The following is a 144179-nucleotide window of genomic DNA, read 5'->3' on the forward strand; positions in this document are numbered from 1 at the left end:
TCCAAGACTCTGGGTGCTGAGAAGGCATCCAATAATACTCATAGATTCATGGAAAGGAACTCAGAGGCTATCTGATCCTGCAGATGAAGAAATGGGGAGCCTGAGTGGGTCATAAGTCAGCTGTGATAGATGGGTTTTAATCCTGTTCAGCTGGGGTTCCATGTTCAACTGCACCTTGGAAATCTTCTAGAAAGGACTGTCTTGCAGGCTGGTTCTTCTGCTTCACCAACTGCTGATGGGAATGGGGAGTGCTATGGTCTGGAGATGGCTTGACTGTCCTCCAAAGATTTGTGTGTTGGAAGCGTGGTCTCTGGCTTGGTGATGTTGGGAGGTGGTGGGACTTTAAGGGGTAGAAACTAAAGGTAGATGGCAAGGTCACAGAAGTGCCACACTAAAAAGGAATTAGTGCAGTTCTCATGGGACTTTGATTAGTTGCCAAGAGAGCAGGTTGTTAAGACAAGAGTAAGACTATCCCTGTATTCCTCTGGCTTCCTGTCTCTTCATGGGATCTCTTTCACACAATGCTCCCACCACTGTGATGCCATGCCACCCTCACTAGAAACCAAACAGATAGGACTGCGTGGTCATGGCCATTCAGCCTTCCAAACTATGAGATGAGCAAACCTCTTTCCTTTATAACATGCTCACCTTCAGGTATTTTGTTACAGTAACAGAAAATAGACAGGGATTAACAAGGACATTTTCCACAGAAATAGTAAAACAGTCCTAAAATTCGTTTGGAAGAATAAAAGACCCATAATAGCCAAAACTATTGTAAGCCAACAAAGCAATGCATACCAGTATCTGACTTCAAATTATATTATAGAACTACAGTAACAAAAGCTTCATGATGCAAGCACAAAAACACATAGACAAATGATACAGAATAGAGGATACGAAGGCAAACACACACATCTACTCTTATCTGATTTTGAAAACGGTGACAAAACACACACTGGAGAAAAGATAGACTTCTAAACAAATGGTGCTGGAAAAACTGGATATTCATCTATGTGGAAAAATGAAACTGGAACCTCATCTCTCACACTGCACAAAAATTAACTTAAAATAGATAAAAGACCTAGGAATTAGAACAGACACTATGCCACTACTAGAAGAAAATGTGGGGTCAATACTCCAGCATATAGGCATAGACAATGACTTTCTCAATTGATCTCTTAAAGCACAGGAAATAAGGTTGAGAGTTAATAAACGTGATGGCATCAAATTAAAAAGCTTCTAAACAGCAAAGGAAGCTACTAGGAATGTGAAGAGAGAACCTACATAATGGGAGAAATTTTTACTAGCTACTCTTCTGACAGAAGATTAATATCTAGAATATGTAAAGAAATTAAAAAAAACTACAAAAATCAAAGAGCGCAATTAATAAATGGGCAAATGAATTAATGATACACTTATGAGACACTTATCTTAAGAGCAAGTACAAATGACCAACAAATATAAAAAAATATTTATCATCATTAGCAATTAGGGAAATGCAGAACAAGACTACACTGAGATTACATCTTACACCAGTCAGAATGGCAGCCATCAAGAATACAACAATAATAAATGCTGGAGGGATGTGGAGGAGAAAAGGAACACTTTTACACTGTTGGTGGAATTGTAAATTAATACAACCATTATGGAAATCATTATGGAGTTTCCTCAAAAGACTAGGCATGGAACCGCCATATGACCCAGCTATATCACTCCTCAGTATTTATCCTAAAGAATTAAAGTCATCATGCTGTAGTGATGCACGCACATCTCTGTTGATAGCAGCATAATTCACAATAGCCAAACAATGGAAACAGCCTAGATGTCCATCAGTGGATGAATGGATAGAGAAAATGTGGCGTATGTACACAATGGATTTTTATTCAGCCATAAAGGAAAATGAAATGAAGTCATTCACAGGAAAATGGATGGAACTAGTGACCATTATGTTAAGTGAAATAAGACGAACTCAGGAGGTCAGGGGTCCTGTGTCTTTTCTCATATGTAGAAGTTTGAGAGGAAAAAGAAAAAGAAATGTGTGGGTGGATCTCACGAAAATCAAAGGGAGATCTGTAGAGGAAAGGGACCTGAGAGTGAGAGATGCAGAGGGTGGGGGCAAGGGCTGGGGAGTGAAATTGGCCAAATTGTATTGTTATGTTGTATATTGTGTGCATGTACAAATATGCAACCTCAGATCTCATCATTACGTACAACTGTCATGCACCAATCAAAATGTGAAAAGTAGAAAAAAAAAAAAAAGAAAAGACAGGGGTACAGTCCCTTCCTAGCAGGGACTCTGCTCTGTATCCCACCCGCTGTACCTCTGCTCTTCTGAAACTGTCCTGCCACTGAAATGGTTTCCGGGGCATATACTCTTGGCATTTTTGCTTCACTCAGAATAATCTGGATTATTTGGTTCTGTTCCCAAGTGCTCTTGAGAAAATCACTTCCGGTGCATTTGTCATGGTGATATCTGCAGACTGATGAGGTTGGCATCTTCCCCCAGCAACACAGCCTGTCCTAGGTCTTCTGGTGCACATCCATTCTCCAGTCTTCTCAACTCAGAATCATCTCTGTCTCTTCTTCTAGGTCACGCCAATCTCCCACCAGTCACTGGCCAGTGGGCACTCCCTAGCGAGGCCCCACATCTACTCTCTGTTCTCTCCTCTCCACCCCCCAGTCCAGAATTTCATCCTACCTGGATTTTAGGATGGTCCTCAAAATGGTCCCCCTCTTGGAGTCTCCTTGTACTACTTTACTGTGAGCACTCATAGCTGACCAACTTTTCCAAGACCTGATTTTGATTATATTTTACAATTTCCTTTATCAAATTTATTCAGTAAATGTTAACACTACCTTCTTCTCAGATTTCCAGTCCTCGTGTGTGTGTGTGTGTGTGTGTGTGTGTGTGTGTGTCTATATCTGTGTCCTCAGGGCCTGCTTCTGGAGGTCTCCTCTTGCAGGGGACAGGGAGGTATTGTAGACTTTTGGCTAAGCAGGACTGGGTTGTACCCCGCTTGGCTACACCCATGCTGTGTGACTTGAGCAGGTCCCTTGACTTCTCTGGGACTCAATTTCTTTATGGCCAGAGATGCTATTCTCACACCAATGGACACCATCTGTAAAAGTGCCCAGTCCGGTACTTCTTTCGACTCCTCATAAGGTCTCAGCACTATTTGTATCTGTTCTGTTCTTCTCTCCAGCCTCACTTACATGGACCTCCTGCCTCTTTCTCTTATTTAAATCTGCTGAAATCTGGGTCTATGACAGCACTCACCTCTTACCCAGGACATGAACCACCTTAAAGGTCCTGCAGGTATCGCTCCAAGCCTCACATTTTTTAGTACCTGGTCTGCTTATGGCCTTTCATTGAAATTTCAGCACTGACTTGTCAGTCAGGCTTGTCTTATCTTCCAAAGCAGGGCAGGGTTTCCCTCATGAGCAGGTCTAACCCTTTTCCTCATGAAAGAAAAGACTGCCTTCTCCTGCTGTTTCACATGGTTCCTGGAGTTCAGAGAATGATCAGCTCCCTCCCAGGGTGGGATTGAGTATCTGGCAAATAAGGAAGAATCCTGGGGCTCTGCAGCCAGAAGGAGGTGCTCAGCCAACTCTGTTCCACCCTTGCTGGGGAACCTGACAGGATACCAGGTTCAATTGTGCATCTATAAAATATGGCACATTGCTGTTCTTATGGCTGCTGGGGGAAGTAATGATAGAGCATAACAGAGGAAAATAGCTCCCGGCAGCAAATCCTTTGGGTCCTGCCTCAAGCTGGTCATGGCCACGTGAAAAGGGTTTTGATGGCGATTCTGAGGCCATGACTGGAGTATGAACCCTGGGCAGTGGTAGCATGTGCACCCAGTATTTACCATTCTCCTGTAGATCAACACCTTTGTTAAACATCAAAAGAGCAGTATGTGGTGGTTCTGGTAGAGAGCAAAAGGGAGCCCCACATGGCTCCATCAGGCTGTGGTCACACCTGCTCTGTGTATGGCTCTGCCTTCCACAATGTCAGGACAAATTATCCAGTTAATATATTTTGGAGAGGGGCACCAGTTAGTGAACTGGGTTAGATTGACAATGAGGCAGAAGTTACTCACTTTTAGCTGGTTGCTTTGTTTTGTAACCACAGCCCGAGGCTCATTCCCAGCACTGGATCAGCACCCAGACCACTCTATTATGAAGGGGATGCAGATTATGAAATATTGATTGTCCACCCCAACATTTTAATTGCATTTCAGAGAATATTGAGCGTCAGTCAATACAGAGCTGCCTGGTTTTCTTTGCCCCCAGGGAAACAGAGAACCTGGAATAGCAAGAACTAACCTTATAAATAAACCAGAGGAATAACAGTGGGGACAGCTGTGCATGACCAGACTGACAGTCACAGTGTAGACCTGCTTATGGGAAAGCTGGTTTCTGGGGTGTAGGATATATTTTGATATTTTATCAAATCGTGGGTTAATTAGGAGCCACTTAGTTTCTGTTCTGTCCAGAGTGTGTGCCTGTGTCTGATAGGGGAGATTTAGGATGAACACTTGGAGAACCATCAGGAGCCTCCTCAATCTTTGCACCACTTAAATGCGTCCTTGAAGATCTAAAGCCCCAACCCTAAGAAGATAGCATTGATCCAGATTTAATAACTAAAGGAGCCTAGAGTTGTAAATAAATACAACAAAGCAAAATTTCCCCCCAAGTTACCGCTAGCCCTGTTGAGTTAGAAAGCTTCCCAGTTCCCTCCAGACTAGGTAATTTGGACTGAGGGCAGGAATCGCTGGCTCCACTAACTTGCAGCCTGTCATTTTCTGCTTCGTGATTTATTGGTGGCATCTTCTAGAGTTACTTAACTTTTCATGAGTGTGCATGTCTCATCTTTTTGCTTGTGCTGTAAGAGCCTCAGGGGTCATGACTGCACCATATGTTTCAGAATCAACATTTGATCTTGATTCTGGAAGGTCCTCTTCTCCCAGGGTCTGGTGGAGGAGTGGGTATGAGAGCTTCAGTGAGTGTTCAGAGGCTACAGGGGATGTGGAGGAAGGGCTGGGCTGGAGCCCAGCTCTCCTGAGCACAACTGTCTCTCCCTCACTGTCATGAATACTAAATGCTGCTTGTGCACAGCATGCGTGCAGGGGGCACACCCACCACAGTTCCCACATGCAGCCGAGCATTTCTTTCCTTCTTCTAATCAACAAAATCATTAATGTAGTAACTATTAATATTATTGTCTTGAATTACTTTTCAGTTTTAAGACTACAATTAAAAAAAGCAATTTAATTTAAAATATATTTAATAAGTTATATCATGTATGGAATAAATTTCACATCTACCAAACAAACAAAAGAGAGCATGCCTTGTAATCTCTATTGCCTTGTAGTTTTCAGTTTTCAACACAAGTGGAAATTGCATATGGTCATATAGAATGACAGTGTTGAATATCTCTGGTTTTGTGGGTTAGTTTGCCTTTATAATGGATAGGTTACCATTGCTTATTCTGAGTGTACTTTTTGAATGCAAAAATGTAGAGTAGCTAAGGGTGGGAGTGTAAACTGTACCTGAGGAGAGTAAATGACTCCCACCATATTACTGAAATAAATGTATACAACTGAATTGATGGGAACTGGAGATAAAGTACAGAACACAGAGTTCTCTAAGTCAACTTCCAAGGAGGATAAAATATTTATTAAAGAATAGGTAATGAAGTTTACTAATTTGAGGCTTATATGAGTATTACCAAAACTCATTAGTGATCACAGTAACTGTGTAGAATTTAGACAAACATGAGAAATTTGTGGAGGGAGCATGTAATGGCTGACATTCTTCAGTGGGTTGCTTCAAACACCCCACCCTTGGTGAGACCTTCTTGCTGCAGATGGGTTGCAATAACAATCGTTTGTACAGGAGATGTGGAACCCAAAGACTCCATTCACCCATGAAGTCCAGACACATTCACCCATGAAGTCCCTTGTGGATGAGAATGGTTAGCAAACAATTGCTACTGAACTTTAGCCCCGATACATTAAGGGGAATTGCAGAGAGTATAGCTGGGCCGCATAGAGGTTTTAGGTCTAGACTAGAGGGACCACAGAGCCTAGAAAAAATACTAAGTCCTAGTGTAATTTTCAATTCTGATGTCAGGGAATATGCTCACCTTGTCAAAGCAGGACAGTTGGTATTAAGAATCAAAGAAAGAAAGATTATTTGCCCATGCCTGGACACTGGTTAGTATAGAGAGCAGAAAGAAAATAGAGAGCAGATGAATTTAGCAACCAAGCATTTGCATAATTCAAGTGAAAAATATTTGTGGTATTAGTTTCTTAAAGTTTGCAAATACAATGGTTACTTTTGTTATGATAAGTATTCTTTGCTTTGTTAAAATTACTCTTTATTCAAGAAAAGGAAATTGGAGCACTTTCTTTCCTCTGCATTCTGTATCCAGTTCTTCTCAACCCAGGTTGTGAACTGGAATCACTTCTTGGAGGACTTGGAGAAAAAGTTGCCTTGAGAACCAACCCCAGGGCAATTTTAGCAAATGTGTGGCAGGGGCACCAGCATGTGTATTTTTATCTCATTCCTCAGATAATCCTCTGTGAAGTCTGAGTGAATGTCATTGCTGTATCCAACAGGAAGTTAACCAAGAACAAGGACAGCTCCTTTGGGGCCACTGCTGCCATCACTACCTGTCACATTCACGTGGAAAGTCACTGCTGCTGGATATGTGGGCCACAGGACTGAGGCCCATGACAAGATCTCCACTTTCAAAGCCGTCAACTAAATTACTGTTTGGGGACATTTGAAAAAGTAGACATTTGAAGATTCACATAATCCAAATAATTCCCAGGGCATGATAAGGCAGAGAATGTGCTCAAGGCCAAGTGACCCACACCAGGCTGGAGAGGCATGGGCATTGAACGAGGTTTTACTGGCATCAGTGGGGCTCAGCCAAGCAGAGAAAACATCCTGCTACTGCAGAGGTAATATCTTTTTTTTTTTTTTTTTTTTTTTTTTTTTTTTTTTTTTGCAAATTAGAGTAAGCAAAAATCTTAATGCAAGGTATTCGTCTTATATGTATAATCCATCTTCATTTTTTATACTATAGAATATTGTTAGTTCTAAATGAACCAGTTCTTATTCATTAGTTCTCTACTGAGATGATGCATAGCAATCTTTTTTTATTTCTTTGGCTGATTGTAAAGGTTCATTTTTTTATGACCTACTTAAAATCCCTGAGATTCGCCAGTCTCCTGGGTGATTTGAGGATCCATGTAAGGAGGACTTCCTTTGAAAACTTTCATGAAGTATCCCTGCAAGATAAAGAAGTTTTCTGTAATGTAATGAGGGAACCTGCTGAAGCTGTTCTTTGTTTCTTCCAGCTCCCATGCTATTTTTGCCATTTCTTAGTACACAGACTTCAAGAAATGTTCCAATAGTTGTTCAAGGGTTCTTTCCTCAGCACCTAGATAAGCAAAAGGCCTCTCGTGTCTTTAAGTTTCTTGCATCCTTAAGCTATGATCAAACAGAATTGTGTCAAGTGTCAAGGGTTCATAGTCATGTTGGGTTGCACTGTCCTGGTAGAAACGCTGCCATGATTTAAGATTGGGGCTCTAAAATAACAGACAGGTCAAAGCATGAAGTCTTCATTGAGTTCCAAACACCATTATGTAATAAAAGACTTGACAATGAGAAAAGCATTGGTGGTTTATTTCTTCAAGAAGGGGCAGCAGAGCTGTAGCCATGGCACTGTCCACCAGCTGCCATCTCCCTTTTATCAGAGCCACACCCTTATCATTATCATTTTCACATGTGTTAGGAAATAAGCCCTTGTGACTTCATGGTAGTATTAATTCTTTTCTGAACACAGAACTCTAGGAAACCTTTGCCAGTGTTCTGCTGAACTTCACGCATGAGCAGTCTACAGTACCCACAGAAACCCTGCTCACCTGAGCTTCTCATTCTGTATTCTAAAATCAAAACATCAAAAGCCATGCAAGTGAGGGAAACAGCCTATGCTGGTGACACGTGCTTATAAAGTGAGGAGGCTCACAGTCCAGGATGAATATACCTCGTTTGTTCACTCTGGAATCTGCTCATGGACCTAGAAGAATGACTTTCATTCAGAGAGAGATAGTTTGGAAATTAAGAAGAAGGACAAAGAGAAACCTTGGGAAGGATTAAATCAGGGATTGAGCCAGTGAGCCCAGGAGTAGGAAATAGGAATGAAAGCAGAGGAGGGTGAAGCCCTCCATCAAATCTGAGGGGAAACTCTGCATATATTCATCACATGGATGGTGCTGGTCCTTATGGAGGAGACTGGTTTCCCTCAAGTTCTCATGGCCAGTGTGAATGATCTCACTCACTAGTTGGCAGTGGGATTACAGTGTAATTAAGTCAACAAGCATGAGGCGAGGATCCTGGGGCTGGTAGGGAGGGTGCTCACCTTGGAAGCGGAGGGAGAAGATCCATTTGAGCCCTCCAAAAGCAGATGGTGCAGGTGCCAGTGACCATAGAGATATTTCACACAACTACATAGCAGTACAACTCTGTGCCTGGGATCTTAGAGAAAGGTCTGGAGGACAGTCCTGCAGTCTTCTGTATGTCACCAGAACATAAATCTTGGGTCGTGGCACCAACGTGACTTTAATCCCATTTCTCTCAACTCCCTTCTCTGTCTCCCTTCTCTGCTACATTATTAGCACTTCAGTGTTGTTTCCCAGTATCTGATCTGATGCCCTGTGGCTATCAGCAGAGGCCAAACCTCACCTAGCTCCCAAGCTGTGGTCCCACTCATTCACCCTCAGGTCCCTCTCTGCCAGTCCTAATGTGCCTGCTGCACATTGGCAGTTCATAACAAGTTCTAGGTTTCTTTCTACTTTGGCAGGTCCTGGGGAGGCCTTCTTGCAAAACTTACCCTGCTGTTCCCTTGCCAGGTCATCTGCCATTTATTCTGTATGGCAAACAAAAACAAAAACAAAAACAAAAACAAAAACAAACAAAAACCCTAGCCAGTTCAGTTCTCAGCCCCTACAAGGATGCTTCCCCAATTTACTTCCCAAGACCGATACCAAAGACCCTGGTGCCAACTTACATACTTCAACCACAGAATCTAGTGCTTGTTTTCTCTCACTCTTCTCCTCCAAAGAATGTGAAATTCCTGAGGAACACGGCAAGGTCTGATCTGTCTAATTTTCTCCAACATTTAGCATGTTCCGTTGATGTTTAAATGTTTCATTGATGTTTGTGATAAAATTACACTATGATTTTATTTTGACAACTTGCTTTTCCCTTGGTAGTTTGCAAAGCTACCAAGAAGGCTGCAAGCACCATTAATCATCAAAACAATAAAGACAAAGCAGGAAAGTGTGAAATAAGTCCATAGTGGCCAACTCTAGAAGGAAGTCAGAGAATTCTCTCTGCAGTTGTCTAATGCCCAGGTCTCTTTAGGGCTGCATTTGATGGACACCCCTGTAGGCATCAGAAAGTGTCCAATTCAAACAGCTCCCCTATTTTGTGCTAACTGTGCTACTGAACTGGCCATAGGGATATCATCAACTGCCCAGGATCTATAAATCTGACCCTGGAAGCCACTTCTCTAGTGTGAGGGATTAAGCAAGAGATGGAATCATGCTCTATTTTTTTTTTTTTTTTAACCAACTGACTGGTTCACAGTCAGATTCAGACACAAAGAAGACTTGGGTTTCTACTACAATTTATCACAACTCATCAAAACCTTGGCATCCTAAAGTCCTTCCTCTGTCTGGGATAGGTTAGGCCAGGTCACAGCTGCCCAGGGGTGTCTGAGGCCTGGGGTCATCACAGGACTAGGCCTTGTAACCTGAAGGGCAGTGGAAAATGACAGAAATCACACAAGCCAGAGTGGTCCACAATAGAAATCACAGTGATAGTCTCCTTTTGAAGGGTTGAGCAAGGAGGAGAAAAAAGCCAAGGATAGAGCTCAAGTGAGAAGTCAGGAGCATTTGGCAGAGGAGGAGGAAACTGAAATGAACCAAGACAGTTGGGAAAAAAACCTGGAAAAAATTTAGAGTATTTTGGGGCTATTTATATACGTCACACATAAGGGATGAATAGGCTTGCTAGGAAAAGGAATAGAAGAATAGACCATTTGACCATTTAGGACTCAGCAGAATAGACAGGAAGGGTCTTATTTAACCCATTAAGTTCCAAGTTTTCAATTATGTAAATAGTTCAATGAAATTGACACAGGTGCATTAAAAGAGATTGGTAATTACAATCTAGAGCATATATATAGCCTTTTCATATATTTTTATATAGATATGTATATTTCTCATATTTATATAAATATATTTATATCAAGTATAAATATATACAAATATGAATATATATGTATAAATATATATGAAAATATACACTTTTCAAATGTCCTAATTATTCACCTGTAGTTTTAAAATGAGTAACCTCTGAAAACACAATTGTTATTTTTAAACTACCTTAAGTGGTATATTTGTTGCTCGATTATTTAACTATTGAAAGCATGGTTCCACATCTGGGATGATGGGACATAATGGGTTGATAAATGAAACAGTGGGAGTCCTTTGGCAGTTTTAGAGCAACCTGCTCCTTAGAGCACTCAGTGGGTGGGCGAGGGTGGAAGGCTTCACTCTGTAGATGAGTGAGCTTCTTGGGGGCCTAGGTTGCAATCCTGCCACCTAACAAAGCATGATGTCTGGGGAATGTAGCCTCCCTTTGCATTTAAACTATCCACCTGAAAAAGCCTGCCCTCCAGGTCTTCTGCGTCCTTTTCTTAAAAGCAATACGTGAAGCAATGTTTTCTGTTTATTTTTGTTTCATTTTGCATAACTATTACTGCTATAGAAGAAGTGTATGGTGAACTTTAGAAGAAATAAACCCAATGTTCACCAGAATCAAAGTAGTAACCTAAGTGAGACTAAGCATTTTCCTCTACCAATTTTCTCTGCCAATTTCCTCACACTATTTCCCACTGAAAATAACTTGACTAATGTAAAAGGCAAAGTTCTATCTCACAGCAGTAGCCATGAAAAATTGAACACTGACCTACAAAATTTATGACAGAACTCATCTCCACTCTCAGTGTGAATGAACCAGATCCCCCCACTACCCCAGCCCCGTGTGAATGTTTGCAAAGATCACAGAAACCAGGAAAGCTACAATTCCCAAGGAACCGTGCCAGCATGAACATTGACAGAGCATGGATTCCTGTCAAATGAAGATGCCAAAGGAAGGAAGGAGAAAACAGTAAAAGAGAGCAAACTACTCTGCCAATCACAACCCAATCTTGCATTCATGTTTTCTAAGAGATGCAAAGAAATGGAGCACAGTGAAATAGCAATAGATGGTTATGGAAAGCAACAATCTCAAGAAGGATTGTTGTACAATTAGATGTACAGAAAAAAAAACATGATTACTAATAATCAGCACACTGGAACCGAGAAAAGTAAATCATCAAATTTGTTTAAAGGATTCTCCTGCAGTTCAGATGCAAGAAATAAACAGAGGGAAAGGTGAAGGACAAAGAAAACTCCTCTAAGACTCTCAGCATATTCCCCTGAGTACTTTGAGAAGACAGCACTGAGCCCGCAGCAAAGGGACAGAAACAACTGCTTCCCTGAACTAATGGCCTGGTTTTTCTGAAGGAATGAGTTCACTAAATGTTGCTGAAGGTAATTGAAGAAAATGCTAAATATTGGGCAGCACCAGATGACATTTTTTAATTTCACCTATGGAAGAAAAGTGTCCTTCATAAAAACCAGAGAAAATCTCAGTTAAAAAATACATTGAATGGAGATAATGACTTTCTTTACTAAAATAGTGAAAGTTAGAAAATAATAGAGTGATATTTACAGAGTCCTGAAGGAAAATTACTAAGACCCTAAACTTCTTTACTATTCATTATGCATAGAGGAAAAAGAATGATATTTCCAGAGATGCAAAGTCTGAGGAAAACTTCCCACCGCTTGTGCATACTCGCTTGTTGGGGAGGTAAATGCTCATGACAATCCAACGGCCAAATAGAAACTGACATTGACTTGCTCAAGACAGGAAAATAATGTGTGAAACTGAGTTCCCCTAAATTGGTGCTATGATACTGGAAACCATAGGAGAACTTTAAGTTGTATAGAGATGAATATTTTTATTGTCATAACTATTTACTTTTTCATGAGTTAAAAAACCCTACTAAGCCATTATCTCATCATCCTAAATAAAATAACAAGCTGATCTGAAGCAGGTGTAAAGAACAACATTGCACAATAACATGTGCATGTGGTAATTGGTTTGTAAAAATCACTAACATAAACTTCTTTTTTTTGTTAAATAAAAGACCAGCAAAATTTAAAGCAATATTAAATGACTGGTTTCAATGATTTGTGAAACTCCTTGCAAATATTAACAAAGAATTCTCTAACCGGGTGTTGATTGGGATCTTAACTGCAAATAGCATAATCTGTGTTGGTAGATTAAAATGTAAGGGGATTTTTTAGGAATAAACTCATGGAAATCTTGTGAACACTGAAGAAACAGAGCCCAGGATGAACATGTGAGAGCTAAACTCTGCACCACAAGGCAAAACTGTTACCTATGTGAGCTGCTGCTCCTATCATAACCAGAAACTCTGACCTTGTGAAATGGCCTTCCCTTAGGCACTGGCTAAGTCCAGTGAACTTTGCATGTCCAATATCTGCCTCTGTAACCAAATAACTAATGTTCAGAAAAAGGTTCACATGGGCTCAGGAAATACATAGACTCTAGATAATATGTCTGCTCCTGGGGCAGGGTAGCGGGTAACTAGAGAATCTTTTGAACCTGTATTGAACAAGTGTAATTGTCGTTGGAGGAAAACAGACAAGAAACTAACTCAAAAATAAAAGACTATATAATGCAACCAGGTACCCAAGATTCACATTAATAATGATAAGTCATTTTGATAGTTGGTACCCTTGATATGTGATAAAAATATTGCTTTACCTTTGTGGTCTTTTTCCCTAAGAATCAAACCCCAGTCTAATCATAGGAAAAATATCACATAAAATTAAATTGCACAAATTACAAAATACTTGGTCACTATTTCCCTCAACTGTCAAAGTCATAAAAATACAAGAAAAGTATCAGAGGTACTTGTAGAGACATGATAATTAGATGTATTATCTTGCCCTTCATAGGATCCTGGTACAGAGGAAGGACATTAGGTTGTAACTCTGGGTAAAAGTGAACTTTACTAATAATAATGTATCAATATTCGTTCATTAATTTTAATAAATGCATCATAATACTGAAACTGTTGAAAATGGGAAATAATGTGGGGTATAATGTGAAATCTTTGTATTATCTTTACAAATTTTTTGGAAATGAAACTATACTAAAATAAGAGCTTTATTAGAAATAATCACTCACCACCTATTAATAAAAAGCACATAAATATTAAAAATAGAAAAAGAGTTTTAGATTCTATGAAGCAAGGTAAGGACAGAGAAGGTGAAAAGGAAGGTAATCTATTCTAGATATCATGGTCAGTGGAGGGTCTACAGGCGATACTTAAGTAAATAGTGAATGAAGGGGGATGGCAGTTACATGGATATGTGAAGGAAAAGCATTCAGAAGAAGGGAACAGCCAATGAAAGACTGAGCATAAATGTGTTTGCTGTGTTAGAAGATGAGCAAGTTCAACTTTGCTGGCAACTGGCAACTGAGGTGTTCAGATTAGTAAGTGACAATGAGAGAAATGTGGAGCTCATAGACCACAGCAAGAGGTTTCTGCTTCTACTTCGTTCTGAGTTAAATAAGAACCACTCATATGATATGTTTACATTTAAAAAGACTTGTTCCAGGGTATTTAATGGAATGGACTTGCATGAAATCCAGATGCAAGTGTGGATTCACAGATTCTGAAGGGGAATCTATTTTATTTGTCACAGTGAGAAAGGCGAGGATGGTTTAGACCACATGGACCTGGGGTAGAAGATTTTTCTGTACCTCCCCCCTGTAATTTAAGGTTTTTTGCAGGTCACAATGGAAAAATCAATAAGACTTTTGAATACTTTAGATGGATTAACTTTTAGAAAAACAAAAACAGGGAGTAAAATTGTCTAGGAATAGCCTCAATGAAGACTAATGAAAAGAGAGGAAAATAGCAAGCAAAGGAAATGAACCAAGATGTGACATCAGTAGCATTTACTCCAAAGGAAGTTCCAAAGAGGAGGGAAGATGGGGCCCGGGAAATAGCAGTGTGGACTGAGCAGAACCAAGTACCCTGTCTGAGGAATGGGCATTATATGAGGTGTTGGAGCACACACAGGGTCTGGAGGAAGAAGTGTCTTCAGGGGAAAGTGAAGTTTCATTTAGAACAAGAGAGAAAGGGAACTTTCAGAGAAGAGATCGACTATCCGGCAGGTCTTGCTAATGAGCTTTGTAACACCTGGGAGCGGCAGGATGTGGTGATGAAGGCATGGTGAGAGATTGGGGAGGATTAAGGGAAGGAAGAACTTGACGGAAGTCCACATAAGCATTGCCTGGGGCTTCTCGTTATCACCAGAAGAGGCATATGGCATAATAACATTATTCCTAATGGTCTTCGAGGAGCAAGGCCAATTATTTCCCTTCTCTGGCACTGGTCTCTTAGGCTTCTTAATAGTGGTGAGGCATAATTGAATTACATGTCCTTCAGGATTAAATAACATCCCTTGCAAGTTACCTGGAAACTTTTGACAGATGAATATCCATTCCCTGAGTCTTAGGCCATCATTAATAATAAAAGAAAAATTGGTCACATCAATCTGCTAGCCATAGAATTTCAGCTCTCTATTCCTAGAGATCTGGCAGTGTTCAGTGACTCTAATGATACGGGAATTCTCATCTTAGTTCTTACGTCCCTTTCTCCTTAATCTGATTTTAAGATGTCCTTGGATTAAAACACTTTGCCTGAGTTTTCTTTGTACTTCTCCAAGAAGTTTCCTCTTCTTTTTTTTATATCCTATGTATAGAATGGGACCTGGGGTAGAGGATTTTTCTGTACCTCCCCCTGTAATTTAAGGTTTTTTACTTTGCAGAAGAAGAGAGTCTGGTGGAACAGTAATTGTTTTAAATCAATTCCCCTGTAGCAGTCAATATGCTCTAGCCTATCCTGCTACAAGGCGCTTTCCATAGTCTTCTGCCCAGTTCTTGATCTTTTCTAGGGGTCTGATGGAAGTACAATGAAAAAAGCTTGCAAGTGATGGAAAACTTACATTGTGTCTGAGATACCGATAATTTCAACTGGCATGTAAGCACATAGTTAATTTTCAAAAATGCTTCAGGATTTCTAACTAATTCTTCCTTTCTTTCTTTATGTACCTTTATTTCATCTTAAATTAACAAATAGTAATTGCATATGCTTAGGGGTTAAAAAGTTATATTTCAGTACACGTATACATCATGGAATGATTAAATCAGAGTGACTAGCATATTCATTCCCTCAAATATTTATCACTTCTTCATTTAAAATCCTCCTTTTGTAAGCTATTTTGAAATATATATTATTACTACCTGTAGGCCCCTTGTCTGCAAGGGATAACACAAATACTCATTCTTCCTATTTAACTGTAACTTTGTACTCATTGACCAACATCCTGTCTACTACTCACCCCCAGCCTCTGGCAAATACTATTCTATTCTGTTTCTATAAATTTAATTTTTTAATTTCACATATGAATGAGAGCATAAGGTATTTGTCTCTTTGTAGCTGGCTTATTTCATTTAACATAATATCCTCTAGGTTTATCCATGTTGTTGCAAATGACAGAATTTCTTTCCTCTTAAAGGTGGAAGAGTATTCTATTGTGTATTTATACCATATTTTAAAACTCTATTGATCTGTTTATGGACATTTAGATTGGGTCTCTATCTTGGCTATTGTGACTAGTGCTACTATAAACATGGGAGTACAGAATTCTCTTTGATATGATGATATTTTTAATCTTTGGCTATACACCAAGTCATAGGGTTGCTGATTCATATGATAAGACTGGTAAATCAAGAAGACAAAAAATCATAACCACGTAGGATTCTACTAACTGAACCCAAAAACATATGAAGGAAAAACTGAAATATTTAAAAGAAGAAACAGAAAATCCAATGATAAAATTGAAGCCTCAAATATCCCACATAGGCAGTGACCATTTACTATTTTTTTTAATTTTCAATTTTTTTGTTCTAATTAGTTGTACATGACAGTAAAACACATTCATACATTTCGATAGATCATACATAAGTGAAGTATAATCTCTCATTTTTCTGATTATATAAATTGTAGGATCACATTGGTGATGCAGTCATATAGGTACATGAGGTAATAATGTCTGTTTCACTCTATTCTCATTCCCTACCCCCATACCCTTTCCTCTCCCTTCACTCCCCTCTATCTAATATAAAGTAACTCTATTCTTCCCTATCCACCCCGTATTGTGCATTAGTATCTGCATATCAGAGAAAACAGTCAGCCTTTGGTTTTTGGAGTTTGACTTATTTTACTTAGCATGATATTCTCTAACTCCATCCATTTACCAGCAGATGCCAGAATTTCATTCTTCTTTAAAGTTGAGTAATATTCCATCATATATATATATCATATATATATTTTCTTTATCTATTCATCTGTTGAAGGGCACCTAGGTTAGTTCCATAGTTTAGCTGTCGTGAGTTGGGCTGGTATAAACATTGATGGCTGTGTCACTGTATATGCTGATTTTAAGTCCTTTGAGTATAAACTGAGGAGTGGGATAACTGGGTAAAAGAAGGAGGGGAGAATACATGAGAATACCTGAGGCTGCTGCCACAGACACTGGGAGGTCTGTTCTCCAGCTGCTGCTGACCATTGACTATTGTCAACTGTTTGGACCACCTCAGTGGAGATGGTTCTTTCCTTCTTCATAGCCCCTGCTTTTGGTGTTCTTGCTGTACTGATTTGCTTGTGGGCTTGTACACACATATATATTTATTGTTTTTCTAATTTTTAGAATTTTTAAACACGGTGATTTTTATTTGTCTTGCCTTTTGGAAGTCAAGGTTTTTGGCTTGTATGTTTTTGCTTTGCTTTTGATTTGTTTGTTTTTTCTATTTTCCCCTCCTTCTTTATAACCATCATTTTCTACATCTCTTCTGCATTCTCTGTTTACATCTTGAACATTGTAAACCCTCTTCTGCCTTTTTATCACATATTATTTTCTCTTCATGAACTATATCTTGCCATCATTTAGATTTGTTTGGTTTATATAACTCCTGTCCATACCATTCATGCTGTTGCAATTATTAGTGATGTAGATGACATAGTTAACACCTGTTGTTTACTGTAATACCAGCTGTAGTTCATGGTTATTTATCATTTCTGCTCTTGGCAATTGCTGACCCCACTACTCCTGTTTTTGTAGTAATCAGTGTTACAGATATCATAGTAAATGCCAGGTGATTATTTTAATGTTGTATATTATTTATATCAGTTGTTGCTATTTTTTTCCCCCTTTTCTGTAAGGAACTGGGAACCTACAGGTGAAGCCAGAATTTGGGACAGGAAATTAGTGTGGAAATAAGGGATCGGGTCAAATCAAGGAAATGGAGGCCATGAAAGCCATATGTCTCTGGAAGTAGGAGACTGCCCCTGAGAGAATGGAATGTCAAGGATCTCCGAAGCACTTGATTACCAAATTTACCTGCCCTTATCAAGGACTGCAGGCAAGGAACTGCTAATAAATGCCCCCTGGGCCCTTGCCTGCCCCCTGCCCATTCGCTTCTCACTTTTTGCATCTCACCTGCAAAACCAGGCCTAGTGACATAGGCAGGAAAGAGAGATAAGGGGGAGAGAACTGGAAAACGAAAGAGACCCTAACCTGTAAAAGATGTAGGGCTTGCTCACTACTTGGGATTCTATAACATCAGCCATGGCCCCCTTCTCCCTCCCAGGAGAAGTCTGTATTATTACTACTTTTAAATAAAACCTGCCTAATACGCTTTCCTTGGTGTGCTTTTCTATCATTCAGACTTCAACATTAGAGGGAGCAGAACTCGTCACCAGTAAATGGTGGTATCACAGGGACACTACAAGTTCACAGAGTAGAGACTGTTGCTGAACTAAACTCTGCCAAAAGACAGATGGCTTATTCCACACATATTAATGTCACTTGAAGTATAGCTATACTTCTATTACGAAGTACAGAAGAGGTAAAAACCCTGACTAATGACAAGAGGAATGGCTAGGTGGGTCCTCAAGATTCAACTTCCATACATCCATTACTACAGCACAGAGAATTATCACAGAGAATATAGAGACCACACCTGTAAGTTGCCTCAATGTAGCTCACTCTAAGACACTTGGATGAAAGAAGTCCATGCCCTAAAAAAGGGTCACAACATGAGTAGCAGAGAAATACATCTCAGCAGAAGCATACAACCCAACATAGGAATAAAAGAAATATGAAAGATTTAGGTAACATAATGCCTTTTAATAATTCAGCAATAACTGACTACAAAGATATTGAAGTGGATGAAATATCAGATGAAGAATTCAAAAGAATAATTACAAAAATAATAAAGTATAAGAGAATACAGAAGAAAGTCAGTACAATATATTAATGAGAAATTAAATAAGAAGGTATTGATACTGAAAAAGAACCCAATGGAAATCTCGGAAGTGAAAGACACAATAAATCAAATAAAATGTTCAATCGAAAGTATCTCTAAAAAAGTAGAACATGATGAAGACAGAATCTCAGAACTGGAAGACGAAGTGCCCAGCCTCAGACATTTTGACAGAATGAAATAAAAGACCTGTCAGGTCACATTGAGAAGCAAGCCAATCAGAATCACTCCTGATTTCTTAGCAAAACTCTAAAAGCCAATAGGGCTTGGAATGATGTATTCCATGTCCTGAAAGAAAATAATTACCAACCAAGATTGCTATATCCAAGAAAGCTATCCTTTAAAATCAAAAGAAGAAATAAAAGTCCGCCATAAGCAGAAACTAAAAAAAAAAAAAAAAATTGACTACTAAACAGATATTGCAGAATTTAAAGAAATAGTATATATTCAAGAAATTGAGAACAAACCCCAGAGTTCACAAATGAACAAATCTCATTTGAAAAGTAGCTAATGAAATGAGAAACAGGACCAAATTAAACCCTAGAAATAAATCAAAAAGGCAAGAATTAATAAATATGTCCCTATAATAATACTGAATGCAAGTGGTCTCAATGCTCCAATTAAAAGACAGTCTGGCAGAATGGATTTAAAAACATGACTCAACTATATATTGTTTTTGAGAGACATCTTACAGGAAAAGACAGCTACAGACTGCAAGAAAAAGAATGGGAATTAATATACCATGTGAATGGAGCCTTAAAATAAGCATTCTCATATCTGAATAAGCAAACTTCAATCCAAAGTATACCACTATGAACGTCACTTCATTTGGTAAAGGGAACAAGCCAACAAAAAGATATAATGATATTAAATATTTATGCCCCAAGAATGACTGCAACTTATCACATAAAAAAGAAATTACCTAAAAGTAAAGCCTCAGATAAAACTAAGTACAATAATAGTAGGTAATTTCAAAACATATCTCTTAACAAAAATGGTGGGATGAAATAGACATCATTACCCTATGAACATGTATGATTACATGAATGGTATGAATCTGCATAGTGCACAACCATAGAAATGAAATGATGTACCCCATTAGTGTGCAATGAATCAAAATGCAGCCTGTAAAAACAAAAATAAATAAATAAATAAAATTAAAAAAAAAACAGATAGTTCATCTAGATATAAACTCAGCAAAACCTTTTGTTGAAAAGGCATCTGCACACCCATGTTTATTGCAGCACAATTCACAATACAAAAGAATAAAGCATGGTGGTTGGCAGCAACATGGATGGAACTGGAGATCATAAGGTTAAGTGAAATAAGCCAGGCACAGAAGGAAAAACACTTCATAATTTCATTTATGTGTGGAATCTAAAAAAGCTGAATTCATGGGAGTAAAGCATAGAATAATGTTTTACGGAGAGTGGGAGAGAGTATAGAAGCAGGGACATTATTTAGGGGGTACCAAAACAGAAGGAATTAATTCTGAAGTTCTATTACACATAAGAATGATTACAAAAAAAATATTGAATCATATAAGTCAAAATAACTAGAAGATGTGATTTTAAAAGTTCTCATCTCTGAGCAAGAATAGGGATGACCCAACTATCCTGATTTAATCATCTCTTAGTGTATATATACAGCAAGATATCACACTGCACTCAATAAATATGTATGGATATTACCTATTAATTAAAAATAAATAAAATTAAAAAGAAAAGAGACTAAGGAAAAATTAATAGCTAGAAGTGAGGCTGTTTCTATAGTAGGTGTTTGAAAATGTGGAAGTGATTTTGTAATTGGGTATTAAATAGAGACTGGAAGAATTTGGTGGGCCAGGCTAGAAAAATTCTATATTGTCATGAACAGAACTTTAAGGATTATTCTGGTATTGGGTCAATAGAAGAAAGATGTAGGGAAGTCTGTATCCTAAATATTATGGAAGTGGTCATGATCAGAATGTTGGTAGAAATATGTACAGGGGGTCTTGGATGGAAATGAGGAACAGTTCTTGGAAAATGGAGTAAAGGCTATCCTTACCCCACAGCTTCAAAGAACTTAGCTTAATTGCGCCTGTACTTTAGGACTTTATGGAACACAGCACAGAAAAGTGATGAAATAAGACATCTGGTGGAAGAAATATCCAAGCAACAAAGCAGGCTTCTGTGTGGTTATGTGTAAGGGTATTTAATGAGTTTTTAGAGGAAAGAAATTACTTAAAGATGAAAAGTATAATTAAAAGGGAAATAGAAAAGATTTGGAAAATTTACAGCCTGGCTACATAGAGTGAAAAAACATGTTTAAGAAAGCCAACCAAGGGTGTGGCCAAAGGATCGTTTGATAAGGAGAGTAATATGGATAGATGGGAGCCAGATGCTATTCACTGAGATAATGGGAGAAAGATCTCAAGGTATTTTGAAGATCTTTCAGGCTATTCCTCCCATTACAGGCCAACAGGCCTAGGAGAGCAGAAGACTTTTAGAGGATAGGCCTGGGGTTCCCTTCACTGGCTTACTGACTAGAGCTGCCTCAAGACTCTGCTTTCAGAATTCCAGTGTGGTGCCTCAGCTATCCTAGCCATGGATTCAGTGGGCTAAGGTAGAGCTCGCGCTGCTGTTAGGGAGAGCACAAACAATAATACCTGCTGATATGCAAGTTCACAGAATGCAAGAGCAGTGTGGGCATAGCTGCCTTCACCTAGGTTTCAAAGAATGTTGTGATCAGCTTGAGGACCAGATAAAGACTTGCCATAGAGGAGGAGTCGTGACAGAGTTCCTAATAAGGAAATGCTGAGTGGAAATGTACATAGACAGTCCTCATGAGAGTGATGTCTAGTAGCCATGAGGTGAGACCACTCTCAAGACCCCAGAACTGTAGGAAACCAGAATGCAGTGCTACCCTGGGAGAAATTTAGGCATAAGATTCCAATTCATGAAAGATGCTTGGTACACTGAACCCAGCAAAACCATGGAGGTGGAGTTGTCTGAGTTTTCAGAAGTCCAACCCCATCTAACGCACCAGGATATGAGACATGTAATCAAAGGAGAATATTTTCCCAAATTAATACTTAATATGCTTTTCCTGTTGTGTTTTGAATTCACTTAGGGCCTCTTATTCCTTTCATCTTGCTTATTTATCCCTTCCAGATTGGGAATGTCTCTCTTTTAGCTGTACCACCATTGGATCTTAGAGCATATAACTTGCTTCAATTTCACGGACTTAGTATTTGAAGGGAATTTGTCTTACGATGAATCATGCCTCAAGCCTCGCTCATATCTGATTTAGATGACACTCTGGTCTTCAGCCTTTTATGTTGATGCTGGAATGATGTAAGACTTTTGAGACTACTGGTATGAAATAAATGTATTTTATAGATGAGAAAGACATGAGTTTGGAGGACTGAAGAAGGCAGCTATGGTTTGAATGTTTTCTCCAAATTTCACATAGAAACGTAATTGACATTGTGATGGTATTAAGAGGTGGGGCATTTAAAAGTTAATGAGATCCTGCGGAACTGCCTTCACAGATAAATTAAGGTCAGTATCATGGGAATGGGTTCCTTATAAAAGGATAAGTACAGAATACATTTCTCTCTCTCACCATATGATGCCATCTACCATGTTATGATGCAGCAAGAAGGTCCTCACTAGATATGGACCCTTGATCTTGAACTTACCAGCCTCCAGAAGTGTGTGCCAAATGAAATTCTATTATTTATCATTTACCCAGTCTGCATATTACATTATAACAGAATATAATTACCTAAGACAAACATCATATATTCATAGCATATACAGCTCTCTCTAGAATCTTGCCCCAACCTTGAAAGGTATTGACACCTATTTGGTGCTGAAATAGGTATTGAAACCTATTTGATTGACTTCAAAAGGTCATTGCACTCTTCTACCATGCCAGCTTCTTCAGGATAGTAAATAACCTGCTAATAAGTTTATGGTAAGTTCTATGAGTTCTGGATTATTGCCACATATTCTTGGCTATGAAGTGAGTTTTTTGATCAGAATCAATGCTGTGTGGAATACCATTATTGTGATTAAGGCATTGTCTAAGACCACAAGTGGTAGTTTGGCAGAAGTATTATGTGCAAGAAAGGCAAATTCATATCCATTGTAAACGTTCACTCTAGTAAGAACGAAATTCTGTCTATCCCATGATGTTAGCAGTCCAACATAGTTAACCTACCACCAGATAGCTGACTAACCACCCTAGGAAATAGTTCCATCTCAATGAGGACTTAATGTTGGTTTCTGCTGCTGGAAGATTGTATACTCAGAAGTGACTGTGGCTATGCTAAGTGGAAATGTACTTATGTACATTTATTGTGCCATGGACTTCAACGTCAAGGGTAAAGCCCATGCATAGCCACTATTACTGCCATCATGAACACTTTGTTTATGACCTATTGTGAGATGACAGGAAGACTGGGGAAAGAGGTTGGTTTGTATCCACAGAATGGTTTAACCTATGCACTTGGTTGCTAAAGATTTTTTCTGATAATTCCACTATTTTGTAAATATTCACAGAGGACACAAATATCTACATGCTTTTTAACCTTCTCAGGGAGAGCTATTCACATATTTCTTCCCTAAATTTCCTTGTCCCAAATTTTCCCATTATATTCCTTCCAAATACTTGAAAATTCAGCTAACATACTGCCCCCAGTTGAATCATCATGGCCATTTGTGTTCCCATTGCTGCTTTAATTCTTCTGTCCACTATGATAACCATACCCACCTCCCTTTTGGTGATATATTGCCACCACTTGGCTCCTGGATCCCCAGTACCTGGTTATTTTCATTGCGTTTAAGTGTTTCTATTGAGTGACTGTGGTTCCCATTATAAGATCTGATCAATAGAGAAAAGGGATCCTTAAAGTTTTCCAAGGATGAGAGGACTCCCCTCAAAAATTATTTCTCATAATCATTGGTGAAAAGTATGCCCTTGGGACCCTCAAAGCGAGTAGGTCATAAATTGCAAATCCAGTCTAACATTCCAATTTCCCTAAGCCTTTAAATCTTTGCCTCTAAGTTAAACTAAGGCAGATCTTTTCTTTCATTTGGGGCCATGTTTTAACCTCCGTTTCTGCCAGTTCAATAAACTATGAGAGCCCTTCCTGATTCTCCAAATTGCAACGTTTAATGGAGAATCTCTGCTTCAGGAGCCACATCAATAAATATGTCCTAATTCAAGTTTATGTTCCTTCCACCATTATCTCATACTCTCCATGTCCACTCCCACACAACTTCTCCAGATTTCTGCCTATTAAATTAGAAAAAATAAATTAATTCTTTTGGAGTGTAGCATATTTTCTCACAGGTTATTCTTTGCACCTCACATTTAGGGGTGTTCTGGAAGTAGATTCTAGTCTATAGGTATAGAAGCAGAGCGAAGTGGAGGAGGTGGGTCCTGAGGAATATCAGTATTACCTTGGATGGCAAGTGCCTCAGGGAGAGGTTGTGGCAGTTTTCTTGGGCAATTAAGGGTTAAATTTCCCAGATGGATGTGGAGAGGGAGCAACTCTCTGTGTAAAGAGGCCTTTTATACTGGCAAAAAGCTGTCATCAGAATTTAGAGGTTTAATGTTTCCAGCTTCATCAGGGTTTTCCCATACATCCTCACTCGAATTTATAGGATACTGTGTTAGTCAGCTTTTTTTGTTGTGACAAAAATATGCAACAAAAACAACATAAAGGAGTAGAGGTTTTTTTTGCCTCATGATTGTACAGGTCTCAGTCCATGGTTGGCTTACTCCATTGCTCTGAGCCTAAGGTGAGGTAGAACATCATGGCAGAAAAGTGTGGCAGAAGAAAACTGCTCACCTCATGGTAGTTGGGTGGAGGGTAGAGAGAAGTGTCAAGGATAGTTATAGTCCAAGGTCATAGCCCCAGTGACCTCAGTCATGCCTCACCTGCCTATAGTTACCATCCAGTAGTTCATTCAGCTATTGATGGATTAATACAACTAATTGATTTATCCACTGATGAGATCAGAGTCCTAATCATTACCTAAAAGTCCCACCTCTGAAATTTGCTGTATTGAGAATCATGCTTTCAACACGTGAGTTTTGGGGGGACATTTCTGATCCAAAGCATAACATGTACATTTCTTAATTTTACTTTCAATATACATACACATTAAAGGCTGCTGTTCTTCTTTATGCAAAGAAAAGTATTACTCTTTTCCTCAGGCATCAAATTGTGTGCATAGGTCCTCCCTGGGACAAAGCAACACAACACCAGTAGGAAAACTTTTACTACCTGGTACTATATTTTATTATACCACCAATTAAATTGTCATTTTATATTGTCCTTCAATGTTTTCAATCTTTTTCATTCTTGGACCATATCAAACTGGGAGAAATTATAACTCTGGATCACTCAAGATATCAATTGATATAATTGTACTATTTTTTATTGCCTGGAATTCAGATGAAAATGGAAGATTTGGTCCTTTAATAAAAGTGGTGTTTTGCTATAAATGCTGTGGTTACTTGTTACATTCAAGAAAATTTAAGGAGGTTGAACATGCATGGTTAGTCAGAGAGTAGAAAGAAGACAAGAAAGGGAAGGGTTCAAATGGGAGACTCTAGGCTTGGAGCTTATAGACATTTTGAAGGAAGGAACATTCCTATCTGCCTTCTCTGAACTTGCAGTGTCCCCAGATCCACCCTGTGGAAAACTCACTTTGGGTGTGTTGGGTTACTTCTCGCAGCTGCTGCTCTGGTTGTTACACATGGTGCTCAACCTTTCTTCTACCTTATTCTATTCACATTCAGTCCCCATTCACATGCCCCAGTTTTCCAAGACATGTCAAGATGACTAGTCACTACTGGATTGACATGCTTGCCTCTTCCTTCAGAAAAATCATCATATGGTAAAGGGAAACTGTCTTACCTCTGATCTGTAGATGGCATGGGTGAGATTATGAGGGTGAACCTAGAAAAGAGAATCTAATTCATGGTCACTGTCTAACTCTTGATGGAATGGGAGCTGCAGGGATGAGCATGTCAGAGATTTGTTGTCTCCCCTACAAAACCTCCCACTTAAAGCTGGATGCATTTTAAAGAGGTTAATCTCCTCTTACTCTTTGTCAGTCGCACTGGTATGTAGATTTGCAGACTGAATTGTTTTTCAGGCCTCTCTCCTGCTCTGGAATTGTTGCAAGCACACTCCCACCCCAAGTTTCTGCCCCTGTTGATCTTCCTCCCTGTTCTTTGCTTGGTTTTAGTTTTTAGTGAGCTCTTCCTGAAGACTTGATTTAGACTTTGCAATAGCATTGCCTGATTTCTTCTCTACTTGTTTCCCCAACACCAGGAGATTGTCTAAATATCCCTCACTGAACAGCTGTTTAATAAAACAATAAATTCACTATTAGACTAGCTACCTATTTTCAAAGTACCCACACTTTTTAATTTTTTCACTATAAATTTGGTTTTCATTCTGTTATTTCCTTTTGGTTTTCCTTGCTTTTATTTTTCTGACTTCTCCGCTTTATCAGGAATATTAATAGAGTTGTCAGAATATTCTTTATCTATACTGATAAAGAAGTAATGGTAGGGTATTTTGCAGAATGCCTTCTGTTGGAATTTGTGGTTTTGCTCATAATCAGACTGGGTTTATTTTATTTTACTTTTGAGAACAACTACAGAGATATGTCATATATAAGTATGTCTTTTCAACATGATCCATCACTATTGATATTGAACTTGGTCATATGACTGAGGAAGTATTTGTTAGATTTCTGTATTGTGAAATTACTCTTATTTTTTGTCTTCCCATACTTCTTTGAAAAGAAGTATGCTGTTGCTGAATTATTCTGCACAAAAAATTGTCTTCTATTTGCTGCTTTTTCAGTAATTTGTTTATAGCAATAGGGATTAATGGATACTTTATTCTATATTATTTATTGTGTCGTTAAAATTATGTTAGCTTTGGACATGGGGAGCTCTTCCAAGGAATGTTCAGAGGTGAAATGATTAGATTATAAATTCATCCACTGATACAGATTAACTGAGTGGTAACTGTAGGCAGGTAGGGAGTGCTTGGAGGAAGTAGATCACTGGAGGTGTGACTTGAGGTTTATAGTTTGTTCCCGGTGAGCAGAGCTCTCTCTGTGATTCCTGGTTGCCAAGTCCTGAGATGCTTTCCTCCACCACAGCCTTCCATCATCTTGTTCTGACTCACCTTGGGGCCAAAGCTATGGAGTCTGCCAACTATCAATTGAATCTCTGAAGCCATGAGCCAAAGCAAACATTTCCTAAGTTGTTCTTGTCAGGTCTTTTGATCACAGCAATGACTAAAGCTGAATACAACAGTGGATTTTTATTGTTGTTGTAGTTGTTTTAGTGATTCTGATACCATAAGATGCTCCAGGCTCATATGTTTATTTCCTGCTTCAGTCATTGGAGCCAGCCATTTCCCTAAGGGGTCCTGGTATCATAAACTAAGATCTTGGTACCAGGTGTACTTTTTACTTATGGGGTACTGTTGGTTCGAGGTCCTCTTAGCTGATATAACAAAGGAACTTATATGCATATACTATCTCATGTATGAATATTCCACTGTGCACCATCTATATTACATAAAGTTAATCAACGATTCATAATGATGTCTCCAATACCCATCAAATACACATGGATCATTCATCCTTCCTTCTCTGTCATCTCCCACTCCAATTGTGAGACAATTGGTTCTCTCCATTGGCTACTTATTTACTTCAATTCCAGTATACATGGAAAGTGGTTTCAGAAATGTTAACCTATACCCCTGTGAAAATTAACTTAGACAACCAGAATGCTTATAACCTTCCTTTTGCCTTCAGTCCTACAGTTGAATAATTTCCAAAGTTACTTTAGATCAGCCCCTTTTCCTGCACCCCACTCAGTGAAGATGTATCATATATTTATAATAGAGTTAAATTATATTTCCAATGTCCTATTCTGGGACACCCCAACAGCCTAAATAATTTTTTAAAAATTTTATCCACCAGTGTCAACTCTTTGTGTTATGAGTTCTACAGGTTTTGACAAATGTGTGCAGATATGTGCTTCCACATGTTTTCTTTCAGTTACTTGTTTTTTCTCAATGGTGTTTTGTAGAACATAGATTTCATTTTATTAAAGTATAACTTTTATTTATTATTTCGTAGATGATGAATAGTTTTGGTGTTAAATCTAAAAATTCATTACCAAATTCAAGGTCACACAGATTTTTTTCCTAAGTTTCATTCAATAAGTTTATTTTATACTTTGCATCTTTCTCTTAGGTCTATGATCCATTTTACTTTCATCATTGCATAAGATTTCAGGTCTGTATCTAGGTTCATTTTATGTGTTTTATGTATATTTTGTTAGATATATGCTTGAGTGCCTTGTATTTTTTATCATTGCAAAATATAACATTTATTTAATTTTGAATTCCACTTTTTCATTACTTATATATGGAAAAAATTAAATTTTACAATTAAACTTTGTGACCTTGTATCCTACAACCCTGCTATACTTTCTTTTTATTCCTAGGAGTTTTCATTATATACTCTGTGATTTTCTGCACGGATAATAATGTCATCAGGGAATAACTGGACTTTTGTTTCTTCCAATCTCTTTTCCTTTTCTGTTTTTTTCTTGGTCTACTGCACAAGACAGTACTTCCAAGATAATGTTGGACTGATGAGTGAGAAGGCATCCTTGATTTTTCTCAATTTTAAGAGAAAAATCTTCAGTTGCTAATATTTAATTTTGAAGTTAGCTGTATGTTTTCATATAGTCCTTTTACTCTTTTAAGAAAAAGTCTATACACTGTTAGCTTTCTGATGTTTTTATTACATATGTAGGTTGAATTATATTGAATGCTTTTTTCCTGCATCTATTGATGTGATGCACTTTTTCTTATTCAGTTTATGTAATCTATTAAAATTAATTGATTTATGGATGCCCTGCCAGACTTGTATTTCTAGAACGAATCACAATCGATCATAATATATGTATGTTCATGTTTACAATCACACACACATAGATATATCTGAATTCCATTTGATAATATTCTATTAATATCTATAATATTCTTATAATCTAGCTGTTTTTGTTATTAGAGTAATTCCGCTGTCAAAAAATGAGTTGGAAAAAGTTCCTTCTTGTGTTATCTGGAAGAGACCATGGGAAATTGATATTAATTCTTCCTTTATTATTTAATATGATTCAGTAATGAAATTCTGTATGCTTGGTGTCTCTTAAAGATTTTTAACGAGTAATTTCATTTTTCTCAACATGTAGAGTTATTCAAGTTAGCTTCTCAACATGTAGGTTACTCAAGTTATCTACTTCACCTGGAGTAACTTTCAGCAGCTTTATTCATACCAGGAATTGGTCCATTTCATATAATTATCAAATTGTGGGCATAATGTCTTTTGTAGCATTATTTCCGAACTTTTTATGCTTCTGGAATCAGTTGTGCTCAACACTCTTATTTTTTATATTGTCTCTAAATTATGTCTTGTCTATTTTTCTCTTTGCTAACTTCACAAAAATTGTGACAGGTTGACATATTTGACACCATGGAAATGTTATAGGCCAGGCTATATGGGCAATGACTAAACAGACTCCACGTTATGTAGGAAATGCTTCTTCCATGGAAACACCCCTCCTCTGTACTCATCAACAGTTGCTTAGCATAACATGTTTGGCAACACAAAATGACAATTCTTATATAATAAAAAATTGTTCTCTTTTTGATTCCTATTTTTCCTAAACAATGTACCATGTCAACAGTGATTGTCTAGAGGTTAGTAATCATTCTTTAATTTGTACCTAAGCAAGGTCATTTTGACCCATTTCCCCCTCTGCTAATGATTTGAGATCTCATGATGTTAGTTTGTAATTTTAAATCATAGCAACAGACACTTATGATTGATGTACTGACTTATGGTGTGTGTGTATATATATATATATATATATATATATATATATATATATATATATATATCACATTTTCTTTATCCATTTGTTCATTAATGGATACCTCAGATGGTTCCATAGTTTGGCTATTGTGAATGGTGCTTCTATAAACATGGGTATGCATGTATCACTGTAGTAAGATGACTTTAATTCTTTTTTTATTTTTATTTTTACCGACTTCATTTTGATTCATTGTACACAAATTGGGTACAATTTTTCATTTCTATGGTTGTACATGATGTAGATTCACACCATTCATGTAATCATGCATGTACATAGGTGGGGGGTAAGAGCAGAATGATGTCTGTCTCATTCCACTATCTTTCCTTCCCCTGCCCTCCACCCTCCCCTCATTTCCCTCTACATAATCCAAAGTTCCTCCATTCTTCTCTTAACCGCCCCCCCTCACCATTATGTATCATCATCCTCTTACCACATTTATCAGAGAAAATATTTGACCTTTGGTTTTTTGGGTTTGGCTTATTTTCACTTAGAATGATATTCTCCAATTCCATCCATTTACCTACAAATGCCATAATTTTATTCTTCTTTAGGATAAATAATGGGCAGTGATACAACTGGGTTATATGGTGGTTCCATGCCTAGTCTTTTGAGAAGTCTCCATACTGATTTCCATAGTGGTTGTACTAATTTACAATACCACCAACAGTGTAAAATTGTTCCTTTTTCTCCAGCATTTATTATTGTTTGTATTCTTGATGGCTGCCATTCTGTTATGAGATGAAATCTCAGTGTAGTTTTATTTTGTATTTCCCTACATTGCTAATGATGTTCAACATGTTTTTTTCATATATTTATTGGTCTTTTCCATTTCTCCTTTTTGGAAGGGTTTATTTAATTCACTTACTCATTTATTAATTGGGTTCACATATTTTGGTGCTCTTTTGTTTGATGTGCACACATTTAGAATAGCTATGTTTTCTTAAAAAGCTGATCTCTTTGTAATTAAGTAAAACCACTCTTTTTTTTTATACCTTTGTTTTGTTTATTTAGTTTTTTTATGTGGAGCTCTACCAGTGAGTCACAACCCCAGTCCAGTAACGCAATTTTTTAACCCTGTAATTTTCCTCTTCCCAAAGTCTGTTTTCTCTTTAATACAGCTTAATGCAGTCCTTTCTTGATTATCATTAGCACTGTACATAATATTCAATTTGTTTATTATAAACCTAAATTCTAAAATCTAAAGTGCAAATCTTTTTTGATTCTTTTTATTATATATAAAATAAAATTCTTATAGTTGAGATTCAGTTTCTTTTTAAAATTCACTCTGACAATCTTTGTGTTTTAATTGGCTTATTTGGACCAATCACATTTTAAATTATTATTGCTATAGCTAGCTTACTATCTTCTATTTTGTAACTATTTTAAATTTGTTCCATTTTCTCTTTATCTCTTTTTCCCTATTTTTCTTCTCTTGTTTTAATTAAACATTTTATGTGGCTTCACTTTTTCTTCTCTCAGCACATAATGTATATTTTAAAAATAACGATTTTCCTAGAATTTACTTCATACACTTCTAACATACCTAATGCACAATACCACCTAAATTACACACACAGTGTAGGTATATTATAGTCACAATTTTTCCTCTCTCTTCTTTGAAACATTCCAGTCTTTTATCTCATTCCTTCAGTGACATATTACCATTATTGCTTTAAGCTATCAGACAACTTTTACATCAATTAAGAATAAAAATAATGAAATACTTTGCTTTAATTCTTTCTCTGATGCTCTATTTTGCTTTGTGTAGATCCAGGATTCTGCCTATTCATTTTTTTTTTCTTCATGAAAATCTTGTATTAACTTTTATTTTTTTGTTCAGAACAGCTGCCGTCTGTGAGTTCTTTCAGTTATTGTTTAGAAAGATCTCTGTTTCTTTTTCACTTTTGAAAGGAAATAACACTGCACATAGAATTATAGGGTAGTGTATTTTGCTTATACATTTTTAATATTTTACTAAGAGAAATCTGATGTCACATTTATTGCTATTTTTTTTTTAAATCAGTCATATGGGATTTTTGTTTTTCTGACTTTGTTCAAGATTCTCTCTGGGTCTTTGGTGTTCTCTGAAAATTTTGGTGTATTTTTTCTTCCTCTTCTTCTTCTTCTTCCTTCTCCTTGTCCTTCTTTTCTTTTCCTTTCTTTTTTTTCTTTTTGTACTTCAATTATATGTATGCTATGCTTTTTGATATTATCCCACAGCTCTGGGATTTTCACGGTTTTTTTATTTTTAATTTTTTGTTATGTTTCAATTGAAAATTTTCTCTTGACCCTTCTTAAAATTTGCTGATTGTTTACTCAGTTATGTCAAGCCTATCAGTGAGCCCATGAAAGTTTTCCTCATTTTTTTACTATGACTTTAATTCCAGAAAGTCTCTATTTTTTTTTAAGTTTCCATTTCTGTATCTGGTTTTGCATATTATGTACCTTTCTCATTAGTACTCTTAACATACTAATCATAACTGACTTCACTTTCTGATTATTTCAGCATGTGTATTGCATATAAATCTGGTTCAGGTGCTTGCATTATCTCTTCAGGCTTTTCCTCTACAGGGTGTTTTTTTCTAGTTTTTTAGCATGACTTGAAAACAGACAACTTATATTGAATAATTGATAATTGAGATGAGCATGTCTTTTGTGTGAGGATTTATGTTCATATTTTTAGGAATTGGTCTGTGTTTAGTGTGTTTAATGGGATCAGGTTGTGTTTAACATTTTCTGTATCTATAGGTGTCAGAGTCTTTAAATTTCTCTAATTCTTATAATATGCCTCTAATATAATTGTGATAAATGTCTGGATATCAAGCATTTGGACAGACAAGGGTCCTGTATCCACAGAGTTTATATTTAGATGGTTCATACTTTATGTGATGATTGCTATAGCTGTGTTACGATTGTCTGTCTTACAACTATTTTCAATTTGCTGCATTATGCCAATGTGGAGAGACAGAATATAAGAGTCATAAATACATCCTAATAGCATATAATAAGAAATTCTAATAAAGAAGTAAAGTTGTCAAGTGGATTGCTCTCTCTGGTGGCCTGGGACAGTCCCTCTTACCATCTTGAGCAGGGTGGAGTCTACAAGACCTATGAAGCCAGACTTGGTTGTCTTTACAGTCTTCTTCCAACTTCTCCTCTCTATGCCACAATTTTTGGCATACATGCCCTCATTATGTCTTTTTGTTTCTAGGGACCACTAGTACAGAGCCACAGAAAGAAAATCTTTCAGTAAACTTCTCAGAATTCAGCAGGCTGTGACCATAGTGACCAAATAGACTGTTTTTCTTCCCCACAAATGTTAATGACTGAAAATGGTCGGTATCTTTCACTGTAAGGGAGGATAACCGAAGAAAATCTACACATCAGTCCAAGTGGGAGGTGTCATTATTTAATTCCAGACTCACAAAAGAAGGCTGGGCCAAGATTTTGATAATTATTTTGGATAAATAATTTTCCCCTAATTTTCTTGATAAATACATGAGGCTTACATTTGAGTCCAGTAACTAAATGAAAATGTCACCCACCTCCCATACTAAGTTACATTTTCGTCATCCTTATAAAGAGCAGAGGATATTTCTGTCAAGTTGCTGAAAAAAAGTGCATGGACTCACTTTTTTCTGCAGATGATTTTTTTTGTCTGCATTTTCCTTCTAAATAACTAAATGCAGTTGCTCCATGACTTATAACTGGGTTACATATTGATTAATGCACTGTAATTTTAAAGCATAATAATACTATGCTGCATTTAATATACCTAACCTCTGAACATGCTAGCTTAACACAACACAGTGTAGGGTATCAATAGTTTACCTTTGTTATCCTATAATTCACTGGAAACTCTGCTGCTACCCAGCATCACAAGAAAGGATGACTTTCCATGTTGGTAATGGAGGTAAAGTAAAAATTTAATGTACAGCTCACAATATCCAAGCTATGGAACAAACCCACTTGCCCTTCAACAGATGAATAGATAAAGAAAATGTGGTATATACACATAATGGATTATTACTCAACCATAAAGAAGAACAAAATTATGGCATTTGCTATTAAATGGATGGAACTGGAGACTATTCTGCTTAATGAAATAAGCCAGTCCTAAAAAGTCAAGTTTGAATATTTTATTTGATATGCAGAAAATAATCCAAAATATGGAGGAGTGGATATAAAAAAAATAGAAGAAAACTCAGTAGAATGGATGAGGGGGATTGAAGGGTAGGGAGGAGGAATGGGATAAGAAGGGAACATTAGAATGAATCCGACTACTTTCCTATGTACATGTACCACAGTCAACCTCACCATCATGTACATCCACAGGACACTACTTAAAATACATATATATGCATATGAATTGCACAAAGATCAGTAGAGTAGAGGGAAGTGAATGAGGGAGAAAGAAGGGAAGAAAAAGGGGAAGTACTAGCAACTGAATTAAAACAAATTATATTCCATGCTTTTATAATTTTGTCAAAATGGATCCTGATGTTATGCATAACTAAAATGAACAAATTAAAACCTCTGTACCCCATCTGAATGCTGCCACCTCCATCTTGGGACATCTATGCCACCAGCATCGCCATCTCAAGAAGCAGCAGCATCCATCTTGGGACACCAGCCAGGGCCTGGAAGTCCATTTTCAAGGTACCTGCAGGTTTGGTTATACCTGAGGCATCCTGCTGGGTGTGCAAATAGCCACCATCTTGCTGAAGAAGCAGGAGAGAGCTTGGGCATGTGGGGTTGGACGGTTTGGCTACAGTGGGTTAGATGGTTGAAAAGGGGGATGAGGGCATCTTGCTCTTGGTTGGCCCAGTCATCCTATCTGGCATCCACCAAGTTCCTGGGGCCCACTCAGGCTGATACTCGCTGGACCCTGGTGCTAGGTCAGTCCCTGACTCCTGCCCCAGTATGCCATCCACTGATTCTCTGTTCCCACCAGGTCCTGCATCAGTCTGGCACTCAACAGGGCCCTCCAGGCCCCCAATCCCCAGTCTCCTAACCCTTACTAGCAACCAGCCCAGCCCAGCACTCACAGTGAAATGGCTGGCCTGCAGCTCTCAGCACCTGGTCCTGATCTGCCCAATACAGAACAGTTCTTCTTGATAGGCTCTCAGGTCCTGGAGCTCAGCCCTCAGGACCACCTGGGAGAATAGTGCCTAATATCTTAATAAGAGCTATTTGCTTTAAGGTTGTATATTGTTTTCAATATTGATATTAATAAACCTTTAGGGACACTACAAGTATACAAGGTAGAAACTGCACTACCTCAGATCCATGATGATAGATGGGAAGACACACACACAACATGAAACCCAAGGGAACAAGGCATCCCAAACAAACAAGAGGTTAATAATAGAAACCATTGACAACACAGTAGAAGAAATGTCAGAGAAGGAGTTCAGAATGTATGAAGTTAAATTGGCCCATGACTTAAAGAATGATGTAAGGAGTGAAATCAGAGAAAAATTTCAGGAAGTGAAAGAGATTATGAAAAGAAATCAGGCAGAAATCCTCCAAATGAATAAATCAATAAAACAAATTAAAAATTCAATGGAAAATATCACCAAAAGACTAGACCACTTGGAAGACAGAACCTCAAGAATTATATAATCTTGAGAATAAAGTTGACCACTTTTCTTAGTAAGAAACCATGAAAAGAACTTCTAAGAATTATGGAATAACATAAAAAGACCAAATTTAAGATTTATCAGGATAGAGGAAGTTTCAGGGATACGAACCAAAGGAATGCATAATGTTTTCAATGAAATAATATCAGAAAAATTTCCAAAACTGAATAATGAAATGGAAAATCAGATACAAAATGCTTAAAGGACCCCAAATGTACAAAATTACAACAGATCCAATGTACTTTATGATGAAATGCCTACCTTACAGAATAATGACATAATTTTAAAGACCACAGGAGAAAAGAATCAGATTACATATAGGGAGAAACCAATTCAGATCTCTGCTGATTTCTCAACCCAGACTCTCAAAGCTAAAAGATCCTGGAACAACATACACAAAGCTCTGGAAGAAAATGGATGCCAACCAAGAATCCTATATCCAGCAAAATTAAGCTTCATATTTGAGGATGAAATGAAAATCTTCTATGATAAATAAAAGTTGAAAGAATTCACAACTAGAAAATTCACAACTAGAAAGCCTGCATTACAGATATGGAATATTTCTCAGCAAAATATTCCATGAGGAGGAAATGAAAAAAAAAAAAGGTGAAAACCTGCAAAGGGAGGAACTACACTTAGGAAAAAAAAGACAATCAAAGGAGAAACTGTCAAATTAACCAAAATGAACCAAAATGAACAGAAATACAAATCATATCTCAATAATAATCCTGAATGTTAATGCCTAAACTCATCAATCAAAAGACATAGACTATCATATTGGATTAAAAAACAAGAAACAACATTATCCTGTCTCCAGGAACCTCACCTCATAGGCAAAGCCATCCACAGACTGAAGGTGAAAGGATGGGAAAAAATCATCACTCACATGAACCATGTGAACAAGCAGAGGTTTCCATCCTCATATCGGATAAAGTGGACATCAAGCCAAAGTTAGCCAAAAGGACAAAGAAGGACATTTCTTACTGCTTAGAGGAATCATACATCAACAAGACACAACAATTGTAAATATTTATATCCCAAACAATGAAGCATCTATATACATCCAACAAACACTTCTCAATTTCAAGAATCAAATAGACCATAATGCAATAATACTGGGTGACATAACACACCTTTCTCACTACTGGATAAATCTTCCAAACAAAAACTAAACAATGAAATTATAGAACTAAATAATACAATCAATAATTTGGACTTGATTGATATACATATAGAATATTTATATCTTCAACTAGTAAATAAACTTTCTCCTCAAGAGCACATGACTTTTTCTCTAAAATAGACCATATCTTAGGCCACAAAGCAACTCTTAGCAAGTGCAAAAAATAGAGATACTGCCCTGCATTCTATCAGATCATAATGTAATGAAATTAGAAATCAATGATAAAATAAAAAATAGAAGCTACTTCTACACCTGGAGTCTAAATAATACACTATTGAATGATGAATGGATAGCAAAAGAAACTAGGGATGAAATTAAAAAATTACTTAGAGGTAAATGAGAACAATGATACAACATGTTAAAATCTCTGGTACAGTATGAAGTTCATTGCATTGAGCTCATTCACTAAAAGAATAGAAAATCAATGAATAAGTGACCTAATATTACATTTCAAAGCTCTAGAAAAAGAGGAACAAATCACCACCCAAAAGAGGAGAAGACAGGAAATAATTAAAATCGGAGTTGAAATCAATGAAATTGAAACAAAAGAAACAACTGAAAAAATAACAAAACAAAAAGTTGGTTCTTTGAAAAAATAAATAAAATTGATAAATCTTTAGCCACACTAATGAACAGAGAGTGAGAGAAAACCCAATTTACTAAAATTCATGAAGAAAAGGAAATATCACAATGGACACTACTAAAATACGAAGATAATGACTATTTTGAAAATTTATACTCCAATAAAATAGAAAATATTGAAGACATCAACAAATTTCTAGAGACACGTGACCTACCCAAACTGAATCAGGAGGACATACGCAATTTTCACAGACCAATTCCAAGCAATGAAATGAAGATGGCAACAAAACCCTACCAACCAAGAAAAGCTCAGGACCAGACAGATTCTAGCTAAGTTCTGCAACATCTTCAAAGAAGAATTAACATCAATACTCCTCAAATTATTCCATAAAATAGAAAAAGAGGGAATACTTCTAAATTCATTCTATGAGGCTAGTATCATCTTGATGTCAAAATGAGACACACACATCAAGGAGAGAAAACCTCAGACCAATGTCCCTGATGAACACAGATACAAAATTTCTCAATAAAATTCTGGCAATTCCATACAAAAACATATCAAAAAGATAGAGCACCACGATCAAGTGGGATTCATCCCAGGGATGTAAAGTTGGTTCAACATATGGAAATCAATAAATGTAATTCATCACGTCAATAGACTAAAAGACAAGAATGACACAATCATCTCAATAGATGCAGAGAAAGGATTTGACAAAATACAACATCCCTTCATGTTCAAAACACTAGAAAAACTAGGGATAGTAGGAATATACCTCAACATTGTAAAAGCTATCTATGCTAAACAGAAGGTCAACATAATTCTAAATGGAGAAAAATTGAAAACATTTCTTCTAAAGTCTGGAACAAGACAAGGATGCCCTCTATCAACACTTCTATTCAACATAGTCCTAGAAACTCTAGCCAAAGCCAATTTGGTCTGTCTAGACCAAAGAAATTAAAGAGATATGAATAGACAAAGAAGAAGTCAAATCTTCACTCTTTGCTGAGGACATAATTCTATATTTAGAAGATCCAAAAAATTCTACCAGAAAATTTCTAGAACTAATAAATGGAATCAACAAAATAGCAGCATATAAACTCAACACCCATAAATCAAATGTGTTCCTCTACATCAATGATGAATCCACTGCAAGAGAAAGTAGGAAAACTACCCCATTCACAATGGCCTCAAAAAAAAAAAATAGTACTTGGGAATCAATCTAAAAAAAAAGGGGAAAGACCTCTGCATTGAAAACTACAGAACACTACTGAAAGAAATTGAAGAAGACCTTACAAGATGGAAATTGGAAATCCATGTAAAAAATGAAATTAGACCCATATCTCCACTCACCCTTCACAAAACTCAGCTCAAAGTGGATAAAAGACTTAAGCACTAGACAGAGATCCTGTGCCTCATAGAATAAAAAGTAGGCCCAAATCTTCAACATTTCAGCTTAGGAACGGACTTCCTTAACAAGACTCCTAAAGCACAAGAAGTAAAAACAAGAATCAATAAATGGTCTGGGGGCTAGAGTTGTGACTCAGTGGTAGAGCACTGACCTAGCACGTGTATTTATTTATTATTTATATATATAAATGGGATGGATTCAATCTAAAGAGCTTCTTCACAGCAAAGGAAACTTTAAGAACATGAACAGAGAGCCTGCAGAATGGGGAAAATCTTTACCACAAGCACTTAGGCAGAGCACTAATCTCACGGATGTATAAAGAACTCAAAAAACTCAACATCAAAAAAACAAATAACCCGATCAATAAATGGACTAAGGAACTGAACAGACACTTCACAGAAGAAGAAATATAATTGATCAACAAATGCATGAAAAAATGTTTCACATCTTTAGTAATTAGAGAAATGCAAATTAAAACTACACTGAGAGTTCATCTAATCCAAGTCAGAATGTCAATTATCAAGAATACAAGGAACAATATATGTTGGTGAGGATGTGGATAAAAAGGGTTCACTCATACATTGCTGGTGGGACTGCAAATTGGTGCAACCATTATGGAAAGTTGTATGGAACTTCCTCAGAAAACTTGGAATGGAACCATCATTTTACCCTGCTATCCCACTCCTTGGTTTATACCCAAAGGACTTAAAATCAGCATACTACAGCTATGCAGCCACATCACAGAAGTTCAATTCATTATAGCCAAACTATGGTACCAACCTAGATATCCTTCAGTAGATAAAAGGACAAAGAAAATGTGATATATATATACACAATGAAATATTACTCAGCCTTAAAGAATAATGAAATGATGTCATTTGGAGGTAAATGGATGGAGCAGCAGAACATGATGCCAAGGAAATAAGCCAATCCCAGAAAACCAAAGGACAAATGTTTTCTCTGATATGTAGATGCTAATTCACAATGGGGGGCAGGGAAAAATAGAGGTACTTTGGATTAGGTAGAGAAGAGTTAAGGGAGAGGAGGGACTGGGGGTAGGAAGAAGAGTAGAATGAATCAGACACTATTACCTTATGTACGTAAATGATTGTATGATTGGTGTGACTGTACATCATGTAGAACCTGAAGAATGAGAAGTTATACTACATTTATGTCTGATGTGTCAAAATGCAGTCTACTGTCATTTATAACTAATTAGAACAAATAAAAGAAGAACCAAATAAAATGAAAGAAAAATCAATGGAAATTTCTATTGAATGCATATTGTTGTTATACCAAGATCAATTCAAACTCTTATAAGTCAAACCATCATAGGTCAGGAACTATGTTTTTGAAATTTGAAAATAAGCAGTGAGAGAGGACTCAGAGTTCAGTAAAAACGGTGAACTGCCTGAGGACCAGGAGATGTGAGCTACCCCACTGATAAGAGTTACTGGAGCTCTCGTTATACCTCCCATATTCCTCTGGATTGGGTGTTGGAGACACCTGAAACCACCTCTCCTCCAATCATCCAACAAACTAAACAAAGACAAAAATGAAAGAGTAAAGAAGAAAGCTTGATTTCTCTATCCAATGGGTCAAGAACAGGGAAACTTAACCATGAGCAGGTGTGGAGTTCCAAACTCTGCTTAAAACGGAAGCCCTGGTGGATGGTCAGTTTTGGCCCAGCCACCCGCTCATTCCAGAACGGAGGCCCTGGGTCCAATCCAACAGCAGTGGCACCACCATTGTCCTGGTCACCACAGCCCAAGCTACACAACCAGAGTGCTGGCAGGAGCACTGATCTACCTGCAGTGGTGGTGACAGCAATGCTCTGTGCACAGTGACATCAAGCAACCCAGGTCCAATGCCTCTGCCTTCCTTTTCCCCACCGTCATTCGGTGACAGCAGGAGCCCCAGAGAAGCAGCACCCAGCACTGCAGAGGTCATCAGCAGAGAATGAGAAGGAGTACCAACACCATCTAAAAAATGAAGCAAGAAGGAATAAACAGGACAAGTACCTACTAAATTAGGAGATTAAATAGGTCCTGGGTCTTCCACTATGCTAGATATAATGTATAAAATACCACAGAATAGTCACTATCACAGAGAGTATCAGGAAGCTACAAGAAGAAGCAGAAAGAAAATGAAAATCATGCCACTACCAGAAAGAATCATAAGTTGAAATCTTATGACAAAGATTTTAAAGCTTCCATCTTAAGACTAGTTCAATAATTCATTACAAATTTATTGAAGCAGATAAGAAAACAGGTAGCAACAATCTATTAAAAATTGGAAATTATGAAACTAAAAATCAAATAACTGAAATGAAAGAAATTGCAGATGAACAAAATAGTTCAATAAAGAGGACATGCAATAGAATCAGTGAACTTGAAGTTAGATAAATAATATAAACTTGATCAGAACAAGAGTGAGAAGGGAGACTGGAAATAAAAATGGAGTCTTGAGAGTTTGTGAAATTATTAAAACAATGATCTATATTTGTACCATCAAACCTGCAGGAGAAGAGTACAAATTCGTGGCTGAAAAAATATTTTATAAAATAATGGTTCAAAAATTCCCAAGTATATAGCACCAGACATAAACTTACAGATTCATGATACTGAAACAACTCCAAGTAAGATGAACTCAAAGAAATTCATACAATGACACCTCATAAATAAACTTCTGGAAGTCAAAGATAAAGAAAAATATCCTAGAGACAACCAGAGAAGAATGATGCATTCCTTATAGGAAAATATAATCTGAATGACAGCAAACTTCTCAACTCAAATAACAGGGTCCAGAGGAAGTGGCACCACATTTCTCAAGTGCTTAAAGAAAATAATCCTATGGCAATGAAAATATCCCTCAGGAGTTAAGGGAAGTAGTTATTCTCCAGAAAGAAATGATAGGAGAACTTATTGCTAGCAGACTTACCTTTAAAAAATGAGTAAAGGAAGACTTCCCAGCAAAAGTTGGAAAAGCTAAAAGAAGGAGCCTGAAAACTTCATAAAGGAAAGAATAACAATGGAATGTATGAAAATGAAAGTATATGTGATTCAAGATCCTTCTTAATGAGTTCCTTTAATAATAGTTTAGGGTTGTGTCAAAAATTATCTCATGTGTTCAATGTATAGAAAATGCAAAGCGATTTTACTTTAAAAGTGACAAAATGAAGGAACTTAAATGGAAGTCAGTTTTCTGTACTTCATACAAAGTGGTAAGATGTGAACCTCAACCAAGAAGCTGTTACATGTTACACATATGAATGATAATGACTTAATAAACCACTAAGATAACTGTACAAAGCAACACATTCAGAATCATTGTGAATAAATCAAAATAAAACTTCCAAAATGTTCAAGTAACAGAAGCAAAAGAGTAGAGACATTAAAAAAGATCAAACAAAAACAATTACTAAAATAAGAGTTGTTAAGTTCAATCTATCAGCAATTGTAGGTGTCCTAAAAACATCTATTAAAATAAACAGATTGACAGAGTGGATTAAGAAAACATGACCAAGTAATATACTGTATACAAGATGTTCAAGACTCAAAGGTGGTGAAGAGGCTGACTGAAAGAGGATAGGAAATGCAATCATTAATCAAAGAAAAGCAGATGTGCCTATAATAATATCCACCGAAGACTTAAGATCAAAGAAAACTACTCATAACAAACATGGACATTGTATAATGATAGAAATGTATCAATCTACCAAGAGAATGCAGTTACCCTAAATGTGAATGTATCAAGCAATAGAGCTTCAAAATCCATGAAACATATTTGACGGAAGAAACAGTCAAATCTTGGTGCATAGCTGAGGACTGCACTACTCTGCTCTGAGCAATTGTAGAACTTCTGTAGAGAAAATTAGTAAGGGCATGGAAGAACAGGAAACTGAGTCGTCAATATTTAGCCAACATTTAAAGAACACAATACCCAACAACAGAATGCTTGCCTATTTTAACCACCAAGGGACATTCACCAAGTTAGACCTGATCATAAACAAACCTTAATGATTTAAAAAGCATTTGAAGTAATACAGAATAACTTCCATGAGGTTGTAAAAATCAATTAGAATTAAAAAAACAGAAATACAAAAAGAAAACCCCAAATACTTGGAAATTAAATAATATACGTCTAAGAATTCTAAAGTCTCAAAGGAAATAATATATGCCCCTAAAGGAATGGAAATAAAGTACAACATACCTAAACTAAAAAACTCCCAAAGCAGTACTGAAAGGGAAATATCACTAAATAATTACATTATGAAAGAAGAGGGACCTCAAGTCAACAGAGTAATTTCCTACCCCAAAGCTGAATGCTAGAAAATGAAGAAATACACTCAAAGAAAGGGGAAAGAAACAATAAAGACAAGCAGGAATGAATGCATTTGAAGCTGGAAAAATACAGAAAATCAACAAGGCAAAAAGTGTGTTCTACAATTTAAAAAAATGTTGATAAAGAAGGAAGAAATCACATGCAGTATAAAAATAAAATATGAGCTACCACATCAGATCTTGGAGAACTTAAAGAGATAATAAAGGAGACTATGAACAGACGTCTGTTGATGAATTGTTAATTCTGGAAAAAAATTTTAAAAATTGTATTTATTCCCCTCACAAATTACCTAAACTCAATCAATATGAAAAGATAATTTGAGAAGTCTTATAATCACCAAAAAATGGAATTTGCAATTCGACCCCCCATCTTCAGATTTATGATTTCAGTGCAGAACTTTACCAACTATTAAAAAAATAATTCACAGTATTTTGCACAATATATACTAGAAAATTAAAGGAAAGTCTTCCCAACTTATTTTGTGAGATAAGAATGCCCTTGTTACCAAGATAAACAGCATACACACATGACATGCACATACCAATATATATGTGTACACACAACAAAAAGAACAGTATCTCTCAGGAACATAGGTGCAACAATTTTCAATAAAAATTCACCATTCTAATTGGAGTAAGATGAAATCTTAGTGTTGTTTTAATTTGTATTTCTCTAATTACTAGAAATGTTGAACACTCTTTAATATAGTTGTTTTTTAAAATTCATCTTTACCTTTATTTTTCCTTTAAAGTTTTTTTTTATTTTTATTTTTTACAGACTGCCTTTTGATTCATTGTACACAAATGGGGAACATCATTTCATTTCTATTGCTGTGCACAATGTAGATTCATACCATTCGTGTAGTCATACATGTACATAGGGTAATGATGTCTGACTTATTCCACCATTTTCGAACCCTTGCCATTTTTCTCTACATATCTAAAGTTCTTCCATTCTTCTCTCAACCCCAGCCTCCCACCTCCATTATATATCATTTGTTAATTGCCTGTATATCTTCTGTAAAGTTTCTGTCCAATTCCTTGACCCGTTTATTGAATGGGTCTTTGAATTTTTGGTGTGAAGTTCTTTATAAATTTTGGAGATTAGTGTTCTATCTAAAGTGCATGTAGAAAAGATTTTCTCCCACTCTGTGAGCTCTCTTTTCACATTATCAATTGTATCCTTTGCTGAGAAAAAAATTTTTAGTTTGAATCTATCCCATTTATGGATTCTTACTTCGATTTCACGTGTTTTGGGAGTCTTGTTAAGGAAGTCTGGTCCTAAGCCTACATGATGAAGATCCAGGCCTACTGTCTCTTCTATTTGGTGCAAGGTCTCTGGTCTAATTCCTAGGTCCTTGAACCATTTTGAGCTGAGTTTTGTACAAGGTGAAAGATAGAGGTTTAATTTAATTTTACTACATATGGATTTCCAGTTTTCCCAGCACCATTTATTGAACAGGCTATCTTTTCTCCATTGTATGTTTTTGGCTCCTTTGTCTAGTATGAGGTAACTGTATTTATGTGGGTTTGTCTCTGTGACTGTACCATTTTTTAAATTCTGTACCTTTGGTCTACCTGTCTATTTTGGTGCCCCTACCATGCTGTTTTTGTTAAAACAACTCTAAGATTTCATCTTACTCCAACTAGAATGGCTATATTATTAAGAACACAAAAAATAACAGGTGTTGGCTTGGATGTGGGGAAAAAGACACACCTGTACATTGCTGGTGGAGTTGCAAATTGGTACAACCAATCTGGAAAGCAGTGTAGAGATTCCTCAGAAAACTTGGAATGAAACCACCTTTTGACCCAGTTATCCCACTCCTTGGCCTATACCCAAAGGACTTAAAATTAGCATACTACAGTAATGCAACCACATCAATGTTTATAGTAGCTCAATTCACAATAGCTAGATTATGGAACTAACCTAGATGCCCTTCAATAGATGAATGGATAAAGAAACTGTGGTATATATACACAATGGAATATTATTCAGTCATAAAAAAGAATAAAATTATGACATTTGCAGGTAAATGGATGGAATTGGAGAATATCAGCTAAGTGAATAAGTCAATCCCCAAAAACCAAAGGTCGAATGTTTTCCCTAATAAATGGATGATGATATATAATAGGGGTAGGGGGTGGGGGATAAGAGAAGAAAGGAAGAACTTTAGATTATGTACAGGGAAATGAGAAGGGGGAGGGGGCAGGGTATGAAAGATGGTGGAATGAGACAGACATCATTACCCTATGTACATGTATGATTACATGAATGATGTGCATCTACATCATGTACAACCATAGAAATGAAATGTTGTACCCCATTCGTGTACGGTGAATCAAAATGGAGTCTGTAAAAATAAAATATTAAAAAATTAAAAAAAAAATTTCACCATATCCAATCCAATGGTGTATATATATAAGTCCTCTGCCATATAGGATATATTCCAGGTATCTAAGACTGGTTTAATATTAAGATAAATCAATATAATCCACCATATTAACAGACAATACTTTTCTTTTAATGTTAGGAAGAAATCAAGGGTCCTGTTTTACTACTCAGAATGAGAATGTTTCTGAAAATTCTTGCCACTGAAATAAGGCATGGGAAATAAAAGTTGGTCAATTGGAAAATAAAATAAAATGTACCCCTTTGTAGATAACACAACTGTCTACATAAAAAATATCAAAGGTGGACTCAATGACTCATGCCTGTAATCCCAGCATCTTGGGAGGCTGAGGTAGGAGGATGGAGAGTTCAAAGTCAGCCTCAGCAAAAGTGAGACACTAAACAACTCAGTGAGACCCTGTTTTTAAATAAAATACAAAAATAGGGCTGAGGATGTGACTCAGTGGTTGAGTGCCCCTGAGTTCAATTCCTAGTACCAAAAAATAAAATAAAATTTAAAAAAGTTAAAGAATTTACAAAAATCACAACAAGAATAAGAGCAAAACATGTTAGAACTAGCAAGTGAGTTCAGTAAAGTCATAAGATGTAAGATAAACACACAGGAATTCATAGCATGTCTAAGTACTGGCAGTGAACAAGCAGAAACCTGTGTAAAAATGTAATACTAGTTCAAAAATGAAGTATTGAAGTATAAAAAGAATAAAACATGCACAGGATCTCTGTGATGGAAGTTTTAAAATGCTGATAAAATAAATCAAGGAACTAAATTCTTCGTGAAATACTCAGTATCCCAGAATTAGAAGAATTAGCACAATAAAGAAGGTAATTCTCCTTACATTGACCTATAGGTTTAAAAGGGTTTCTATCAAAATTAGAGTAGGATGTTTTTGTAGATATGTTAAGTGTGTTCTAAAATTTGTATGAAAACAGACATTCCCTAAATAGCCACAAGAGAGTTGAAAAATGTAAAGTGGGAGGAATCTTTTTTTTTTAATGTTAAGACTTCTATAACTACAAAACATTGTTACATTGGAAGAGGGATATTCAGAAATCAATGAGAGAATATGGAGTACATAGGAATAGATCTACACAAATATGCCCCATTAAATTTCCACAGAGGAGTAAAACCAAGCTCAATTGAGGAGGAATAGGTTTTTTAATAAATGATGAAGAACAATTGGATAGCCATACACGAAATAAATAAATAAAATTGTGACCTAAACTTCATAACTTACAGGAAAATTAACTGAAAATGGATCATCATGTATTAAACGTAACACAAAATTTTCCCAGTGGTGATGTAGTGGTACATACCTGTAATCCCAGTGACTTGGGAGACTGAGACAGGAGGTTTTCAAGTTCAAAGCTGGCTTCAGCAACTTAGTGAGGCTGAAGGTAACTTAGCAAGATCCTATCTTAAAATTTAAAAAATTAAAAAAAGGAGAAGAAAAAAGAAAGAATGAAGCTCAGAAGTCATTAAACTTGAAGTTATACATATAGGACATAATGAGAAAATAAGTTGGGCCTCTTCTAAACTGAAAGCTTAAATTCTCAAAAGAACCTTTTAAGAAGATGAAGATTCAAATTACAGACAGGTGGAATATGTTGGCTCATTACTTATCCAATAGAAGACTCATATCTAGAATTCATATTAAAAACTTTCAAAGCTCAGAAGTACAACACAAATCATTCAAAAACCTTGAAAACCAGTGGGCAAAGAAATGTCCGGACATTTCACTTCAGGATCATATAGCTCTCACTCAGGCACAAGAAAAGATGTTCATTGGGTCATTAGAAAAATACAAATTAAGACCACAATGAAATATCAGTATATAACTACCAGAATGGCAGAAAAAAAAAGCATACATATTTATAACACTAAATGCTGTGAGGATGCAGGGAAACTGTTATACATTGCTGGTGGGAATATAAAATAATATAAACCATAAAATAGTTTGGCAGTTCTATTCAAAAGTAAAAATGAAACTTCCTTAACACCCAGCAATTGCCCTCTTAGGCATATATCCTTGAGAAATGGAATTTTATTCCCTGGAAGAAACCTATGCATAAATAGTCATAGCTGCATTATTTGTAAATATCCCTAACTAGAAACTATCTAACTGTCCTTCTGTGGTTAATGTTTCAATATATTGTGATGCATCTATACCATGATCTACTTCCTATTTAGCAGTGAAAAGGAACAAATTATCAATACACACAACTGCATGGATAAACTTCACAGAAGTCATACTGAGGGGAAAAAGTCAATCTCGAAATAATACATATTGTGAAATAATACAAATCCTTATATAGGACATTGATGAAATAACATTGCAGATATGACCACCAAGGGGTTAGGGAGTGAGGTACAGGTCTGGCTGTGTAGGGGTAGTATGAGGAAATAGAGTGGGTATTGTATAGTTAATAGGCTGATTGTGGTGGTGATTAAACAAGCCACACAGGTAATAAAATTATACACACACACACACACACACACACACACACACACGAGTACAACTAGTGAAATCTGAATAAACTCCATGGATTGTGTCTATGTTAATTTCCTAGTTGTTAGCTTTGCAAGATGTTGACTTTGGGAGAAACTGGGTGAAGGGTGCACAAAATCTCCCTGATACTCTTTTGCATTTTCCTGTGAAATTATATTTAATTCAAAATAAAAGTTTATTTTAAATATTAAAAATGTAATAGCGTTGATGTTTCTTATATCTTTTACTACCTTCATATCCATTATGACTCCAATTATTTCATATGAGAGAAAACTGTGATTTTATTTCAAAGAAAGTTCTTTGCTTTTTGTTCTTTGTTAGGGAAGGTAAGAACACAAGGGGAAGAGGAAAGCTCTAATGTTGATCTCCTGCAGCATTTTGAACCTCTCTATTACAACGCTCCCTTCTGGAAACCCACACGCCAAGCTAGAAAAATACAGGTCCTTATTGATTTATTTTTCATGTCTTTTCAATAGAATGATTTTTCAGCATACATGTTCACACTTGAGATTTGAGCACCAACCTTAACATCAGTTGGACATATTCCCCTATTTCACCCTTGGTGTGCTATTTCCAAGTGGTATGTTTTGACTTTTGCTTTTATTGTCCCCACACTCTGGGCTGAGATTCCATTTATCAATGTTTGAAGACTCACTTCTCCTAATCTTGAGGAGTCACCGGGAATCCCTACATTTAAGTCAGACAATTGTGTGCTCAAACACCAGGTTAGCCCCAAATTGACCAGAACATTTGGTAATAGATCCTTAATTTCACCAAGCTTCAGTGTACTCTTCTGTAAATAGACATGATCAGATCGACCTAGGAGAAAGGAGTATGTGAGACCATGTATGTAACACATCCAGCCCTGCTTTTGGAAAACAGTGCCATGTATGTTCAAATGCAATATACATTCTCATCATGTCTCCTTCAATAATCAGTATCCTCCAAGCAAAGTTATCATCTGAAGAAATAGAGTATATTAAATAGAGAAATAGATGTGGGGCAGGCTCCTTTAAACGGCATGTTAGTGAATTTGAACTTTATCAGACAGCAAAGGAAGAATTATTGTGAATTGGAGAAGGATAAGAAAGGCCAATCTGAGTATGATTGCAACACAACAGGTGCAATGACTGCTCTTTGTTGGAGAGCTAATCAATGCTGGATTTTGGTATAGCAATCCACAGATTTGGGCCATAAATGTCATGTGATTTGCAAAAGCTCAGAGTTAACTGCTCATTGGCTATTACTGAATGATGAACTACCCCCAAATGCAGAGACTTGTAGCAATAAGCACTGACTTTCTCACTAATCTACAAATTGACTGGGAGTTTGTTCTTCAGACAGAAACTCATCTGCCTGGAACGGAACCTAAACTTTGCCTGTGGTGGCCTGGAGGTCTGGCAATGGGTCCCAACTACCTGAGACATCATGAAGAACCACACCTGTTGCTCTCCCTGGAGGCCTGATCCTGCCATTGGACTGCAGACTTCTAGTTAAGATTTAATTCCTTTTCTTCTTCTCCTGGGACACATTACAGCAGTCTCACATGTCTCAGAACACATTCACATCATAAAGACCGTCAGAGCCATCTGAAACATAGGTCAGAATGAAGCCAACTCTAGAATTCACCAAGGGCACCTGAGAAGCCAATGACATTAACTGAAATCCTTTAGACATGTCAAAAGAAATCTTGTCTCTCAGGTACATAAAAATTAATGAGACATCCAGGATACTTTTATCTAATTTAGTCTACATAGAAATGGTGGGATCTCTCAGGGGACTGTAATATTTAAACTTACCTTTCATTACTAAACCTTGTAGAGGATTTGCAAATTACATTTGTTTAATTCCACGGCTATGAAATGTCAGCCACTTGATGCCTTTGGATATTAGCTCCAAATGACTTTGAAAACTTTAAAGATCTTTCTTCATTTTCTCCAGTGTTTAACTTTTCAACCTGTAAGTGTTGATAGAACAAGGACCCCTGATAATACAAGCCTGGTCTGATGGAGAAGCAATTCTGTTCTGACTCCTCAGAGTCTAATTTCTGGGCAGCCTTTCCCTAAAGTAGTTTGATTTGCATGAGGAAAGGGTAATTTTGTATCTGAGATGTATTTTCTTCCTAAATGACTTAGGACTTGTCCAAGGGTCTGATACTCAGTGAGAATGCCAAGTTGTTCAGTTTTCAATTCACAGTCAACAAACTTTTATGCAGCTCAGAATCTAAGGCACATATTGTGGCAAAGCTAGGATTTACAGATAGATAGGATGGATTTCTTCTCAACGCAGCGTCTGGTACAGGAGGCAAGTGTAGAACACTAGTTAGCATGTGTCGTAAATACTGGAGACATCAGAGCAGGTGGCGGGAGGCGCCACTCTAGCCTCCTTCCTGCCTCTTTCCTCCTACCTCTCTTGGAAAAAACTGCGTCTCTGAGACCCTGACCACAAGGACAGGTCGGGTAAGTTCATGAGTAAAAGACTCTCAGGGTGCTAAGGTGTCAATCCATCCAGCTCACTCTAGAGTTTTCTGGAGCTAGACAGCTTCCCAGTCTCCCTTATTAGTGCCTTGATACCTTTGCATGATAGGCCCACTTTTGTGAAATACCCTCCCCTTCCATCTCTCTACTCTACCACTTCCCACTCCCTGTAAAGATTTGGCCCCATGAAAGCTCCCTTGACAACTGAGCCTATCCTAGGGCCGACAGCTCCCTTGCTATGCTTTAAGAGCCCCCAGGAAATCACAGTTTCTATACTGGAAGAGCAACAAGCAGACCCTTCTCCTGTTTGTAGCCAAGGGCCTGGTACAAATCGTGTCATCAGCATTCAAAATCAACAGTAAAATCCCATCGTAATCCTACCCTTTCTTGTTACTTTCCTCTCCCTCACTGCATTCTAAGCAGAGACCCCATCTGGGTTATCATTTTACCTTCTAATGTAGGCGCTGGCCCAGAATAGAAGCCTGCTAAATTCAGAGTCTGCTTTTATATGAATAAACTAATGAATAGGGACTGGGGATGTGGCACCATGCAGAGCATGTGCTTAGCATGCATGAGGCAATACATGGCACCAGCAAAATAACTAATTAAGTGATAAAAAAAATGTGTTCCCCACAATTTTATTCTTAGTGTACTCTTTTGGGCTGTGTCTAAATTCTTTCTTCACATGAAAGTGTCACAATTTGTAAGATGCTTTCTGAATCCTTGTAGGGACCTAGAAGAGAGAAAAATCTCCAGCTCACAGATGAAACCTTCCTGAACCCCTTGGCTGTCAGACTGGGCCTCTGCATTTGCTCCTTTCTGTCCTGCAATTAGCATTCAGTATTATATCTTCCTGTGCTCAGGCAGAGGACAGCCTTGGTGACCAATGCCACTCGACTCAGGTAAAGCAGTGAGATCTAGGCAAATCAGATCTACTGCCCTGGGACAGGTTGTACAGCTGAGACATTCCAAAGCTTGGCCATATTTCCTTACTCTCTTCATAGGCCTCAGTCCTGGAGTTTAAGAAATTCTAATACAAATATTAATTAACCCGATTTCATTACTTCTTGTATACATGTACCAAGTTATCACACTATACCACTATACCATATATATAAATATATATATATACACTATACCATATATATAAATATATATAGTTATATCAAATTAAAAAGAAATTTTATTGTAAGTTGATCATTTCTAATTTGAAGACCAAAAATCAAAAATACTCTAAAATTGAAAAGTTTTAAGCTGAGATATGATGACACAAGTAGAAAATTCCACACCATAAAACTTTGTTTCAGGCACAAAATTTTTAGAAGTAATACTACTGTATGAAATTATCTTCAGGTTATGCGGGTAAAGTGTACAAGAAACATAAATGAAGTTCCTGTTTAGACTTGCATTTGCAAATATTCCAAAATATGAAAAAAAAATTCTAGGATCTGGAACATTTCTGGGCTTAAGCATTTCAGATAAGAAATATTCACCTGTACTATAAAAGCTCTTTGAAAAAAGTTTTGTTTTTTTTTTTTTTTAGATGGAAATAGCACTAAAACTCATATCTTTCTTCTAGCCTTTCCTCCTTGCATCGTTTTCTGAATTAAAAACTAACTGGACAGGATCTCAGTCTGAAGTTCCAATATCTAGTAAAGGGCAGTTTAGCCTGCCATGTTTACATGGATGGTAAAGTTGGGAGCATAATGTGAGCTGGCCTGAATTTGTGAATGCCTGTGTACAATATCTGATTGTAGCCTAGGGAATATTTTAAAATCCAGTGTGTCCATAAAAATCCATACCAATGAAGGTGTTCCATGAGTGACAGGTATGAATGGAGCCGGGGACTGCCGGTCCCCATCCTTACATAATCCACCCCATACCTTCCCACTTGACCTCAAGGAGTCTGAGTGACATGCAATGGTTGGGCAGGTGACAACATGACAGGAGAATATCAAGAGGCAAGAGCCTTAGGAGAAAGACAGGCTGCATGATTAACTTCAAAGCTATTCAAGGAACTAGGGATGTAGCTCAGTGGAAGACTGCTTGCCTAGCATGATGAGGTTTAGATTCTCTCCTCAGCACCACACACACATAAACACATACACAAAATAACTGATGAAGAGTAAGCTCTGCCATCTGTGTGCAGTGTGTCCTTCAGCACACAAGGACCTGCACCCATCTTGGAGTCATCCAGAGTTCTGCTGGCAGAAAGCATATACCTGGATCTCTGTTCAAGTTAAGGAGGCTGTGTGCCCCTTGGAGTGAACCCTTCGCAGCCCATCATTCTCTAAGATGCACAAACATCACACCGTCTAGGTGTAAACTGGAAGGATGCTCAGGGCACCACAGGTGATCTATTCTCTAGAAATGTGCAAGGCTGACGGCATCTGTGGGACACCGGGCTACGTTCTCAGCATAGGTCTAAGCCTGTGACACTTTCAATTATTTAATTATCATAGCAATCCTGGGGTGGGGACAGGAAGTTCTAATTTTGAATTGAATCAGCTGAAATTTAGAAATGCTATGTGACTTGTTAGCCTGACTTGTTCATGCTAATGAGAGACTGCAGAAAAGTTGCGAGCAGAGCCTGTCCCATTCTGAAGTTCAGTACTTTCCCACTATGACCCAGAGATAAAACTGCCAGCCTTCTCTAAGACAAGACTGGACACTTGGCATCTGGGAAGATGTTGAGGGTGGCATGTTTTTTACATTCTTACATTGTACACACACCCTTTCCATTAAGCAGAGGCGAAGTAGTATGTCTTGTTTGCATAACAGTTTAGAAAATATTTCAGAAAAAAAGTCTTTCTCAACATCTAGATCAAAGGATAAGAGAGAGCACCGTGCAATTTGAAGGCAGTGCAGGTGAGCAGAATAGGATAGGACATATATTCTATGTATGAGCAAATCCCCACGAGGCCAGTGACGTCATTTCACCAGGGACACACAGTTCCTTGTATCCTACCTGGAGAAGTACACAGATGTTCCTAGTACTGTCACCAAATCAGTATCACCAAAGTCAGAGAAATTTAAAAAGGCTTTCTGCAAGAGAATTAACGGTGTGAAGAACTGTCCTTTCAGTTCCTCCCTAGGCCATGGTGGGACTTAGAAAGAGAAAATGCTTTCTATATGTGCCTGTTCCAACTCTCACCAGAGTCATAAGCACAGTGGGTAGTTTGAGGTGCACAGATGGTTAGGGCACCCCTCTGCTCCCATCCCAGCCTCCCTCACTCCCTGACTTTGTTTCTGTTGACCCAGGATCCAGGGATGGTGCTTCTTCCTTTGTGGATGTGAAACACCCATTATTTTCTCAGATGCAGTTATTATTTTTCTTTTTAAGTGGTGAATGGTGATCTGACCCTGGACTTCGTGCATACTAGGTGATGCAGTGGTTTATCTTTATTTTTAATCAATTTATTTTCATATTGGTGCATTATAGGTATATATAAAAGTAGAATTCATTGTGATATGTTTATATATGCATATAACAGCTTGGTGAACTTCATTCTGTTGTTTCTCCTCTTCCCCATCTCTCCTCCTTCCCCCTTGAACTCTCCCTGTACCACTGTTCTCCCGTCTATTTTTGTGTGATTTCCCCACTGTCACCCCCACACTTTTTTCATTTCTTATTTCTCTCTAGTATCTGCATATAAGAGAAAACCTTTGACTCTTGACTTTCTGAGTCTGGCTTATTTGACACAGAATGATGTTCCCCAGTTCCATCCATTTAACAGGAACTGACATAATTGCATTCTTTCTTAGGGCTGAGTAAAACCCCATGTGTATAACTCCAATGTGGTATATAACCATATTTCCTTTATCCAATTGTCTATTGAAGGACACCTAGGTTGATTCCATAACTTGGCTATAAACATTGGTAAGCATGTATTATTATAGGATGCCGATTGTAATTCTTTTGAATAGATACCAAGCAGTGGGATAATTTGGGTTATATGGTGTGTCCATTCCTAGTCTTCTGAGCAATCTCCATATCATGCAGTAATTTTTTAAATGAGACCTGCTGTTCAATGATATGATGGTTACTTTCATGAGGAGGAGAGCACACTGTTTCACTCAGGATCACTGAGTTGGAAACTGCATGGGTGAATTCCATTTCTATCTCTGTCTCATAAAACTGGCTGACTTAGGACAGATGACTAAACTACTGTGTGACTCAGTTTCTTTATCTGTAGGACAGGGATGCTATATGGATGCTCCCAGACACAGGTTTATCCCAACAAACCCATTATAGGCAGAAAATGTCACAGGCTGAAAATGCAGTAATGCACCCGACCTGAACATCCTCGTGCAGCAGCACAGCACATTGTAGACTAATCATGAACACATGGCTAACGGGGAACCATGACCTGCTGCTGCTGCAGTCCAGCCTCACAAGACAGGAACACACCACATATCACCAGTCTGGAAGGGATCAAAATTCAGAATTCAAAGTGTGGTTTCTACTGAATGTGCATCACTCTTGCACAATTATAAAATTTAAAAATGATCAACTGAGCCATCGTTAGTTAGTTGGAGACTGTCTATAATTTCACTTCTGGAATTGTTATGAGGATTAAAACTATTTTTGTGGAACGTTTGGAATAGACCTGCTGTCTGTATTAGTAATTATTATTACTCTTCATAATTGCATGTTGTAAAATCATTAACAGTGTATTTATTCGTCTTTTATGGAGCATTAACATTACTTATTGCAATAAAAGGTGTCATTTTGGGGCAGTGATGATGACAATAGGTCGTTTTGAGTGTTTCCTCTGCCTTGGAACCTGGTGCTGATCCCACAACCATGATGCCACTTACCCTGCACCGTTCCCTAAACCCCATTATCAATCTCACCAGAGGTGACACTGAAATTCAGAGTAAACCAACATTATTCAACAGAAAATGGAAAGTCCTCATATCATTCCCGAAATCCCATGCCTTTTACTATCACAGTGTGTCACCTCCCTGGTTCAAGATCTGTTTTTCTACAAATAGAAGTTACGTTCAGTTATTTTCAGTGAACTGTCCCATATTCAACTGCTACAGTTCCTACTCCATAAATTCTTTATTTAAAAATTATTTATTTATTTTTAAATTTTTTACAGACTGCACCTTGATTCACCGTACACAAACGGGGTACATCATTTGGTCTCCATGGTTGTACACGATGTAGATTCATACCATTGGTGCAATCATACAAGTACATAGTGTCTGTCTCATTCCTCCATCTTTCATACCCCCCCATTTCCTTCTACACAATCCAAAGTTCTTCCATTCTTCTCTCACTCCCCACCCCCTCCATACTTTCTTAAACCAGGTACATTCCAGGAAGACCCAGTGAAGCTCAGCTTGGGGTGAGGACAGGGCTGTGTGGAGAGAGTCATACTAAATGAGCCATAACTGGCCAGCAGAATCTGAGGGAGACACATGTGGGCAGGGACTTGAGAAAGGCTATGGCTGTACCCACTTGTTCTCTTAGTATTAAATTCATCTTAACAGACATTCCAGGGCACATGTCATGTCCATGGTTAAACATGGCCACAGGTGATGGCTCAGCTGCCCTGTTGCCTTTAGAGGGTGGGTGACCAGGGTGGGCAGGAAGCAGACACACTGCAGGAGAACCTCCCATCATGGACACCCACAGTCAGCATCAGGCAGCCTGGAACAATGATGGGCCTCCTGGAATCCCTTGTGCAGAGCTCACCGTGGAGGGAAGAAAGGATGGGCATTCCAAGGAGGGGGCAGCCATGTGCAGTTAGAGGCAGCTTCCATTCAAGCATGTGGGAAGAACCTGTGGATTGCAAGGAAGACTTGTGGACTGATAGGAATAAAGTGCACCCAATTTTTGGTCTTGAAATTTAGTGGCTGAGATGTGGAGTTTCTGGTAAGAGCAGGGTCCCAGAAATCCAGCTGGTTGGAGCACCAAAGCTCACCTTGATACAGGTTGCTGAACAGTCACTAGGCAGTTGGATCTGGGGCTGTGAAGTTTGCTCAGTCTCCTGCTTGTCCACATGTGTTGGCTGCATGGAGTGGACATCCATGGTGGAGCACCTGTCCTTTCCATGCTGCCAACATGGTCCTGTCCCCTGACAAGGCTGTTTGTTCCAATCACAGCCTCAGGACTCTGACCCCTGTCTCTGTCTTTGGAACTTGGAAACTGGATAGCAAATCAATCCTTCTCTGAAGTGGAAGTTATAAGACGTAAGACATGGTTGTTGTTTGCAGCTGTAATTTTACATTTTTGGCTATGTGAAGAAAGATGAACTTAAGTGAATGGAAATCAAGTGGTGCCAAAGACAGCAAAAACCAGAAGTAGAGTTAAAATCGAGGGATATCAGCATGACCCTGATGTCATGAACCCGGTCACTCTAGCAGGAGGTCCTCCCAGCCCTTCCAGTGGTTTCCTTGTTAATACTTCTTTTGGTTTTGAGAGCCAAAACCTCACATTTTCAGCACAATCTAATTAGTTTTTCTTTAATCCATTATATATGATTTTTACAAATCTATATCATACCCTGGTTATATAGGCTCACAGGTGATAAAGACTGAGCCAAGTTCACAGGAGGCGGGACAAAGCCTAGACTCTAATTCAGAGCAATCTGTTCATGTGTTCACCAAGTTTGTTTCCATAAACTATTGTAAGCATCTAACAAATCTCAGCAGATTAACAGAAAAGAATTCCTTCCTCACTTATGCAAAGTCCATGGTGGGTGCTACTGGACTAGCAGCCCCTGCTCAGGCTGCCTCTCCAAGTAGCCTCCCCATTTTATGTTTTCTGTTCCCTTGGCATCATTCAACTGCTGGATGAGGAAAGAGATGGAATGGGGGAGCTCTCCCATCTGGTGCTTAAAGGTCTCAACCCACAGGGGACACGCATTATTTCCACTGGCATCCATGGCAAACCCCAGGGATGTGACCACACCTAGATGCCAAGAGCCAGAAGGTCAGTGCTTGACCAGGCAGCACTTTCCAGCTGCAACTACTCACAAAGGAAAGGGAGCAAAAATCCTTTGGATCTTTGCTGATCTATCAAAAATTTCAAGGTCCAAGGCCTCTTCACCTCATCAATGAAAAGGCAAAGAGGCTGAGCTACACAGAGCATCCCATAGATAAGACCTGAGATTTAGGTCTGGTGACACCTGGTCATAATGTTGAGATAGAAGAGTCAAACACCTGGACATCATGAGCATCTGATCCTCCTCTCCATGTACACAGTCTGTCTCTTCAGGACCAGTGGAGAGAACACGGGAACCACTGCATACTTTTGAGCATGCCTGGGGTCACGCTTCTTTCCCTGTTGATGAGAATCATGGAAAGAAGCAACAAGAAATAAGTGTGGGAATAAAACAGTCTCCTGGACCCCCAGAGCAGGGAGGCAGGGATGAAATCCAAACTCAATCTTCCAAACCTGGGATTGGGACTGGGAAGTCCAGGTAAGAGGCTGTTCTTTCAATTTCTGGTTTGTCATCCCTGTGGATATTGCGATACCGATGTTGGAGACATCTCTGTGACTCACTTAGGGGATCTTAGAAGTGATATGGGAGCCTGGGGACTCCTTGGGGGAGGGGTGGAATGAGCATCCAAAGTGGGGTAAAGTGGACTCCCACGGCTTTCAGAGCAGTCTTCCACGCCCTGGCACCTGTGCCTTGCACCTGTTCCCTCACCCTTCATGCACTTAGGTACACACATGCACATGCACACGTGCACACATGCACCCCCCCCACACACACACACACTGCTGCTGGATTTTCATAGTTGTATAGGTGGTAATCTCCTGGCTGTTAGTCTTGCAAATGTGAGAATGAAATTAGTGTGCAGGGTCTTCCCTGAATGGTTTTGCTGTTTCACGCACTGGAGAGTTGAGTCCTGCTCTAACGCTCTCTAAACAAGTCCTTTACCTTGAAATAACATAGAGTCACTACTTTCTGAGGACTTCAGTGGCTGTTTACAATATAATTAGCATGGTAATCAAAGGCAGTCAATGAAACATAAAAACAATTACTTGTGGCTTTAAACTGGGTGTCATTAAATAATAAAACTTTAGAAATAAAGACAAATCCTGTTTTGCCAGTTAACTCTCAGACACGCTATCTTTTAAGAAGTTTTTGAGGTTAAAAAAAATAATCAATTCATCTCTGTCTGAGACCTTAGCTTATAAACATCTGCTGATGGCAAAAAGCCAAGACTGCTGTTACAAGGTTTCCACTAAAGCAAAGGCATTTTTCATGCTATTCCCAAGGAGGGAAGGTTGATTTATTTATTTCTGGGGTAAAGATCTACAAAACTATACATTTTTTTTCCTTCAGACAGAATTTTGTTTCTGAACTGCTCATAAAAATTACTTTAAAACTAGCGGCTACATCTCAGTATCTCCATAGTGGCCCACTGTGGAGATAGGTCTGGGCTTCTCAACCTGTAACAGGTGACAGGTGAGCTTGGAGGCCAGAGATCCCTAGTTCGTGATGGAGGGACTCTGGAGTTTCTCCTGCACAGCGTCATGAAGGAGCAGGCAGGTGTCAGGAGGCCTTTATGCAGACTTATATGGTGAGGTAGATACACATGGTTACTAGGCAGCCGCGGGGGTTATGAAGGTTGGCTATATACCAGACCCAGCATAGTGAGGCCGGAGAATGGCTTCCAGTTTTCAGCTGAGAAGAGGCACTTGGAGTGGTGCAGTTGCTTGCCTGATGGCAATGGCAAGGAGGACACATACATCCCATTGTTTCCACTGCATCGAGCACCCTCTGGGATGAAATCTGAGTATGCTCGCCTCTACAGGGCAGGGACAATCACCAGCTCACTAGCAGAGAAATAATCCAGAGCAAAATAAATAACTTGGATGCCTCTCTTCATTATGCTGACCATCAAGAGATGGCACTCACTGTTGCCTTATTTCAGGTTTGATTTATCTACATTACATTGACCTTACTTTACGTTGCTGCTCCTCCCTTTGTAATTCTGCAGATAGAAGTCTGGCTTCTAGGTCAGTGTGGATTCTACTCTCCGGAATCTGTTTATTCTGTTACTGAGGCTGGAATGCAACACACACATACTGCTCTAAACAGATCATTTTTTGATACTCCAGCACCAGCCACTCATTACTGAACACTTAGTTTGTTAAGTGTAAATGTCAAAGGTGGGGGAATCCAGATTTATACTGTTCCTTCCATCCAAAGAAAATTACTACTTTACTCCAGCACATTGAATTCAATTTTATTAACATATTTCAGGATATATACTTGCATTAATTTAGTACAAATTTAAACATGCTATATATTAAACCATGGTAAAGAGAGGGAAGAGAGGAAAGTTGACACAGAATTTGTTCCAGAAAAAGTTTAAAATAGAAATACCAATAATATGATAGTCTTCATCTGAATTTAATTTAGAACTAAATTATTATTCTCAAGAAATAGAATGCAGGAAATTGATCAACTTTTTATTCTAATAAAATATTTTGCCTTGAAAATAAGGAAACTATAAACCAGTATTCTCCATAAACAAAGAATCTAAACAAAATCTTATCAAATGGAATTCAACAATAGAGTAAAACATCCTTACTTCACATATATGAAGTTTATCTCAAAGTGGATCGTAGATCTAACGCAAATCAAACCTAAACTAGAAAACTGCTAAATGACAACAAGAAGAAAATCTGTGTGACCTTGGGTAGGTAAAGATACATTTAGCATTGACACCAAAAATTGCTCTATGAGGGTAATGCAAACTAAACCCCAACAAGATGTCACTGCAGGCCTATTCTTATGGTTAAAGTCTGACCATACCAAGAGAGGGTGGGGATGTACAGAAACCCAAACTTTAATACACTGCTAGAAGAAATGGAAAACAAGAAAATAATACTACCATCTTGCAAACAATCTGACAGTTTCTTAAAAAGTTAAGCAAATATCTACTCTACCTACTGTATAATCCAAATTTCATCGTCTACTGGCCAGCATCTGGAAGCTTTGAAGTGCCCTGCTTAAAATTCACCTGTTTTTTCAAATGTAGTTATTTATTTTATCAAGCAGGAGAGTAAATCCAGTTCCCATTATTCCATTCTGTCTGAAACTACAAGCTTATGAAAAGTTTTAAGACAACATTATTTGCGGGGAAGCACACATCTTCTAATAAACCACCACCAGTGACTTCCTGTTGACTACCAAGGCCGCACTTGAGTTTTCCCTTTTAACCTTATTTTAAAGAAATAATGATATCACACATCACAGCTCAACTATGTCCACTGCATTTGTAATAGTATAGTACTGGAATCTGACTGGACAGATTCTTTTCTCTAAACAGAAACTCTGTTGGTAGGGATTATTATCCATAGTTAATACAAAAGGAATTGATACCTAGAAAATTTAAAAACTAATTGTAACATTCTTCTAACCAGTGGTGAAATTTTAGGTGAAAATGAAGTATTTTCATGTCCTACAAAAATGCTTTTTTAAAAAATCAGTTCCCGCTTTTCTGCACAGAACCAGCTCCAAGTCCCGGGACCAGAGGCGAGCTCCCGCCCGCAGGCGGCTTCAGGGACCAGGACAGGGCAGCCAGGGACTTCCCCAAGCAGCCAGGTTCCCTCCGGCGGGAGGCGGCTTTCAAGGCTAGCTTCTCGGAGTAGACTGCCCAGTGAGAACCTTTCTACACAGAGCCAGCCACAAGTACCTGAGCCAACAGAGAGCTCCAACCAATATCCTTAATGAACATCGATGCAAAAATTCTCAACAAAATTTTAGCAAATCGCATACAAAAATATATTAAAAAGATAGTGCACCATGATCAAGTGGGTTTTATCCCAGAGATGCAAGGTAGGTTCAACATCTGGAAATCAGTAAATGTCATTCACCATATCAACAGACTTAAAGTCCAGAATCACATGATTAGTTCAATAGATGCAGAAAAAGCATTCGATAAAATACAGCACCCCTTCATGCTCAAAACACTAGAAAAAATTGGGGTAGTGGGAACACTCCTTAACATTGTAAAGGCCATCTATGCTAAGCCCATGGCCAATATCATTCTAAATGGTGAAAAACTGAAAGCATTCCCCCTAAAAACTGGAACAAGGCAGGGATGCCCTCTTTCACCACTTCTTTTCAGTATTGTCCTTGAAACTCTAGCCAGAGCAATTAGACAGACCAAAGAAATTAAAGGGATAGGAATAGGAAAAGAAGAACTCAAACTATCCCTATTTGCTGACGATATGATTATATACTTAGAGGAACCAGGGAATTCCACCAGAAAACTTTTAGAACTCATAAGTGAATTCAGTAAAGTAGCGGGATATAAGATCAATGCACATAAATCCAATGCATTTTTATACATAAGTGATGAATCTTCAGAAAGAGAAATCAGGAAAACTACCCCATTCATAATAGCATCGAAAAAAATAAAATATTTGGGAATCAATCTCACAAAAGAGGTGAAAGACCTCTACGATGAGAACTACAGAACACTAAAGAAAGAAATTAAAGAAAACCTTAGAAGATGGAAAGATCTCCAATGTTCTTGGATAGGAAGAATTAATATTGTCAAAATGGTCATACTACCAAAAGTGCTATACAGATTCAATGCAATTCCAATGAAAATCTCAATGATGTACCTTACAGAAATAGAGCAAGCAATTATGAAATTCATCTCAAAGAATAAAAAACCCAGAATAGCTAAAGCAATCCTCAGTAGAAAAAGCGAAGCAGGGGGTATCGCAATACCAGATCTTCAACTCTATTACAAAGCAATAGTAACAAAAATGGCATGGTATTGGTACCAAAATAGAAAGGTGGATCAATGGTATAGAATAGAGGACATGGACACAAACCCAAATAAATACAATTTTCTCATACTAGACAAAGGGGCCAAAAATATGCAGTGGAGAAAAGATAGCCTCTTCAACAAATGGTGCTGGGAAAACTGGAAAACCATATGCAACAGAATGAAATTAAACCCCTATCTCTCACCCTGCACAAAACTCAACTCAAAATGGATCAAGGACCTCGGAATCAGACCAGAGACCCTGCATCTTATAAAAGAAAAAGTAGGTCCAGAGCTTCAACATGTCGGCTTAGGACCAGACTTCCTCAACAGGACTCCCATAGCACAAGAAGTAAAAGCAAGAATCAACAACTGAGATAGATTCAAACTAAAAAGCTTTCTCTCAGCAAAGGAAACTATCAGTAATGTGAAGAGAGAGCCTACAGAGTGGGAGAATATCTTTGCCACTCATACTTCAGATAGAGCGCTAATTTCCAGAATCTATAAAGAACTCAAAAAACTCTACACCAAGAATACAAAGAATCCAATCAACAAATGGGCTAAGGAAATGAACAGACACTTCACAGAAGAAGATCTATAAGCAATCAATAGATATATGAAAAAATGTTCAACATCTCTAGTAATAAGAGAAATGCAAATCAAAACTAGAATGGCGATTATCAAGAACACAAGCAACAATACGTGTTGGCGAGGATGTGGGGAAAAAGGTACACTCATACATTGCTGGTGGGGTTCCAAATTAGTGCAGCCACTCTGGAAAGCAGTATGGAGATTCCTCAGAAAGCTTGGAATGGAACCACCATTTGACCCAGCTATTCCACTCCTTGGCCTATACCCAAAGGACTTAAAATCAGCATACTACAGAGATACAGCCACATCAATGTTCATTGCTGCTCAATTCACCATAGCCAGATTGTGGAACCAACCTAGATGCCCTTCAGTTGATGAATGGATAAAGAAACTGTGGCATATATATACAATGGAATATTACTCTGCCATGAAGAATGATAAAATTATGGCATTTGCAGGCAAATGGATGAAATTAGAGAATATCATGCTAAGTGAGATAAGCCAATCTCAAAAAGCTAAAGGACGAATGATCTTGCTGATAAGCTGATGAGGACATATAATGGGGGGTGGGAGGGGTTAGCGTTAGGGTTAGGGTTTGGTTTAGGCTTTGGGATAAGGAGGGTGGTAAGAATGGAGGAAGGAAGGACTGAATAGAGGGAAAAGAAGGGTGGGAGGGGTGGGGGAAGGGAAAAAATAACAGAATGAATCAAACAACATTACCCTATGTAAATTTATGATTACACAAATGGTATGCGTTGACTCCATGTACAAATAGAGAAACAGCATGTATCCCATTTGTTTAAAATAAAAAATAAAACTGAAAAAAAAAGAAATAAACTGATCATGTAACCCTAAAAAAACATAAAAATCAGTTCCCCATATTTATTGTATTTATTTTATTTTTTGCTATTATTTTTTAAAATTTGTTTTAATTAGTTATACATGAAAGTGGAATGCACTTGATACATCATATATAAAGAGTATAATTTCTCATTCTGGTTATACATGATGTAGAATCCCACCAGTCATATAGTTATATATGTACATGGGGTAAATAATGTCTGATTCATTCTATTATCTTTGCTGCCCCCTCCCTTCACTCCCCTCTAGCTAATCTAAAGTAACTCTATATCTTTCCCTCACCACCAATCCCCCATTTTAAATTAGCATCCACATATCAGAGAAAACATTAGATTTTTGTTTGGGGGGATTGGCTTATTTCTCTTAGTATGATATTCTCCAACTCTATTTACAGACAAATACCATAATTTCATTTTTCTTTAAGGTTGAGTAATATCCCATTATATATGTATATATTACTTGTTTTTATCCGTTCATCTGTTAAAGGGCACCTAGGTTGGTTCCATAGTTTAGCTATTGGGAATTGAATTGCTGTAAACATTGATGTGACTGCATCACTGTAATATGCTGATTTTAAGCCCTTTGAGTATAAACCAAGGAGTGGGATACCTGGGTCATATGGTGGTTCCATTCCAAGTTTTCTGAGGAATCTCCATGTGGCTTTCCATAGTGGTTGCACCAATTTGCAATCATCAGCAATGTTTGAATGTACCTTTTCCCCCCATCCTAGCCAACATTAATTGTTGCTTATATTCTTGATAATTGCCATTCTGATTTGTGTGAGATGAAATCTAAGCATAGTTTTGATTTGCATTTCTCTAACTGCTAAAGATGTTGAACATTTTTTCATGCATTTGTTGATCAGCTGTATTTCTTCTGTGAAGAGTCTGTTCAGTTTCTTAGCCCATTTATTGATTGGGTTATTATTATTATTTTTGTTTTGGTGTTGAATTTTTTGAGTTCTTTATATATCCTGGCAATTAAAACTGTGGTAAAGATTTTTTTCCATTCTGTAGGCTCTCTCTTCATGTTCTTGATTGTTTCCTTTGCTAAGAAGAAACTTTTTAGTTTGAATCCATCCCCTTTATTGATTCTTGATTTTACTTTTTTACTTTAGAAGTCTTTTTAAGGAAGTCTAACATGGTGAAGATTTGGCCTACTTTTTCTTCTATTAGGCACAGGGTATCTTGTCCTAAGTCTTTGATCCACTTTGAATTGAGTTTCATGCAGGGTATGACATAGGTACTTAATTTCATTTTGTTACATGTAGATTTCCAGTTTTCCCTGCACTATTTGTTGAATAGGCTTTTCTCCAATGAATGTTTTTGGTGTCTTTGTCTAGTATGAGATACAGGTATTTATGCAGGTTTGCCACTGTGTCTTCTATTATGTGTCTGTTTTGGTGCCAATACCATGCCAGTTTTGTTACTATGACTCCGAAGTATAGTTTGAGGTCTGGTATTATGATGCCTTCTGCTTCACTTTTCTTGCTAAGGATTGTTTTGGCTATTCTGGGTCCCTGATTTTTCCAAATGAATTTCATGATTGCTTCTTCTATTCTTGTGGAGAATGTCATTGGGGTTTTAACAGGAATTGTATTAAATCTGTATAACGCTTTTGGTGGCATGGTCATTTTGACAATATTAATCCTGCCTATCCAGGAGCATGGGAGATCTTTCCATCTTAGAAGATATTCAATTTCTTTCTTTAGTGTTCTCTGATTTTCCTTTTCCTTTTGTGTATTAAGAACACAAAACCCAGGTTCTATGGCACCTATATGTGTTCTTTTTTTCCCCCCAGATTTAAAAATTAGCTTTAATTTTTTAAGAGTTAATTTGTGCATTAAAGGAAACAGGAAAACACAAGCAAAAAAAGAGTTATCTTTCACCACCACTTAGTTGGAGTGTCCCTCCAGGTCCTGCATATACATACACAACACCCTGTTTTCAGTGACTGAGATCATGGTGTGTGTCATGCTTACCCACACATCCTTAATATTTGACAACCAAAAATACACTACACCAACTCAATCTTTTAGGAAAAAATGTAATCCTGGTCAACCTGTTTTAGTCCTATTATGAATGAATCTGGCTGGATAAAAAAGAATGGCATTATACCTACTGATATCAATCCCGCAGTCTTCCTAGTTTGATCTTCCCAAATTCTTTGGTCTTAATCCTGGAATCAAAAAAAATTTTTTAAAGAGTCATAAGCATGTATTTTTGTTTACCTGTATCAGAATGACAAAATATAGTCATCCTTTGATATTTGTGGAGATTGATTCCTGGACCCTGAGCAAATATTAAAACCTGCAGATGCTTAGGTCCCTCATATAAAATAATATGATATTTACACATAGTTTATATAATCCTCCCCTATACTTTAAGTCATCTCTAAATGGGTTATAAAACCTAATTTAATGAAAATCCTATGTAAATATTTGTTATAGCATATTATTTAGGGAATAATGACTAAGAAAAAAGTCCGTACCTATTCAGTACGGACACAATCCTTTTTCCTGAATATTTTCTATTTTAGTTGATTGAATTCATGGATGCAGAGTCCATGGATACTGCTGTTCTCCACCTTTCAATAATGTATCATTCTATCCTTCCTTACTTTCGTCCTAACATCTTCCTGAAACAAGCTTTCATTTTAAGCAAAGTCACATTTGTTGTATTCTCATCTCTTCTCTTATTTGGCAGTCTGTGTATTCTTAATAAGACTGATTTTATTTTCTTGTTTTCCAAACCACTCTGGCTAGCATGCTCATTATGTGGCAGGACATAGTGGCCTGGAGGGAAGTTTGTATTTCACTTGATGAGGGCAGAGGCAAATGAAATTGCTCAGAAATTTGTTCTCTTATTATGAAGTCTATGGGAGGAGCCTCCCATTCCACACTTTAACCATCACAGCTCCAGTGGTTCAGAAGCGTCCTGCACTAGTTTCCTGGAAGGCAGTGGGGAGGCTGGTCCCTCGTGGGTGCCTTGAGAATGGGTTAGAGAGCAGCGACCGTACAGATGCCTCCCAGACATTTGCTGCAGGTTGAATTGGGTGGGTGTTTCTTCCTTTTCATAGTCTCATTTGTTCCTCACTATGAAATAGGTTCTGTTATTACTTCCATATCAAAATGAGGATACTAAAGTCAGGAGGTAATGTGACATGCCCGAAGTCTCATGGCTAACAAGGTCAGAGTCAGATCTATCTTTAAAGTCCCTGTTCATCTTCATGATTTTCTGGTTCCCCAATATGGACCTCTCAGTGAAGTCTGTGTGCCAATGAACAAAGTTCTCAGTTATAGCTTGGGAAGCAAGCACGTGGCCTTTAATATAAATATATGTACCTTATGCCAGTACCTCAAGGGTACCTTCTGCCAGTACCCTGACAAAGATCCTCCAACCTGCTTCTACTGTGCAACTATTCTCCCCTTGCCATGCCTCAGTCTCCTGGGCCTTCTTGACACTCCAGTCCCTCAACTGCAGGACGCTGACTTTCCTCCTTTCAGGGAACTGTCCTGTGTGGCATTCCCTCATCTTCTCTTTCTCCTTTAATCTTGTTAACTTCTCAGGTCCCATCTCAGGAGGCTTCCCAGACTTCTTTACATGTGTACCTTTGGCTTCTTTGAAACACTTATCTCATATGGTAACAAGGCATGTAAATACTGAGAGTATTTGTGAGTATCCTATTCATGGCTCACTTGCCCACTAATCTACAGGCTCCACAAGGAAGGTGGACAATATGTGGGATTCTGCTGATCATGGTGTTTCCAGTGCTTTCCATGGAAAATAGAAGATGCTGAAGACTTACCTGTTGAATAAATGCCCATGCACCATGATGGAAGGAGTATATGCTTTTGGGGTCAAAGAAACCTGGGTCTGAAGGTTTACTTTGTCACTTCCTACCTGTAAGATCTTACCTGTAAGATCGTAGGCAAGTTACACAAAGTCATGGAGTCTGTTGACTCTTCTCTGATATCGGTATCTGTCCCTGACAAAGGAGAGTTTCTAGGAGCCAATGATATTTCACATCATGTGCTCTTAGTGTGGTGGCTCAAGCATGGAAGGCCCTGAGTAAGTGGCACAGAATGCAGAGCAAGGCAAAATGGCAAAATCTGAGTTTCATCATGATCAGAATTCAGCATCAGTCTTTTTTTCTTTTACTTCCCTTTTATATTTATGCAATGGAGCTATTTCCACCTGCCACTGGGACAGCCCACGATCTCTCTGTCACTTTCTGTTAATGAGATTCCTCACAGTCATTCTAAGTTACCCAACACTGCCTATTTCAGTAATTAAAAATTTATAATCTCATGTATTAATCAAAACTTCTGACTGTATTTTAAAATAAAATGTCTTCTCGGCTCCCTCCCAGAGCCAGTTGCAGATGCATATCGGCTGTCTTAAAGTGAGGCATATTCTCATTCATGCCTTCTGCCCTTCTAAGCACCCTTCTTCCACCACCTTGATACAAGATGGGGCCTGAGAGGAGGAGGAGGAAAGGAGGCTGGAGTGCTGCTCTGTCATTTACATGGCGTAAACTGAACTTATGCTCTGGATCTGGAAGATATTTAAGGTGGGTCACTGAATCTTTTCCTCAAACCACTTTCTCTTGACATACTACTTCTACCACATTGCCAGGGGTCTTTCCCCTGTGATTTCCTGGACCTGCATGACTGTTCGTAGCATATATTCAAATGTTTTCTATTTGTTTGTTTGCTTTTACTTTCTCAGTCCCCACTAATCCAAGGGTTATCTCCAGCTTTTTATTTTATTGAGACTTGTTTGCCTGTATCCTCCTTCTCCAATTGTTCCACTGGGCAAGTTCAAATGGTATATTTCTCTAATGCTTCTCTCTCTCTCTCTTTTTTTTTTTTCCTTCTGGGTGGGAAACTGGACTCATATTCTGGAAGCTGTCTACAAATAAATCCTTTACACAAGTTCCCTTTTTTCTTAATGATCAAGCTATCAGTAATCTAATTATGGGACTGAAGTCTCAGGAGTTATATAACCAGTGTTCTTCACAAATTCTGCACATGTTCGGACAGCTCCTTGGTAATGTCTGTATCTGCTCTATCATGGTATCTCAATAGAAACTTCCACTTTAGCAAAAGGTATTATGTGCAATAGACCCTACTATGTGCTAGACCTGGAGCTTGGGTCTGGAGATACACCCATGAATAAAGTCTGCCCTCTAAACCCAAGGAGCTTGCAGTCCAAAAAGTCACTGATGATACTGACAACTCACTATATGGGGATGATGAGAGCACCCTCCCTGTTTGGGCTACTCTGTCAGAGCATAAATCATAGGTGAATCTTAGAGCATAAATCCTGAATGGAATTGCTTAGCTGCTATTCCTCACTCCTTCCTACAACTTCACTTCTGACCTTCAATACTAATGCAACAGCTTCACCCATACAAAGAATGGATCCATGGAGCCCAGCAAGCTTCTAGATAGAGAGTTAGGACACCCATTTGGTGACCTTCCAGCCTTTCCATTGGGGTCTCCAAATGATTGCAGGGAGGTAGAAAAAAACTAAAAGGATCTCACTTTATTTTATTTTTGTTTTTAAATTTATTTAGTTTCTCAAGAAAATGACTATTTTTTTCTGATCCCAAATGTGTTTTTTTCTTTATTGGTAGTCCATATTTTTGGAGGTATTTAAAAAGAGAAAGAACCCCCTACGTGATTTATTTAACTGAATATCTTTAGAGTTTGACTCCCTTTTGCATTCTGCTTTATAATTTATAATGGTACTTCTACTTTTAGGTTTAAACATCTAACCCTTTTCATTCATTTGCTTCAGTTTAAAGACTGGTTATCACTGGACCAAGAAGCCTGTAAAGCCAGATTGGCTGACACCATAGTTTCCTCAGTTGAAGAATGAACGAAAGGTGGAAGAAGAGGGGAGGATTTAGACTCATTACTTTTAAATGCAAATGCATGATGGGTGAATACAAGCAGAATTAAAGACTTGGCTCTCTGCCTCTAACTCCTTTGATCCCAGTCTCTTTGGATTTCAGAAACAGTTTGAGCCAATAAATATTTGAAGTTATCCTCTGAGGCATCAGCCACTTTCTAATTGGAGGATAAGACCCCATCTGACCAATGCTGAGATATTAATGGATGGATCACACCTGATCAACATCTTCTTTCTTTGGCCACTGTGAAAGCCCCCAGTGAAGCAAATCCCCAACCCTTGCTCTCATTTCCCTTTCTGTAAAACCTCAAAGTTATTGTCACCCCCTCAAAGAAAGAGCTAAGGACATTGGTGCCCTTGTCTTACCAGTGTAGGTACAAAGATTAAAGTTCCTTTTATGCTTTTCACCAAAATATATTGTTTCTGATATTACTGATGATAAAATAAAAAATATGTAAAAAAACAAGTATTTACAGGTTCTGGAACAAGGTGATCTCTCTATCTCTTTCCTGACTTTTTTCCTGTAAACACAATGAAAGTCCTTGGAAATAAGTAACAGCCAACCATAAAAGAACTTGAAAGTTAAAAAGAAAAAGAAGAGCAGAAGATATTTTAAGATTTGGGAGATAACATCAGTGTGGGTGGGTTCTTTGAATTTTCTGTTTTATTTCCCACATATGCTAGATTATGTATTAGAGAGTTCTGCAAGCTAGAATTGCTAGTAAGTGTAGATGAAAAATCAAACCAATTTAACCTGCTCCCTCTGGCCACAGGATCAGGAAAGAAGACAGGATGTACATAAATGTCTAAATTACCTTCATTTAACAGAAACCATGATAAATATTTTAGGGGATCTACCAATAGATGTGTATGTTTTAAAGACTGAACAAGAATTTATCCACAAATATTTACTAAGCATATACTAGGTATCAGAACTACCTTAGGAATTCAAGGTCGAAAAAATAACCCATGATTACAAGAAGTTTATGGCCTATCTAGTGGAAGAAATAGATATGAAAAAGCATTAGAAGGCAGTATGATCAGTACTATGTTAGAAATATGCACAGGCGTTTTGGGTTGAAGGAGAGTAGCAAAGACACAATCCACTAGGGGAAACTTCTAAACTAGAACTTGGTTTTATGGTGGAAATATGATATTCTGGAAACTTTGAATTGCGAAGCTACATTTGGTAGATCCTTGGAGGATTATACACTTTCTTTTCTAAAGGTAGGCATATTTGATCTCAGGGTACTTTTTAAATAATGAGCTGTAGAAAACCCAATGAAAGCAGTCGCAGAAGGAAAGTTTTATCTCACCTAACAGCAGTGGGAATTCAGCAACATCTTTAAAGGGCTCTAGGAGGCATCTTGCATCTCTCTGCTCTGCCTCACTAAATGGTTGTGTTACCAACTTTTTGTCACTATAACAAAATGCTTAAGATAAATAACTTAAAAGAAGAAAAGGTTTATTTTGGCTCACAGTTTTGGAAGTTTCAGCCTAAGGTCTGTGTTTCTTATAGGCCTATTGTGAGGTAGCACATCATGACAGAAGTGCACAGCAGAGCCAAACTCCTCACCTCATTGTCTGAAAGTGAAAAAGGGGAAGGGAGAGATCAGGGTCCCATAATCTCTTTCAAGGGTTACAACCCCAGTGACCTGAAGACCTTCCCCTTAAGGCCCACCTCCTGAAGTTTCCACCACCTCCTACTAGCACCATGCCAGAGAGAAGCCTTTACAAGGAACTTTAGAGAACTTTACAATCCAAACTATAGCATTGGTGGATCATGTCCCTCTTCAATGTCACAAGATAAATGGCTGGAGTAGATTCTGAGACCAGTTTCAAGTGAAGTGAAGCAATTAAGAAGATTTTCTCCTGTGCCCTTCACATTATTAATTGAGGAAAACCTTTAGCAGAAATCCAACTGAACTGGTCATAATTAAGTTATAACCAGAAACCTAGGCCTAACTCCGTCTCTAGTGTGGGCATTGATCATCATGATTTGTTTAGACCAAACCAGGTGAACTCTCTGAGCCAGAGACAGCACATGCTGTACCCATGCCTATGGTCATCTTATGCCTGGGCAAAGCTGGAATTTTTTTGGTGGGGGGCAATTCTGGGAATTGAACTCAGAGGCACTTGATCACTGAGCCACATCCCCACCCTATTTTGTATTTTATTTAGAGACAAGGTCTCACTGAGTTGCTTAGCACCTCACTTTTCTGGCGGCTGGCTTTGATCTCAAGTTCCTTCTGCCTTAGCCTCCTGAGTCACTGGGATTACAGGCATGTGTCTGGTCATATTGGAATTTTGGTGGCAGGAAAACAGATGGGCAACCAGTATGGTCTGTCTAAAGAAGGGGGTTTGATCTTCTGTTTTATCTCTGTGTGCTCCAGAGCCTGACCAGGTTCCAGGTATACAGGTACCATTCAGCAACACTTGTCTAGCTGTGTTCTCTCAAATGGAAATACCTGACCCTTCTACAATGGGGAGACAGTTGGAAGAACAAGGCAAAGAAGAGAAATATTTTCTTTAGAATGAGAAACTCAATGCATTGTAAAGAGTTATAGTCTTTTATCCTTCTTCCAAAGGAGAACTGTGACTTTGTATGATTGGTCTAAATTAATTTTGTACTTCCTTTAGTTTCCATAGCAATGTGGTTCATACCTCTGTGGTTCATACCAGCAATAGCAATTCTCCTCATGTTATGTTTGTCAAGCAATTTGCAAATATTCTCTGTCATTGTTTTTCTAGTTGTATCTCCTGGAAAAAAAAATACCACCACTTGGGAAAAAAAAAAAAGTCTATATAGGACACATTCAGAGTTCAATGGCTCAACGTATATCAAACTAATCAATGAAAAGTTATGAAGAATTCAAGCTATATCCTCTTTATTCCCCCAAGCATCAGTTAATTTAAGTAAAAAATAATTTCCAATGATTTGGATGTAGTTTGAGTGCAGCTCCCAAAGGTTCATAGGCTGAAAGGTTGGTCCACAGAGTGGTGGAGTTGAGCAGAGACCGTTAAGGGGTGGAGCATAGTAATTAGGTCATGGGGACACTGACCCCAGGAGGGATTAATGCTGGTCTCAAAGAGTGCATTTTTTCTTGCAAGAATGGGTCATTGTAAAGTGAGTATGGGAGCCTCAGCTTTCTCTGACTTCCAGTCTTGCTACATGATTCTTTCCCTCTCCTTAGAGCCCTGCCACGATGCCATCTGCCATGCCGTGAAATAGCAAGGAGGCCCTTACCAGAGCAAGAGATATTGGTGCCATGTCTTGGGTCTCCAAAACTGAGAGCAAAATAAATGCCTTTTCTTGTTCTCTTCAGGTACTTTGTTATAGCAACACAAAATGGACTATAACATCTCTTATGAGAAGAGCCTTGTGCTGAGCTTTGGCTTCCAGACATTCACGGAGAACCATAACTGTTCTTAGGTTTTGCAGTCTGGATTACCCTGTAATATGCTCTGCAGGTACCTAGAAGCACAGAGGAGGAGCACTTAATTCAGGCACAGGTAAGGTATTCTGGGATATGTATGTTGTATACAAGTCATAGGAAAGAAAAAAGCAGATGTCAAAAGTCAGGAGGCAAGGGTTAGTAGTTTCTCATGGGTGGAGAGGCCTAGGTGAGAGGTCACCTTGCTCTACGCCATCTGCTAACATTTTTCAGATCCGAGCACACACGGGACTTGAGCAGCACTGATGACGGTGGAAATTACACCTGAGTTTGAGTTCTCCCTTGACAGTCATTCCTCTTGCACATGTATTTCCCCATTTAATCCTTGGGCAGTGCTATCTTTCACAGTTCCTTCTTCTATAGAATGGGGATATGGTAATAATGGGAGCAACGCAGAGGGTTCTGGTGAAAACACATTCATTCCCTGCTCCCTAAGAACAGGATTGGCCCTGTGAAAGTTCATAGCAAGCGTTGACCATGAGAACCCTGGGGATAAGGGTGGCAACACTTGCTTCAAGGTTGGTAAACTGAGATGAACAACTCTGCCTTACCCAAGAAATAGGAAGTGGTACTGGTGAGCCAGTGCTGTGCATGCCCAAATAGCCAAGCAAGCCTCTGGGTCTCAAATTAGCCTGTATTTTAGAGTGGCAGACTGTTGAGAAGACCTGACCTCTCCAGGGTATGATCAGTAATAATAACTCTTAACTGCAGTTTGCATTTATTTAGTGTTTTACAGTTGACACAGCACTTCCACATGCATTTTTCCATGTTTGTCCTTTGAATTTTGTTTGGAATGTTCAAGAGGATACCAAGGGAATGCTCAATAAAATGCCTGAAGCTGTGGTCCTCGCCTCCAGGCTATAGGCAGTAAATCTGGGCATATCCACTGGCATTGAAATCACCCTATGTGGTCAACGAGACCCTAGAGTATCCGGGTGGCCTTCCTCTGTCTGTCAGGTCGGGTTTCAAGACATGGGGTTTATTATGCTGTCAGCACTGTATGACATCCACAGCAAGGGAATCATGTTTGCTCAGCTCCCAATACTATCCCAGGTTATGGAATGGGAAATAATCGCTCTTTTTAAAATTCCCATTGCCTTTTTAAAGAACATGATGAAGATTCTTGAGGGAATTAGGTAGTTAAAAATGATAAAATAAAATAGAACAGGTCTAATTTTTAAATATAGTAGGGAAGTCTTTGATCTCTGTTCTTAATGCTTTATTCTTTGTCAAGAAACTATTTTTATGCAAACCATGCAGCTAGCTAGGGAATGGTGGGCGAATTCGAGAGCCTGGTGTTTTGGGAAGGGAAGGGAGAACAGACCCTCTCTGGTTTCCCTGGAGTCCAAAGTGACTGGCATGTATTCAGTAACCTGGAGGATGGAGGTGACACTGTGAAATTTCTAGGTGCATGGAGATCAGCAAAGTCACTAAAGAGAAGGACTCATGAAGTTTAAAAGCAATGGGGGAGGCAGGTGGGCTGCAGAAGGACCAATAACCGTCTGGGCCTGGAGCCGGGGGTTCTTCACAACGTGCCTCCTGGGATCAGTGTGCTTCTAAAGAGTGGTGATGTTATAGGCTGTCTTGCCTGAGGATCAGCTCAGGTGAGGGGTGCTTGAGGCCTGGATGGACAGACCTGACTTCACCTTTTCTGGGTATGACGGGGCTAGGATCAGGAGGGGAATTGCATGAACTGGAAGTTGGGTGCTCCTACCCTAACCCTCCAGGGTAACCTACATAGACTGTGGCATCTTGTTGATTAAAGGTTCCCACTCAGGACTCCAGATTGTGGTAGGGTGACCATGAAGGGTGTGACTGCATAGAAGCAGCTATCGGGCTATGCTGGGGTCCAGCCCTAGCAGGGGTTGGGAGTCCTAGGTGGATGGGAGGCGTCAGCATGGTGGAGAAACAGCACACAGAGACGCTAAGTGTTCTGAGGCTGAATCTGTCTTTATTTTTTCTGCCAGCCTTTTTATAGGTATTTTTCTTTAGTAATGATTATATCATTTTATGGTTAGTTTAAAATAAGAAAAACCCTCAAAAGTACAATCTATGCCTCTTCTCAAAGTACACATTCTCTCTGTATGACAGCACAGACCAAAACAACCTTATTTCCCAGCTAGATTAAAACAACCTTGTCTCCCAGCTAAACTAAAACTACCTTGTCTCCCAGCTAAACTGAGGGTACCATGATCTGCCAGCCTTCAACCTTCAGAACAAACACATCACTAGATTTTCTGAGAAACCACCCCCACCATGAACTCCAGTGTTTAACAATGAAAAGTTTTTACTATTATTAAAGGGCAAAGAAATCAACTTATAGTTAATATTTAGTCTATTCTATTTCATATAATGGTGGACTACAATCTTATTCTGATTCTCAAAGAATTAGACTAAACATAGAAAAACACAAATTATATTTATGATTAACCTAAATATTTTTATTATGTAAAGTATCTCTAGAATCAACTATTAAAACTACGAAAGCAACAAAGGCTAAACACCGCATCCAAGCTCAGAGAAATGCCTCTGTATCCATCTATTATTATACTAAAGCAATCACAGGCTCCTTTTAACTCGAGCACAGCTACAATTGTTTATTTTCATATATTTTATCCATGTATTACTGCTAAATTTTCATTGTGCACTATTTTGTGTCCCAATACAGTAAAACTTTCCCAATGCTTTTCCAATAAATTTCTAATGATATATTGATTATTAATATTAAAAAGCAACTATAGGGCTGGGGAGATAGCTCAGTCGATAGAGTACTTGCCTTGCAAGCACAAGGCCCTGGATTCGATCCCCAGCACTGCAAAAAAAAAAAAAAAAAGCAACTACACATGGGGACATGCCATGCCTATGGCCCCCAAGAGGGAGGATGATCAACAGAATTGTGTCAAGTGTTGAGTCCTCTATTCCAACAGAACCGTGTCAAGTGTCGGATCCTCTACTTCAACAGAAATGTGTCAAATGTCTGAGTGGCAGGAAATAGATGCAGCAGGGGTGCAGCAGAGGCCTCTGAGGACCAACAGAAGTTTCCCAGTACCATGTATACCTCTGCAGCATGCAAACCACTCTCTCCAGTGACGTGAGATCTTCTGTGACTGTGCTACCGGGCTCCCCGACTCAAGTGAAAGGCTGGGCTGAGCCCTGGTCTTTAGAGCATTTGGAAACAAACACCCAGGGAGTTTCTGGATTTTCTGGGTGGGAAAACTTGGGGGGATTGCAGGGTATAATGGGGAAAGAGTTACTGAGATCTCAGAAACAGTAGCAACTACACCCTGCAGCTGGAAGCAAGAACCCCAATCATATGTTACATTATTGATGCATTAATAACTAAACAGACATTTGTTAACCTCCACAAAAGAGAACTATATAAAGTTCCTTTGTCAGAATTTTTATTGTAATTTAAAAAATCAAACCAATATAGTGGAGGTCTAAGGATCATAGTGTAAGTTAATATAAAAATACATACAAATAATCCTGTTTATGTAATGTGGGTATATATATACAAACACACATATTTATTTTGCTGTAAAATTGATTTGTTTGTTTGCAGAACAGCCATCCATCCCCTCCCCAACATTGCAGGGCACACAGGATAGGAATAATCACCTGAGACCATCTGTTATGTGAAGCCCTCCAGCCTGCCCCAGCTCCACATGCTACATAGTCTCTTAGTGTAATGTAAAATACAATGATTTAGTTGGCAGTTATTTAATCTGCAATGTGAAGAAGTCCACCATGACACTCAGGACTTTGGGAAGAGTGCATACAAGTCATGCCACCTTATTTCATTGTTTCAACTGACTAATCTTGATCTAAAATGTCATGTTTATACTTTCATTTCCCTGCTTGTTTTTAAAATATCCCTTGTGTATTGTCACCCTGTCCCATGTCCTGAACAGGACCTGGCCAGGCATGAACCAGCAGTATGTACTGAGAGAACAGTGAGCAATGAGGATCCCACAAGAACATCTGGAAGAAGCAGATGTGGGGAAGGAAGCCCCATGACTGCAGGAGCTCTGTGTTTCAAGCTGTTGATGTCTGGGTCTTTCCCCAGCAGGTTTGGTATGAATATTCTTCCAAGCAGCTGTCTGCTTCATTGGTGCAAGAAAGGGTTCCCATCAGGAGAAACTCTGCTCATCCCAATACCGGCACTGACCTCCCAGCCCTGATGGTGCCTCCACTGGATTCTCCAGTAAGCCCCAGGAGCCACAGCACACCTTCCATCCATCCACGCTCCTCAAGCATTTGTTTTGTTTATATGTCTGTCTCAAAAAGATCGAGAATCATGTTTGCATGATCATCAAACACTGAGATGCTCCATCCTCCACAAACCTGTGTTCTCAGTGTTCCTTTCTTAAAACAGCTCTGTGATTGCCAAGGACACTAATCATCAGTCATGACGTAATGGGCAAACATAACCAGAACTCCCCAGATCTCCACCTATTCCGACCATGGCTACCGCCTTTCTTTCCCAGTTCTGTGTCGTGCAGATTCATGCACAACAAGCTAAACGCAGCCAGGTTCACACTCTATAAAATGTACACTCTATAAAATGTAAGGTACTAGGCACTACAGTTCCATTTCCTGAATCTTGTCCCAGAAAGGGCAGAACCAGGAGTCTTCTTCCCGCATTATCCCTACACCTACATCCTAGTATTGATAGCTTTTTTGATTTTGTTGCTCCTATTATGAAGTAACAGAGAAGGATAGTACAAAGAAATCATAATTCCCGTCTCTCCCAGACCCCAACCCCCATATCTTCTCATTTTTCTGGTTTTCTAGGGCTACCGCATGGCTCTGCCCAACTCCAGTGAGCTTTTTTTTTTTTTTTTTTTTTTTTTTTCACAAGAGGGAACCTCTTTTCATAAGGGACTCTGCATCTTTGTGGCACAAGCAAATGTACAATTGAGAATTGGGAGAAATGGACCCTGGAGAGGAGATTATCTGCAAGAACTTATCAGTAATCCAACCTATTCCTGTCTTTCAGTTTGAATTCCCAGACCATGTTCTTACATCACAGTCCCCACCCGAGGACATTTTGGATGAAATATATCTTCTCTAGGAAAACATTTTATGTAAAGCAAGATCACTAACTACTTCATGCTCCAAATAGAACAGCAAGCCACCTACCAGTCTGAGTCATGCATGATAAAAAAGTTATCCAGTAGCTCCTATTAAATATTCAAATAAACACCATAAATGCATCAGGAACATTTAATGGGTTTCTTAGATAGTAGTTATAGACTTCTAAACATCACCAACCCAAATTAAGCTTCAGAACATAGATTATTTATTTCAGGAATTCATTAATGCTGAAAATAATAAAATGTGTGTGTGTTTGTGTGCACCCTTGTGTGCTTATGTGCACATGTTTTTCAGATGCCATAGGGCTCCCACAGACATTGTGTCACTGGTTGTCATCAGTAGCAATGTCTTCATGACAGCATCAGCCAGCATTGAAGGAGCCCCCAGATTGAAGGAGCAACCTTATCAGGGTAAACATAATATATGAGCACCCGTTCACATCCACTTACATGCCATACCAATCTGGGCAGGTCCAAGATCCAAGACAGAAGCAGAAAAGCTGTTGGGTGCACACATTGTCCCCGGTCCCAGCACAGCTCTCCTGGGTTCCAGGTCATGCCACCCTTCCTGACACTCTGCTCCACTAGGTAACTGACTTGTGGGGAGGGGTGGGTCCCACACTTCCTCTCCTGCTGGAATGCAGTCTCCTCACTCCTTGCACCTGCAGATCTTCTCACTGATTCCCAGAACAGCTTCTCACCTGCTCCCTCTGCAAGGCTGCTGGCCCAGTGCCCCAGCCTTTCAAGTGGGCTTCAGAAGAAGGGCTGGGAGCTCCTACCCACCTGCCTCAGAGTGCCAGCAATGTCACAGTCATGCTCAAAGGGATTGATACAGAGCGGACATGATGGGCCACTCATGAATTCTACACACTGACTCTTCCTGACTGCAGGTGGCTGCCAACATATAAAATGTCTCCCAGAGCAGAGATAGAGAAGAGTGCCCTGTGAAACAGTAGCAATCACATGAAGATGCCCAGGGGCTCCTAGACAAGAGTGAGAAGGTCACACCACTCAACTGCTGGAACAATTCTAGAGCTTATCGCTTCCCAAAACCATGGCATGGTCTCCCTGCAAAGAAAGAAGTGGAGTCCAGGGGCTAAACCCCAAACGTAGCTATTTAATTTATTGCCCTTTTCAGAGTGTGGTAGAAATAGACTTTTTTCTGTCAGGGCTTGACAGAATTTACAGAACCTAGGTGGGAACCTCAACTAAATTAAGATGATGGACCCTGAAAGGGACCACAGGGATAGATCAAGAGCAATCTATTTTCATGGTGACTGAAGAGTTTGCTGAAGAAGGAAGAAAAGATAGAGCCACAGTGAGGCTATTCTAGTGACACAGGGAGGGGCAGATCGGGGTACAGGCATAGGGTAACTTAGATGTCTCCTGGGTGTGCTCCCTGTGGGTTTGAGTTTAGGTCTTGCTCTGGACCAAATGTTTGTGTCCCATCCCCAAATTCATATGCTGAATCCTACCGCCCCACAGCAATGGCACGTGGGAGGTGATTAATACAGAGTCCTCATGAATGGGAACAGTGACCTTATAAAAGAGGCTCCAGAGAGCTCCTCCACCCCCTGCCATGTGAGGACACAGTGATGTCTCCATTCATGAACCAGGCAGAGCGCCCTCTTTATACAAGGAACCTGCCAATGTCTCCATCTTGGACTTTGTGACTTCTAGAGGAGCGATTAATAAGTTTTTGTCATTTATAAGTTATTTCTATGGTTTGGATATGGTTTGAGTGTGTCCCCAAGGACTTATATGGTGGAAGCTTGGTTTTCAGTGTGCAGTGTTAAAGTGGTTGAATCTTTAAGAGATAGGGGTCTCCTGGGAGATAATTAGGTAATGGGGTTGCTGCCCTGAGAAGGGTTAATGTAGTTCTTGTGGGATTTTGGGACTCTCCCAAGAGCAAGTTATTATAAAAAGAGTAAGTCTGGATCTCTCTGACTTCATGTCTCACCATGTGATCCCTTTGTTCCTACAGGTGTTCCTATCATAGTGATATCATCTACCATGAGGCCAAACAGATGGGGTTGTCTGTTCATTGACTGCCTTCCAAACTATGAGCTAAAAAAAACCTCTCTTCTTTATAAAGTACCCAGCCTCAGGTATTTTACTGTAGCAACAAAATGGACTAAGACAGTTATTCAAGTCTAGGGTATATTGTTAGAGCAGCCCAAACTCACTAATACAGGACTCAGAGTATGGGGTTCTGAACTTAAGGTTGAGAACTGTTTCATTACAGTTTCACAAAAACATTGAAGCACAAGTAATGTGATTGTACTGACAAAGGAAGCTACTTTCTCCCCAGCACACTAAGGGAAACTCTGGCAGAAGATGGCAGTGACTCAGGAGTACATGGCACATGAGTATGGTGGGACTGTCCACAAAGACTCCCAGAACAAATTGAGTGAGACTTTGCAGGACTTAGAGGTGCACAGAGAATGAGATGGGAGATTTAAGAATGATGTGAGTTAGCTCAACATCAGGATATAATTCATGGTTTTAATGAAAAATGTTTTGTAGTGGTTAAAAGAATAATTGGTTTTTTCTGATCCTGTCTTTGAGAGGGTTTTGGTGAACAGAGCACAGGTTTGGGGATCATACAAAATAGAGTTTTGAATCCAGTGCCATTTTTTTTAACTTGACTTAACCTTAGTTTCTTAACTTTAAATCAGGAGTAATGATCTCTACCTCTCCAAAGAATTCTAAAGAACAAAGTGTTGATTCATGGGCAGTGTCTAGTTCACCCCTTGGCCCTGTCATGTATTCAGCAAATGTTCATGGAAAAATGTGAATGCATTTTGACCACACAGTGGATACTCCTGTGTTATTTGAAGTGTCTTATTTGTTTTACTAGGATTGATCTTGCTCGTTATGAATTGTTATTTCATGACATAAAACTCAGACCTCTAAGTATCAGAGAGTGAAATAACAGTATCCTTGTAAAGACAGAGATAAAGGACAAATGATCTATTGCCAGAATAGTAGGACTCTGCGCTTCAAGTGAGGGCCTGTCTGATCATTGCAGCAGATCAGGGGAGATTTCAAAGAATGACCCTGTTTCTGCATAGAGGAACTCTCCAGTCCACCTCCATGCAGAGTTGGGTGGCAGCAAGTAACTCTCAGGTCACTTCAACCAAGATCTTTTTATTTTTATTTTTTTTCCATTCTACACTATTTTGAAACACAAACTATGCAGATATGTGCCAAGTCTCTATGCAGGATTAGTTTTTGCATCCCATAGATACTTGTTGGTACTAAGCCTATGCTGGGCTCTATAATGGTAATTGGGAATAATTGTGGAGTAAGCATGATTTCTGTCCTTTAATTGTGGGGACAGATAATACACCACAGAGAGATAATTATCCTGATGGAGGTAATTCCTGTGTGTTCCTTCCAGCTTGAGGTTATAAAGGACTTTATGAGTGGTGACAACGAAGTTTAGGACTCAAAATATGAATAGGAAATAGCCAGATGGAAAGGGGAATGAGTAGGGTCATCATTCAATAATTGTTCATTCAGTATTTCCTAATTCTTCTGTGCTCTGGTTTTGTACTGAAGAATAAAACAGAACATTTTTCCTGGAAAACAATAGAAAGCAATGTGGATGGGGATGACAGTCCAAGACAAAACGGATCTTGGTGACACCTTGGTTCTAAGGTAACACCATCTCTTTTTCCCCACGACCTCACTTTTTACATCTTCCATTGGGTTCTACTTTTCCTTTATGAATAAGAATTAGGAGCACAATATTATTTTTTCTTAATCACTTAAGAGACAAATTTGATATTAGAATTGAAAATTCTTGAGAATCTGAGGTCTAATGAAAATTAAACTCCCATCTATTATCTTCCCATTCATTCATCTATCCATCATTAATCCATCCCTCAACACAGGCTGAGTGCCCTTTCTGTGTTAAACACTACACTGTAGTGGTATTAGAAATGAAGACAGAGGCCATACCCTCTACTCCTGAACTCCTTGTTGAAGAGGATACTTACCCTTTGATCTCAGGCTGCCATAGAACAGCATCACTTATTCTCCAAAAGCCTACTCAGCTTAAACCACCTCCCTGTAGTCCCTATGACCTCAACTCAGGTTGTCTTTTTTGTTTTTGTTTTTGAATGAGCTGGTATGTTTTCCACCACTGTATATTTGTAATGCTAAGTGATTCTGAACAATCATCAGATACTTTATGTCAAAACATAGATAGCTTTAGCATGTTTTTTGATCCGTGGTTTTTTTTTTCCACCAATATAATATCTCAGTTAAAACAATGGAACATAAAATTAAATTGCCAAAAGTATACAGGGACATATCTATTTTTTTATATCCTATACTGTGGACCTGTACAGTGTTGAGTATTTGGTAGGGATATGATAAACCTTTATTGAATAAATATCATTATGTTTCACAGCTATAGATTACTTAAAGGAGTTTAACAGTGTTTATAAGTACAAGTTGAAACATAAAATAGAATTTTTTTTATTTTTTAAAATTTGTTTCTATTTAGTTCTACATGACAGCAGAATGCATTTTGATTCCTTGTGCACAAATGGAATACAGCTTTTCACTTCCCTGGTTGTACAGGATCTAGAGTCACACCATGCATGAAATCATACATGTACATAAAGTAATGTTGTCCATCTCATTCCACCTTCTTTCCCACCCCAACTCTCTCCCCTCCCCTCATTCTACTCTGCTCAATTCAAAGTTCCTCCAGTCCTCTCTTACCCTTGTTGTGTAATCTTCCCCTACCCCTGTTATGTATAAGCATCCATTTATCAAAGAAAACATTTGACCTTTGGTTTTCTGGGATTGACTTATCTCATTTATCATGATATTCTCCAACCCATCCATTTACCTGCAAATGCCATAATTTTATTCTTCTTTACAGCTTAGTAATATTCCATTGTGTATATAAACCACATATTCTTTATCCATTCATCTATTGAAGGACATCTAGGTTGGTTCCACAATCTAGCTCTTGTGAATTGAGCTACTATAAACATTGATATGACTGTGTCACTGTAGTATACTGATTTTAAGTCCTTTGAGTATAGGATAAGAAGTGGGATAGCTGGGTCAAATGATGGTTATATTCCAAGTTTTCTGAGGATTCTCCACACCGTCTTCCATAGTGGTTGCACCAATTTGCATTCCCACTAGCAATGTATGAGTGTGCCTTTTCCCCCACATCCTCATCAGCACTTATTGTTGCTTATATTCTTGATAATTGCTATTCTGATTGGAGTGAGATGAAATCTTAAGGTAGAAATTTTCAGATTTTTGTATTAATAAATCAAAACTAAGGTGAAAAGTGCTTAGATCAAGAGGACTTTAAGGGTTTTGCAATCTTGAGAATTTATTATCTAGGGGCAGTATAACATGGGAATCAAAAGGAGGAGGGTTTTGACTTTGCATGGGTAGTTAAGGAAGGTTTTGTATGGGTAGATGTAGATGTCATGCTGAATCCCCTGGGAAGGTGTTTTCTGGACTCTATTCCTCAAAGAAAGGCTAGAGTTTCATACTACCTACTATTATAACTAGCTGTGCTAATGAGCAATGAGTTCATTTATGATCAGGGTCTAACCTCCTGATCAGTCAACTCAACATGCTTTTGTGAGCCTGAGAGCCCCTGACCAGACTTTCTGGATGCAGTGTCCTCCACAGGAAAGCTTGGAGGAGGCCCCATTTGCTTTGAAAAGCAGGCCAATGACCTCTAAGTTCCCCTCCAATTTTATGCTTTATTGTTTTATGACACTATAACTAAGCTAACCAGCCAACGAGTGAGGCTCTTACTTTATAATTTGCCATAAATACTTCCATGATAACCTCCATATGTTAAAGAACACTTAAAACTTTTTAAAATCCTAATACATACTCTACCAGAAATCACTAGATTGTAAGGTATCTTGTATTTTTATAGAGTTAAAAAGGAAAAAAAAAAAAGTTAGATGTTACACTGACAGCATAGTTCTCTTTTTAAAATTATTATTATAAAAGCTCTTTAAAAAGCCCAACATAACATTTCAACTCAGTCTTTTGTCTCCCTCATGATAGCTCCTCGGGTCTATTCTGATGATGGGGAGCCTTCAGTCCCAGCCCTGGAACACACACTTGCTGAGTCAGACCAAGGGAGAGCTACTGTGGTAAAGGCGTCTGAATGAAGGTGCAGGCAGACCCATCAATCTCTACAGCTGTGGGGATGATGGAAATTGCCTCTCTCAGAGAGAAGCCAGAGATGGGCAGAGTGGGTCCCAGAGACACTGCTGTCATTGAGTCTACATGATCCCAATCATGAGGATCTGTCCTGAGCCAACCCAGTATTTTCCAAAAAGCAGTTCTATCAAATTCACTATTCACAATTCATCAGCATCAACAGTTGCAATACACATCCTGTTGTCGTGAAAAAAAAACTAAAACTAACCTATAATTTCAAAAAGAAGTTGGCTGTGCAGGAAGCACTGATCTCCCTTATGTGCCTGATGATGTATTTATAAGAGAAAGACATGTATCTGTGTCTTATTTATTTCCTGACCTGGGCAGAACCACTAGGGACAGAGCTACTGATGGCATATTTTGTGGATGACTAACTCTGTGGAATGTCTGAGGCTAAAAAGGGAAGAATAAGTTTCAGTTATATTGGTCAGAATTACTCAAAATTCTTTGCTGCTTGAATTTCTCAGAGCCTTTTGTATAATAACCATAGGTCTTTTCAAGAAGCATGAGAGACTTACCCAGTATTCTTTGAGATGCATCTCATGGGACTAGGATATTCAGAATCAGCACTGGAAAATTCTAACTTTGAGATTTCAGTTTTAGAAAAATACAAAGAAAAAAAAAATCACTGAAATTCACTGAGCCATGACAGTGAATAAACAGAAGGCTCTTACTACATTTAATGAATTAATTTGACCAGTGGGAAAGAGAAAAGAAAAATGTCAGTAATTTAGACAATAATTAGACTTTATTAAACTGTAAGTTTTGTGTGACAATAAAAATTGGGGGTCAATTTGGTATATATCATAATAAAAGAAAGTTCTTATAATAATTGTTCTGTTAAAAAGATAACAAGATTAATTTAATGATAAAGAAAAGAACTTCTTCTTTGGACTAGATTTAAAATTCTGCAAAATCGTATAGCTAACATCACATGTAGTGATAAGAGACTGGACAATTCTCATCAATTCAGTAGGAACAAAGTAAGGATGTCCCTTCTCACTACTTCTATTCAACATTGTTTTGAAAATTCTAGGTAATTGATAATCAGAAAAAGAAAATAAGTGCTCATATTGGGAAGGGAAAATAATCTGCCTTTATTCCAAGATGATATGGTTTTCTAAGAAGAAAATCACAATTAATCAGCAATAGTGAAATAGTCCTCTTGGAACTAATAAATCATTTAGGAAGGTTTGCAGGATATAAAATTAAGATATAAAACCATTTGATTTTTAATAGCCAGAAATGCACAATTGGAATTTGGAGTTAAAGATATAATTCTATTTCCATTAGCATCCAGTAACAAAATACTGAGACATGAAGCTAACCAAATACATAAAGATCTACATTAGAAAAACTATAAAATTCTGATGAAAAAAATCAAAGAACTATGTAATTGGAGAGCTTTCCCATTTACATAGATAGGAAGACTCAACATTATTAGGATGTAACCTCTTTCCAACTAATCTATAGGTTCAATGCAATCCTGATCAAAACCTCATCAAGCTATTTTATGGATCTTGATAACCTGATTCCAAAGTTTACGTGGGAGGGAACAACCCAGAAGAGCAAATACAATTTTAAAGAACAAGAACAAAGTCAGAGAACTAACACTATCCAGCAAAAATGAAGACTGTGTGGAACTGATAAAATGAAGAAATAAAGACAAAGAGATCAGTGGAGTGGAGTGAGGTAGAGGGCTCAGAAAGAGAACCATGTAGGCAATTGATATTTGACAAACACATGAATGCAATACAATGGAAAAAAGAGAGATTTTTCAACAAATGGTGTGCAAACAACCGAGCATTCATTTGTAAAAAGGAAAAGGAAGGAAGGAAGAGAGGAAGGAAGGAAGGGGAAAGAAAAGAAAAAAGAAAAGCATTTAGACAGGATTTTTTTTAATTTAGTTTTTTTAAAATTTTCTACAGACTGCATTTTGATTCATTGAACACAAATGGGGTACATCATTTTGTTTCTATGATTGTGTATGATGTAGATTCATATCATTCATGTAATCATACATGTATATAGGGTAATAATGTCTGTCTCATTCTACCATTTTTCATACCCCACTCCCTCCTATTTCCCTCTACATAATCTAAAGTTCCTCCATTATTCTCTCAACCCCCACCCCCACCCCCATTATATATCATCACCAACTTATCAGGGAAAATATTTGGCCTTTGGTTTTGGGGGATTGGCTTATCTCACTTAGCATGATATTCTCCAATTCCATCCATTTATCTGCAAATGCCATAATATTATTCTTCTTTATGGCTGAATAATATTTCATTGTGTATACATACCACATGGTATGTATACACATTCTTTATCCATTCATCTGTTGAAGGGCATCTAGGTTGGTTCCACAATCTAGCTATTGTGAATTGAGCTGCTATAAACTTTGATGTGGCTGCATCACTGTAGTATGCTGATTTTAAGTCCTTTGGGTATAAACTGAGGAGTGGGATAGCTGGGTCAAAAGATGCTTCACAAAATCTTAACTCATAATGGATCATAGTGTAAAATGCACAACTATAGAACTCTTACAAGGTGATACAGGAGAAAATCTCGATAACTGTGTGTTTGGTGGCAACCTTTTAGATATAATGCCAAAAGCGTGCTTGAGGAAAGAAATAAAAATGGTGAGCTGGGTTTCATTAAAACAAAACCTCCTGATCTGTGAAAGACAATTAAGAAAATAAAAGATAAACCAATGACTGGGAGAAAATGTTTGCAAAACATATACGTCATAAAAGATGGGTGTCCAAGTATATTAAGAACTCTAAAAACTGAGAAAGAAGTCAACTTAATTTAAAAAGTAGGGAAAAAATATGAACAGACATCTCACCAGAGAGACATGCAGATGATGAATAAGGATACAAAAGGATGTTCAGCATCCATATGTCAGCAGGGAAATGAAAATCAAAGTAGCAGGGAAGGCAAAAATCAAGAACACTGAACACACCTGCTACAGGAGCTCTCATTCACTGCTGGTAGGAATATAAGTGGTGTAGCAACTTTGGAGGATGGCTTTTTGGTTTTTTAGAAAGCATAGCATCTTCTTTCATTATGATCCAACAAAAGTTCTCCTTGGCATTTCCACACATAAGTTAAAAATGTACATTTAAAGAGAAACAGGCATAGATGTTATAAACATGTATGCAGCATGTAAACATGTATAAGAAGCTCTGTTAATAGTTATCAAAAGTTGCAGACAACCAAAATGTCTTTTTTTATTATTATTTTAAACAAATGGGGTACAACTTGTTTCTCTGGTTGTACATGAAGCAGAGGCGTACCATTTGTGTAATCATACATTTACATAGTGCAATGCTGTTTGATTCACTCTGTTATTTTTTCCCACCCCCCACCCCTCCGCTCTCACCCCTCATTTCCCTCTATACAGTCCCTCCTTCCTCCATTCTTGTCCCCTTCCCACCCCCCATTATGTGTCATCATCCGCTTATCAGAGAGATCATTCGTTCTTTGGTTCTTTGAGATTGGTTTATCTCACTTAGCTTGAAATTCTCCAATTTCATCCATTTGCCCTCAAATGCCATAATTTTATCATTCTTTATGGCAGAGTAATATTCCATTATGTATATATATACCACAGTTTCTTTACCCATTCATCAACTGAAGGGCATCTAGGTTGGTTCCACAATCTGGCTATGGCGAATTGAGCAGCTATGAACATTGATGTGGCTGTATCCCTGTAGTATGCTGATTTCAAGTCCTTTGGGTATAGACCTAGGAGTGGGATAGCTGGGTCAAATGGTGGTTCCATTCCAAGTTTTCTAAGGAGTCTCCACACTGCTTTCCAAAGTGGCTGCACTAATTTGCAACTCCACCAGCAATTATGAGTGTACCTTTTTCCCCACATCCTCGCCAACACCTATTGTTGCTTGTATTCTTGATAATCGCCATTCTAATTGGGGTGAGATGGAATCTTAGGGTAGTTTTGATTTGCATTTCTCTTATTACTAGAGATGTTGAACATTTTTTCATGTATCTGTTGATTGCTTGTATATCTTCCTCTGTGAAGTATCTGTTTATTTCCTTAGCCCATTTGTTGATTGGGTTATTTGTATTCTTGGTGTAAAGTGTTTTGAGTTCCCAAAATGTCTTTTTAATAGGTGACTGTATGAACAAATTGTGGTACATCCACACAATGAAATATTACTCAATGACAATGAGAAATTAACTATCAAACCACAAAAGACTTGGAGGAAATGGAAAACTCTAGAGTGGAAGAAGACCATACCCAAAGGATATACACTGCATTATTCCAACTGTATAATAGTCTGAAAAAGGCAAAAGTAGGGATTTGAGGGGAAGGAGGAAGAGGTGAATAGGTGGAGGACAGGGGATTATTAGTGTAATGAATGTAGTCTGTATGATACTGTAATGGTTGATACCTGCCCATATATTCATCTGTGGAAATCCTGAAAAGTGCAACATAGTGAGCCCTAATGTAAGCTAGTTAATAATAAGACTTTAGATAATAAGGTTAGGCTAAAAATAGTAACTCCTCACATTAATGAAAATGTTAATTATAGGGGAAAATTAAGTTGAAGGGGTTGTGGGGGAAGTTCTATGGAAGGTCTTTGTATTTACTGCTCATTTTTTCTGAAAACCTAAAACTTCTCTAAAACAGAAATCTACTAATTAAAAATATAAACAATATTGAAATTACTGATACAACAGTGAATAAACCAAACTTTTTATTATATTTAATGAAACAATTATCTTAGTTACTTTTATCATAGACAAAAAGAAAAAGTGGCAATTCACCAGAATTTACTAAACCCTAACTCTGGTGTAATAGAATTTGGGAGGTGTGCATTTTTATGTACACAGAATCATAGGAAAAAAAAAAAACAAGTTCTCCAAATGACTTTCTTGCCTAATGACAAGGAAACCAAGATAAATTCAAGTGGTTAAATATCCAGGCAGACGTAAAACTTTTAGCACAGTGCTTGACACACTACTGTAAAACTAACAATGTGACAGTCAGTTTATTTTAGTCAGTGCTAAATCAGTGGAATCCACAATGTATGCAATAAAAATAATGTACTGCAAACTCATTATAGACTGTACTAAACAAGGGTAGCTTTGTGATAAAATGGAATTTGAGCTAATATTAAAACAAACAATAAGTAAGAAGAAAATCTGATGGGTAAATAAAAGAAAAGCGTTTTAAAAACCAGGAGAAGCAATGAAATGAAAGAAGAAATATGATATGAACAGAAATAGGAATGTATACCCTTAGTCCCTGGTCAGAGGTATTGATTACACAGGGTGTCTTGAAGAATGAGGCAGCAGCTTCAAGCAGCCATCAGCATAGGGCTGTTGGCAGACAAGCAAGACGTCAGAAGGAGGAGGAGCAACACTGGACCTGGGAAGGACAGCAGTGCATATAGCCTCTGTCCCTGGGCAGTCAAGTGGGATACTGCAGAACCATAAGACTACAATTATCACAATGGGTCAAAAGGCAGCTGGGCCATCAAGGGAGGCATCTCTCTCAGTGCATCCACCATCAGACATTATCAATACAGATATAATAGCAAACCCAGGATGATTCTTGGTAAATTTTATGCCATACCCCAAATAACTTTTTCTAAGGTAAGAGTAAAATGAACAGCAGTACACAAATGTTAGGATATTACTGCAATGTATTTTATCTGATAGTTTAAAATCACTTGAATAGTACTGCTGTTTTCATGGAACCTAATAGTATTGGCCATTTTGATTTTTAAAAACAGTTTAATTAAAATATAACCAATATTATAAAATTCATCAATTTAAAGTTTATAATTCATTGAGTTTTTAAAACAGTTTCACAGAGTTATGTAAATATCATTAAAATAAAATTCTAGAACATTTTCATGTTTCATTTCACTTTACTCCAAAAAGAAATACTGTACCATAAGCAATTACCCTGCTTTTACTTCAATCCCCGGTCTAGGCCATCTCTAATCTGCTTCCTTTCTCTATAGATTTGCCTACTTTGGCATTTTAAATGAATGAAATCCTATGTTGGCTTATGTGTCCTTATTAGGGGTTAGATACTAGGTGTCCCTCAAAAGTTCATGTGTGAGATAACACAAGAACGTACCGAGGTGGAGTGGTTGGGTTATGGCAGCCTTGACTCAATTAGTGAATTAATCCCCTGATGGGGATTAACTGACTGGTAACTGAAGGTGAGTAGGTGTGACTGGAGGAGGGTGAGGTGGGCATTGGGGACATGCCTTTTGTCATATATTTTGTATCTGGGAGTGGAGTCTGTCTCTCTCTGCTGTCTGATCATCATTTGAATTGATCCCTCTGCTATACCCTTCTGCCATGATGGTCTGCCTCACCTGGAGCCCTGAGGAATGGAGGCTCTTGCTGTCTATGGACCAAGACCTCTGAAACCATGAAACCCAAATAAACTAGTTCTTCTCTAAAATTGTTCTTATCAGGCATTTTAGTTACACCAGTGAAAAAGTTGACTAAAACAGACTCAATCCTTTCACATAGTTTTCTTCCATGGTCTATGTTGTGGCATATAAAGTGCTTCATTCCTTTTTATGGTCAAATAATATTCAACTCTGTTCCTACACAACATTTTGATTGCTCCATCTTCATTTGGTGGTGTATCAGTTCATTTCTTGTTTCTGGTAATGCAGTGCTATAGATTGGGTAAGTATAAAGAGAAGACACTAAAGAAGTTTATATTGGCTCAGGATTCTGGTGGTGCAAGGTCAAGGTGCCACATCTGGTGATGGCCTCCTTGCTGGCAGAGTCTGATGGTGGTTCAGGGCATTGTAGACGAGAGACAGGGTGTGTGTGTGTGTGTGTGTGTGTGTGTGTGTGTGTGTATGTTTGTGTGTTCATTCTGGGTTCTCTTCCTCCCCTCATAAAGCCAACAAAATTCAATCATGGGTCTCTATGTGGAGGGAAAGAGTTTCTGTCAGAGGACTGGATGGTGTTGGCTATCAATTAATCACCAAGAAACTTATCAAATAAACACAAGAGCAAATAATTTTTTCAAATGGAAGGAGGTGTGGCAGACTGAGCTATACTAGATCTGGCCTCCAACAACATGCAGAAGCTCACCTTCACCTTTATTTATAGTAGCACAGGTAAAGGGGCTTGGACCGGGAGGGGCTTCTTCTGTGAGGAACAGGAAGGGGTGGAGTTGGTGAAGCTTTTTGCTTAGAGAATTAGCATTTCCACAGACAGTGAGCCATCTCTGTACAGGGCCACCTACCTCCCCGGCTATCTGAAACAGTCTCTCATGGCTGCCAGATCCTGGGAGTCAGATCTCTGTATCCCATGGCTCAACCAAGCCTAATTCTGTTAAATGTGGATGGTTTCCTACAGGTCTCTGCCCCGATAATCTTGCTTGAACCTAAATACTTCCTCAAGATCCCACACTCTAAATAACATAGTCAAATTAAAATTAATACCTCAAATGGAAAATTTGAAATTCAACGGATGAAAGCTTACAGGATACTCAAACCACACCCAGACCACAGCAGATGAACACTTGTATAGTTTCCACTTTTTATCTATTATAATTAATACTGTCTCAAACATTTGTGTAAAGGTTCTGTGCAAACAGAAGTTTTTATTTCTTGTGACTTTATCCTTAGAGAGAGGAATTATTGGGAAATAGGGTTAATCAGTATTTAATTTTGGGAGACTGCCACACTGTTTTCTAAGGAGTCACGTGATTTTGTACTTCATCAGCAATGCATGAGTCCCTGTTTCTCCACATTCTTGACAACAATTGTTATTAATTTTTATTTTGTTATAGCATCCTGGAAGGTTTGAAATTGTGTTTCATTGTGCTTTTGATTTTGGTTAGAATTTTTTTTAAAGACAATGTATTGAGCATCTTTTTATGTACTATCTTTTTATGGTTATCGACATATAGTATGCAGAGAAATTATTTAGATCTTTGATTGCTGTGCCTAGCACCCAATGTGGTCAAACTTGCAGTTCCAACAAAGGGCAAAGGGGGATTAGAAAAATAAATACTCACAAACACAGATTTTGAAGATTAAGCTGGGGTCAGGTGGAGTTCTACTTTCTGATGGAGATGCAGATCTAAAGAGTTACACCAGCAATCTTTATTTATATGTGTCTTATTATCAGGTTAAAGGTTAAGCAAGCATTATTCTTTGTACTCAGGAAAGTTACAGAAACTAGAACATCTATGTAGCTTTTCTGCAGTTGCAACCCACAGATGCAAAGTGCAATGTTAGGAACTTTGTGTGACTCTCAAGAAAGTCCATGTTAAAAGTTCAGAAGGTACAATTTGTAAAGTCATAAATACCTAATATTATTCTAAAATTTTGTTCAAATGTCTACTCAAATAAAAGTCAAAAACAAAACAAAAAACAAAAAAAAGAAGTAAAAATGAGCTATCAAGCCATGATAAAACTTGCAGGAAATTAAAAAGCATATAACTAAATGAAAGAAACCAATCTAAAATGATCACATATTGTATATTTCAAACTATATGACATTCTGATAAAGGTACAACTATAGAAATAGTACAAAGATCTGTAGTTGCAGATTTGTAGTCAAGAGGAAGGAATAAATAGAATACAGAGGATTTTTAGAGCAGTGAAACTGTTCTGTATGATAGTATAATGGATTTGTATCATTAGACGTTGATCAAAACCCACAGAACATACACCAAGAGTGAACCCCAATGTGAACTATGTACCTTAGTGGATAATAAAGTGAGAGTGTAGGATTACAGATTATAACAAATGTTCTTCTCTGGTGTGGACAGTGGTGTTTGGGTCAGGAGTATATGGGGACTTCCTGTACTTCCCACTTCATTTTGCTATGAACCTAAAACTACTCTAAAAAAAACAAAGTCCACTTTTTAAAATTAAAAAGTTACTGTAAAGAGGCAGGCTCAGGAGAAAGGGAGCTGGTGAAACATTGTGGTGGTCTAGCATAAGAGTGTATTCCCAGGAGTTATGTGTCTGAGATCAAGGTCAGAGATAGGACTCTTGCACAGAGCCTCCTCATGCAGGGCATTGCCACTGCAGTTAAGCATCCTGTGCCTTTGCACAGGAACATTCCCAGGCACCAGGCATGCCACAAACATGAGACCCCCAATCTCAGTCATTGCTCTCCCATCCTCTGTCACCACTCTCCACATCTGATCTTTTTATTTAATTAATTAATTTATTTATTGGTACTGGGGATTAAACCCAGAGGAACTTCACCTTTGAGACACATCCTAGTTCTTTCTAATTTTTTTTTTTTTTTAAGACAGAGTCTCACTAAGTTGTTTAGGGCTTTGCTTAGTGCTGAGGCTGGTTTTGAAATTCTAATCCTCCTATCTTAGCCTCCTGAGTCACTGGGATTACAGGTATGCACCACCATGCCCAGTCACTCTTTTAATAAAGCAGGTTATTTATCTTTTTCTTATGGAGTTGTGAAAGTTGTTTTGAATATATAGTCTAGAAATATGACTTGCAGTCATCTCCTGTTCTCTAAATTACTATTTCATTTTCCCAGTGGAATCCTCTGAATCACAAAGTTTTAATGTTGATGGAGTGCTATTTAGTTTTATTTATTTATTTATTTTTTGTTTTCTGGTATCATCTTAGTTTTCTGTTGTCATAACTAAGAAACTGTTTTCTAATCCAGGACAGGAAGATTACTCCTGGTTTTCCCCTGAAGTGTTAGCTCTTATGCTCATGTCTGTAATTTTGAGTTAATGTTGTGTATGGTGTGAGGTACGGCTGCAGCTTCATTCCTTACATACATATGTAAATCTAGGTGTCTCAGCATCATTTGTTGAAGAATATGTTTTCTCCAATTACATTTTCTTGTACCCTGATTGAAAAAATCTGTTGATAATAAATGTAAAAGTTTATTTTTGAACTCTTCATTACCTTCTACTGATCTGTGTCTGTTTTTTTGCTGGTACTACATTACCTTGATTTCTGCAGCTTTGTAATAAGTTTTAAATATAATTCTCCTAACGTTTTACTTCCTATTCAAGACAGTATTGGTAATTCAGGATCTCTTGTATTTTTATACAAATTTTAGGATCATCTTCTTGTTATGTGCACACACACACACACAAAAAGGTAGGTGGTATTCTCCAATTTCATCCATTTGCCTGCAAATGCCATAATTTTATCATTCTTCATGGTGGATTAATATTCCATTGTATATATATGCCACAGTTTCTTTATCCATTCATCAACTGAAGGGCATCTAGGTTGGTTCCACAATCTGGATTTCATGCTAAGTGAGATAAGCCAATCTCAAAAAACTAAAGGACGAATGATCTCGCTGATAAGCAGATGAGGACATATAATGGGGGGTGGGAGGGGTTAGCGTTAGGGTTAGGGTTAGGTTTAGGGTTAGGGATAAGGAGGGTGGTAAGAATGGAGGAAGGAAGGACTGTATAGAGGGAAAAGAGGGGTGGGAGGGGTGGGAGGGGTGGGGGGGAAGGGAAAAAAATAACAGAATGATCAAACAACATTGCCCTATGTAAATTTATGATTACACAAATGGTATGCCTTGACTCCATGTACAAATAGAGAAACAGCATGTATCCCATTTGTTTACAATAAAAAAAAAACTTATGAAGTGTTTATAGCAGTATAATTCACAATAGCTGAATTATGAAACTAACCTAGGTGTCTATCCATGGAAAAAAGGATAAAGAAATGTGACATATATATATATATATATATATATATATATATATATATATATATACATGTATATATATATATATATAAAATGTGGTTTTATTCAGTGAATAAAGATGAACAAAGTTATGTCATTTTTGAGAACGTGGATGGAACTAGAGGATGCTGTGCTAAGTGAAATTAATCAGATGCCAAAAGTGAAGGGTCTTAAGTTTTCTCTCATATATAAAAGCAAGAGAGAGAAAAGAAAAAAAGAGGGACCTCATGAAAATAGAAGAGAGACCATTAGATTAGAGGAAGGCGGGGTCAGGGGAGGGAAGAATAGGGAGGGAAGTAGGGCAAAGGAGAATGAAATAAAACAAAGTATGCTTTGTGCATGTATGAATATATCACCATGAATTCCATTATTATGTATAATTAAAATTAGAAGTGAACAAAATACTTACAAAAAAAAAAAGGTAGGTGGGATTCGAATAGGTTAGAATCTATGGAGCCATATAAGGAGCATTGCTATATTAACATCAAACCCTCATATCCATAAGTATAGGATTTTTTTCTATTTATTTAAATAGTATCTGCTCTTATCTGTAAATTCACTTTTCAGTTTCAGTTATCCTTGGTTAATTGTAGCCTGAAAATAAAAAGAGGAGAGTAGCATATTCGGATTGGCAGTTTATAAAGACACCTACTTTAGCTAGGAGTGGTGGCGCACTCCTGTAGTCCCATATATCCAGGAGACTGAAGCAGAAGGATAGTAAAGTTTAGGCCAACCTGGAAAATTTAGGGAGGTCCTGTCTCAAAAAACAGAATGCAGGGCTGGGGATGTAGCACAGTGGTGGAGTGCTTGTCTAGCATGTGAGCGATCCCTGGAGGAGTCTGATCCTCAGTACCACCAAAAAAACCCCATTCTCATAGCCTTTGTAGATCTGAAATGTCTTAAGTTCATTTCTAAATCAACATTCATAGTTATCTTAGAAATGTCCCTTCTTGGCCAGGCGTGGTGGCACAGATTTTTAATTCTGGCAACTCTAGAGGATGAGGCAGGAGGATCACAAGTTCAAGACCTGCCTCAGCAACTTAGCAAGGCTCTAAGCAACTTAATGAGATCCTGTCTTAAAATAAAAAAATTTTAAAATGACTGGGGATGTAGCTCAGTGGTAAAGCATCCCTGGTTTCAATCCCCACTATCAAAAAACAAAACAAACAAACAAACAAACAAAAATTACATATTTTAAGAAAGATATAGAACAAACACATTCACATAACATTTATTGTAGTGTAATTTATAATTATTCCATTTTATTATGAATTATTGTTGTTAATCTTCTGCGGTGTTAATTTATGAATTAAAATGTCATAGATACATAAGTATAAAGAAAAGCAGACTATATAGGGCTTGGTACTATTCATGGTTTTAGGCATCTTCTGTTGGTCCTGGAACCTATCACAGACCAAAGGAGATTACTGTAACTTTAATTTCTTCCAACTATTTGTAGCCATCTATATAAAAGTTCTTGCACTTCTTTTGTAAAGTTTATTCTTAAATATTTAATAATTTTGATGCCACTATGCTTTTGCACATAAGCTCTTGACTTAATTTTATTTGTAGAGTATTCATTATTGATTTTTTTTTAATATTGATCTTGTATCCTGAAGACCTGCTGAACTCATTTGTTAGTTCTAGTATTTTTGTTCCATTGGATTGCTGTAGATTTTGTATGTACTACTTTGGGTCTTCTACAAATAGCATAGTTTTACTTTTCTTCTCCCATTCTTGATCATTTATTCTTGAATTACTGTGTTGGCTAAAGGCCCCACTATAATCTTGAGTAGAAGAGTCAAGAACAGACAACCTTGCACTCTTCTTGATCTTATGTAGAAAGCACCATTAAACATGGTGTTGACTATTGTTTTTTTGTAGATGCTCTTTATCAGGATGAGGACATTTCCTTCCATTTATTGATTTTTATCATAAAGTTGTGTTAGATATTTGTCATGTAATTTTTCTGCATCTATTGAGATGTCATGTTTTTTTCTATTCTCTTCTATTTATATGGACTATTACATTAATTAAATTTGATAATAAATATAATTTGCATTTCTTGGAAAATTTATACTTCGTTAGGCCATATTATAATGCTTATATTTTGTTGAATATTGTGTCTATAGGCATCTTCTTATTGTAAAACTGTAGTATAATATCCAACACAGAATATTTACTTTCACATAATTCACTGATCATACTCATCTCCCAGTTTCATTGTGATCGTGTGTGTCTTAGGTTGTTTAAACATTCACTTTCTGTTACAAAAGGTAAAATGGCTATGTACATATTTTTACATTGACATGAGATTTTATTTCTGTGGGATCAATGTCCAGAAGTGCAATTATTTGGTCACATGGTAGTTGCATGTTGTTATTTTAACTATCATATTACAATTTAGAATGCAGATTCCACCATCAATGTAAGAGCAATCTAGTTTTTATCATCTTTTGCAAGAATTTAATGTTATTGTTTTTTATTTTAAATTTTAACATTTCAACTCCCTAAATTTCTAATAATACTGGATATTTGTTAATATGCTCATTTTCTATCTTTATATAATCATCATTGGAATGTCTGTTCATTCCTTTTCCCCCTTTTCTAATTTAGATACTGCTGAGTTTAAATCAATCTTTCTATTTTCTGGATACAGTTTTTAGATTAAGGATTGCCTTATTTTTCTTTCATGAGACATTTTTTTATTGTTAAGTCTGGTAATACTTTTTTTAGATCTAGATCCCAAAGATTTTTGTCTTTGTTCCCCCAAAAGTTTTATACTTCTGTATTTACACTTATATCTACAGTCCTTTTCAAAATACATTTTTGTAAAAGTGTGAGGTTTGTTTTACTTTTTTTTTTCATCTATGAATGTCCATCTGTCAATTGCTCTTTCTCCATTTGTACAAAAGCTGTATCTCCTTCATTTAACTGGTGCTGATTTTTTGAAGATAACTTGAACTTATATTTGTCTATTGTATTCTATTGGTTTGTGTCTGTATTTCTGTCAGTATAATACTGAGAGCTACCTTATCTATGCAGGAAAACTCAATATTAAGTGGAATAACAATAACTCCTACCAATTTGTTCTTTGCAGGATTACTTACTAAATGAAAATGTCTCTTTATGTAAAAGAATAAGCTTACGTATATGCACAAAAATTGTTGGGATATTGATATGAATTGCATTAAACCTATAGATCTTCCCCAGGTTAGGGAAAATTGATACATGTACATTTTGAGTTTATAATCATGAACACAGTATTCACACTAATTGTTATTTTTGATTTCTTTCATCAGCATTTTGTAAATTCTAGTATGTAGACACTATTTTTATAGCTAATTGTGTATCTAAGTATTTAAGTTTCTTTGGATTGGTTTTAAATTGAATTTATTTTACTTTAAATTTCTGCTTGTGAATGTTCACTGTCAGCTTATTGTAATGTGATTGACTTTTTGTGGACATGTTGATTTCGTATCCTGTATCTTTGCTAAGATCATTTACTTTTAAGGTATTTTTGTTGATTTGTTTGTACTTCTGCATAGGCACTCATGTCATTTGGAAGTAAATATAGTTTTATAACCTTCTTTCTAATCTGTATTCCAAATGTCATTATTATTATTCTAATTGCTGTGGCTTGAATTTCAGGCATTATATTGAATAGAATTACTTAGAGTTGACATTCTTGCTTTGTTCATTGTCTTGGAGAGGAACAATTCAGTCTTTTTCCATTAACCATGATGTTAGCTGTAGAGTTTTGTAGCTGCTCCTTATCAGAGTGATATAATTCCCTGCCATTTTTCTTGCTGAAAATTTTTCTCAGAATTGTGATTCTATTATTTGTCTTTACCATATTGTATTTGGTTAGTATATTGATTGATTTTTCAAATATTGAATAGCTTTAGTAAGGAAATCCTACTTGGTATTAAATCTCACTTGATCATGCTCAACATGTAAATCTTTTGTTTTGGGGGTGGTGGGGTAACTGGGGATTGAACTCAGGGGTACTCGACCTCAACCACTGAGCCACATGCTGAGACCTATTTTGTATTTTATGTAGAGACAGGATCTCACTGAGGTGCTTAGCACCTCACTTTTGCTCAGACTGACTTTCAACTCTCTATCTGCCCACCTCAGCCTCCAGAGCCTCTGAGATTACAGGCATGTGCCACTGCGCCTGACTGTAATAAATCTTAGTATACTTTGTTGGAGTTGGTCTACCATATTTTACTGATGAATTCTACATATAATTTTTATGTAATATGTTATTCTGTAGTTATTCTGTTGTACTACCTTGGATTTTGATATAAGGGTAATATTGGGCTCTTAGAATGATTTGGGACATGGATCTTATCTCATTTATATTTTTGGAACAGATTGAGTAAAGTTGATGTTAAATTCTCTTATATCTTCTGGTAGACTTCCCAGTAGAGCAATTTGGGTCTGGAAGTTTTTTTTTTTTTTTTTTTTGAGGTGTTATTAAATTATACATTCAATTTCCTTGATGCTTGATTGCTATTTTGATTGTCTAATTCATCTTGATTGAATTTCAGTCATACATGGTTTCTGAGGAATTGGTTCATTTCTTCTAAACTGTAGAATTTTTGAGAATAAGGTTGTTCATATTATCCCCCTATTTTAGTTTTAATAGGTGTAATATATGAAGTGGTATCTTCTATTCCAATTTTTATAATGGTGATTTTTGGTCTATATTTTTGTTTTGTAACCAACTAATTTTTTTGAAGGATCAGCCTTTGTTCATGGATTTCTCTTTCTGTCTATTTTCCGTTCCATCGGTTTTTTGTTGTTATTTTTGGCATGCCTTCCTTCCCACTGCCTTAGCTTGTCCACTAACTTCCAGTGTCTCAAGGTTTGAATATTTCTTCATTTTGAATAAAATCATATGTATATATATATAGTTTTTGAATTTCCTCCTCAGAATGCTTCAGCCACAGCTCATGAGTTGTATGTTGCATTTTTATATTTCAGCCTGTCCATCTTGCCACCAGTCCTGTAGCCTCAGGCCCAGCAGGAGGGAGATACATGCCTCTGTCCACTTATTTTCTTGAGGACTGCTGACTGACTTCCTTTTACTTTAGTGTTGCTCCCTGATTTTGCCAGAAGGATTCGTCTGTTATTTGGAGAATAAATGTGCCTATTTTGTTCCTAGATTAGGGGCTCATAAAATACTGTATCTGGGTGGCCTTTCTCTGTTGGGTTGGGGAGCACGAGAAACTTGCAACCAAATAGATCCTGTTCTGGGGCACCAGATCAGCCCACCTGTGTCTTCACACCTTTTATACTTTTCCTTTGATAGCCTCTTGGATTATGCCAGGGTTTATACTTGTACTTAGTAGGGAGAGAAAGAAAAAAATAGTTCTTTTCATATTGTCCAGATGAAAAGCCTATAGTACCTTCTCTTAAAGTTTCTTTGTCTTTGGTATCAGGGTAATTCTAGACTCAAAAAAAGAGTTGGGAAGTGACTCCTACTCTTCTGCTTTTTGGAAGAGTTCTTAAGGTTAGGATTAATGCTTAAAATATTTTTTAGACTTTATAAGTAAAATAATCAGAAACTGAGTTTTTATTTGTAGAGTTCAATATCTTAAATTCTAATGAATCCACTTTCTATTTTTCATAGATTTTGTATTTTCAGGATTTTTCTACATGCCACCTAAATTGTTGCCATACATAGTATTCCCTTATGCTCCTTTTTATTTTTGTAAGGTCGATAGGATTGTTATTCTATCATTTCTTTCCACTCCTGATTTAGTAATTTAAGTCCTCTTTTTTTTTTTTAAACTGGTCAGTCTACCTAAAGACCTGCCAGTGTGGGTGATATTTACTCCAGTGTACTAACCTTTAATGTCATTGATTGTTTTTCTTTTATTTTAAAATTTATTTTATTTATTTCTGCTCCCATCTTTATAATTTCCCCCTTTCTGCTTTATTTGGCTTAATTTGCTCTTTTCCTTCTAGTTTTCTGAGATGAAATGTTAACTAAATAACTTGAAGTATTTCTTTCTTCTTAATGTTGGCATTTATGGCATAACTTTCCTTCAAAACACTGCTTTAGCTTCAATCCTTAAGTTTTGGTAGGTTGTATTATCACTTTTATTTATCTCAAAGTACTTTCTAATTTTTCCACAATTCCTAATCAATTTAATAGTGATTTAAAGTGTATTAATTTCCACTGATTTATGAATTTCTCCAATTCTTTTGTTATTTATTTAGAACTTTATTGTGGCAAAAGAACATATTTTGTATGAATTCAGTTATTTTAAATTTGTTAGGCATTGTTTCATAGTGTATATTTTTCTGTCTGGGCAATGTTTCATGTGTGTTTGAAAAGAATGTATCTTCTGGTGCTATGAGTAGAGTGTTCTATGTGAATGTCTGTCAGATCTTATTGATACATATTTTACAAGCCTCCCATATCTTTGTTAATCTTTTGCCTTGTTATTCTAATCATTAATTAAATTGTGATGCTAAAGACTCCAAGTATTTATGTCGAATTGTCTATTCTTCCCTCTAATTCTGTCAGTTTGTATGCCTCTGTTATTGAATACATACATACCTGTACGTTTTATAAATATTATTAATATATTAGTTTGCTTAATATTTATTTATTCTTCTTATTCATTATTTCTTCTACTCTGTCATTAATGGATTCTATTACTGGAGCATCTTGCTTTATTTGGGGTGCTTTGTTCCCTTGGTTTTTCATGTTGTTTGTTGGTCTTCTCATCTAGCACTGTGGATTTGAAGCAGTAGTTTCCACCCTATAAACTTATAGTGTCTCTCAAGGTTTTCAGTACCTTGCCTTTAAGAGGGAGACCAATTTTAACAGCACCTGATGCAAAAAATATACAGTCTTAAACCAAATAACTCCCATCTAGATGTCTACAGTTTTGTAGCAATGAACAGAAATGATGTGTTCAAGTATTGTCTACACTATCCATAGTATGTTTGCAAAAGGGTTTACTATTTCTAATGGTGGGCAAAGAACAGAAGTGGTACAGGATGTGATGTTTATGAGGAAGCAAGAGAAAAAACAGAAGTAAAAGATTACAAGAGTGAAAGAGGAATCAATAGAGATTGGCTGTTAGGAGAATCCAGGGAAACACATAAGTGAGAGGAACACACACACATATATGTGTATATATATATATATATATATATATATATATATATATGAAAAAAAGAAAAAGAAAAAAGTAAGAAGAAAAGAATACATAACAAAAATGTAATATACTATTCATACATCCCAGTCTTCAATATACTGATGCATGAAAAATACTTGGTTTCAAAATGGTAAAGATGTGGAGAGAGAAAAGAAAAAAAGAAAAAAATTAATCTCATTGGAAAATCGAACAATTTTTGCCATTGTTTCAAAGGTTTCCAGCTTCCAATTGTTTTCAAATTGTTTTAGAAGTTTCTCAGCTTACCTCCTCAGTCAATAGGTGGTGTTGTCTAGTTTGATGGTAGCGTCACCCTGAGGACAGTGAGGGTTGCTGGGGTGGGGGGTTCATCCTGGAGGTGGGGTATAGATATTGCTGCTCCATGTTGGAAGACCGCACCCCAGGGAACTCTGTTGGGTTCCACTCATGTGATGTAGGAGCCTGATCTTAGCTCCTTATGTTGCCTGCAGGCCTCACAATTTCTGGACTCTGATTTAGTCTCCAAACTCAATCTCTCCTGCAACCACTCTTTCAAATTTCCAGTCAGGCTCTTCTCTGCCAGGTGGTCCTAGGGCTGAGTGATGGGGCCTGTGCCCCTGTCACAGAGAACAGTTCTGTATCTGAATCAAGACCAGGTGCTGAGAGCTGCAGACTGGCCACACAGCTGCCAGTGCTGGGCTGGGTTGGAGGCGAGGGAGGGGTTGGGAGACTGGGGATTGGAGAGCTAGAGCGCCCTCCTGGCTGCCAGGACCAGGGGATCAGTGGATGTTGGACTAGGGAGGGAGTTGGGGACAGACAGGTGCTGAGACCCCACGAGTGCTGGCTAGAGTCGGCCCCAGGAACCTGTGGGTGCTGGACAGGTGTGTGGGCAAGTCAAGAGCAAGATGCCCTCACACGCTCTTCCAACCTCTGACGCACTGTAGCCAACTCCATCTGTCCCCATTCGCTTTAGGACTGTGGAGCTGTGGCGAGCCCAGCTCCCTGCAGACTCTCTAACCTGCATTCCAGGTGAAATGCTCCCAGTTTCTGACCCTCCACAGGATGGCTAGGCTTAGACAGGCCCAAGTAGGCCTAGCTGAAAACTCTCGGATCTGGGTTTCAGTTTCTGTAGGCTCTGTAACACTGCAGGCTTAAGATCTCAATATTGTTTTAATAGGCAATTAGACTGCCAGGGATGTGCTCACACAAAGGAGTGACCATGTGAGGAAACAGCAAGGTGGTAGCTATTAGCACAACTGTAGGAAGACCTCAGGTGTAACCAAACCTGCAGGCACTTTGATATTAGACTTCCAGGCCCTGGTTGGTGTCCCTAGACAGAGGAAGCCACTTTCTGAAATGGGGCAGCAACAGTGGGCAGCACAGCAACTATTACCATAATCTATCATTTTAAGTTTTCTTTCCTTGGATCTAGTAATTTGTTGTTTTAAATTATTCCTATACCCACTGTAACTCTGTTACAATTGCTCTTTTGCATGAAATATATTTTTCTACCCCTCTATTTTTACTCTGTATCTTTTAATCTAAAGTGTATCTCTTGCAGACAGCACATGGTTAGAACTTGTTTCATTACTCAGTTTGAAGTTCTGCTTTTCCATGTAATTATGTAATCTATGTTCTATGATATTGCTCATATGATTACACCTAAATCTGTCATTTTGCTTTTTGTTTTCTATGTCGCATATCTCTTTTTAACCCCTGTTCTTTCTTTACTGCATAGTTTGGCATGAAGTGTTTTCCTGGTTAGCATTTGAATTTTTTAGCAAATTTTTATTTTATAGTTTTTAGGAAAATTTTTAGTGGTTTTACTAAGGCTTACAAGATACATCTTTATTTATCAGAATCTGCCTCTAATTAACACAAATTCAATTTAACTGACAAATTTTTTTTCCTCCATACCTGTGTTGTCTTCTCCTTTATGGTACTATTATTTTTTCACCTACTTTATTTAATATGTGCTATATTATAAATATCTTTACATATAGGTATTATAGTATTTAATTTCATGACTTTTAAAGGAAGATGAGGAAGAAAGAATATATATTTTATATGGATCTGCATTACCATATGGTGTCTTCCTTACTGTAGTACATCTTTGGTCCAATCTCTCTCCCTTTGTGTTGGTACTTTGGTAGTATATTTCCTTTCCATATGCTATAGACATACAATATGAATATGCACATATGGTTTTATGAAATTATTTTTAAAAATATGTTAAGAAAATAGAAGAATAAATATGATGTTGTACTCTCTTTTACAGTTTTACACATAATTTCCCCTAATGGTACGCCTTGTCCTTTGTGTGGATTCAGATTACTCTTTCATTTCACTGGCTTTCAGCCTGAAAAATCTCATCTGTATTTCTTATAAGACAAGTCTGCTAACAACAGATATTCTTATATTTTTTTTTTGTTGTTGTTTACAGCATGTATTAGTCTGTTCAGGTTTCTAAATAAGTACCATAGACTGACTGGCCTAAATAATAAAAATTTATATTCTTGTATTTCTAGAGGTTGAAAGTCCAAGATCCAGGACTTCCAGTTTCTGGAAGACCTTTTTCTTGAACTTTTACGCAAGGTCTCTCTTCCTGGCTTGTGACCACCTTCTTCCATTCTTCTGTGTCTTCACATATCAAAGGAGGTGGGGGAAGCACCCACAAGTCAAGCACTCTGGTCTTTTTTTTTTTAATAAATGCACTAATCCTATTGGATCAAGACCCCGTTTTAGACTTAATGACTTTCATCAAGGTCCTCTCTGCCAATAGTCACATTGGGGGTTGGGGCTTCAACTTGTGTTTTTGAAGCACACTCGGTCTATAACATCTGAGAATGCCTTATTTTGGTTTCATTGAAATGTAGTTTTGATAGATGAAACAGCCTTGATTGAAAGCTTTATTTCTTTTTCTTTTTTTCTTTTTTGTCACTTTGAATGTCATCTTACTGTCTTCTGACCTTCGCTATGCCTCATTTGAAGTTATGTATTGATTTTTTTCCGAGTTTGCTTGTTCATGATAAGTTATTCTCTGCTTCTTTAAAGATTTCTCTGGCTAAAATGTATGTAGGGGTGGATCTCCTTGTGCTGCATTCCTTGGATGTGTTAATTAATGCTAATTGATTTGTTAAGTCCTCAGCAATTCTGTGAACATTTTAAATTATTTTTTCCTCTTCTGATATTTTATTGTTTGTTATTAGTTTTAATAAAGTCCAACATTTCTCTATTTATTCATTTTCCTTCATTCTTTTTTCTCCCCGTTGCAGAAATTTTATGGTTTGATCTTCAAGTGTTTTAGTTCTTTCTTTTGTCAGCTCAAATCTTCTGTTGATCTATTATAGTACAATTCATATTTAAGTTATTTTATTTTAAACTCCAGAATTTCTATTTTAATCAACTTTAATTTATACCATTTCATTAATATTTTTTATCTGATATCATCATTTAAGTTTCTTTAATTAAAAAAATTTTTTGAATTCTTCAATTCTTTGAATATATTTATGAAGTCTTTATCTCATAATTCCAGCATCTGGACCCTCTCAAAGGTTGATTCTGTTGCTTGCTTATTTTATTCCCATTTGAGGGCAGGACACTGTTTCTTTGAATGTCTTGCAATTAAAATGGGGCCACTTAGGGAATCATTACAGCAACTTTACATACTAATTCCTTCTTTCCGGCTTGTTAATATAGTTTTCATCTTTATGCATTAATGATTTGACTGTAGTAGATCAGTAAAGTCTTTTTACCCTAAAGCATGCTGTCTTTGGTATTTCACTTAAACATTTGATCCTTGTTTTTATCTCAAGTCAATCTTCTTAAAATTAGTCATATGGCCAGGTCTGTTTAGTTTCCACCATTAGTTGGCCAGGTCTTGTGTTTAATAAGTCTTCTACTCTTATAAGTTGTTTCCCTTTTATTTATCATTAGGTGTGTATATGGCTTGGAGACTTCTTTTAATAGTGAAGGAATCTTTGAGTTTTCACTATTTCCAGTAAAAGTTTCAACCAAAGTTTCCTCTCCAGTCATTCATCAGAGAGAAGATCTTTGAGAGTGCACAAGCTTACACCAGGGATGACAGTGAGATTTTAGCTCTCTTTCTCTCTGCCTTTCCCTGATTGCCACAATAAACTTATGGCTGATCTCCCTCTATTAGTAGTATCACCTCTAGGTATTAGATTCTATTAATTGGTAAATGACTTGGATAATACCTTGGAGTACAATTTACTCCACAGTCGAATCAGTTAAAGTCAAACCTCTAAAGAAGGGGAGGGAATTGACAGACTTTGAGGTTTGTTCTGACATTTCCTGAGTGTAAACTCTGATGTGAGCAGCTAAAGCTAGGAAACGGTTGCCCTCTCCAGCACTTGTGGAATACAAGTGGAAGCTGCACTTATATTCTTACAAGGGTCAAGAGCCGTGGAATGTAGTAGAGAACCAGTAGAAACTGATGTCTCCCACTGAACCTTACCTATTATGGGTCTTCAATATCTCAGCATCAGAAAAAAATATGGTCCAATGATTTTTCAACTTTTAGACCTATATAGAATAGATTTTTTTTTTTATCCCAGAAAGCTGGAGTAGCATAAATTTGCTGTTTATCTCCTAAATTCATTAAATAAGCTCCCCTGTATGAAAAAAGGAGACTTAACTCTTTACCAATTAATCCCTTAGCAGTTAAATCCTTAGCGGTAGTTGGGGATGAGAAATGGGCATTTCCAACCAACGGCTACCATGTACTTGTTGCAGACATTCTGTAGCACGGAGCTCTGATAAATATGATTTTATAATGCTCACTGGTTTCCAAAAATCTTGAGGGGTGGATGAGAACTACCACTTGGTTGTTTCAAATCCATTCCACTACCTAATCCATGAGGAAAAATTGTGGTGGAAAGAGGTAGGTACAGTCCCTACGACAAATGCTGCTGCCTTGAACAACTGAGTTTCTATGTTTTTCTTGAATGAATGTATTTCAATTTTCTGTGAACCCATTGATTGATCTCCACAGACTCTGAATGATTGTCTTTGCTAATTTTTAGCATCTTACTAGATGTCTCTCTGGGGGAGAAGTTTCCCAGAGTTCTTAGTACCACTATTCTTAGAGTTCTGTCTCTGTGACAATACTTTTTAATCATTGCTCTCCTTATAAAATTAGAGAGAATAATATTATAGTTCCATATGTTGTTAGTGTGACCCCTATACTAACTTATTTTTCCACATTCTTCCTCCCCACTGAACTATTATTCCAATATAATGCTTCTAGCACCAAATTTACTTTAACAAAATCATTGTCGACAAGCAGAAATGGCAATTTGAGGTGACTTTGATCTTTGGCAATACTGTAATTGGTCTACATGATAGGATAATCAACAGACTGGATCATTATTTTATATGACAAACTTTATTCATTTTTGCCCTCTCTTCAATTTAATTATCATAAAGCTTTTGATAGAAAGCACATTATTATTCTGGGAATGAGAATATAAAAAAATGTCCTAGTTACTAGAGAAACTGTTAAAATAGAAATGCAAAGGAGAAGCATGGAAGGTTCTATTAGGATGACTGTTTAATGGGATGATGAAATCAAGGACTTACCTCTCTCTTGGCCAGTTCCATCTTGCTCTGAGTTCTGGAAAGGCCATTTCCATCCTTTTAAAAATTTTTATTAATTTGCTCTAATTAGTTGTACATGACAGTAGACTGCATTTGTACATTTTGATAAATCATACATAAATGGAGTGTAATTTCTCATTTTTCTGATTGTACATGTCGTAGGATCACATCAATCATGCAGTCATACATGTACATGAGGTAATAATGACTTTTTCACTCTACTATCCTTCCTACCCCCACACCCTTCCCCTTCCTTCACTCCCCTCTACCTAATACAAAGTAACTCTATTCTTTCCTATCCCCCTATTGTGAATTAACATCTGCATCTGAGAGAAAACATTAGGTCTTTGATTTTGGGGGTTTGGCTTAGTTTGCTAAGCATGATATTTTCCAACTCCATCCATTTACCAGTAAATGTCATAATTTAAAAAAATGTGAAAACCAGCAAAGGGATGAACTAAAGAATTAGTCAAAGGATGAACTAAATCAAATTAAAAGTCAGAAATAAACCAAAATGACCAGGAATACAAAGCATATCTCAGTAATAACCTTGAATATTAACAGATTAAACTCATTAATCAAGAAACACAGACTTGTAGATTGGATTAAAAAATAATACCCAACAATATGCTGTCTCCAAGAGATGCAGCTCATAGGCAAAGACATAAACAGACTGAAGGTGAAAGGATGGGACAGAATATATATTACTCATATGGATTGTGTAAATAAGCAGGGCTTTCCATCCTTATATAAGGTGAAGTGGACTTCAAGCCAAAATTAATCAGAAGGGACAAAGAAGGACATTTCATTCTACTGAACAGAATTATACATCAGCAAGATATAACTATTGTAAATATTTATGCCCCAAACAATGGAGCATCTATGTACATCAAACGAACCCTTCTCAATTTCAAGAATCAAATAGACCACAACACAATAATACTGGGTGACTTTAACTCACCTCTCTCACTAATTGACAGATCTTCTAAACAAAAACTAAATAAAGAAACTATAGAACTAAGTAATACAATCAATAATTTATATAGAATTTTCATCCATCAATAAGTAAATACATTTTTTCTTGGCAGTACTAGGATCCTTCTCTAAAATAGATCATATCTTATGTCACAAAGCAACTCTTAGTAAATACAAAAAAATTGAGATAATATCCTGAATTCTATCAGATTATAATGGACTGAAATTAGAAATCAATGATAAAATAAAAAATAGAAGCTACTCTAACACATGGAGACTAAATAATACACTATTGAATGACAAATGGATAGTAGAAGAAATCAAGGATGAAATTAAAAAAATACCTAGAGGTAAATGAGAGTATCGATACAACATACCAAAATCTCTGGGACAGTATGAAGGCAGTACTAAGAAGAAAGATCATTGCATTGAACTCATTTATTAAAAGAATAAAAAGTCAACAAATAAATGACCTAAAAGTACATCTCAAAGCCCTGGAAAAAGAAGAACAAATCACCACCAAAAACAGTAGAAGACAAGAAATAATTAAAATCAGAACTGGAATTAGTGAAATTGAAACAAAAGAAAACAATCAAAAAAATTGACAAAACTAAAAGTTGGTTCTTTGAAAAAAATCAGTAAAATTGATAAACCCTTAGCCACAATAATGAAGAGAAAAAGAGAAAACCCAAATTACTAAAATGCATGATGGAAAAGAAAATATCATAATGGACACAACTGAAATATGGAATAATTAGAAATTATTTTAAAAATTTATACTCCATTAAAATAGGAAATATTGAAGACATCAACAAATTTCTAGAGACATATGACCTACCTAAACAGAATCAAGAGGTTACACATTATTTAAACAGAACATGTTCAAGTAATGAAATAGAAAATGCCATTAAAAGCCTACCAATTATTAAGAAAAGTCCAGGACCAGATGGATTAACTGAGTTCTACAAAACTTTCAAAGAGAATTAACACCAGTACTCCTCAAATTATTCTGTGAAATAGAAAAGGAGAGAACCCTTCCAAACTCATTCTATGAGACTAATATCACTCTGATACCAAAACCAGACAAAGAAATATGAAGGAAAGAAAATGCCAATATCCCTGATGAGCCTAGATGTAAAAATTCTCAATAAATTTCTGGCGAATTGCATACAAAAACATATTTAAAAGATAGTGTACCACGATCAACTGGGCTGCACCCCAAGGATGCAGGGTTCAACATACAGGAAACAATAAACATAATTCATCCTATCAATGGACTTAAAAGCAAGAATCATATAATCATCTCAACAGATGCAGAAAAAGCATTTGACAAAATACAGCACCCCTTCATGTTCAAAACAGTAGAAAAACTATGGATAGTAGTAATATACCTCATTTCTATTCTTGTGCCTTACTGTATACTTAGGATATCTGAGAAGGATTTGTAAAATGACAAGGTTTGATCAATGGCATCTTCAAGTATCTATTTAAATATATTGTTCTGAGTCACAAAAGCTAAAATCTGACTTAAAAGAAAAAGAGACAAAAATGTGATGGAAGTTATTTGAATCACAGAATTTCAAAAACAGAAGGCATAATGGCCATCTAGCACATTAGATTTCTAACTTTTTTTGAAATTAAAAGTATTTTTTAAATACAACTTGATAGAGTCCCAATATGTAAATATCACTGCCCTTGTAGAAATAGTGTTGGAATGAGCTGTTCTTTTCTGACTTAGCCATAACTTGGCAACATTACCAATCTCTGGGATGTTTAGGACCCAGAACGTGATGTGATCCAACATTTTGCTCTTGAGTATGAAATTTCATATGATTTGAAGGCACCAAAATTCAAGAAGTGGGAATTGTGAGAAACATGATATAGTGGATTCCAATTCTCTCTCCATCCATTATAAGTTGTTATTAATTCTTGCTTAAGGATTTAGCTCCTGGTTAAATCCCATGTGAGATTTTTTAGGTTCTACAATAGGCAGTTGCAGGAATTCTGCATAGGCTATTTTGTATTAACTTATGAGAATTAGAAACTGAGCCTTTTGTTGTCAATCACATAGGTGCCTCCTCTCTTGATACTTATAAGTCTTATTAGTATTTAGCGAGAATGCGGTACTTTAAGAAGTAAAAGTAATACTGACTGTAGAGAGGAGTATCTTGACTGCATCCTTAACATCTAGGATCCCAGAAGAAGCTTCATTTTAGCTACCCTTTGCAAAGCTGGGGTATAGCCAGCAGAAAGGAAGGCACATAGTATTTGTCCATGTCCCCTAGGTCTGGGATATCCCTCTCTTGAGATGCAGCCTATGGTATGCCATGGGATGCACAAAGGCTGGGAAACTGACCCTGCAGCGTATGCAGAGAGTGGTTAACTAATCAGCAAGCTGGATGGAGGGATTGGTGAGATAATTATATCTATGACTAGTGATCTAAAAGATTGGGCCAAAACATCCAGGGAGATCCTCAAGGAGAACTATCTTGGCAGAAGAAAGATCCATCAATCTACCCAGCTACAGCTGAAATTATCAGGGTCTATCAGAACATTATGGGTATAGGAATACAAGGTACATTACCTATAGACCAAGAGACATTAAAGACTAGAAGGAGACTGGGGATTCCTCCTCTTCACTTCCCCTCATTGCCATAAAGGTGCAGAAACTCCCCTGCCTCATAAATCAGGATATTTTCTTAATGGAAAATTCAAGAGGAGGGAAGGAAGGTAGGGAGACTAAACATTTGTGTTGCAAACAAATTAAGCAGATGGATTGTGTGAATTAATGTGTTGCACCCACTTTTAAATGATAATTAACTAGAAGAAAATATGGTGGAGTCTTGCAGTTTGGTCAAAAGAGATGACCATATTCAGAACAGCCATAGCTTCTCTGGCAGGAGAGTGAAACCAGAGACCTCTTGAAGTTCAGTGAAACTTGGGTAGATATAGGCCAGGTAGAAAGGGCATTTGTAAGAGAATTCTGATATGATCCCCTTAATCTCCTCCATGATCCAGAGACTTTCTGTGTGGAAATGCATTGGGAAAAAAAATCCAAGGGACTTGAGCACTGACTTTCAAAAAATTAGTTCAATATCTTGGCCCTCTTCTCATTCAGTGGGTATTTTCTACTTCATAAAATGTGTGAGAAACTGGATTTAAATATAGGAAAGGTCCATTGACAAGCAAAACTGAAAAGTTATAAAAAGACAAAGACCAGCATACTTAAAGAACTTACCATCACTTCTGACATGTTAATTTAATAAGTAATGTTTATTCTTTTTTTAATTAGAAGTTGTTTCATTTGTATACTTGTAAGTCCCTCCCTCCATTCTGGGGATTAAATTCAAGGCTTCTTGCATGTAAGGCAAGTGTTCTACCTCTGATCTACAACTCCAGCCCCCCTTTTTTTTTAATTTTGAAAAAGTCTTTCCAAGTTGCTGAAGTGGGTCTCAAAATTACGATTCTCCTGTCTCAGCCTTCCAAGTGAATTGGGATTACAGGCATGAACCACTACACCCAGCTTGTAAGATTTTTCATATAAACAGATGCACAAATCATGATAAAAAATCTTCAGAAACATCCCAGAGAAGATGATCCCATTTTCCTACTGCTACCCCATTGTCCAGGCCTGGACCATCTTGTGTGGACAATCACCAAACAATTAGCTGGAGCCTTTGATGAAGTGTATGTTTAAATAATTTACATTTAAATTTAAAATGGTAGGTTTGAGAATGTCTCTGCTGTGTTGGTTGACTAGACAGATTCAGGTGTACTTTAGACTTGAGTAAGGATCGCCACTTACCATGAAAATAGTCATTACTCTTATTTGCCCAGTCAGGACCAGAAAGTTCTCTTTGATGGATCACCAGTCTCCAATGAGAGAGAGAGAGAGAGGTTCTAATGGCCAGAGGGATGATCCCAGGGCAGTGTAGGCAGTCCCTGTGTGTTATTTTCTTCCAGTAATGAGGATTGAACCCAGGGGTGCTCTACCACTTAGCTACATCCAAAGCCCTTTTTATTTGAGACAGGGTCAACAAGTTATCTGGTTGACCTTGAATTTGTGAGCCTCCTGCCTCTACCTGGAAGAATGAGTGGTGGTGTGTTGAGCAGCAATTGGGCTGCTACGCAGAGGAGAGGGCCAGGGAAGACACTGGGAAAGGCAACTTTTGGCCTTCAGGTTGCTCACCCAGGCTGGAAAGCCATCAGCAACTTCATTTTAGATGAATCAAGAGTACAAAAACAAAAGATTTTATTTGTTCATTGTTTTTTGACCCTTTTTGTGTACAACAAAACAAATTTGTGACCTGTGTAATTTTCCTTCTGCTTGAAGAACTTCTTTCAGCATATCTTAATATGAAATTGATCTGTATTTGGTTGTCTAATAAAGCCCCCATTTCTAGTTAATGTTTAAAAGATAAATTTGCTGGATATGGAGGACATTGTACTAAGTCAAACACAGAAGAAGAGATGCTGCATGATTCCAGTTACAGGAGACATGGAAAATAGTAAAACTCATAGAAACAGAATGGAATTGTTGCAAGAGGATGGGGGAAGAGGAAAACAAAGAGATCTTGGTTCAAGTATATTGTTTTATTTATACAAGATGAATAAGTGCTAGAGCTCTCTACAGCATAGCGATTACAGCAAATAATGTTGTATTGTATTTTTAAAAAGTTTGCTCAAAGGGTAGACATCACGTGTTCAAAAGACAAGAGAGCAATTTTGGTGGTGACAAATATGTTTACAGCATAGATTGTGGTGATGTTTTCACAGGCGTGTTCTTATCTCCAAACTACTAAATTATGTAATTATACACAGGTTTTTGAATGTCAGTCATATCTCAACAAAGTGTTTGAAAAGTTTTAGGTTGCCTATTTTTCTTTTCAGTGTTAAATATTTGCACCACCAAGTATTTTTACACTATTATATGCTTTCTTGCATAATTTTTTTGACAAGATTACCCTATAATTTTCACTTATACATCTATTTAAGTATTTTTTTCTTTCTCTGGATTCTTTCAAGATTTTCTGTCTTTTTTTTTCAGTTTAAGGATTGTATATCTAGGTATGAATTTTTTTACAGTTTGGTGTCCTCTGAGTGTAACTAAGTAAATCTCAATCTTTAGATATCTGTCAGCAAGTATTAAAAATTTTCAGTCTTTAATACTTTAAACATTTCTTTTGCATTATTCTTTTTTAATTTTCATTCCTGCATTCCTATTGTGCATCTTCTGAATTTTTCCCACAGGTCTTGAATGTTTATTTCCTTTCTATTTTTCCCCTTTGTGTTTCAGTTTGGGAAATTTCTATTGACCTATCTTCAAGTTCATGATTCCTCCTTGATTGTATCAAGTCTTTTCAATAAACTCATAAAAGGAATTTTTCATTTTCTTTATGTTTTTGAGTTCTAAAATTTCCTTTTGATTTATTTTCTTTGTGATTCTGAATCTCTGATAGTATCACCCATCTGTTCTTACATGTTCTGCTGTCTTTCCTTAGAGTCCTTAACATATTTTTTCTACTTATGTTAGATACTGATAGTTATAACTATTGTGTCCTGTAAGAGCCCAATTCTAGCTATAATTTTGTCTCATCAGACTGTGCTTTTGATTGCCTTTTAGCATGCCTTGCAATTTTTTGTTGAAAGTAAGACATGTATGTATCAGGTTATAGGAACTTAGAGTGAAGGCCTTCTGTGTAAGGATATCTGTTAAGGGGGCTGGAGTTGGGCCACATTCCATGTTTAATGTAACTGTCTTACCAAAGTATACAAGTTTTTAAAGTGGCTGCTTATTTATTTCATCTTGGCCCAGAGGTGTCCCTTTGCATGACTCTTTAGAGAGAGTTTGTGTTTCACAGTTTTTCCCAGCATAACCTAACACATGGCACAAGGTTTTGATCCACGGCAGAGCACGTATGTGAGGTTGTCCTATAAGATTGTATTGCCTGGTGACATAGCCATCTTAGTTTATGTAAGTACACTCTATGATGTTTGTACAACCATAACATTATTTACTGAAACACTTCTCAGAAGGTATTCCCATCATTAATCAAGGCATGTCTGTCCTGGAAAGTTGTTTATGTGGTGATGAAAGGTAAGATAAGGTAGGAGCATATGCTATCATCTTCTCTTAGGTCTGTTTTTCATTGGTGTGGCCTTCACAGGTGTCTCTCTTCTCCCATTACCAATCTGTGTCCTTGAATTCTTGCCCCTTATTGATTATATTTTTAAACAGTTTTCTTTAGGTAATACAGAAAAACTAGAGTAGATGGAAGAGGGCAGAATCTTCTCATTCCCATGCTGGGAAAAGATCTCAGTGTTGTCCTCTGAAGACTTCTTCACCTGGCATGGAGGCTTCTAGTAGGGAGAAGGCTCTGGGAATGTTACACAGTAGCTATTAATCCTCTGAGAGTTTCACCATAAGAATCTGAGGAGGTCCCTGGAGACTAAACCTAAGACAATGTCCCCTGACTCATGACAATGTAGCAGGGACCCCCAGGATTTTCTCATTATCATGTTTATCTGCACTTGGCCTCCAGAAGTTTGTCAATAATTAATAGTTAGTAAGTGTTTCTAATAAGTCTCCAAGGACTTCTGGTCCAGGTGAATAAGTTTAAGCTGCTCTGTCTCTCAGGATGTGTCTAACCCTGCAGATCTCAGGGTGGAGGTTTACTCTATGACCTGAAATCTCTAATGAGCCCAAGGAAAGCTGATGATTTTCAGTTTGTCCAGATGTTTTCTCTTGTAGAGGTCAAGTAATGACTTTCAAGCACTTTCATTTTTGTAGATATGATAAGAAGTTGAGTCACCATTAATTTTAACTAAAGGCATTTCATCCTGGTGGGCTGAGGAAGACTTCTTCTAGAGAGGTCTACTAAAATTGAACAAATCTTCTTTTCGCTTTTGTCCTCAATAACAGAGAAAATCCCACCCATACCATCACAGCTTAATTTACCAGCACAATCGAACTAGTAGGAAGAAAGAACTATACATCTCAATTAAGCCAACATTCATTAGGAAGGAAACAGAATAGTGGCAGAAATGTGCCTTTAGCAATTCACTAATTGTCTCAAAACTCCAAGGAGGTGATGGAGAGTGGAAAGAATCAGGTTTTGAAATCACACAGGCTTGAATTGTTAATAACAGTTCTTCACTTCACATTCTCAGTTCCCTCCCTAAGCCATAGTTTCTTCAGTTTTAAACAGAGAGTAACATCATGTACCTAACAAGTAAGTGTGAGGATTAAATGGGGTCATCAGTTAGAAGCCTCTGATACAGTGCCCAGCTCTCAGGGCTGCATGACCTGTAGCCATCCACTCGCCTTTCCTCTGCCCCTGCAGCCTCAGTGTCTTGGGCATCTTCCGCTCCTGGAAAGGATAGCTTCATCCCATCTGCACTTGGCCAATGGGTTCTATTCCCACTCCCACTGCACTGCCCGGTTCTATGCCACAGAGCCCAGTGCACTGCAGGTCAGCTTCGAGTTCCAGCAGGTGCTAAACTTCCTAATTACCAAAGGCACAAAGCTCTTGTTAAATTACTGGCAGATCGAATGTCTCATTACCTTTTATTCATTACTGGCTTCTAATTATTCTAAATTGCTTCTTAATTAGATTCTGTCCAGTGGAAAAATGGATATGAATGGAGTGGCACACAGGACAGACCTTAGGGTGAAGCAGACTTTAGAGGAGGATCCCTCAGGGATGGTCTCTGCCATCGGGAAAGGTTGCTTTATTGGAATGCTGTTTCCTTGTCAGATCCCACAAGGGTTCACTTTTCCAGCCCTTGAGGAAAGTTCTGTCTTTCTGGGGCTCTCGGGACAAGCCATCATCTACCAGGAGATCTTCCTAGCAGACTTGGGGTCCAGGTATGAGGCCTCCCTGAGAGAAGAGGTACATGGAGCCCACAGGGTGTTCCAGTGCCAGTTCTGTCTCCTTGACCACCATCTCTGGGCTGTCTCACAGACTCTACAGACCAGAACCTTCCTGTTCCTCCCTCCCTCCAGTGAAATATGACCCCAGAAAAGGGATTTCTCTTCACTTTCCCTTTACATACAGATTCTATTCTTTCTAGGGAACTAAAAGTGTTTCTTATAAAGTTCCCTCTCTAATTGTAAATGAAAGGTTATTTCTCTTTTGCAGAAATACAAGTTATTGCTTTGACAGTATGCAACAAAAATCACAAAAATTTAGTTATAATCTTTATTCAGAATTTAATCTAGGAAAATAAGAATATATGTAGGAAAAGCTCAAATTCAAAGATGAAGTTGTGAGTTGAATCGTGTCCCTCCAAAATTCATATATTGAAGTCCAAACCCATAGCTCCTCAGAGTGTGACTGTATTTGGAGATAGGGTCTTTCTAGAGGAATGAAAGTTAAAAAGAGGTCATTAGGGTGGTTCCTAATCTGACTGACATGCTTATGAAAAGAATAAATCTGAACACAAAGATGCACACAGAGAAAAGGTGATATGAAAAGATGGGAAGAAGATGTCCGTCTACAAGAGAGGAGAAAGGTCTGGGACAGATCCTTCTCTCATTGCCCTCAGAAGGGATCAACCTTACTGACACCTTGATTTTGAAGTTTTAACCTCTAGAATCTCTTAAACAATAGGTTTCTGTTGTTTATGCCACCTAGTGTGCCATACTCTGTTATAAAAGCTCTAAACATCTCCTTCAGTCAGGAAAGCTAGATCAGAGAAATTAGACCTAAATGTCCACTGATTAGAAAATGATTAATTAAAACAGTATATCTATTTAATGCCATTTCTTACAGCAATTAAAATGCATGTTCACAAAGGAATGTGGCTAACATGTAAAAATAATTTAGGTGAAAAGTAGGCTTAAAATATATAGGCACGATGAACACAAATGTATAAATCAGATGAAAAACCTGCATAGGCAGGTCATCAGAGAAAATGTTCAATCACACTAGTAATCAAAGAATGTAACTTTAAATAACACTAAAATACATCTTTTCCCAACCAAATTGGATTTTTAAAATCAAACTATTTAATTCTAAGGTGGTCTAGTGAGATGAGTTTTCTCATATGCTGCTGAGGAAGTACGGGTTGGTATAATTTTCCTGGAAACCTACTTGCCTGAAAATAGAAGAACTTTAACATTGTTTGCACTTTGTGGGTCGACATTTCAATTTATAAGAATTTATATTAAGGAAATAATCACAGTTTTGAAGAAAGGTTAGGTACAAGGTTTTTTAGTACAATATAATTCATAATAGGAAACAAATAGAAGCAAAAAAAATGCCCATAAGAGGAAAACCATTGCATAACTACTTACATCTTCATGAAATGATGTATTACAAAGCAATTAAATGAACATTGTTTTAAGAAAAAAAATTTTCTGTGAGGATACATCGCCAGTTTTATAAAATTGAAACCATTAAATGTGTTTTTAAAGAAATGGACAAAGATTTTACACTAATCATCTTTGGTTGTATATATGTGTTTTTTTAGATTATCATTTTCCTATCCCACAAATGATTGAAAATTTAAATGCATATTGTTTATATGGAATGAACAATTTAATAGTTTTTTTTTTTAATATGAACTGAAAAAAAATTTTCTCAGCACAGGAGACAATCAATCATGTGAAAAGAGAGCCTACAGAGTGGGAGAAAATCTTTTCCACACACACTTCAGACAGAGCACTCATCTCCAAAGTTTATAAAGAACTTAAAAAACTTCACACCCAAAATATAAATAACCCAATCAATAAATGGGCTAAGGAAATGTGCAGATACTTCACAGAAGAAGATACACAGGTGATCAACAAATATATGAAAAAGTGTTCATCATCCCTAGTAATTAGAGAAATGCAAATTAAAACCACCCTAAGATTTCATCTAACTCCAATTAGAATGGCTATTATCAAGAACACAAGCAATAATAAGTGTTGGCATGGATGTGGGGAAAAAGGCACACTCATACATTGCTGGTGGAGTTGCAAATTGGTATAGCCACTCTGGAAAGCAGTTTGGAGATTCCTCAGAGAATTTGGAATGGATCCACCATTTGACCCAGCTTTCCCACTCCTTGGTTTATATCCAAAGGACTTAAAATTAGCATACTACACTGATGCAGCCACATCAATGTTCATAGCAGCTCAATTCACAATAGCTAGATTGTGGAACCAGCCTAGATGTCCTTCAATAAATGAATGAATAAAGAAACTGTGGTATATATACACAATGGAATATTACTCAGCCAAAAAGAAGAATAAAATTATGGCATTTGCAGGTAAATGGATGAAGTTGGAAAATATCATGCTAAGTGAAATAGGTCAAGCCCAAAAAACCAAAGGCCAAATGTTTTCTCTGAGAAGTGCATGTCAATATATAAAGAGGAGGGGTGATGTGGGAAAGAGAAGAATGAAGGAACTTTGGATGGTGTAGAGGAAAATGGGGTGGGAGGTGGTGGGGATGGAAAAACAGTAGAATGAAACAGACAGTATTACCCTATGTATATGTATGATCACATGAATGGTGTGAATCTACATTGTGCCCAACCATAGAAATGAAAAGTTGTACCCCATTTGTGTACAATGAATCAAAATGAGTATGTAAAAATTAAAAAAAAGATTTTAATAAAAAAAGAACTGAAAAGAATCATCAGTGAGATGTAATTGTGTGTGTGTAAGGTGGTGGTATATGTGGAGCTTTTCAGTATTCCTAAAAGTCATCATGCCTTTGATCTTTCTGGACCCCAAGTAGAGATGAACAGTTAAAGAGTAAAACTGCAGTTGTTTCACTTGAGAAAAAACATTCACAAGCAGAAGCAGCAAAACTGTTTGATGGAGTATAAATCACAACTTCCCAGTTTAACGGTCCTTCTCAGATAGTACAGGTCAGTGTGAATCAAGACCTGTAACCAGAGTGAGGCACTTTCACTGCCAGCCTGGGGGTGGAACCAACGAGGTGGACTCGTAACAGGGTAGATGGCAACCCCTGTCTCTTAAACCAAATGCTCTGACACTGTATTCTTACAGGAGAGCTAACTCATCTTTCCCAAGAGCAGTGTTTCTCAAACATTTTGGTCTCTGATTCCTTTTATGCTCTTGAAATTACCACGAACATCTAAGATGTTGTCAAACGATATTTTGTGTATTAGAAGTTTAAAGAGATGATCATTAATATATTAATTTGTTATGAACTTAAAAATAAGCTCATCAGATAGTAACACAAGTTTTGTCTTGCCAAATATAAGACAGAACTTCTACCTGTTCTATGTATATTGTGATCATATAGCTTTCAGAAAACCCTACTCTACTGTGATGATAGAATGACAGTAAAATTTTAAAAAGAACCTTTTGGGGTCATTATAAAAATCATTTTGAAGGCAAAGACTCATGGAAAGGATTTTGGAAATCCTTAAGGGTTCCTAAACCACACTTTGATAACCATTGCTATTGCCAGAGGTAGAAAAAGGGATATGTGAAATTGCCCAAAGATCCAATTTCATTTCCTAGAGTGTGTTTAGCCATCCTTAAGAATTTTGACTTCTTACTTTCTCAGAACATGGAATCAGTCAATTAGATAACTCTGAGAAACAAACAAAAGTCCTTGATGAGCCAGAAATTTTAAAAATAAGAAATAAATCAGATTTTCTATTTAATGGAATATGCATAGGCACCTACATTCCAAAATATGGACACACAGCTACTCTTTAAATGTGGCAGATATTGTGACTCAGAGTCAGTGGCAGTGATAGATGGACAGGCTGAGAGGAACTGGGACAATCATCAGTGTCTAACTGGGTAACTGTGATCCTCTGCAGAAGATCAGGAACACTGGGCTGTCATATGTGGGTTTGGAGAGTCAAGATTGTGGTCCAGGTAAGATAACGAATGGTAACACCCTGAGATCAGGTAAGTCCCCACACCCAGGAGACTGCTTTGTGCCAGACCCCTCCTGCATCCTGGGCTCCCGGGCAAGCGGGAAGGCGGCCCACCACAGGGGAGCACGGGGCTCTAAAGCCCAGGTAAGCCAATGTTCTAGAATCATCCAGCATTTGTGGAAAATCACCCCATGATACAAATATCACCTAAACTAACAATAATTTAAGCATTCTTTCAACAAGTACCTATTGATCAACAATCATGTGCCAATATAGACATACTGGAATTTATACAACCATTCTCTCATGATGAATATTTAAGTAGTGCTTAATTTTTATGGACTACTGTAATCACCACTACAATAAAGTCCTTTCTAAAAATAGAAATTGTTGACATTAATATTTGTAAACTGTCAAGCATTGCTTCAATTTTTGACACAATTTTCAAAAATTGTATAAAATGAATAAATTACATATATCTATAGTGTACAACATGCTGTCTTGTGTAGGGGTATGTTCTAGAATGGCAAACTCAAGTTTATTAACATGTCCATCATCTTATATACTCATCATTGTTTATAGTGAGACTATTTAAAATCTCTCAGCAATTTTCAAGAATACATTTTATTAACTATAGTCATCCTGCTACATAATAAATCCCATTAACTTACTCCTCCTAACTGAACTTGTGAACCCTTTGACCAATATCTCCCTAGTCTCCAGTCCTTCAACCAGTAGCTGCCACCATTCTACTTTCCACTTTTCTGAGCTTGACACTTTTAGATTCCACGTATAAATGAAATCAGGCAGTATCAGTCTTTACTTCACTCAGCATACTGTCTTACGGGTTTACCCATTGTTGCAAATAACAGGATTTTCTTACCTTTAAAAAACTGAATAGTATTCCATTGTGCATATATACCACATATTCTTTACAAGTTTATCCAGTGATTAATACTTAGATTAATTCCGTATCTCCACTAATGTGAATAGTGCTACAATGAACATGGGAGTGCAGATAACTAATTTTATTTTCATCTAATGCAGACCCCAAAGTGGAATCATTGAATCATATGGTAGTTCCATATTTAATTTTTGAGGAATCTCCATCCTACTTTGTATAATAGCTGTGCTAATTACTTTCCTATAAATGATGTACAAGTGTTCCCTTTTCTTCACCTCCTCATCAACATTTGTTATCTTTTGTCTCTTTGATAATAGTCATTGTAGTGGGTATGAGAAGATATCTAATTGTGGTTTCGATTTGCATTTCCCTTACGGGCAGCGATGTTGAACATTTTTTTTCATAGACTAATTGGTCATTTTTATGTCTTCTTTAAAAAAAATCTGTTCAGGATTTTTGCCAAATTTTAAATTGAATTATATGTAGTTTTTTTATATACATTTTCATATTTATCACACCTTTCTTTGGAGTTGTCATTATTATCATTTGTGTATATTTGTGTAAGTGTATTTGTAAAGATCCTTGCTGTAGGTGGAACTTGCCAAGTCATGCAAAATTTGATACATTTGACAAGTTGTCTTAAGGATACTCATATGAGTTACTTTTTTACAAATTGCACTTCCCTCAATGATAGATTTTAGGTTCAATTTTCTGCCAATATTAAATTGGTATCAATATTCTCAGTTTTTGTTTATCAGGTCAGAAAAAATATTTCACTCTGGCTTAAAATTTTATTTTTCAAATTTTTAATTTTTAAAATATATACTAGATATTTGTGATTTCTATGTATATAAATTTCAGGTTCATAGCTACTTCCAATACTCCTATCAATTTTTCTTTTTTCATTGATATATAGGTCTTCTCTATATACCATTTAATATTAACTCTTCATTTTTTACACGTATTGCCAGGTTTTCTCTCCTTGATTGTCACTAAAGCATTTATATGATGTCTTTTATAGTACCAAAGATTTTAATATTTATGAAGTCAAATTGTGCAAACTATCCTTTATGGCTTCTGTCTGGGATCTGTTTCATGCTTAGAATTCTGAGATTGTGGATAACTTTCATTTTATTTTAAATGCATCCTTTCCTTTTCTAAAAATGTCAGTATTATTTTATAGTTGGAAAAAAATGCACATTTTGAACATTTGCATTCCCAGATGAGATGGACCAAAATTATAGTGTGAGGCTTGCTCTCTCTCCCTCTCTCTTTCTCTCTCTCTCTCTCTCCCTGTTAGAGCTTAAGTATTAGTCTTTCACGGTACTGTACTGATGTTTTCATTAGTCCATCCATACTCCTAGTAAACTTTTTGTTGAATATTGCCAGATAGAAATATTGATGTCACTGTTATCAAGCCATAAATTATAAAATGTATTCCTAGGCATATTTTTGACTTTATACATTCACTTCCTCCTAGGAAAGAGGTTAGAAGCCCACTCAGATTGACGTGGGTTGTTATATTTAGGGAGGAGTAGTAAGACTTGTGTCCTCCTTTTCCCTTCCATATATCATGGAGCTATGTGTGGCATAGGAGCACAGAAATCTATAAGTCCCTTATCTGAACTTGTTTGCAGGCTAGACCTAAACAAAAAGGCATTGTATTCAAGTTTCCAATAAGCTGCAAACCTGGTCCAGCCCAGAACACTGGATAAGCGAATCAGCTGAGGCCTATCCATGAGCATAATTCTTTGGGAGCCAAGTGGAAGCTTTGGAATCATGGAACTGTAGTTTGAATGTGTCTCCCCAAGAGCATGTATGTCAGACTTAATCCCCAGTGCAACCGTGTGGAAGGTGAAGGTTAACAGGATGTGTTGCAAGGACTCCACCCAGTGGATGAATGCCAATCATATAAGGACTGGAGGCTGAGTTTGGTCTCATCCTCTTCTAGCCCTGTCTTTGCTATTCTGCCAGCAAGAAGGTCCTCACCAGATGCTGGCCCCTCCATGTTGGACTTCCCAACCTCTAGAACTATGAGTCAATAAATTTCTGTTTGTTATAAATTACCTAGTCTCATTACTCTCTTCTTGCAGTGCAACATGGTCTAAGGCAAATAGTCTATGTTTTTTCCATCAAAACTTACACAATTTTGTTGTGCACTGCCCTTTCTCCCCACTGAAGCTGTACTGTACTTTTGCACTCTTGCCTGTCCTTTGCAAGACATTTCTGTACTTCCTCCTGTGGACCAGGTAACTCTCCAGTTAGAACTTAGTGCCCTTAGAGTTTAGACCCCATTGTTCAGCCTGTCCATAAATGAATCACTGAAGAAAAAAATTCAAAGCAACATAAGCCTCATTCCTCCAAATGAGCGTTCATTCTCAGAGGGCCTCGAGCATCAGCTAGACATTCAGAAAGACAATGAAATTTGGGATAAATGGAAGTAATTTACTTCCAAGAGATTTCCATCAATTGTAGCTGGGTTAGAGGAAACTTTGCCCAAGTTATTTCTTTCAGCCTGAGGCTTGAAAATTTTATCATCTTGTTTACCTAGTAAATGAGGCTGTCGTGGAGCTGGGGTAAAATATAGAACTAGTCACTCAAAGCGTATGCCAAAATATGAATCTGGACTGACAAAATATAGTGGGAACATAGGGTCAGCCAACAGATAACGAGACCAGGAGTATATTTGTAGAGAAAAAGATTGAAAGGCATCCCCCAAAATTCATTTTTGTTTAGTGCTCACTAGCTCACTTTTTTTTAATTGTTTAACTTTATTTTGAAATAATTGCAGGTTTACAGAAGAGTTATGGAGGTAACACAGAGAGTGCCCTCTTCTTTCCCCTGCTTTCCCTTTCATTAGCAGCTTACATAGCCATAGAACAATGACCAAAACTAATAAATTAACACCAGCACAACACTGTGAACTAAACACAGATGATATTGGTGTTTCCCTATTTTACACTATTATTTATTTTTATGTTCTAGCCCAGAGTACTCTGCTGCATTTATTCACTGTATCTTTTAGTCTACCCTGTGACATTTTCTCTACTTTTGCTGGTTTTTCATGACCTTCCCGCATTTGAAGATCACTGGTCTGGTATATTTGTAGAACATACCTCAATATGGGTTTCTCATGATAAGGCTGTGTACCTTTCTCATCACGTCAGCCTATGTCTGATGCTGACATTATTTACCTCTGGTGATATGAGTGTTAATTCATTGGTTATGGTTTTGCCATGATTTTCCACTGCAAAGATATTCTGTTTGCCTTTCCACACTCTCTTCCAATGGCTCTCAACCAAGGGTGATTTTGTTCCCCAGGATATGTTCAGTAATGTCTGGAGACGTGTAGCTTGTCTTCAACAGAGGTGGGGGCACTGTTGCATCTAACAGATAGAAACTGTAGCTGCAGCTAATATTTTACATGTACACGGCAGCCCCAAAACAAAGAATAGCGTTGAGGTAAGAAGCCCTACCATTCATTGGCCTTGTTCACTGTGTTAATCCAGTACTCAACGGGCAGTGAATTAAGCTTCATCTTCCAAAGCAGCCATATCAAAAGATGTCTGGACATATGTTAAAGCCAGCACAGTAATAATTAAACATTTTTCACAAGACACTTTGAGGCTTTGCATATTCCTGTGTCTCCTTAAAGTTCTACCCATTAATTTTAGAATTCATCAACCGCCTGGAGCAATAATTCCAATGGTGTTCCAGTGACGATTTTCTATTTCCTTCATTGCTTCTACATTTATTAAGTCTGTCTTGTATTTTTAATTAGATTTTCATATAGCTATAATTTGAGCACAAGGAAGTGGATTTATTTCCTGCATCACTAATAGAACCAGCCTGAAAAATATATTGTCTTGTCTTATTCATTTATTCTTATTCATTTGTTCATTCTATTTATTCAACGAATAGTTACTGAGTTTTTGTGATGTACTGTGCTTTGTTGTTCCAGGACCCATAGATACAGTAGAGAATGAAATAAATACAATTCTTTTGCTATGGAGAGTTCCCTTGGATGAGAGGTGACAGACAATGAAAAAAAGAAGGGGTCAGAGAAATGATTTTTATGGGGACTGAAGGTATCATATCAAGCAGAGAAAAAGTGAAACATGAACAACTCAGTGCCTATTTATTTCTGATTTCAGTTGTAGACAGTTGACTTATTTTCAAGCTGGAAGAGCAAAACTATTATCAAGAAACGGGAGCTAGGAAAAGGAATAGGGGGAGAAGTGGGTTGCTTAGTATGATTTCACTGAGATATAGAAGACTGGCTAAACGGAATGCCCAGGAATAGCCAGGACTCCTGATGTGTATCAGCTAGTCCACAAGTCCTTTATTCCACAGATTGATGTCACCATGAATTTGTCAGAAGCTGCCCAATGTGTATTGACATTCAGAGGTCTGTGGCTATATGGTATGAAGGAACTGAGCTGACTGGACATGACTGCCAGACTAGCATATTTGAAGGGTTAGCGCACTATCCATCAGTGTTCCTTTGGAAATCTACTTCACCCCAGAAATCACTGCTAGGAAAGTTTTTGTTTTTCACAAAATTAAAGTATACCGTACAACTTTTCTGAACTTTCTGATTCACTTCTGTATTGTATTTTTAATTTTCATTGTTTCCCATAAGTATATAAAAGTCCAACTGCTCATTGGGTGTTGCTCTTGTGTCCTGTGAGCTTGTTGAACTCCTTCATTAGCTCCAGGACTTTGTTTAGAATCATGGCAATTTCTGTGTAAGACATCATATCCTCTGCTAATAGGAACAGCCTGTATTACCCTTCTTCAATCTTCATGGCTCCTGTTTCATTTTCCTGTCTTCTTGTGCTGACCAGAACTCCCTGTGCCATGCTGAATGGCAGTGATGACAGTAGAGATCCCTGCCTTGTTCTCCATTTAAGGAGAAAATGCGTTCGACCTGTCATTGCTAATTATGATGCAAGTTGTAGTTCCTTGGTGGATTGCCTTCATAAAGTTGAGGACATTCTCCCATTACCCTCTATTTCTAGTTTGTTGAGAGTTTTTAAAACACAAGTGGGCATTACATTTTTTAAATGATCTAATGCATCCATCAGTATGATAATATGGATTCTTTTCTTTAGCTCATTGATATGGGGAACTACATCATTTGATTTTTCAATGCCAAACCAACTTTGCATTCCTTGAATAGAAGTTTTTGGTTACGGAGCATTGCCCTTTTTGTGCATTGTTGGATTAAATCTTCTAATGTTTTATCGAGGATTTTTAGACATAAGTCAGAAAGAAATGTTGGTGGATTTCTTTTGTGTCTTTGGTTTTGCTACCAGCGCACTATTGCTTCCTATTATAAATCAGGAGTTATACCTCTTATAGAATTGGTATTATTTAAATGTTTCTATACTTTATAAAACCAACTGGGTTTACAATTATTTTTTCAAAAAGCATTTTAATAGACAATTCAGAGTCAGTCCAATTAATATCCAATTTTCTTGATATTGGTAAAACTATTTAAATTATTCATTTCATTGAGTGAGTTGTGATAATTTTAGATTTTGAAGAATCATCAGTTCCATCTGAATTGTCAAATATATATTTGTAGAGTTCCATTACTATCATTTTGAAATCTGCAAATCTGTTTCATTCCTGATATTAGTTATTTGTATCTTTTTGTATCTTGTTTCATTTTATTATTGTTTTCTTGCTAGAAGTTTGTTAATTCTATTGATGATTGCAAAGAATCAACACTTCATTTCATTTATTTCTCTAATTTTTATTGACCTGCTCTTATCATTATTATTTCATTCTTGTGCCTTGTTTTTGGTTTATATTGCTCTTCTTCTAGTTTCTGAGGAGTTCGGCTCCTAGTTAATAATCTATGTGTGATTGTGTGTGTGCACATGCTTGTGTGTGTGTGTGTGTGTGTGTGATGCTTGGGATGGAACCCAGGACCTCATGCATACTCAACATATGCTCTACCACAGAGCTACACCTCTAGCCCTCTATATGTGATTTCTTGTGCTCCATCACAGGCAATTGCAAAAGCTTTACCTGCATTCCTAACACCAGATTTTGTGCACAGTCAGTGCACTGCAGTCCCTAAGGGAAATGCACAATGACTTAGGTCCCCTGGCCAGGCGTGCTCTTACACAGATCTGTATTCTCAGTACAAGCACTTCCATTCAGAGACTTCTTTGGAAGCTTTGGCCACGGCATTCTTCCTCAGGTACCTCTGCTGAGACCTTTTGATTGGGGGAAGGAGGAAGGGCATTTTGGAGACTTTTTCTCTTCTCTGACTCAATTTTTGGTAATTTGCTACTCTTAGGTTTGCCTCCTCTTTCTTCCCTAGGCTCCCAGGTCTATAAAATGCGGGAACTTGTGGTTCAGGATCCCCCTGGCAGAGACACAATCCTCATGTCAGATATGACTGACCTTCTACTGGACAATGGAACAGGATACAGCTGTACTTTTTCTGGTTTAGATACTTGATTATACAATTCCAGAAGGTGCTTAAAGATTTGACTGTTATTTTAATTTTCATTTCTTGTCTTAATTAGGTGCTGTGATTCCTGACTGCTCAGCTCTCTTCAGTTCAGCTGAGCCCCTGACAGATTGGAACATCAAGCAGGGTAATCAATTAATATCATTCTGGGAGAGCAAAATGTCTGAAGGTCCCATGGGACTCCTTTGGAAGGTGCTAACAGAGAACATGGGAGCATTCTAGAGGGGTCCTGGCAGAATGTTTGAAGAGCCTTATGGTCCTACAGGGTGCTTTGCCTATGAATCTTGAAAGGTGCTAGAGAACCCCATGGTGGCACTTTGCCAACCAATTCAGTGGGTCTAAGGGTGCTAGTGGAGGCCACAGGGCAATCGTTGAAAGAAGCTAATAGATTGTTCATATAGGCTTTTGGTTTTAAAAGGGATTTGGTTCTTCTTTAGCCCACATTCCCAGATTGAAGTCCCTGAGAGGGATAAATTAGCAATACAACAGAGGACTTCAGAGGGAAGCGGCTTCTTAGCTGCTATTTATGCACCCTGATGATAGGACCAGAAAGTGTTGAGTGACTCTAAGCAGATCCTTGGCACTATAAATACCCTTTGGAGCAGCAGTTTGTTGAAACATCTAAAGAAGAAAAGTCTGTAGAAACCTTTGGGATCGCTTTTCCCAATGGTCCTGAAGAAACCTTAGGTACTTAGATTCCTTACAGAGAAAATCAGGCTAAAGTTAGAAAGAGTGGAACAGAGTGGATGCATCCCTACAAACCACCTCCTCAGATGCCCTGATGGCAGGTTTGTCTTAACAGGGTCCAAGGAATGGCTGCAGCTCCAGCAGCGGTCACGGCCTTCTGAGCTCGGAAGGTTTCCCTGCATCATCCTTAAGAATCCTGACAGGGAACCCCTGCCACCTGGCCCTTGGTTCCACTAGGCCCTCTCATCACCACACCTTTCCCTAATACTTGTATCCAAATCCTGAGAGGTGAGCCTGTCCAGGTCTGCACTTTGATGTTCCCTGCAACTGATACAGGTGCCATTCCTCTGCTCCTCCCTGTGGTCCTGGGGTGGGTCAGAGAACCACACCTGCTTTGGAAATAGTGGCTTCTAGAGCATAAGAAAAGTAGCAGGGAGAGCAAATATGGAGAGATTGGATAACCAGGATCAGAATACAGTTAGGAGGAACTATTTCCCAAGTTCTATAGCACAGTGGGGTAAACACAGTTTATAACACTATATAGTTTCTTTCCAAATAACTACAAGAGAAATATTTGAAGATTCTCAACACAGAAATGATAAATGTTTAAGTTGAAAGAAATACTAATTATTCTGATTTAATTCTTCAACATTGTATGCACACATCCAATGATCACTCTGTACCCCATAAATATATATAAATATTATATCAATTTAAAAAACAAATTTCCCAGCGTTCAGAAATAAATAAGACTAAGTGGTGATTAAGCCAATGTCCCTCTGTCCCCTGGGGAGACTGTAAGTTTTATACCAAGAGATGGGAAAATTGCACGTCTTGGGCCCCTTCGATGGTGCTGCTTCAGTGACTGTGATGCTAACAACCAGGCACCATGATGAGGGAAAGTAGCTCTGAAATCCGAGGTCACTAATACCAGAATCCTTGTCCAAGCATATGGGCAGGAGCCTGTGGGTCTCTACACACCTACCATCCTGATTCTTTCTACGGAATGTTGTTGGTATGATTTATTGTCTGTGTGTACCTCTGCTACTGATGGAACTGTCTGCAATTATGGCCATTTTAGTGTGGCATACAGAGAACTGTGAGCTGACCTGACTCATGGGCCATAGCTAATGGCCTGTCTTTTGATCAGGGCACTGGCAAGCCTTGGACTGGTTTATAATACATGTAAATATTTAGAATTAAAGATTTTCCTTATAGCATTGCTTTAGCTGGGATCCCTAAAGCTTCATAGTTGTCTTCTCGTGTATTTTAAATTTATATTGTTACTTCCTGTTTGATCCATGAATTATTTAAAAATGTGCCATCTAATTTCCAATTATTTGGGTTTTTTTTTTTTTTCTGTTAATGTTCTATTACTGATTTCTGGATCTGAAAACTCTTGTGAATTCATTTTTTCAGCATGTCCAGATGTGTTTTATGGTCCAGAATATCTCTATATTTATTCTATACCTAATGAATTATTGAAAAGAAAGTATATTCTGTTTTTTTTCAGTGGAGTGTTGTACAAACATTGATGGAACTGCTTTTGGTTTATTTTGTCATCGAGGTCTTCCATAGGCTTGCCAATTTTCTACCAGTTTGGTCTATTGATAGACAGAGGTGTTGAAATCTGTAATGAACAGTGAATTTGTTCATTTCTCATCTTTCTTCTTAGTTTTTATTTCATGTGTTTTCAGCTTTCTCGTTTTGGTTCATATGTTTTTAGGTTGCTACAGTTTCTTTCTGGATTAATCATCTTTAGGCGATTTCCCACTCTGTATGTCCCTGAAGTTTTACTATGGTGAATCTAGGTGTGGATTTCTGTTGGTTTTTACGTTTTGAAGTATACTTTGCTTTTGGAATCTGTAGGTTTATATTTTTGTCAAATTTAGAAAAATTCCAGCCATTATCTGTTCAAATGTTTTTTTAGCACACTTTCTTTCTTCATTCCTTCTGGAACTTTGGTGACACATATACTGTACCTTTTGTTATAGTCCCATAGATCTCAGAGACTCTTTTAATTTTGTCTAGGTTATTTTTAAGCGGTTTTTCAGATTGGATAATTTCTATTGTTCTATTGCCAAGTTCCCTGCCTTCTCCATTCTGCTGTTATCCTAAACTCCACTGTACTTCAAGTATTAATAATTCAGTTCTAAAATTTTAACTTGGTTCTTTATATCATCTATTTGCTGATGGCTATTTCTTGTCTGAGGATTTCTATTTGTTAATTTGTTTAAATGTGTTATTGGTTTTTAAGTTGTTTCTGATCACTGCATTAGAGATTACTATATTTAAAATTTATTTTTAAATTTTTTTATTTTTTGCAGACTGCATTTTGATTCATTGTACACAAATGGGGTACATCATTTTGTTTCTATGGTTGTGCATGATGTAGATTCATACCATTCCTGTAATCATACACATACTTTATTAGATAATTCTAACATCAGTCTTTTTACTGTTGGCTGTCTTTTGAGAACTTTTAGTTTCTTAGTGTTTTTCATTGACAAACATTTTTGCATTGAAAGATTATGGATCTCATTTAAATTTTGTGTTATAACAAGTCTGTTATGGTGCAGGTCCTTTGAAGGAAGAGAACTGCTTCCTTGTTACTGACCTAAGGGGAGGAGGTCCAGGTCTCTCTTCGGTGTCCACTGACACTACCAAATTGTTCTTTGGATATTGAGATCCCTAGACAGTTGTTCTGTTTTCCTTTCAAAGTATTCTTATGGTACAATTTAAAAAATTGTATTTAGTTTAAGAAATATGAATACATATATCTACTTCATCTTTACAGAAATTGTACTTTCTGCAATTTAATCTTTTAGATTTCCTTGTTAGATAGTAAAATCATCTAATTGAACCTCTGCTTTGTTATTTCTACTTGTCAATAATTCTTCATCACATTCTTACAAAGTTGTTCTTTATCTTGCTTTGTTTTGCTCTAACTGTAGTTTGTTTATATTGCTACCTGAACCAAATTATTATGAATCTATAAAGGTAATTCAATCAATGTATTTCATTTTATAACTAGGTATATTTGCTCTATCTCATTTTAGAGTTATAATTTATAATATTTCTAGTTTATTTTCTCCCTTTTTCCTCTTCTTACTTTTGTTAAATTGACTTAAAAAATTCTTGCTTGCTTTTTGATACTTTGTACATTCCTGTCCTGTCTTATAGTTGTTATCTGTTTTGTTTTAAACTTTAGTACTTGGATAAAACTGCAACATGGAAAAGTGAAAAGACAAAAAGAGTATTAGTTCAAGCACCCATAGCCAGTATTAATTTTAGTTAATGTTTATCAGCTATCATACCAGATATCACTCAATGAGAAAATTGGATGAATAATATTTAACAAAAATGAACTCACGTGAACATGTCATTTTAAATTTCAACAGTGTTAAATCAAAAATGAAGTGGGAGGAACAATTAACAACTGGTTAATTGTTTCTTTGCCATAGGAGATAAGAGTTCCTAAATTATTATTCTGAAGTTACAGGCAAGAAAAGCTAATGACAAAAAAATTAAGTGGTTATTTCTTGCACTTTATTATTTGAAAGCATTTCATCTCCACACAAGTCTGGTTGCCCTGCAATGGATTATGGAGACACCAGTTCATCCCTATGTCCTCATTCTTCCTCCTGCCACCTCCAGTTGGGTCTCCAGTTGTACCAGCCTCCCTCTCCCTCCATCTGTACTTCAGTCTTCTAGAGCAGGTGAAGAGGCAAGCCTTCTACTTCTGGGAGAGATTTTATCTTCATACCATTCCTGAGTGCAAATTGAAGAGAAGTCTATGGAGGCCCTGCTCTGGAAATGGGAGATATGAGTAGTCAGGAGTGTGCCCTTGGAGGTACTGAGAACACATTCGAAACAAACAATAATAAAAATACCTCCCCTCGCAAAAAAAAAAAAAAAAAAAAAAAAAACCAACCAAACAAACAAAAAGCAACATCAAGGAAAGAAGGCTCATCAAACTTCTGGATATCTCTACCATCTCTGTGCTCTTTCTAATGTGCCAATACTCAGTTTCATTCCAGCTCTACCATTAACCAACTCTGGCCTTGGAGAAGTTCTACTGAATATCTCTAAGTTCTGTATAAATCTGTCCCATTTGCAAACCATTTTCAGGTGCTTGCAAAAGCAATCTGAAAGAGCAAAGTTTTGATGCACATATTTAATCACTCTTTTCAGTTATTTCTTCCTCTATTCATCTATTTTTAAATAATAGGAGAGTCTAGCTTTTGCTACTTACAAAGATTCCCTATAAGCACAACCACTCTGAATTCATTTGTTCTCTTCCAGTTTAATCATTAAATGATAAAGGACTTTCAAACTTTACCCTGTTCTTTCTCCTCTGCCCACAGCCCCTCAGTGCCTTCTCTTTGCAGCAGCCTTGGGACCTTCAGCCTACAGTTTCTGTCAGCCTGATTTTCCAAAAGAGAAGTCCTTTTGTATTTCATTCTGATAATGATAGTGTGTGCCTGTTTAGCTCTTCTGAGCACAAGAGCAGTCATCCTTTATAGGAGAATCATTAGTGAGGCTGATGCCTTAATTTGGGGAATGAGAACATGTAGGCGATGAGTTTAAATCATTTGCTGAAGGTTATACCCTGACTCAAGGGCAGAAACAGAGAGAGATAAAAGCAAGATTTTAAGGCTTGATAAGTCTTCAGGAATACGACTCTTAGGAAGAATATTGGTGAAATTATAAAAAATTGTTGCTCTTTGCAAATCTACCCTTCTGTACTTTATTCTCTCTTTTTTTGGAGAGGTACTAAGAAAGTTCCCTTTTAGCCTGATGGTTGCCCATGGCCTCCATTCTGTGACCACAGGTAAAAGTATCTGTCTGGTCCTATGCTCTTTCCCAGTTCATTTGCCTCCTCATTCCCACTATCACCAACATGATTGTTGCTGTCACCACCACCAGCAACATTGCCACCAACCTCACTGCCACCACTACAACCACAACAACCTCGACAGTCTGTCACACTGACCGCACCACCAGGATTCCATGACTGCCACCGCCTGCAGCAGCCACCATGATTCGGTACTGTTACATGTGATGTCACTAGGAACACCTTCACTAAAGCCCTCACTACCATCAAGATTGTCAGAGCCACTGTCAACAACCACACTGACTTCCACCCCCCCACCACCAATACCACTACAACCACCACCAATATCACTACAACCACCACCACCACCACCACCACCACCACCATCACCATCATCACCACCACCACCACCACCATCACCACCACCACCACCACCATCACCCTCACCACCACCACCACCACCACCACCATCACCACCACCACCACCACCATCACCACCACCACCATCACCACCACCACCACCACCACCATCACCACCACCACCACCACCACCAACACCATCACCATCACCATCACCACCACCACCAGCTTCGTGAACACCACCACCTCACTACTGCCTCCATTACCTGCCCATCACCACCACCATCACCAACATCATCGTCAAGCCCAGCCTTAGCATGACCATCACAGTACCACCAATACCACCAGCACTGCCACAACCCACAGCACAGCTCTCCTCAGTCACACCATCACCACCAGCAGGCAGGACATTGCTGCCAACACTAACACCACCACCACTACTGCCATTACTACTGCTGCTGCCTGTTAACAACACTGCCATCACCAGCTAACGCCAGCACCACCACTGGTGACTTCATTGTCCCCACAACTGTCTCCATCGTTGTCGTCACCACCACCACTACTATTGCTGCCACCATGACCACCACCAATCTACTGTCCTTTTTATCTGTAAATTTCCTTCTAGTATCCACTCCTTCTAAAGTCTAACTCCCTCCTGGCTCACAGAGAACATTTCTAAGTCACTTTTAAATGTAACTCAGATAGATCTTCTTTACCAGAGCCTCCCAAGCCATCTAGAAGTCCATCACCTCCTTTCTATGCTCTTCTGTACCTCATACGAATGTCTGTGCTGCACCCCTATCTGGTGGAATGTGGTGAGAACCTCAAGTGCACAGAATTGTGTTATCCACATTAGCTCAGTGAACTTCTGGGTGGTTAACAAATGCTTGACAAAGTTCGATGCATCAGATGCCACTGCCGTCACCCGGAGGTCTTCTCTGGGGGACCTGGCACAGCTTCCCAGGAAGCAGATGCCCGGAGGTACACTCTCTGGGTGCCGCTGCCGCCCACACTGCCACCACGGAGGCTGCCACCACAGACGTGGCTGTCACAGATGTGGCCCCGGGCCGGAGGTCTTTTCTCCCATCGCCACTGTCACGGATGCTGCTCCCACCCCCCTGGGAGGGAGGTTTCCTCCTGGGGCACGGCTGCTCCCGACCCCACTGCCACAGGTGTCCAGGGGCCTTTTCTCTGGGTGAAGCTGCTGCTGCTGCTGCTGTCACAGTCACTGTGGCCCAGAGGTCGGCCACCTCGAGGCCGCCTCGGACACCCAGCTGGCATTTCACTGCTGGAGCCCCTGCCCCTCCCCAGAGGCCCCCTGGAGGTCTCCTGTCTGGGTGCCACTGCAGCTGCAGCCACAGCCGCCACTGCCACCACTGCTGCTGCAGTGCCCCCACCTGCTGCCAGTGCCACCGCCCCTGCTGCTGACTCCCTGCTTGCCACCAGGGACCCCCACCACTACCACTTCCACCACCGGTCAGAAGTCCACTGTTGAGGAGAGGCCAGGTTTGGATGCACGAGGCCGCATCCATTGTGAAACGCTGGCCAGAGCCTGGGGTTTGTTTGGGATGCTGGTGGGTTTGCTGCCACTATCATTTTGTGGTGCAGCAGCCCCTGTCTGGGGACACCTGCCAGGACTTGGAGGTTCAGAATCGGGGTGGCTGTAGGTTTGGCTGCACCTAGTCTTCTTCCTGGGAGTGCTGTGGGCCATCTGGGCTACTGTTTCTCAGGGTCGCTCATCCCTAGTCGTCTCTCTCCAAATTCTAGTGACACTGAGATGTTGGGGTTGCAACATGGCCAGACCCAGGACATCTGAGGCTCAGATTGGTGAGATGGTGATTGGGTTGGCCAGGGCCTGTCTGAGCCAGGTGGTCTTGTGGGAAGTCAGAGTCGGGGCTGAGAAGCTTTCGGATGCTGGCAGAGATAGCTGTTCAATTTTCTACTGAGATATATTTTATTTTATTTTTAATTTTTTTAAATTTTTTATTTTTTACTTCTCTGGCATCTCTCACCACCATATTTGGAGTAGGATGTTTTTGTGCATCATTTTATTGAGGATGGTGATTTGTGCAAGGTATTTTGCAATTCTGCTGTATATTCTTATATTTTTAAATATTTTTCTCTGTATATGTATTCCTCCTCTCACTTGTCTTCCTGGATTCCCTTCCTATCTTTTCTCCACCTAACAACCAATCTGTTTGTTCCTCTTCCTCTCTTCCTGTGGATTTTTGCTTTTGACTTCTCTCCTTCTCCCTCATGAACACTGTGTCCTGCACTGTTTTCGTTCTTTTTTTGTCCACTATATGAGATTGTAAATCCATTTGGCAAATTTTCTGTTTTTATTGTGGAGAGTGATTGAACTCATCATTGCTGTTTATAGTGAGAGGGCAGTGGGGCAGTGGATGCCTTGCTGGGAGCTATTAGATTTGAGGCTGCATAGTGTTTGCACTCAGTGCTATTGATATTGGTCTCCCTCTTAAAGGTGGGATACTGGAAATCTTCAGCGACAATGTAAGACTATGGGGTAGAATCTGTACTGCCTCAGATTCATACAAGTAGATGGGAAAATTCACAAGCAACATGAAAAAATAATTGAACAAGGTGCCCCAAATAAACCAAAATGCCCCAATAAGAGAATCCACTGACAGCACAGTAGAAGAAATGTCTGTGAAGTAAAGGATGGTATAAAGAGTGAAATCAAAGAGAAAATAGAGGAAGTGAAAGATCACTTCAGTAAAGAGTCAGAGATTGTGAAAAGAAAATCAAGCAGAAATGCTCAAAATAAAGGAATCAATAAACCAAATTATAAATTCAGTGGAAAGCATCACCAGCAAACTAGACCATTTGGTAGACAAAACCTCAGAAAATAGAGACAAAATATTTAATATTGAAAATAAAGTTGACCATGCAGAGAAGACGATAAGAATCCATGAACAGGACTTCCAAGAATTATGAGATAACATGAAAAGACCAAATTTAAGGGTTATAGGGATAGAAGAAGGAGCAGAGATACAAATGAAAGGAATGCACAATCCTTTCAACGGCATAATGTCAGAAAATTTACCAAATCTAAAGAATGAAATGGAAAATCAAATGCTGGAGTCTTACAGGACCCCAAATCTACAAAATTACAGCAAACCCACCTCAAGACACATTATAATGAAAATGACTGAAATACAGAATAAGGATAAAATTTTAAAGGTCATGACTGAAAAAAAGCAAATTACTTATTGGGGAAAACCAACTCAGATCTCAAATGATTCTTCAACCCAAGCTCTCAAAGCTAGGAGGTCATGGAACAACACATTTCAAACTCTTAAAGAAAATGGATGCCAACTAAGAATTTTATATCCAGCAAAATTTTTTCAGATTTCAAGATGAAATAAAAAACTTCCATGATAAACAAAAGTTAAGAGAATTCACAATTAGAAAGCCTGGAGTGTAGAATATTATCAACAAAATATTATGTGAGGATGAAGTGAAAAAAAAAAGTGAAAACAAGCAAAGGAAGGAAATACACTACAGGAATAGTCAAAGGAGAATCTAAACCAAATTAAAAGCCATAAATAAACCAAAATGACCAGGAATGCAAATCATATCTCAGTAATGACCCTGCATGTTAGTGACCTAAACTCATCAATCAAAAGACAAAGACTGGCAGATTGGATTAATAAACAAAATTCAACAATATGCTGTCTCCAAGAGATTCATGTCATAGACAAAGACATCCGCAGACTGAAGGATGGGAAAAAAACATATCACTCATATGGATTGAGTAAACAAGCAGGGGTTTCCATTCTCATATCACGTAAAGTGGACTTCAAGCCAAAGTTAATCAGAAGAACAAAGGTCATTTCATTCTACTGAATGGAATTATACAGCAGCAAGACATAACAATTTTAAATATTTATGCCTCAAACAATGGAGCATCTATGTACTTCAAACAAACCCTTCTCAATTTCAAGATTCAAATAGACCACAACACAATAAATACTGGGTGACTTTAACACACCTCTCTCACTACTGGACAAAAACTCAATAAAATACATTATAGAAGTAAATTATATAATCAATAGTTTATACTTAACAGAGATATATAGAATATTCCATCCATCAATGAGAGAATACACTTTTTCTCAGGAGCACATGGATCCTTCTCTAAAATAGACCATAACTTATGCCACAAAGTTATACAAATTATTATAAATAATTACTAATAATTATTTATATTTATTAGAGGAGAATAATTATTATTATTTATAATAATTAGTAAATACAAAGAATGGAGATAATATCTGCATTCTATGAGATCATAATGAACTGAAATTAGAAATCAATGATAAAATAAAATATAGAAACTACTGTAACACATGGAGACTGAATAATACACTATTGAATGACCAATGGATAGTAGAAGAAATCAAGGAAGTAATAAACAAAATACTCAGAGGTAAATAAGAATATCCATACAACATACCAAAATCTCTGGGACACTGTGAAGGCAGTCCTCAGAGGAAACTTTGTGACATTGAGTGCATTTATAAAAAGAATAAAAAATCAACAAATAAATTACCTAATATTAAAAGCCCTGGAAAAAGAACAAATCAATACCAAAAAGAGTAGAAGACAGGAAATAATTAAAATCAGAGTTGAAATCAATGAAATTGAAACAAAAAAATTGAAACAGATGACAAAACAAAAAGTTGGTTCCTTTCTTTTTGGCTTTATTTGCTTATTTATTTATTTTTTCTCTTTTTTTATTGTAAACAAACGGGATAAATGTTGTTTCTCTGTACATGGAGTCAAGGCATACCATTTGTGTAATCATAAATTTACATAGGGTAATGTTGTTTGATTCATTCTGTTATTTTTTCCCTTACTCCCACCCCTCCCACCCCTCTTTTCCCTCTATAAAGTCCTTCCTTCCTCCATTCTTGCCCCCCTCCCTAACTCTAACTCTAACCCTAACCCTAACACTAACCTCTCCCACCCCCCATTATGTGTCATCATCCACTTATCAGTGAGATCATTCGTTCTTTGGTTCTTTGAGATTGGTTTATCTCACTTAGCATGATATTCTCCAATTTCATCCATTTGCCCTCAAATGCCATAATTTTATCATTCTTTATGGCAGAGTAATATTCCATTATGTATATATATACCACAGTTTCTTTATCCATTCATCAATTGAAGGACATCTAGGTTGGTTCCACAATCTGGCTATTGTGAATTGAGCAGCTATGAACACTCATGTGGTTGTATCTCTGTAGTATGCTGATTTTAAGTCCTTTGGGTATAGGCCAAGGAGTGGGATAGTTGGGTCAAATGGTGGTTCCATTCCAAGTTTTCTAAAGAATCTTCACACTGCTTTCCAGAGTAGTTGCACTAATTTGCAACCCCACCAGCAATGTATGAGTGCACATTTTTCCCCACATCCTCGCCAATGCCTATTGTTGCTTGTATTCTTGATAATCATCATTCTAATTGAAAAAAAATCAAGAAAATTGATAAACGCCTAGCCACACTTATGAAGAGAAAAAGAGAGAAATCCCAAATTATAAAATATAAGATGAAAATGAAATATTACAACACACAACTGAAATACAGAAGATAATTAGAGACTATTTAAAACTTTATACTCCAGTAAAATAGAAAATATTGAAAACCTCAACAAATTTCTAGAGACATATGACCTACCTAAAATGAATCAGGAGGTCATACAAAATTTAAGCAGAACACTTTCAAGTAATGAAATAGAAAAACACCATTAAAAGCCTACCAATTAAGAAAATTCCAGGACCAGAGGAATTCTCAGATGAGTTTTACAAGACTTTCAAAGAAGAATTAACACCAATACTCCTCAAATTATTCCATGAAATAGAAAAGGAGGCTATTCATTCTATGAGGCTTATATCACCCTGATATTAAAACCAGACAGACTCATGAAGGAAAGAAAATGTCAGATCAATGTTCCTGATGCACATAGATACAAAAATTCTCAATAAAATTCTGGCAAATTGCTACAAAGACATTAAAAAGATAGTGCATCACGATGAAGTGGTATTCATTCCAGGGGTGTAGAGTTGGTTCAACATATGGAGATAGGTAAAAGTAATTAATCGTATCAATAGCTTAAAAACAAGAATCATATGATCATCTCAATAGATACAGAAAAAGCATTTGACAAAACACAGCACCCACCCATTTTCAAAACACTAGAAAAAATAGGGATAATAGAAACATACCTCAACATCATAAAAGCTATATATGCTAAACCTAAGGTTAACGTAATTCTGAATGGAGAAAACAACAAAATCTTTCCCTCTAAAAATTGGAACAAGACAAGGATGCCCTCTTTCACCACTTTTATTCAACACTGTTCTTGAAACTCTAGCCAGAGCAATTAGACAGAAGAAAGTAAATGAGCATAAATAGGTAAAGAAGAACTCAAACTATCACTATTTGCCAATGAAACAATTCTATATTTGGAAGATACAAAAAATTCCACCAAAAAATCTTCTAGAACTAATAAATGAATTCACCAAAGTATCAGGATATAAAATCAGTAGCCATAAATCAAGTGCATTCCTAAACATCAGCAATAAATCCACTGAAAAAGAAATAAAGAACACTGCCCCATTCACCATCACCTCAAAAAAAGAAAAAAATAAAACACTTGGGAATCAATCTAACAAAAGAGGTTAAAGACCTCTACAATGAAAACTACCGAACACTAAAAAAAGATATTGAGAAAGATCTCAGAAGTTTAAAAGACCTCCCATGCTCCTGTATATGCAGAATTAATATTGTCAAAATGGTCATATTACCAGAAATGTTATACAAATTTAATGTAATTCCTATTAAAATCCCAATGACATTCTTCATCGGACTAGAAAAAGCAATTATGAAATTTATTTGGTAAAATAAGAGACCCAGAATAGCCAAAGCAATCTTTAGCAAGAAATGTGAAGCAAGAGGCAACACAATACCAGAACTTAAACTATACTACAGAGCTATAATAATAAAAACAGCATGGTATTGACACCAAAACAGACACATAGACCAGTGGTACAGAATGGAGGATCCAGAGACAAACCCACTTAAATACAGGTATCTCACACTAGACAAAGGCACCTAAAACATTCACTGGAGAAAAGATAGCCCATTCAACAAATGTTGCTGGGTAAAATGGAAATTCATGTGAAACAAAATGAGATTATACCTTTCTCTCTCACCCTTCATGAAACTCAATTCAAAGTAGATAAAAGACTTAGTCGTTAGAACAGAGACCCTGTGGTTACTAGAAGATAAAGGAGGCCCAAGTCTTCACCATGTTGGCCTGGGATCTGATTTACTTAATAAGATCCCTAAAGCACAAGAAGTTAAATCAAGAGTCAATACATGGGATAGACTCAAATTAAAAAGCTTCTTTTCAGCAAAAGAAACAATCAATAATGTGAAGACAGAGCTTTCAGATTGAGGGAAAATCTTTACCACATGCACCTCAAATAAAGAATTAATCTCTAGGATATATAAAGAACTCAGAAAATTTAACACACACACACACAAAAACCTAATAACCCAATCAATAAATGGATTAAGAAACTGAAGTTCATAGAAGATATACAATTGATCAACAAATATATGAAAAAAATGTTCAACATCTCTAGCAATTATAGAAATGTAAAATCAAAACTACTCTAAGATTTCATCTCACTCCAGTCAGAATGGCAATTATTATAAGCAAAAATAAATGTTGGTGAGGATGTGGGGGAAAAGGTAAACTCATATGTTGCTGGTGGGAATGCAAAATGGTGCAACAATTATGGAAAGCAGTATGGAGATTCCTCAGAAAACTTGGAATGGAACCACCATTTGATCCATCTAGCCCACTCCTCAATTTATAACCAAAGGACTTAAAATAAACATACTACAGTGACACAGTCACATCAATGTTTATATTAGCACAATGTGATACACACACACACACACACACACACACACATACATACATGCAATGGAATATTACTCAGCTTTAAAGAATGAAATTATGACATTTGCTGGTAAATGAATGGAGTTGGAGAATATCATGCTAAGTGAAATAAGCCAAACCAAAAAACCAAAGGGTGAATATTTTCTCTGATATATGGGTGCTAATTCACATGTAAAGTGGGGGGAATAGAGGAGAACAGAGTTACTTTATATTAGGTAGAGGGGAGTGAATTGAGGGTAAGGGATATGAGGGTTGGAATGATAGTAGAGTGAAACAGACACTATTACCTCATTACATGTATGACTGAATGACTGATGTGATCCTACAATATGTACAATCAGAAAACTGAGAGATTATACTCCATTTATATATGATCTATCAAAATGTATAAATATATTCTTCTGTCATGTACAACAAATTAGAAGAAATAAAAAAAATTTAAAAATATTTTATATATCAGCTTAATTAATATTTACATGAGAGATATATTGCTTGCTTGAAACTTTCTAATTATTTAGGCTAGTTTGCTCCTAACAACCATAGTTTTGCTGGAAAATGTTTTGCATATTGGTATTTGATTTTAGTCACAAAGCAAACTTCACATCTATGTTAATGAAAGAATGTGAAAAACGACCCTAAACTTGCTTTCATCTGTACAATAAACAAGTATACAAAATGTAATCATATTGCAGCTGTGCTGTACTTACAAGGATATAAACAGAATCAAAATAGGTGTTATATAAGTATAAGGCTATAAATGGAATCATATAGAGGATATAATAAACATAAAGATATAAATTGAAGCACATAGTACATAACTTTTTGATATTGACTTCTTCCTTAAGGCAAAATTCTTTGGAAATTCCCAAGGATTCTTTAGTACTTTGATATTCTATTCCTGTTCATTACTAACTTGTACATCATGGTGTGTGTATACCACAGTTTTATTTAACCATTCACAAATGAGTTACATTTTTCCATTTGTAAATTAGAGCAGATAAAGCTGTTGCATAAGCATGTGTTCAAGTTGCTATGTAAGCAGAGCTTTCGTTTCTCTCAGATAAATACTCAAGTTCACTTGTCATATCACATGGTGGTTGTGTGTTTACTTGTGTAAAGAACATACAAAACTTAACATCAAAAATACAAAGAACCCAATCAATAAATGGGCCAAGGAACTGGACAGACACTTTACAGAAGACATACAGGCGATTAATAAATAGATGAAAAAGTATTCAACATCTCTAGTAATTACATAAATGCAAATTAAAACAACTCTAAAATTCCATCTTACTCCAATTAGAATAGTTTTTATCAAGAACGAAAACAATAATAGATGTTGGCATGGATGTGGGGAAAAAGACACTTTTACATTGCTGGTGGAGTTGCAAATTGGTGCAGCCACTCTGGAAAGCAGTGTGGAAATTCCTCAGAAAACTTGGAATGGACCCACCTTTTGACCCAGTTATTCCACTCCTCAGTTTATACCCACAAGGACTTAAAATTAGCATACTACATTGGTGCAACCACATCAATGTTCATAGCAGCTCAATTCACATAGCTAGATTGTGGAACTGACCTAGATGCCCTTTAATTGATGAATGGATAAAGAAACTGTGGTATATATACACAATGGAATATTATTTAGCCATAAAGAAGAATAATATTATGGCATTTGCAGATAAATGGATGGAATTGGAGAATATCATGCTAAGTGAAGTAAGCCAATCCCCCAAAACCAGAGTGCTTTCCTTGATAAGTGGATGATGATATATAATGGGGTAGCGGGGAGGGGGGAGAGAAGAATGGAGGAACTTTAGATTACATAGAGGGAAATGAGAGGGAGGAGGGGTGTATAAAAATGGTGGAATGAGACAGACATCATTATCCTAAGTACATGTATGATTACACGAATGATATGAATCTACATCATGCCCAACCATAGAAATGAAAAGATATACCACATTTGTGTACAATGAATCAAAATGCAGTGTGTAAAGATAAAATAATAATAAAAAAGAAACTGCCAATCATTTTAAAATTGATTTTATATCCATAACAATATATGAGTGATCCAGTTTCTTTTTTATTCTTGCCCATATTTGGCATAGTCTTTATCTTGAATTGTAGACATTCTAATGCATGTGCAGTAATACCTCAGGGTCTTGATTCCTATTCTCTTGCTGATTAATGGTAGTGAACATCTTTTCATGTGCTTATTTTCCATCTGTATCTCCTGTGGTAAAACATCTCTTCACATATTTTGCCCATTTTTCTAATTGGATCATTTCTTTCCTTAAATTTGAGTCTTGTGAGTTTTTCATATGTTCTAAACTATAGTCTCTTTGGCAGATATGCGATTTGCCAATATTTTATCCCAGTCTACAACTTTTCTTTTTATTTTCTTAACAGAGTTGCCCAAGGAGCAAAATATTTAATTTTGATAAGGTTTAATTTATCATTTTTCCCTTTTATGGCTTTTGCTTTTGGGGCCAAGTGAAAGAGTCCTCTTTGCTTACCAGAGTTCC

The sequence above is a fragment of the Sciurus carolinensis genome, chromosome 3 (genome assembly GCF_902686445.1).
Source record: "Sciurus carolinensis chromosome 3, mSciCar1.2, whole genome shotgun sequence".
Taxonomy (NCBI): Eukaryota; Metazoa; Chordata; class Mammalia; order Rodentia; family Sciuridae; genus Sciurus; species Sciurus carolinensis.